Genomic DNA, 135,173 nt, shown 5'->3' on the forward strand with positions numbered 1-135,173 from the left:
ATGTAGCCAGGCTAACCTTGCCAGAACTGTAACGAGAGCATTCCTGCATCAAAAACAACCCTGCTGTTAGTTTTTCAAAGTTTATCGTGTTTGATTTTTTTACTCTGAAAAATAAAAAAATACTGATGTGTTTAAAATTAGTCACTGTGCCTGCCTATCATTTGTAGCGGCTGCTGTCAGAAAATGGAAGGTTTTAACTCTCTCCTAAGAAGAGCTTTTTTTTTCCCCCACACTCATGGCATATGGAAGCTCCCAGGCCAGGAATCAAACCCGTGTCACAGCGGTGACCCAAACAGTGACAATGCCCAGATCCTCAACCCGCTGCACCACAAGAGAATTCTGGAATATTTTCTAATTTAGCCCCTCTGGTTAAAGTTCGACTATCTAGATAAACAGAATTATCATTGAAATAAAACATCTTGCCTTGCTGAACCTGCCATGGGTATCCTGTTGCTGGCCACCATGTCCCCGTGGTGGGGCTCTGGTTTCCCTGGCCCTCGGTTCACTAAGGGAACCCGAGGAGCCCAGAGCCTGGACTTGACAAGCTCAACTAAGCCACTACCCCGCAACCCACCCTCCCTCCCAGAAAGCATCCTTCCTACAAGATAGGCAGGTCTTGATTTTTTCCATCTCTGGGGTCTCAGAAATATCCACACGGCGCAGCTCAACTTGCAGTTGAACTCAGCCACCCTGAAATGCGTCCTTCGATACCTGGAGACCCAAGCCTCAGGTGCTGGGGGAAACTCCTAGGAGAAGGGCCGGGCCGGTGGCTCAAACAGCTCTTTTCTTGTCCTAATATCCTCTGATCTGTCTGAGAAAAGGTCAGGAAAGCGTCTCAGAGGTGGTTTGGGCTTCTGCTCAGTCTTATCCGGAACACCTTTCCTTTCCCCTCCTCTGCGGTTTAGGAAGCTCAGGATTAGCTAACAGGAGGCCAGTGTGGTGGCGGCTTTTGCTGGCCCTGTGCTCAGCACCCTCTCGCTCCCTTCAGCACCACTGTTGAGAGGATTTTCCAGTCTCGACACGAAGCGCAGGAGGCGAGGAACGGCACTGGGAATCGGAACATGAAATACAGTCAAAAATGACCCCTCGGTTGCTGACGTTCAGGCTTGGAGAGGGGGGGAACGTGCCCTGCCACATCCTCACTCCCTTCCCAAAGCAGAAGCAGCCCAGGGAGAACAGAGGGGGGCCCGGGAGAGAGCCCACAGCTGGCTGGCACTGGGGTTGGGGCTGAATGGCTTTCCTTCTTGCCTGAGCAGTTTCCTTTATCATTCTCGGGAACTCCGTTGATGCTTTAGAGGGCGGTGGGCCCGGCTGTGGCGGCCACCCCACACCTGCACCCTCCTCCTCCCCCCTCCCTCCATACAACCAGACCCTTCACTGCTGCGGTGCAAACCTCCACCTGCAGGCAACTGCCACCCGGCAGGCAGGCAGGCAGGCAGGCAGGCAGGCAGGCGAGCAGGCAGGGGGACCAGGACCTAGCTCCCTTCCCTCCCTCCCATCCCCTGGAATCCAGAGGCCGAGGAAGAGTTGGGGAGGGGGCGGTGACAGTTCTGGGAAGGCCAAGAACGCTGAGGGACAGTGGAGGAGCTCCTGTAGCCAGGACACAAGGTCTGGCAGCCGAGCATTCCCAGGCAGACAGTTGTTTGCATAAAAGCCAAAAGCCACTGCACCTGGGGTGGGGAGGCCCTCTGGGGAGGTGCTCCCTGGCTTGGGGGAGAGGGGGGAAGGAAGGTGTCATGGAAAGTCCCTGAAGGACACGGGGTGTTGAATTTGTTGCGGTTTTGTTTTTAACTCCGTCCTGACCTGTGAAGTAGGCAGCTGCCTCCCTTCCCCCCAAAATAACAGACCTTCCCCCAGAATAACACGAGCACACCCAAGGAAGGAGCCTTCAGTGGAAAGAATGGAGGTTAGAGGGCCTGCGGGTGATGTAAATTGCCCCTCCCTTTCCCCAGGACTGAGGGGGCAGGAAGCCCCAGAGCAGCCTTTTCCCATCACCTCTCCTTCCCCCACAAACCCCCCAGGCCCCCCAGAAGAGCCGCCTAGTCAAATAAACCACAGCCCTGGGGGCAGCTGGGGGATGGGAACTAGGGGGGCAGATGCTGCCTCCTCCTCCAGGCTGTCCTCCCAGGGCTCCATCCCCATGCAACCCCCACAGGAATCCCATTCTCAGCACCTCCATCTCCCTCTCACTCACAAACACTGACTCTTCTCCTCTAGACTCCTGGGTGTGTGTGTGTTGGGGGGGGGGGGTGTTGTGTGTGCATGTGTTGGGAAAAAGCAGGCAGAATCAGTGAATCCAGCAAAGTCTCTGTATAGCAAAGGCCGGCCTTGTGCAGACGCCAGCTGAGTATTTGGACTCCTGGGTTCCAATCCCAGCCCGCTGCTCTCTACCTGCCCCTGAGCACCCTGCTGTCCCTGTCTGGGCTTTGCTTTCCCCCTAGAGTCAGGGATCAATGAAGCCCTTTCCAACAGGCAACCTGGCCTCAACCCCGCGCTCCAGCCAGGCCTTTCCCCAAATCTAGAAACAAGAATAGGAGAGAAAGATGGTTCTGGCCCTTCTTCTTTCTCTCCCCCAAACTCAGGCACTGGGAGGGAGGTGGGGCGCCGGAGCTAGGGTGACGGTGGCCTTTGATTCTCTCAAGTGGTCAGAGAAAACCATTCTATAAAATTCCAGCCCTGGCCCACAAAGTGGGGGTGGGGTGGGGCATGGGGACAGCAAGGTGACAATGGATATGGGCACTGGGATCGGGTCTGAACCCCGGGCCCCTGGCCTCTCTCGGGACCTCCTCTTAACTGTGCATAAACCCAGACACCAGATTCCCGGGTTGGGGGTGCCTGGGAGAGAAAAGCCAAGGTCGGGCGGAGGGGGTAAGAGTGCGGTGCGAGGTGGGAGTTGAGGGGGGTGTGAGGGGAGGGGCAGCTGCACTTCTGAGAAACAGCTCGGGCGTCTCAGCAGCCCGCAGCCTAACCCCCTGCCTGCGGCTTCACAGCTCGCTCCTCCTGCCGCCCACGCCGCTCGGGGCCTCTCCGGGGGTCGACAGCCCCCGCGGAGGCGGCGGCTGCTAAGGAGCAGCGGCAGCTCCGGGGACAGCCGAGTGGAACCCATGGGACTTGGGGGTGGGGGTGGAAAATGGAAGAAAGCGTGGGTTGCGTGACACCCCAGGAGTGAAACGCCATCCCTCACTCGGGGTCCCGAGCACTGGACCTTGGCACGCCGCGTGTCCCCCCTCCTCCCCCAGCCCGGGTACTCTCCCATCACACCCCAAGCAGGATCCAGAAGTGAAACCGCTCAGGGTCACAGCCCAGCGCCGCTGCTGTGCCACGCCCCGCCCTTCCGGGCACTGCAGCCTTGCAGGATCTCCCAGCACTCGGGCGACTGCTGGGGAGGAAACTGGGGGAGGGGAAGGGGAAGTGCCGCGTGGGGCAGCCTGCAAAGCGAGGCCTTCTCTCCTGGGAGTGCCCGTCCGTAACCACTAGTGGGAACCTCTAGCGGCACAGACCTTAGCGGGAACCAAGGAAGAGGCGCCTGCACTTCCCACCATAGCCACTGGGTGTCGCTGCAGCCGCGCGGCTGAGCCGGCCCAGGCCGTCGGGAGGCGGGGGCGCGGGCCCAAAGGAGCTGGATGACCCGAGCCCACCGCCCCCTTCGCCCCCGAAGCATCCTCCGTGCTTGTTTGTGGCCTGCAGAACCTCCCTCCACCCGCCTGGTCTCTAGAGGCCTCCACCCGGCCCACAGGCTCGCAGCGAAGAGCAAACCAACCCCCTTGCCCCGCGACGGATGGGCTCATTGCTGTGGCCCCGAGCGAGCCTCCTTCGGCAGGCCAGAGGATAGACGACGCATCCTCGGCTGCCTTGGCGGGGCCGGATGTGCTGAAAGTCAGGCCTCCGGAGCTTGCCCCCTGGCAAAGCTGGCAGGCTTTTCCGCCGCAGAGCCGGAGGCGGCTCCCTCGAGCCCGGCGACCGCATCTCCCCAACTGCTCGGCTGGCGCCGGTCACTGCCACTGACTGCACACGGGCCGGATTGTTCCCGGCGAGAAGGGGGAGGAAGAGAGAGCGGTGGGTGCAGATCACCTTCCGCAAGTGTTGTGGAGCCAGAGCGACTGCTGCGTCCCTTCCCCCCCCCCCGCGTGCGTCCCCACTCCTACTCTCCCAGCCGCCCCTTCCCACCCGCAGCTCATCCCTTAGCTGTGTGGGACGGATGGCTCAGCTTGGGAGAAGGGAACGAAAAGACAGGAACCTGTATGGAATCGATGTGTGTAAGAGGGCTGTGGATGGGCCAAGGCTGGGAGAAAGGAGAGAGCCTGGAATCTTTTGGAAAATTGGGGAAGGTTCTGTCTGTTAGGAATGCCCACTTCTACACTGTTTTGGGTCTGACTCAGGGCGGAGTTGGGCAGGTAGATGCAGAGGAACACGTGCCCATTGGCTGGAGGTCTGTGGGATGGAGCTGGCTCATTCTGTTCCTGTCTACAGCTAGCTTCCCTTCAAATTGCAGGGCCACAGGGCCCAGCTCCATTACAGAGATTCTAGGGGGATCCAGTTGGTGGTCCTAAAAGAGTGGCATTGGGCGTTCCCGTTGTGGCTCAGCAGGTTAAGAGTCTGCCTAGTATCCATGAGGATGCGGTTCCCTATCTGGCCTTGCTCTGTTGCTTAAGGATCTTGCATTGCTGAGAGTTGCTGCGTACCTTGAAGACACAACTGGGATCTGGTGTTGTGGCTGTGGCATAGGCAGACAGCTACAGCTCCGATTGGACCCCTAGCCTGGGAACCTCCATATGCCACTGGTGCAGCCCTGAAAAGACAAAAAAAAAAAAAGAAGAAGAAGAAGTGGCATTGGCATGCCACTCTCGGTGAGTCACACTGAAACCACCCTAAGACAGACGTACCCTGGATAAAAACATACGGCTTACCATGAAAACACAGCATTGGCTAAATAACCCTCCAGGTGCCCAGTAAAGAAAAGCCTGCCCCTTCCCTGGGACAGACACAGCCCTGCGAGAAGCCCTGTCGGCCCAAATGGTCCCCACTTCCCAGCACACTTTCCTGTGTGGAGATCACTGGGGACTCCTGGGGACCAGCCTCAACCCTCAGGATCACCCACTACCCGGTGGTCCTTTTTTTTTTTTTTTTTTTTGGTTTTCTTCAGGGCCGCACCAGAGGCATATGGAGGTTCCCAGGCTAGGGGTCCCATTGGGGCTGCAGCTGCCAGCCTACACCACAGCCACAGCAGCATAGGATCTGAGCCACATCTGCAAACGATGCTGCAGCTTGAGGCAACACTGGATCTTTACTCCACTGGGCGAGGCCAGGGATATAACCCACATCCTCATGGATACTAGTCAGATTCTTAACCTGCTGAGCCACAATGGGAACGCCTCCCTTATAGCTCTAGACACCAGTCTGCAACATCATCTTCCCCAAGATCCAACACCCTCTTTTCCCCCCTCTCCCATCTCCCCACCCCAGCTGGAAGCTCAGAGTCCTTTGTCCTAAGAGGTCACTGCACACCTCACACCCAAGCCGCAAAGCTGAGGTTCTGCCAACAGGACAGGAAAACAGATTCTGCCAAAGACCCACCCCACACTGTGCAAGTTGGGCCAACCTTTGCCCTCTCCGGGTCCCCTTTCTTGCCTGCTGGACCAGATTAGTGGTTTAGTAGTGGAAGCCTTTTTTCCAAATATACCATGAAACCAAATTCCCAGATATAAAGGTAGCGCTCCTACTCAACCTGCCCCCCAACCCCTGCCAGAATCTGTGGACTCCAGGGAACTACTAGAAAACTGCTCTTGTAGACAGTTCAGAAGGATCCTTCTGAGTGGCCACGTGCTCTCTTGCCTCTCTCCTTTCCCTCTCCTTCCCTCCCTTCTCCGTGTGCCTGGCACCGGAGCAAGAGGAAGGAGCCAGACAAGGTCAGTGACCCAATGTTGAACTCTCAGAACTGTACCAAGAGGCCCTCCACCCATGAACTTGGAAGCTGCACAGGTTTCCTTGAATAGGATGTCTTTAGAGCAGAGGGAGCAGGAACGGGCCAGAGTTTGTCTCTCAGGATGCCCCGCCCAGGACATCCAGAAGAGGTGGGCTCCCCTTGAATCATGCCCACCTGTTCTGAGAGTCCAGAAAGCTGGCATCAGCCCTCCCTGCCCTCCACACCTGAGCAGGCAGGGAGGCCAACCCTGTGGCCACACCCTCCTATAGGCCATTGGTGCTGTCCGGGATAGCTCTGTACCCCGGTGCCAGGCTCACAGCAGCCACACTACCCCAGGAGCCGGTGTCTATGATGTGCTGCAGGCCCCTGAGGACCAGCCGCCTACACGTGGGCCCTGCATCACCCTCTCCCAAGGCCTGGGTCCTCCTCATCCTCAGCAAGGGGGAATTATGGGGAATTTCCTTTTCTAAAGTCTTTTTCAGATTTCTCAAATGTTCTTTGTCTTTTGTCTTTTAAGGGCTGCACCCGAGGCATATGGAGGTTCTCAGGCTAGGGGTCGAATCAGAGCTGTAGCCACTGGCCGATGCCACAGCAATTCAGGATTCGAGCCACTTCTGCAACCTACACCACAGCTCACGGCAACACCAGATCCTTAACCCACTGAGCAAGGCCAGGATGGAACCTGTGTCCTCACGTATACTAGTCAGGTTCGTTAACCACTGAGCCATGACAAGAACTCCTCAAATGTTCTTTGATAAGCACATTTTATTTCATTTTATTTTGTCTTTTTAGGGCCGCACCAGAAACATTTGGAGGTTCCCAGGCTAGGGGTCTAATCGGAGCTGTAGCCACCGGCCTACACCACAGCCACAGCAACACTAGATCCAAGCCGCATCTGCAACCTACACTGCAGCTCATGGCAACGCCAGATCCTTAACCCACTGAGAGAGGCCAGGGATCAAACCTGTGTCTTCATGGATGCTAGCTAGTCGGGTTTGTTTCCACTGAGCCACAACGGGAACTCCTATAAACACATTTTAAAAATAATCAAACCCATGGAGTTCCCATCGTGGCACAGTGGTTAATGAATCCAACTAGGAACGCTGAGGTTGTCGGTTTGATCCCTGGCCTTGCTCAGTGGGTTAAAGATCTGGCGCTGCTATGGCTCTGGTGTAGGCCGGCGGCTACAGCTCCGATTAGACCCCTAGCCGGGGAACCTCCATATGCTGCGGGAGCAGCCCTAGAAAAGGCAAAAAGACAAAAAAAAAAAAGATATTAGGGAGTTCCTGTCATGGCGCAGCAGAAACGAATCCGACTAGGAACCATGAGGTTGTAGGTTTGATTCCTGGCCTCACTCAGTGGGTTAAGAATCTGGTGTTGCTGTGAGCTGTGGTGTAGGTCACAGACACGGCTTTGGATCTGGCATTGCTGTGACTCTGCCGTAGGTCAGCAGCAACAGCTTTGATTGGACCCCTGGCCTGGGAACCTCCATATGCCATAGGTACAGCTCTAAAAAGGACAAAAGACAAAAAAAAAAAAAAAAAGGCATTAGGAGTTCCTATTGTGGCTCAGTGGAAACAAACCTGATTACTATACGTGAGGATGTGTGTTCCATCCCTGGCCCTACTCAGTGGGTTAAGGATCTGGCTGTGAGCTGCAGTGTAGGCTGCAAACACAACTCGGATCTAGTGTTGCTGTGGCTGTAGTGTAGGCTGGCAGCTGCAGCTCCTACTCAACTTCTAGCCTGGGAACTTTTATATGCCACATGTACGGCCCTAAAAATAAAAAAAAAAAATGATAAAAATAAATAAATAAAAAGACATCACCTGAGGTGCCAGCTTCTACCCCCTCCACAAAGCCCCTGCCTCCCTCCCACCAGCCCAGATTTCCTCAGGCCTCTGCTTTCTAGCACTGCAGTTCTCCTTGGCAGTGCTTTCTGCTGTCTGGCCTCTGTGGGTCAGGCTGCATCCTCAGAGCTGGGGAACCTTGCCTCTGAGATCTGGCCTCAGGGACCCTTGTCCCTTCCACTGTCAACTGCTCCCTGTCCTCCAGGAAGCCAGGGATCTCAGCCACTCACCAAGGATGACTAGTGGTATTCAGCCCAGGGTTGTGTCAGCTGCCACCTCCAAAGGCCCCCAGCAGTCCAGGCCCCTCAGAGTGGCTAGCACCGGGAAGGGTTGGGTAGAGAACAGAGGACAGGGCGAGGAAGGCCTATGTTCACCATGTACAAGAGGAGTTTCCGCCATGGCTCAGCGGTTTAGGAACCTGACATAGTGTCGGAGTTCTGTTGTGGAGCAGCGGAAACCAATCCGACTAGGAACCATGAGGCAGCAGGTTCGATCCCTCGCTTCAATCAGTGGGTTAAGGATCTGATGTTCCCATGAGCTGTGGTGTAGGTCGCAGACACAGCTCAAATCTGGCGTTGCTGTGGCTCCGGCGTAGCTCGGATTCAACCCCTCGCCTGGGAACCTCCATATGCCACATGTGCAGCCCTAAAAAGACAATAATAATAAAATGGGAGCCATATCTGTCTCACATACTCCGATCATCTGATTGACATAGAAGGGTCTTGTCTCCTTCCTTGTGCCTCAGGTAGTGAGGAGACACTGTGTCCTGTCTTTTTTCTTTGTTTTTGGCAGCCATGTGCAGCATCTTCATGTAGGAATCTCAGTTTCCAGACCAGGGATTGAGCTGAGGCTGCGGCGATGAAAGCACTTAAATCTCTGGATGTACTCAAGAGAGGACTCATTTTAACCCCCTCGCTCTCACCCCAGCCTGGACCCCTAGCACCCAGGCTTTGGAAGTGGCCCTGGCCAGCCCACAGCCAGCACCAGCCAGTTTGAGCCCGAGAAGCAGCCACTGATGGGATGGTTCTGGGAACCATGGCAGATGCCAGGCAGTTTGCCCTGGTCCTTGCCTCTTCAAATCCTGCTGAAAAGCAATAAACTCTGAAGTTTCCGTTGTGGCTCAGTGGTTAACGAATCTGACTAGGAACCATGAGGTTGCAGGTTGGATTCCTGGCCTCGCTCAGTGGGTTAAGGATCCAGCGTTGCTGTGAGCTGTGGTCACAGACGCAGGTGGCTACAGCTCCAATTTGACCCCTAGCCTGGGAACCTCCCTATGCCGCTGGTGGGGCCCTAGAAAAAGACCAAAAAAGAAAAAAAGCAACAAACTCTGGGAGTTACCATCATGGTGCAGTGGAAATGAAGCTGATCCATATCCATGAGGATGCAGGTTCAATCCCTGGCCTCTCTCGGATCCAGTGTTGCGGTGAGCTGTGGTGTAGGTCGCAGACGAGGCTCGGATCCCTCCTTGCTGTGGCTGTGGCGTAGGCCAGCAGCTGCAGCTCCGATTCGACCCTGAGCATGGGAACATCCATATACCTCAGGTGCAGCCCTAAAAAAGGGAGAAAGAAAGAAAGAAAAAATTCTGCACCCCTGCACCCCTCTCAGGACTAAGCTATACTAAGCTTTTCAGGGTAAATCCTCACCCAGTAGATTCCAGGCAAAGGTGGATGCAGGCTTGCTGCCCATCTCTGTCTGCTGGGCCTGGTTCCCCAGCCGGGGATTAGCCAAGGTGGGGGCTGCTACAGTCACGAGTGGCTGCTAAGGCTGCCAAGTCTGGTCCAGGATGTCTTTCTCAAGGTCACCTCAGGACAACGACCTCCCTTCCACCCCCAGCCAGAGACCAGGCTGCAGGGAAGGGAGGGGCTCTCCAGGGGAGGACCCCCTACAGGCCACGTGGGAATTCTACCTGGAATTCAGCCAGGCAAGGGCAGCAGCACAGCCCAGACCTGGGGTGAAATCCCGGTTCTCCCACTAGCTGTGATGTGGGGCAGTTGTCCTCAGTGCATCAGCTTCTTCACCTACAAAATGGGATCCTGCCACCCCGTCCCTAACCAATCTTAAAGACTGGGGGAGTGGGAGATCCCATTGTGGCTCAGCGGAAACAAACCCCACTAGTACCCATGAGGAGTCAAGTTCGATCCCTGGCCTCACTCTGTGGGTTAAGGATTGCCGTGAGCTGTGGTGTAGGTTGCAGATGCGGCTCAGGTCAAGCTTACAGTTGCAGTTCCCATTCGACCCCCAGCCAGGGAACTTTCATATGCCCTACAGGTTCAGCCCTAAAAAGCAAAAAGGAAAGAAGAAGGGAAGAATGAAAGAAAAGATTGGGGAAGAAATTCTCCATTAAACTAAAAAAAAATTTTATCATAGGGTTTTCAATCTTATACCAAATTGGAGAATAATTTAATGAACCTGCCTGTACCCCTTACCCAGCTTCAAACAACTCATGGTCAACCCATGACTATATTCACACTCTCTGCCCTACCCTCTGGGTTATTTTAAAAGCAAAGCTGAGACATCATTTCACTTGAATCCCTTAAATGGGAAGACTTAAAAAACAAAAAACGAAAAACCCACAATGCCACCATTACCCTTTAAAAAGTTAACCATGATTTCTTAATAGTATCGGATAATCCCATCAGAGTTCAAATTTCCCCCAATTGCTCGTAAATGCTTTTTACAGTTCTCTGGTTTGGATTTGAATCAAATAGGTCAACACATTACATTTGCTCGATATGTCAAAATTTCTTGCAATCTAGAGATTTCCCATCTTTTCTTTTCTTGTAATTTTTTGTTGTTGTTGAAAAAGAAACTGGGTTATTTGTTCTGTAGTTTCCCAATCCAGATTTTGGTAATTGCATCCCCATGTTTCATTTCATATGTTCCTCTATTCCCTCTATTTCTGCTAAACTAGTAGTTAGATCCAGGGAGTCTGATTTCTGGCAAAAATAATGCCCCGTTGGAGTTCACACCTCTGGAGGGAGGACCTGTCTCTTTGTGATTTGAAGATTGAGCAGCAGGTTCAGGTGTTACCAACCTGGTACCTTTCTTATAAAGGTCCTCCCATCATGTTAAGAGCTCAAATGACATAAATCTTAGACAAAGACATAGACGGGGAATTCCTGCTGTGGCGCAACGGGATCAGGGGCATCTCTGGATGCAGGTTCAATCCCTGACCTGGCCCCGTGTGTTAAAGGATCTGGCGTTGCTGTAGGTGCGGCGGAGGTCCCAAATGCAGCTCAGATCTGATCCCTGGCCCAGACCTTCACATGGGTGGCCAAAAAAGAAACAAAACAAACAAACAAAAACAAAAGGAAAAAATAGACTAATACTGGCAGCAGACAGAGACCAGACCCTTCAGGGTCTATCTGGGTTTAAGTGGAAGCATGAGGGAGCAGGCAGATCGATGTTTTGGAAGGATGACTTTGGACGTTGAAGGATGGATTGGCGAAAGAAGCCCACTCAGCCAACTGAGTGCTATGGGATTCCATTACGGCTTTCTGGAGGGCGTAGAACCAACCCTAAGGACAGAAAGTGGGGAGTTCCCGTCGTGGCGCAGTGGTTAACGAATCCGACTAGGAACCATGAGGTTGCAGGTTCGGTCCCTGGCCTTGCTCAGTGGGTTAAAGATCTGGCATTGCAAACGCGGCTTGGATCCCACATTGCTGTGGCTGTGGCGTAGGCCAGCGGCTACAGTTCCCATTCAACCCCTAGCCTGGGAACCTCCATATGCTGCAAGTGCGCCCCTAAAAAGACAAAAAAAAAAGGACTGGAAGCAGATCAGAGGCTGGGGAGGAGGGAGACGGCGCGGAGGGGGTGGGGCAGGTTGGGTTGGAGGCAAGGTAACGAACTGTCGGAGCTGTTCTCTGACTTGGAGCTGGTGGAGCTGTTCTCTGACTTGGAGCTGGTGGACAGTGCCTATGTCTTTGTCAGGACTAATTATCCCACCCAGCCCAGGAGGTGCTGAGGATCTGGATGCTCGCCAACTCCCAGGCTCTGTTAGAGCGCCCTCTGTAGCTTTGGGTCCCATCAGGAAATCGCACCCAGGTGAGAGTGCCTTGTCCATTCAGTCTTTTTTTGTGGTCTTTTTAGGGCGGCACCTGCGGCATATGGAAGTTCCCAGACTAGGGGTCAAATCGGAGCTGTAGCTGCCAGCCTACGGCACAGCCACAGCAATGCTGAATCCTTAACCCACTGAGCGAGGCCCAGGGATCAAACCTGCGTCTCATGGATGCTAGTCAGATTCGTTTCAGCTGAGCCACGACAGGAATGCCTCCATTCATTCAACGAGCAATTCTTGGGGACATCGACTCTGGGTCAGGCTCCATGCTGGGCACCAGAGACTGGCAGACAGCCAGAAGCACCTCCAGAAACATCCAGCCCGGCCGGTAGGCAGCCTCAATCCATCCGACACCTTCGCAAGGCCTTAACTGGGGCCGACCTTTCCCCCTCCCCCTCTGCCCTCTTCCCCTCTCTGCTCCGGCCTAGTCAGGTGGTGCCAGAAAAAAACTCACAGCTGTACCAAAAAATAATCTTTATTGTCACTGGTATAAAACAGAGAAGATCAACTGGCCTCTCGGTCTGTACAAAGTGTGGGGCCTAAAGACCACCTGAGCTGCCCCCATCTCTCCCATAATGCCCTACCCCAGAGTGGTGCCCGGGAGCTCCGTGAAGGGGAGAGGGCCGCCCCAGGGCCCTCCCTTAAGGAGAAGGCGAGGGGGGATGAGGCGAGGGGCGGGGGGCGGGGGGGCACTTCGGCCTGAAAGAGGCAAGGAGCAGAGAACACCCAGGTCCTAGGTCTTCACCGTGATCCTGTCCCTGCCTTCTTCATGCTCCGGGTCCATCCCACATGCGGAGGGGCGGCGGCGGGTGGCCTGGAGTGGCTGAGGTGCGGGCCCGCCTGCCTGGCGCTCAGAGGGCTACACGGGTGCAGCAGTGGCGCAGCAAGCAGGGCAGGATGCCGCGGTTCAGCTGGTGGAACTCCACGAGCTGCAGCAGGTCGGTGAAGCGAGTCTGGCCATCGTCCATGCTGAAGTAAAGGCGACCCTCCTCCTCGCTCTGGGGTGAGCGGCGGCCAGAGGGATGGCAGGTCAGGGAGGGGCGCCAGGCTGCGGGAGCTCCCTCCTGGGCCAGGGCTGAGGTCCCCCAGTGCTTTCGCAGGAGAAAGCCAAGAACAGGAGATCCCAGACCCGGGGGCAGGGGGTGGGGTGGGGGGCAGGGAGGGGACGCCTCTTGAGAGGGCCTGAGGAGGAGGACAGGGTGCTGGCAGTCCTGTGTCTCCACTGCAGGAACCCGGGACTACTCACTGGCAGGATAAGGTAATGCTTGACTTTCTGCACGTGGCACAGAGAGAGGACAAAGCCCTGTGGGTTCCGCTGACTCTCTCGGACCAGGAACAGGCTGCCAGGAGACAGGGCACCATTACCCAAAGACACAGGGCTGCCACCTAGACTGAGGTCTCTGCCCGGCCCAGCACTGCCCCTTACCCATCTACCAGGCCCTGCTGCCCGATGAGCCGCTGGCTCTCCTCGCGGGAAATGCGTCCGTGGAACCAAGGCTGGGTGCGGTGGATGGCTGGGGTGAAGGGAGGCAGATGGACGGTCACCCCGGGGCAGGGACCCTCGTCCTAACCACCCCCACTGGGGGCGCTCAGAGAAGCCACGGCAGCCCCACCCCTGGGGACGCTGGGCCCTCACCCACCTGCACTGAGGCTCGTGCCTGAGGATGGGGTGGGCAGGCTGAGGCGGTGGTTCGTCTTCTTCTGCAACACAGTGGGGGACACAGGGGGTCAGGGCGTGGCTGGGGGATCAGCGGCCCCTCAGGGATACAGAGCCCTCCTTCTGAAGCTGCCCCCCACCCCCTGTCCCTCCCTTTCATCTTCCCACTCCATGGAGCCTCGTGCGGGGAGCGGTTCCCCAGGATCGACATGCAGATGAATGCAAACCCTCACCCTCCAGGCCTGGGCCTCCTCCAGGGCGGCACTCAGAGCCTCCCGGGGGTTCTCGATGACACGACCAGCGTGGCCGGAGAAGTCCATGGCCACCAGCGTGTTGTCCGAGACGCTCCTCTGCAGGTGGGAGAGGATGGGGTGGGTGGTGGGGGGCAGAACAGGACCAGACTACTCCTGGCACAGGGCCTGGGTGCCTCCCCCCACCCACCCCCTGCTAACACCCCTGTGCTCACTCACCAAGGGTGGGGAACCTGCACAGGATGGGCGCAGGTGGCGGGACTGTGCCTGCTGGTAATTCTTATACAGCTGCACCCCATACTGGGGGACGGAGAGAGAACGAGGACCAGAGGTCAAAGGTGATGGGGGGGCTGGGCCATGACACCCTCCAGACCAGGTCTTCTCAAGGGCAGGTCTCTATCGCTGCCCCTGGATAAGGGGCTTCCTAAACCAGAGCTGTGACTCCAGCTTTGGACCAAGGATTCTTTTTTTCCTTTTACAGCCGCGCTTGTGGCATATGGAAGTTTCTAGGCTAGGGGTCGAATTGGAGCTGTAGCTGCCGGCCTACACCACAGCCACAGCCATGCCAGATCTGACCTACACTGCAGTTTTCAGCAACACTGGATCCTTAACCTACTAAGGAAGGATGCATCCTCACAAACGCTATGCCAGGGTCTTAACCCACTAAGCCGCAACAGGAACTCCGGACCAAATTCCAAGAGAGCAAGGCTGTGATGTCCCCTCCTTCCGGAGACTTCCTGAGGGCAAAGCTATAACTCCTGCCTGACACCAGGGATCCTGAGATGGGCCCAGGCCAGGATCTCACCTTGAAGAGGCGGAAGGCAGCTAACCAGCAGGTACGGCTCTGCTCGTCCTCGCTGCAGAAGATGCGAAGGCCCTTGTGGCCATTTCGAAGCTTGTTTGGCTGTGGGGAGAGGAAACTGGCTGGTCCCACATCTGCCTTCAGACCAGGTATCGTTTCCTGTCTCCGTGGGGTAGGGCAGGGAGCAGGGAGAGGGGTCTGGGTGTCTGTCCCCGAGGGAGCTCAGAAGCCCCAGCTAGGCTCCCCAAGCCTGAGCAGCTCCCACTCCCTGACAGGCCAGGCCACACTCTTCACCTTGATGCAGAAGCCGAAGTCCGTGGGCATCCCATACAGCTTGCGGCCCTGGGTCACCATGTACACATTGGACTCGTTCACATCGGCCACATACTGCAGGTGCCTCGGATCCTGGGCAGTGGGAGGGAGCGGGACTTGGTTCAGGCAGACCCGTCCCCCATCACTGCCCCCCTAAGCCATGGGGAGGAGGGGGCAGAGGGATGCAGAGAAGTGCCCGGGGTCACCCATCGAATAGAAGTAGAGCTGGGACTTGAACTCAGTTCATCTGTCTCTCCCACTGCTACCTCCTGGGGCAGGTAAGCTGGGAGGGAAAGGGGACCTGTGAGTCTCAGGGCATGGGGGCCAGCCCGGGGGCGGGGGGAATAAGGTCCAGGAGCTCCAACAGAAGGACCAGGGAGCGGGTGTCGAGGGGCTGGGGGCTGTTACCCTCGAGATCTCACCTTGGAGGTGCCCTTGGTGGAGTAATAGAGGCCAGACCGGCGTAGGAAGCAGAAGAAGCGTTTCCAGAGCTTGCGTCCTGAGCCCCGTAGCTGCAGGAAGCCCTGGATCTCTGGGAAACTGCCTGCATTCAGGAAATTCTGAGGCCAGAGGAGAACAAGAAGAGGGTGAGCAGCCCAGAGGTGGAGATGCACACACACACACACACACACACACACACACACACACACTCACACACATACACACGCCTTTGCAAGAGGTACTCCGCATGCATTTATTTTCCTCATTTAGTAAATGAAGAAACTGATATCCACACAGGAAAAGTGACTTGTCCACCATCCCTTAGGGCTGCACTGGGCTTTCCACCTCATAGAGGGAAGGGCCAGGCTTCAAGGCCAAAAAACACTGGCTGATCCCGGGAATCACAGACACGCTGTGAGATGGGGCCGTCCCCTCACCTGGATGAGGTCTTCGTGGGACAAGCCCGTGTGGGCGTCCAGACAGCTGGAGACCATCTTCTCTGGGAACAGGGAGTGCTGGAGGAGAAAGGTGCCAGGAGTCAGGGATGGAGGGTCCAGGCTGGGGATCAGGATGTCCTGGTGCCCAGACGCCCCCCACCCCCACCCCGCCCCCCCGGCCAGCAAAACACTCACTGGGGCATTCTTGAACAGTTCATACTTGGCGAAGTTTTTCCTGAAGACAAAGCGGCTGTCTCCGCCAATGGGCCAGGCAGCCTGCACTTCCACCACTGACTCATGGTCCTCCAAGCCCCGCTCTGGGGTCAAGGGCGAGAAGCAGGGGTGAGTGGGGACCAGCCAGGCCTCCCAGATGAGCCCAAGCTGTGAAGTGTCGCCTCCTGGGCCAGGCAGCCCCCCCTGCCCCCCAACTCACCCAGTGCTAGGTGGGGGTGGCACTCCACCAGCCCCCAGTTCTCGTCGCTCAGGGCATGAGACCGCTGCACGAGCATCTCGCACACGTAGCGAGCCGTGGCGCCCGCCGCCACCTCCACCGAGCGGCAGGCCCCGTCTTCACTGTACACCTTTATAACCTGCATCCCAGGAACGGCAGACGGCTCCAGAAGGGCAAGACGTGGCCCTTTCCCTTCCCGCATCCGCTCTACCCTCGGGGACCCGGGACCAAATCCCCCCACCTCCTCCAAAGTGACACTTACATCCACCCCACGCTCCCTGCCTTCTCTTTCCCAGGACAACTCACGTGGGGGCGGCTGACGTCTCGAGGGAGCAGCCCCCTTGCACTGGAGGGCCCCCCAAGGATGGGGGTCTGTGAAGGAGGGCTGCAGAGCTCGGGGAAGGGGTTGGGGATGGCGGGTAGAGAGGTTGACCGCAGCTCCTCCTCTCGAAGTTTCCTGGGGACAGAAGTGACGGTGAGCTTTTGTGCACTAGCCCAGGGCTGACTGCTCCCCCGAGCCCTCCCCAGCCATCACCCCCATTTTACCTGCTGGTCGGAATGGGCAGAGGCTGGGACCTCTTTACCTCCCCAGACAGAGGGACATCGGGAGATGGGGGCGTCCCAGGAGGGGTCCCAGGGGCGGGGTACAGGTCCTCCGGGGAGCTGCTGAGATGAGACGGAGACAGACCCAGCTCCATGACATCTGAGGGAGAAGAAAGGGCTGATGCAGCGGCTCCTGTGCCCTTGTCCTGGAAAGAGGGACCAAGAGGACCCAGACCTCCTGACGTCACCCAGCTGTCAAGGGGCGCTTCAGTTTACACAGCACCTCACTGCTCCTCCTCTAACGAGGGTTTCCTGGAGCCTTTGGGGAAGGGTAGAATGAGCCCATTGACAAGAGGGGACACTGAGTCCCTGAGAAGGAAGCATTTTTGCCCCACCACGGGTGAACCAGGGAGGAGGATTGGGTGTTTGGACTCTGAGTCCAATGCTCTTCCTTTGGCCCTGAGTTACCCAAGGGAAAAGAGCTATGAGGGTCCCCCTGCCACAAGCCAGGCAGCAGCAACAGACTCCATGACCCACAGATGGTCTGGGGCTCGGTGTCTCTCAAGGTCACCCCTCCATTTCCAAGTGCGGGGCGCTCACTCCTCTGGGCTCTGCCCCAGGCTTTTCCAGCGCTTTGTTGCCAGAGCCTGTTGTGGCAACGCCTGCCCAAGCGCTGAGTGATGCACAGAAAAAGAGAAGGAGGAACCAGGAGGGCCAGAGGCGGCCTCAGCGGTGGTGGGAGGGAGAAGGCTAGCCTGGGGGCCTGTGCCCCAGCAGCCCCCAAACCTTGTGTGTCTTCCCGGGTTCCTCCTACCCCACTTTCTTGAGGCCTCCATGCCAGAGTTACTTCCTCCAAGAAGCCTTCCTGGCTTGTCCACATTCAGACCGAAGAGCTCCCTCTGGACCCTGGGCTGGGGCCTCTGCATCAATTACTGTGCACCTGTTGTATCCACCCACTGATCTCAAGATGCCCGGCCACCCCAGGCAAGGCCAGGATCTTATCACTCACACATGCTACAAGGCTCCCAGGACAAGCAAGGATATTAGAGATGGGCAAAGATGCCCCTTGGAGGGTACAGAGGCATTGCAGCTCCCTCCTCCACAGGAACCAAACCCTTTTGGCTGGGCTGAGACCTGGGCAGACCTGGTAGAACTTCAGCCCCCTGCCTGCTTTCGGGATGCTAGACCAGTGGCCAAAGGGATCCCCCCAGCCCCCAGGATGAAGCAGGTCCCTGACTTTTAAGTGAGGGCGTGAAGATTTTGGTGTGTGTGTCGGGGGGAAGACAGGTGAGTCAGGGTGGGGCGGGACAGCACTGCCTGGGGCTCTCCATTCAACCTTGACTCATCCGCACAACTTCCTGGCTTAGGAGAAGCACAAACAACCCTGCCTCTACCCACCCCCTCCACTCCCGCCCCCAACATAGGCGCCTGGGAGGAATGGGGGAGGGCCGGGAACAGGATGGGGGAGGAGGATACAGGGCCTGAGGCTCCTCTGACTTCATCTCTCCTCCCCACCTGCGGCACAGCTCCGACTCCTCCAGTCCAGGTGGGACTGGCAATGGGACCTACTATGGGCTCCTGGCCACTAGCCCAGCCCAAGAGCCCCCTCACCCAGGAGGGAGAGAAAAAAGGCCTGGCCCGGATTCAGAAGCCCATCTGAAATGGAGCTAACCTCTCCGGGGTGCCCCTCACTCTACATGAAGCAACATCCTCGCCTGTCTGGCCAGAGGTGTACTCAGGAGCAGGAGTGGAAAGTCAAGAACAGGAGTTTCCATTGTGGTACAGGGGAAAAGAATCCGACTAGTGTCCAGGAGGATGCGGGTTTGATCCCTGGCCTCACTCAGTGGGTAAAGGATCTGGCGTTGCTGTGAGCTGTGGTGTAGGTCAGGGCCCCGCCCTGGAGCTCGGATCCCTCTTTGCTGTGCCTGTGGTGTAGGCCAGCAGCTGCAGCTCCAATTTGACCCCTAGCCTGGAAACTTCCATATGCTGTGGGTGCAGCCCTAAAAAGCAAAAAAAAAAAAAAAAAAGAAAGAAAGAAAAAAGAAAGTCAAGAACATACAAGAGGACAGACAGGCCGACAGGGAGGGAGAGCAGGGTCCTGCCGGGAAGGGGACCCCATGCCCACCGCGGCCCATCCACACCAAACACAGGGCCCCCTCCCACCCCCAGCCTCGTCTCTGGCAAACAGCCCTGGTGACTTTATTCCAGGGAGGACTAGGGGAGGGGCTGCAAGAGAGATGAGGTGGGAGTAGAACCGGGTCCTAGCCCTGGGGCCTGGGCAGCGCACCCCCCCACCCAGCCCCCTCCACATCCACAAGACTCTCAAGCTTTCAAACTGGGTCCCTCGCTAAAGGCTCTGTTTAAACAACTAGCCTCGCAACTCCATCTGTCCCCTCAACACTGCGTCTCGCTCGTACCTGCGGCTTCCCCAGGAGCCTCTCCTGTCCCGGCGGCTCCAGCCCCACCCTCTTGCCCGCCCTCCCGGCCTCCTGCCTCCTTGTTTACTTCCTGAATCTGGCCCCACCTGGCTGGCCCCGAGGGCGGGTGGCAGGGCCCACAGTCTAGGGCCGGGAGAAAACAAGGCCACCTTCCGTGCCTCCCAGGTGGGGGGAGGGGCCGGAACAGCCGAAGCCTGAACCGGGGCCGGGAGGAGGCGGGAAGGCGCCCTCCTGGCCCAGGACCCCGCGCTCCCTCCCTGGAGCGGGAGGGAGGCCTTACCTGTCGGGGAGCTCTTAGGGCGAGGGCCCAGGTGAGGAGGCGGGAAACCCCTAGGTGACCCGGAGTTGGGGGGAGGGCCCGGGACCCTGAGGCCCCGCCCACTCCCTCACTAAGGGAAAAAAACACCCAATGGGAGTGAGGGGGGGCAGCTCTTTTAAAGTTTAATTTGGGAAGAATGCTAGAGTGTCTGCGAAGTTAATCATTACAGGCCGCTTGCCTTCACGGGGGGCCCCCCCAGCAGGAGAGCAGGGGGAGAGGGGAGAGCAGAGTCCAGGACGGGCAGACCAAGAGGGGGCAATCCCGAGGGACAGCGGGGTTGGAAGGACTGACGATGGCGGGCAGGTGCACTCTCCATCCCCGACCTGCCCGGGAGGCCCAGACTCGGACCCGGGTCTTTCCCCAGCCGCTTCAGACAAAGCACTCGCCCCCGCCCCAGGCACGCGCGCACACACTCCCCAGCACCCCCCCCACACACACACACACACGCACACGGCACTGCGGATCCCCCCGAATCTAACCCTCCAGTCTACCGAGACCACATCTTTCGGAAGCCAGGAGGGACCCCCCGCCTGCCCCACCCCCCCGTCCCATCCGAGGGCATTCTTGTGGCCGAGTGGGGGCTACACTCCAGAGAGACGGCGTTCTGGCAGTTTAGGGAATCCTTATCCCTTACTGCCCTCCAAATTGAGGGTGCCCCCGTGGCCCCTGGCAGTTTAGGGAATCCTTGTCCCTTACTGCCCTCCAAATTGAGGGTGCCCCGTGGCCCCCGCGGAGACGACCCTCTTTAATAAAGACTTGGGGGAACTCAAGCTGCGGTCAAATCAGACAGAGCAAGGGAGAGACTTGGGGCAGCTCCCTCGGTAGCTGGACCCTCCCCTCTCAGCTCTCTTTCTGGGAATGTGGGGAGGGGCTAGTTTCAGCGGGAAAACCGCGTCTCCAGGAGGCGAGAATCTGTGATCTCGCTTCCCGGCCCCGTCAGCTGGTGAGTGTGTGTTTGGGATGGGGGCGACCTGGGGCGGCGGGGAGTTGCGCAGAGGGTCGGGAGAAGCCGGGAGGGCAGGAGATGTGAGTAGGGAAAGACTGAGGGCAGCTGGTGAGGAGGGGGCGGGATGGGAGGCTGGAGGAAAAGAGAAAGTGAGGCCGCCAGAGCAACCCAGCAGGAGGCCGAATCTTTTTCCATATGGACCCTGGGGCTCCCCACCCCCAAGATGAAGTGTCCGCTTTGGTCCTTACCTGGACCCTGGGCGTTGGTACACCGGGCTGGGGCCACCGATTTAAGGAGGAAGACGCCAAGCCCTTAACTACCTGTCCTCCTCCTGTCCCCGCCCTGGCCTGACATCACTGAGCGAGGAAGGGAAGGGGGAGCCAGGCAGACGCCTGGCCGCCCACCTGGGTAGCCAGCCAGCCAGCTCCTGGCCCCGAGACTGGCACAGCCTGGGGCCCTGGTGCGGCTAGAGGTGGGAGCAAGTTGTCTTCTGGGACGAATCTCGGTCCCCTTACCTGGAAGAGCCCCAGCAGGAGTCGCAGGACACAGGGGCTGAAGTCCGGCTCTGTCTAGGAACCTCAGGTACCTGGACTTGATTTCAAATCGGCTCCCTCTATTCTACAGGTGGTAGGAGGGTGTCCTGACTTTGGACACAGAAGGAGGGGGAAGGCTGAGCCCTGTTGTCCAGGCACCTTGCCCAGGGAAACAAATTATCTTGGGCAGGTGGGGGCGGGGCACGGGGGAGGGGCGTGGGAGGAGGAAGCCCAAGAGGAGGGGCGGGGCCTCCCCGACACTACGCTGGCTGGGATTGTTTTTGTCCTTAGGCTGGCAGCAGGTGACTGGGGAGAGGCGATCGAACTGAACTGAACAGCCCGAGAGCGAAGGTCCTCACCACCTGGGAGGGAGAGGCTGGGGGCTAGAAGGTCAGGGGAAAGGGCCCCGCCCACCCTTCCCAAACCTGGAATGTTCATTGGCCAATTTAGGGGGCTTGACTGCAGCTCTGGGGCCTACCACCCTGGGGCAAAGGGCGACTCTTCGAAAGCCGGAGGCCAGCCAGAGGGGTGTCCAGCAACTTGGCCTGCCCCTTGACCTCCAGCCACAGTCTGGCCACCCAGCCTGCATCCTGGCCCCTCGGAGGCACCTGGGCTAAATCCTGTCTTCCGAGCAAAGTCCAGGGTCTCAGTCTCCTGAAATCCAAGGGGTTAGACGAGGTCCCCTGGTGAGAGGAGTGATTTGGGGAAAGCTCTGGCCAGGTGCTAGGGGACTCCCCTTGCGCTCTCCTTCAGCACTAGGCAAACACAACGGTGGAGAGCCCGCCTGGGAGGCTGAGATCAAAGACAGTAGCCACCTCCCAGCCCAAGCAGGTGACAGTTGGATAAACAAACAATTCATAGGGGTGATAAGAGGCCTGCCCCCCGGGGGGGGGGGCGTGGAGGAGTGGCTCCAGGCTCAACTTTCTCCAAACTGGGTTTTCCTTGGAAAAACCAGTATGAGAGGACTAAGCCAAGAAGTGAGGGAGGGGCGAGGTCACCTGGACCACAGAAGCGTTGTGCAAAGCGCAGTAGACCATTCACTCAGTCACTCCTTCATTCACTTGACTAAATTTTGTTACGTACCTACTATATGCGAACCCCATGCTTGGCACTGGGGATACAACAAAACGACCTGCCCTTATCTTCATGCAGCTCCATCACGAAGACTTATGTTAATCAAAGAATCACACAAATAATAAGAAATGGCACAAGACAACTACACTGGGAGAACAACTTACCTGGGAGATTGGGAAAGACTTCTCCATGGAAGTGACCCTGGAGCAGGGAGGAAGTTGTCTTGGGGTAGGGGACAGAATTGGATTGATGGAAGGGAATGTCACCTTTCATGATGACAGAACAAGCGCCAAAGCCCTTGGCAAAAGGGGACAGAGCATCCAGAGGCAGAATGGGGGCGGAGAAGGAAGGACAGGAGGCCTTACAGGTGTGGCTGAGCAGGTATGGAAGGTGTGGCGAAAGGCTTTGTACACAGCTGTGTTTCTCAAAGTGTGGCCTGTGACCACAGCCTCCAACGCTCTCTAGGCTTGTGTGAAAAAACAGGTCCCTGGGCCCCTCCCCAACTACTGAATCTTGGTCTCTGGGCCAAGACCCAGGAATGTGTGGTATTGACAAGCCCTCCGGTGGTTGTTCTGTAAACCAGGTTTAAGAGCCATCCATCCTGTCTGTCCAGACCAGCAGGAACTATGGGCAGAGGCCAGACTCTGCAGGGTCCATCTGGGCTTTAAGTAGAGGCACAGAAGAGCGGGCAGATTTATATTTTAGAAAACTCACTCTGGTGTTGAAGGGTAGGTTGGCGGGGGAAGCCAGATTCGGAGGGCTGAGTACGTTTCCATTTATATGACTATCTGGAGTGGGCAGATGATAAGGACCCAAAGCAGATCTGGAGCTGGGAAGAAGGGAGAGGGGTCGACCACAGAGATGCCTGTGAGGAGGTAATGGAGTTGCTGGGGATCTTGGCCTTGACGGTGGACGTACACCAGCGTGTCAGCACTCACAGAAAGGTACGCTCAAGAGGGTGGGTATGACTGTGATAAATTATACATGGGTGTTCCCATGTGGCTCAGTGGTAACAAACTCACCTAGTATCCATGAAGATGCAGGTTCGATCCCTGGCCTTGCTCAGTGGGTAAAGGATCCGGCATTGCCGTGAGCTATGGTGTAAGCGGCAGACACGGCTCTGATCCTACTTGGCTGTGGCTATGGCTGTGTCCAGCAACTGTGGCTCCAGTTCGACCCCTAGCCTGAGAACTTCTGCATGCTGTGAGTGCAGCCCTAAAAAAAAAAAAAAAATTATGTGTGAGTTTTTTCTTTTTACAGTGCTACTGTTCTTGCAGCAGCACTGGATCAAAGCACTGAGCAAGGCCAGGGATCGAACCCCCATCCTCACAGAGACAGCATCAGGTCCTTAATCCAGTGAGACACAATGGGAACTCCTGAATTTCTTAAATAAAAGCAACAATAACAAAGAATAGATTTATAGATCAAAGGAATCAAGAATCCACGTAAAAACCCTTACATTTCTGGTCAGTTGATATTTTTACAAAGGTGCCAAGACAGTTCAATAGGGGAAAGGATAGTCTTTTTTTTTTTTTTGTCTTTTTGCTATTTCTTGGGCCACTCCCGCAGCACATGGAGATTCCCAGGCTAGGAGTCTAATCGGAGCTGTAGCCACCGGCCCACGCCAGAGCCACAGCAACGTGGGATCCGAGCCGCATCTGCGACCTACACCACAGCTCACGGCAAACCTGGATTGTTAACCCACTGAGCAAGGGCAGGGACCGAACCCGCAACCTCATGGTTCCTAGTCGGATTCGTTAACCACTGCGCCACGACGGGAACTCCAGGATAGTCTTTTTGATAATTGCTCTGGGACAATTTGTATTTATTTATTTATTTGCCTTTTTAAGGCCTCAACCCAAGGCATTTGGAAGTTCCCAGGCTAGGGGTTGAATTGGAGCCACAGCTGCCGGCTTACACCACAGCCACAGGGACACCAGATGTGAGATGCATCCTATGCCACAGCTTGCAGCAACGTTGGATCCTCAATCCGCTGATTGATCGAGGCCAGGGGTCAAACCCACAGCCTCATGGATACTAGTCGGGTTCTTACCCCACTGAGCCACAGTGGGAACTCTGGTTCTATGACAATTGTCTATCCTTGTGCTAAAAGATGATTTGAGATCCTTGCCTCACACAACGTACAAGTGTTAACTCAAAACTGATTACAGACCTAAATGTAAAAGCTAAAACTATAAAACTTCGGGAAGAAACTATGGGAGAAAATCTTCTTGACCTTTGGTTAGGCAGAGATCTCAGATATAAGAGCAAAATCACAAATGACAAAAGAAAAAAATTGGTAAATTATATTTCATCAAAATTAAAATTTGGGGGGAAGTCCCCATCGTGGGGCAGTGGAAACAAATCCAACTAGGAACCATGAGGTTTCGGGTTTGATCCCTGGCCTCCTTTAGTGGGTCAAGGATCTGGCGTTGCTGTGAGCTGTGGTATAGGTCACAGACACGGCGCGGATCTGGCATTGCTGTGGTTGTGGTGTAGGCCGGCGGCAACAGCTCCAATTAGACCCCTAACCTGGGAACCTCCATATGCCAAAGGGGCAGCCCTAAAAAAAAAAGAAAAAAGAAAGAAAGAAAGAAATCTTGTGAAAGAATGGAGGAAAATGTTTGCAAATCATAATCTGACTGGGGACTTGGTATCTAGAATAGAGTTGACCTTTGAACAATGCAGAGGTTAGGGGTGCCGACAACCCTTGAGCTGTAGAAAATCTGAGTATAACTTCACAGTCAGCCCTTCCTATCCATGGTTTCCATCTTCAGGTTCAACTAACCTTGGATTATGTATTATGTATTTATTGAAAAAAATCCATGCATAAGTGCTGCATGGTTCAATGCTGTATTGTTCAAGGGTCAAAGGTATATAAAGAACACTTACAAATCAATACCAAACCCACTGAGCGAGGCCGGGGATCGAACCCACACTCTCATAAATGCTAGTTGTATTTGTTTTTGCTGCGCCACAACGGGAACTCCAAAAAAGAATGGTTTAAAGAAATGCTAGGTTTGGTAACCTGTAAGGATGTCCCCAGGGAAAGAAGAGACAGAGAGTCAGCCTCCATTTCAAAAACTGCAAAATGGAAATAAAAAAGCCAGCTCTTTATTTATTTATTGTCTTTTTTAGGGTCACACCTGCAGCATTTGGAGGTTCCCAGGCTAGGGGTCGAATCGGAGCTGTAGCCGCTGGCCTACGCCAGAGCCACAGCAGCAGGGGATCTGAGCCCTGTCTTCGACCTACACCCACTCCTTAACCCACTGAGCGAGGCCAGGGATTGAACTGGAGTCCTCGTGGATGCTAGTTCGCTAACCGCTGAGTCAGGACGGGAACTCTCTTCTCAGTCCCCCCGCCCCCAGCTCTTTATTGCGAAGCAAGGAGGAGACGTGAGGTGAACGTGAACGTGGTGGCAGCATAGAGCCTACAGAATGGGAGGCTCAGAGCCTCAGGTTTTCGAAGGCAGGAGAGTGGTAGCGATTGCCCAGACTGTGCCTGCAGTCTAGTGCTTAAGAGTCAGAAGTACGTGACCGTGTAACTATTGAGTGGTTTAAAATGCCATCAGAAAAGAAAAAAAAAAAAAAAAAAAAGGAGTTCCCGTCGTGGTGCAGTGGTTAACGAATCCGACTAGGAACCATGAGGTTACGGGTTCGATCCCTGCCCCATGCTCAGTGGGTTAAGGATCCGGCGTTGCCGTGAGTTGTGGTGTAGGTTGCAGACGCGGCCCGGATCCCGCGTTGCTGTGGCTCTGCCGTAGGCTGGCAGCTACAGCTCCGATTCGACCCCTAGCCCGGGAACCTCCATATGCCGCAGGAGCGGCCCAAGAAATGGCAAAAAGACCAAAAAAAAAAAAAAATGCCATCAGCATGTTAGCGAGAAATGGCAACTGTTCTATCGCATCAGCCAAACCCAGGCTCTGGGTCCACTTGCCCCACTTTCCCTTCCTTTTGTAAACTGGAGAGCGCTTTGCAGTCTAAGACATTTCATTAGATTAAATAAGACCGTGAAGTCCAGCAGACACCAGGTGCACGGCAAGTTAGGCGCTCTGATAGCCCGGGAGCGGGAAAGTGGTCTGGACACACCTGCCCTTCAAGCTGGTGATGGGGTCAAAACGTAGCAGCCGCCGTGGCCTGCAGGGGGCGCCCAGACGTAAGGAGCGGCCCCGTCCGGCGGCCCCGCCCCGTCACGTGCCCGCGGCGTCTCGTCATACCCGGAAGCAGCGGCAGAGGGGAGCCGGCGGCAAGGCAATGAGCGGGGAGACAGGGCCGACGTCCGTAGCGCCCCCTCCCGGGGAGATCGAACCGGGCAGTGGGGTCCGCATCGTGGTTGAGTACTGGTGAGCGGCTCCGGCCAGTGCGAGGATTCGGGCTGAACGAGGGTGGGTCCACTGGAGTAACCTTTCCCGAAATCCAAGTGGACCCCAGGTGTCTTCTCCCTAGTGAACCCTGCGGCTTCGAAGCGACCTACCTGGAGCTGGCGAGTGCCGTGAAGGAGCAGTATCCGGGCATCGAGATCGAGTCGCGCCTGGGGGGCACAGGTGAGGCCGCAGAACACCTGCTGTCAGTGTTCTAAATCCCAGCTCTACCACTTTCTGGCTCTGGCATTGGCTGTTTTGAGGGGTTTTTTTGTTTTTTTTGTTTGTTTGTTTGTTTGTCTTTTTAGGACCGCACCCGCAGCATATGGAGGTTCCCAAGCTAGGGGTCGATTCGGAGCTGTAGCAGCCAGCTTACACCACAGCCACAGCAACGCAGGATACAAGCCACGTCTGCAACCTATACCACAGCTCATGGCAATGCTGGATTCTTAACCCACTGATCGAGGACAGAGATCAAACCCTTATCCTCCTGGATGCTAGTAGTGTTCGTTAACCACTGAGCCACAACGGGAACTCCGCATTGGCTGTTTCACATCGTGTACAGTAGTGAGTGGCACATAGTAAAACGGCCAACCAAACGTAAGGCCCCTACCTGGTGAGGCGGGTCACAGATGAAGCCTGTTGGGGAATACGGATGAGACTGAAGTGCAGAGTTGGAGGGGAGGGAACCCTTTATTGAGTTATGAGGCTGAGTTCAAGGGAAAGATACACTGAGACGCCTCCATTATTAGGTTCCTCTGACTTTGATACAGGGTTGGCAAATGGCTTTCTAGAGTCCTCATGGGGCCAGTGAGGGACAAGAAAGAGCCGGTGTTAAATCTAAGAGTGGGGAGGGCCCCACTTTGGAGGGCTTCCTCTGACTCTTACCTGTTCTCAGCATCCAGTTCATTCATCCGTCTGTTTAATACCAGGGGCCTTTGAGATCGAAATCAATGGACAGCTGGTGTTCTCCAAGCTGGAGAATGGGGGCTTTCCTTACGAGAAAGATGTGAGTACTTGCAATGCTGGGAAGATCCCCGGTTCGCCCTGCCCCCACAACGAATGCATCATCCCGTTCCCTGTCTCTGCCTTCTAGCTCATTGAGGCCATCCGAAGAGCCAGTAACGGAGAACCCCTAGAAAAGATTACCAATAGCCGCCCTCCCTGCGTCATCCTGTGACTACATGTGTTTCTGGGTTCCTGCTCTTTTGGGATCCAAGCCTTGGTTGCCCCTTTGGTCCTGCTGAGGGCTCCCCACTGCCTCTTTCACCTCACTTAGCTCCTGGTAACTAAGAGACCCTGGCCCCCACTTTGCACCTTTGGGTACCAGGAGGGAATAGATGCGTCTGTGGTCTTGGGGCTGGAAGACCCTCTCCATGGACACTTCCAGTCACTTTATGCCCCTTTCCCAGGATCAGTGCCCACAAAAGCCTGCATCCCCCTCCAGCTTAGCCGTACCTGTCAGATGCTACCATAGTTGTAATTTATTTTCACTAGCCCCAGGCAATGTCAGCTATCAGCAATAAAGTGGCACTGCAAACACCTGTGCCTGCTGGTGTGTGTTTTTATGTCTGGTCTGGGACTGGGGAGGGGCGAGAGGACAGAAGCCAGCCCAACCAACCTTTATGCCACCAACGTAACTTTACTGGTTGGATGGGTTTTTTCTGGATAGCTACTTCTTTTTATTTTGGTTGCTCTCAGCACACTGAAGTTCCCAGGCCAGGGACTGAACCGTAACCGCAGCCACACCAGTGCCAGATCCTTAACCGCCTGAACCACCAGGGAACTCCTGCATAGCTACTTTTCTCCCCTCCATGGTGTATAATCCTTTTTTTGTTATGAGATGGTTTACTAATATTTCGTTTAAGTATTTCTGTCACATGAGCTATTTGACTGTAGTTTTCTTTTTTTGTGGTTATTTTTGCCTGGCTTTAACACTGGAAAATATTGACCTCCTAGAATGAGTTGGGAATCTAGTTGCCTTTTTACACAAACTAATACTTGCTTTATGTCTTAGTATTTCCTTCTCTCATTTTCTTTTTTCTTTTTCTCTCCTTAAACTGCAAATGTTTTCAAAAAGTTTTTTCTTTTTTTGGCTGCCCCATGGGATATGGAGTTCTTGGACCAGGGATCAGATCTGAGACACAGCTGTGACCTACACCGCAGCTGTAGCAACACAGATCCTTTAACTCACATGCTGGACAGGGGATCAAACCTGTGTCCTGGCGCTGCAGAGATGCCACTGATCCCGATGTGCCATAGCAGGAACTCCTTTTTGATTTTTAATTTTTTAGATTTTGTTTCTTTTTTACTGGATAGCTACTTTTTTTTTTTTTTTTTTGCTTTTTATGGCCGCACCTATAGCGTATGTAAGTTCCCAAGCTAGGGGTTGAATCAGAGCTACAGCTGCCAGCCTACAGCACAGCCACAGGAACACTGGATCTGAGCCACAGCTGCAGTCTACATCACAGCTCACACATCTGCCGGATCCATCACCCACTGAGCGAGGCCAGGGATCAAACCCGCATCCTCATGGATGCTAGTCGGGTTTGTTACCACTGAGCCACAGCAGGAACTCTAATTGTAATTCAGCGACCTCCTCTCAGAGCCAAAGCAGGGAAGATGAGCCACATAGTAGGTGCTACCTCTTTTTTCCTCCATGACTCCCTCACCTACAGGGAGGAAATCACCCCATTCTGGTGAGGGGCCTTATGAGTTTGTTTTTTCTAAGCAAGAATGTTCTGGTCACCAGAGGCCTCTCATCAGAATCCCAGCTCCAAGTTGCCCCCCAACCCTAACGCCAGGAAACTGGAAGTAGGCTCCTCATTCAAGCTTTTGGAAGACTCCTAGCCAGTCCCTCCGGGAAAGATGAACTGAATGTGAGCTGGGAGGTGAGCAGTAGAGGGAGGGCTCAGAGCCACCCTGACAGAGACTGGTGCCCAGCTGTTTTCCAAAATATATTTGCAAAAGGAAAAAGTGGGTGGGGAGAAGGGACATCCCTCCCCCAACCCCCGAGATCCCGCCTTCTCTAGAAGCCACTGTCTATTTCAAGTAGTTATTTCATCTTAAAAAAAAAGAACAAAAACCCAAAACATACGTAAAAACGAAACCAAAAATCCCACTCTGTACAAGGACTGGATCTGGGTGATGCTGCTCCCTTCTTCCTAGGGGCCAAGCTAGGTTTCAGGGACAGTCTCTGGATTGCTCTGGTTCCTAGACATCCCCTTGGAGCCCCTTCTCTGAGTTGGAGGCCCAGCTTCTCTAAGTCCGTGCCAAGGGTCTAGAAGAAAAGTCAGCTGGGCTGCTCCTGCAGGTCAGGAGATTGTGGCTGTGGCATCCTATGGACCCTAGAGTTTGCTGGGGGCAGGACTCCAGGATCAAGACTCCCCGGGGCTGCCCACTTTGGCAGCCAGGCCAGACCACTCTCAGCCAGCTAGGAATCGGAGTAGGAAGAGACATGCCTGGCACAGCAGGCTTCCCAGGACGTGGTCCAAGGGCCTTCTCGCTGCGTCGTCCCGATGTGGCCCAGACATCAGGCCTTCTACACTCCCTGAGGGTTCAGCACGGCCTCAGTGGACCTGGCCTTTTGGCTCATACTGGCACATCCAGACCCAGGTATTCGGGGTTCTCTGCAGTCGGGGTCCCTTCAAAGGTGCTGGGTAGAGTGCCCCGGTCTGATGGGTCCTGGTCCCAGTAATAGAGGTTGTCAAAGGCTGGGCTGAAGGCCGGAGAAGGGTGGTTCTGAGGGGGAGCCCTGCCCCGGGGTGCCAAGTACTCAGGATTCTCCACTGCAGCACCAAAAGCAAAAATGTCCTTGACAACCCCGTTCCTTCCGGGGGAGAGCGTCTTGGGCCTTTCCAGGGTGGCTCCAGTAGGTCGAGGAGGAGGCAGAGGACCCTCTAGGGGCGAGGGGGGCTGTGGCCGAACCTCCGGCTGGTTCACGTATTCTGGAAGGACAAGGGAACAAGGCTCGTTAGGGGAAGGGACTCACGTGTCCCAGCTGCTACCAACTGACCCCACAGTGGCCCCGGGCCGAGCACCCCCAACTCCCACTATCTCTAGCTTGGGCCTGGACTCCATACCGGGCTGGGGGCTGCAGGTCAGGGGGGCAACGTAGCCATCAGTCTCAGGAGGCAGGGGTACTGTGGGGTCCTCACTGTACCGCTGTAGAGGGCTAGAGTCATGTTGGGGGAGGTTCTGCAGCCCCTTGGCTGCCCCCATGCCCAGGTCGCCGTCGAACACATCAGAGCCGGCCCCTTCGGATGGTGCCAGTGGAGACCTGGGGGGCTCCTCCTCAGAGGCCTCCAGCCCCAGCGTCAGCTCACCACCGCCACTCTGAGGACGAGAGAGAAGGTCACCATGGGGGTCATTCATGGATCTGGGATGGACACTCCATGGGATGTGACGGGGTCACAGGAGAGAAATAGAAGTCACCTTTGGGATCTAACATTACCGTGGAGAGAAATGGGGTCACAGTTGGAAAATGGTAGGAATCCATCTTAGGGATAATGGGGTGGCGATAACCTCATGAGAAATAACCATTGAGAGGCGATGGTCAGGGGGGACACTGGACAGAGCGACCCTCGTCCACTGGGGTCAAGCGAGGCAACCAAACACCCACCACAGTGTGTGACTGGGGGCACTGACCCTGGTGGATGTGCTGCGGTGCCTGCGGTGGGCCGTGCCCCCAGCGCCCGGGGCAGGGTCTGGGCAGAAGAAGCCCTGCTGGGGTACCAGGTACTCCTCAGCATCCACCAGGTCCCCCATGTCGTCATCCTCCAGCAGCGAGCGGTAGAAGGTGCTGTCCAAGGGGCTGGCAGGGCCCAAGTCCTCATTCTGGGGAGGGGGAGACAGAGCACGTGGCCACCTCTCCCCAGCCCAGCACGCGGCCTCCAGAGGAAGACGCAGGGAGGGCCGGGGTGTGACCGGCAGGCAGGGGCTGGGCTTGGAGGCCTGGGGCCCGGGAATCCTCTCCCTTCCTCCCCCTTGCCACGGGAGAGTGGCCTTAGCCCTAGGCCAGGATGGCGTGGAAAGGCCCAGGTACCTGGATGACCACAAAGCGCTGGGGGTCCCTGGCCATCCGGGAGAATTCGGCCACCAACTCCCGGAACCTCGGCCGACATTCAGAGTCAATCATCCAACCTGGGGGCAGGAGGGGGCTCGGCGTCTCAGTCCTCGCCGCAGCCTGCGTGTGGCACCCCACCGCCACCCCCCAGGTCTAGACAATCCCAGGTACTGGAGTCCCAAGCCCTCAGGTGGTGGGGAAGAGGTACCAGGCTCGGGTCCTGAGCCAGAACCTTTGCGAATCGCTACTAGTTTCCCCTTTTTGTTTTGCATGTAAGTCTCTTTCTAGCTGGTCCTAGAGAGCTTCTCTGGATGGGTGCTCTGAAAGGGGAAGCGGGACCCTTTTGAGCTTCCGTTAACCATATCAGAGCCTCTGGGTCCACGTACACCCTGCTCTCAGCACCCCACCACCCCCGGACCTCCCGCCCCTCCTCCCAGCAGCTTAGCCACCCACATTTGACCATGATCATGTAGACATCAATGGTGCAGATGGGGGGCTGAGGCAGCCGTTCCCCCTTCTCCAGCAGGTCAGGGATCTCCCGGGCTGGGATCCCATCATAAGGTTTGGCCCCAAAAGTCATCAGCTCCCACACAGTCACACCTGGGGCAGAGATGGGGTTAAGGAGGTGGGAGACAAGAGGGAACATAGTGTACAGAGCCTCAGAGGCTCCGCCCACAAGCCTGGCACCATGGGGGAAGCAGGGCAGGGATGCGGTGCCAAGGGGCAGGAGACAGCCAGTCCTTCCCTAGTCCCTGGGAAGTGCGTGTTCCCCGGCAGACCGAGGCCCCTTCCTTCCCTCCCTCATTCATGCTAAGGCATCTCCGTTAATTTGCCCCATCCCAGCTCTCATCCGCCCACCCACATCCCCCCCCCCCCCCGAGCCAGGGCTCCTTGCCCACCCTCCCAAGCCGCCCTGTCACACACACACCATAGCTCCAGACATCACTCTGGTGAGTGAACCGCCGGCGGAGAATGGACTCCAATGCCATCCACTTGATGGGCACCTGGGAGAGCAAAGGAAGTCCTCGCACCAGGTGTGGTGGGGAGGGGGCTGTTCCAAGGTCTCCGAGGGGCCAGCCCCCGCTCCACCTTGCTTCATTCTGCTCCCTCCTCTAACCTTGCCCCCATCCGCATGGTACTCCGTCTCGTCAATGTCCAGCAGCCGAGCCAGCCCGAAGTCCGTAATCTTGACATGGTTGGGACTCTTGACCAGCACGTTGCGGGCAGCCAGGTCCCTGTGCACAAGCCGCACGTCCTCCAAGTAGCTCATGCCCTGGGATCAGAGGCATCTGTGGACCTCGCTCTGCCAGAACTCTCCCAGGAAGCGCCCCACCCCCCGTCCCCCGCTTCCGAGCCCTGAGTGGGAACAGAGGCTCGCTCCCAAGGGCACCTGGAGAGCCCCGGCCCTGACATGCATACCTTGGCAATCTGCACACACCAGTTCAGCAGGTCCTGGGAGCCCAGGCGCCCGCGGTGTTCTCGGACGTGGTCTAGGAGGCACCCATAGGGCATAAGCTGTGTCACCAGCTGCACGGTGGATGTCAGGCAGATGCCCAGGAGGCGGGACACATACGGGGAGCCTACACCAGCCATCACATATGCTTCCTGGGAGCAACGGTACACGCTGAGAGGGTACGAGAGACCACCAACCCCAAACCCTCCCACACCCCTCCCCAGGGCCGGGGCACCACTGGGGACCCTCACGCAATCCAACCCCATTCACCACAAACCAGAAGCATGGCCCGCAGACTAGGGAGGTTAGAAGAGCGGTTTGGAGAATCACAAAGGGTCTCCCAAAGCCCCAGTGAAGAGAGAGAGAGAGCCCAGAGCCCAGAGCTGCAGCCAGGGGTCCCCCACCCCTACCCGAACTCCCAGCCGGAGAGGGTGGAAGGGCTTACGTCCAAGATTTCTTTGTTGGCTTTGGGGGACGTGTTTTCCCTCAACACCTTGATAGCCACTGGGATTTTCACATTTTCCCCATCGGGGATCCAGATGCCCTAGGCAGAGAGAGGAGGACGTGAGCAGAGAGAGGGCCAGCCAGATCCAACCTGCAGTCATCCAGGGGGTCGTTACTTGTGCTCCCAATCCCCTTCCCCACCCTTGGGCCAACCCCCTTATTTTAGAGGACTCACCAAGGAGGCCACTCCCTTCCCGCTTATCCCAGCCTCTGTTCACCACCCATCCGCCCCCAGCTCTTGGCTGGCTTTCCCAACAGAACCCTCGGCCACACTGCGCACGCGTCCTCTGGGACCGCCCACCCCGGACTTTGGCCCCGCCCCTGACCTTGTAGACTGTGCCAAAAGCGCCAGATCCAAGCACCTTGACCTTCCTCAGCTCTGTCTCTTTCAAGATGCGCATCTGAGCCTGATTAGGCATCGCCCCGCTGGGCGTCAGGGGCTCCACCAGCTGGGGTGAAGGGGTGCTGCGTGAGCGCCACGGGCTGGGCGGCAGACCCCAGGCTGACAGAAGGGCCCTCAGAGCCGCTCACCTCCGTTTCCTGCAGCAGCCTCCGCATCGTGTACTTGCGGATCTTCTGTCGCCTTCGCTTGATTAGGGTGCCGAAGACCACCCCTATGACGGCGGCCAGCAGAACGCCCACCACGCCGGCAATGATGGACGACGCGGGGCTGGGGGCAGGAGCCAGGGTGAGGAATTGGGAACCAGTCTGGGGCAGGACGTTTGAAGGGGTCCCATGGAGGGGCATGAAGGTCACTGGCGTTTGGAAAGGGAAGTTGCAAGGGTGACCCACCGGCTCCCATCCTGTTGAACCTACTCTAAAACCTTCCTGGGCACCTTCCCGCCTCCAGAATAAAGTCCACACTCCTCGATGGGCACTCAAAACCCTCTCCACCCACATCTCCAAATTGTCCATGCTCTTGCCTATGGCCCCAGCCCAGGATTCGCAAAACTTCCTGACAGAAACCACCAGGGAGCTTGTTAATATGCTCTGGAGCCCCACTTCCAGGGATTCTGAGCGTGGTATGGGGTGGGGCCAGGAATGTACCCCCAGCGATTCTGATACGCTGACCAAAATCTTCAGCCATAGGTCATAGGCTATAGGCCATAGGCCATGATTTCCTCGGCCTGTGTTACTTCTGCCTGGACCACCATTTTTGCATGGGGTCATCTTGCAAGACTCAGCTCATCCTGGGATAGATGGAGCTCCTGGGTGCTGACGCTATGTCACCGTCATCCTTGGCCCCCTCCCTTGCGTCGCCAAGGGCTGGCACATCACGGACCTCTAATGAATGCCATTTCATGGACAAACGCTTACCTAGGGCATATTCCAATTGGTTTTTCTCCCAAAGCCCTGCCCTGAATACCCTGCTGCCCCCGAATCAAGGCCAGTGGTGGCAATGACGGATGTCATATCCTAATGGTGCCAGTCTAATGGTGAGGGAGAGCCTACGCCCCCAGATCTGACCCTAACCTGACTCAGACTTCATCACTTGCTCAGGGGACCATCACAGCAGAACCTCCAGCAAACATGTGCCGGATTTTCCTGACCCCTCTCTGGCCTGGTCGCTTTCCTCCTACTCCAAGTGACATACCTGCCCCCTTTCAAGAACTGACTCACATGCCAGCTCCTCCTTGAAGCCTCCCAACTGCCCCCAGGTAAGAATTCATCATCCTGTCCTCAGTGCTGCAGCTGCGCTCTCTTCTCAACGTGCCTTGGGTCCTAGGGGGTTGGACGCTGCCTGTGTCCCTTACGACATCTGGCTACTTGAGGTGGGGAGGTGCCCGGTGTCTTTGCCATCTTCCCCTATTCCTCGCTACCCGCCCCCCGCCCCCAAGCATCCCAACCAGGTCCTCCATCCACTGGTTGAAGCTAAGTGAGAGAAGGATCAGCAGTGGAAGAGTGGGCTGGGGAGAGACACGTGTCCTATTGGGGGACCCCCTCCCTGCAGCAGTGACCACCCAGAGGCAGGTGGGGAACGAAGGGGCTATGTGGGATGCACCCCAGGGACCAGGCTGACCTGGCTCTCTGCTCGGCAGGGCAGCCCTTGTCGTCCAGGTCCACACAGCTGCAGAAGAGAGAGTCCAGTTAACAAGGCTGGGAACCGCCTCCTGCACTCACTCAAGCCTCACCATATCCCCGGAGGTGTGTATGGCTGGGTCATTATCCCGATTTGACAAAGCCAGAAACTCAAGGTCGCCAGTGCTCTTCCTGCCACCCCACAGGGGAGTCCTCCTCAAATCTGCAAACCCCCAGCCCCTGCACCTCCCAGTGGTGGGGAGGAAGGGGGGGCACCCAAAGGAGCAACAAGTCCAACAGCTCAGCCAGTCCCTCCCTAAAGATGCCAGGGTTGTAATCGGGCAATGTCTGCAGAAGACAGTTTGGCCATATGGAGCCCCAGCAGTTCCGGTTGCCAGGATAGCCCTTAAAAATGCCAACCCCTGGAGTTCCTGTTGTGGCGCAGTGGTTAACCATGAGGTTGCGGGTTCGATCCCTGCCCTTGCTCAGTGGGTTAAGGATCCGGCGTTGCCGTGAGTTGTGGTGTAGGTTGCAGACTTGGCTCGGATCCCGCGTTGCTGTGGCTCTGGCGTAGGCTGGTGGCTACGGCTCCGATTCAACCCCTAGCCTGGGAACCTCCATATGCCGCGGGAGCGGCCCAAGAAATAGCAAAAAAAAAAAAAAAAAAAAGCCAACCCTTGTACACTAGGGAGCAGGTATAAGATGCTCACTTATACATAGAGCTCAAGTTCAATAAACTATAAAAAAAAAAAAGAAAACAAGCTCAATTAATATCCCTCAAACAGGGACACGGTTAAATAATACTACATCCATACTGCAGATTGAGTAGTTTAAAAAAAAAAAAAAGGAGGCAGATCCATGTCCACTCACAAGAAAAGAAACTCCAAGACACATAGAGGGGCAGAGGAGCAAACAAAACAATATATAGAGTGTGAGCTCATTTACATTAAGAAATGCACATGCAGGTGTTCCTGATGTTGCTCAGCAGTTAATGAACCCGATTAGCATCCATGAAGACACAGGTTCAGTCTCTGGCCTCACTCAGTGGGTTAAGGATCCAGAGCTGCCATGAGCTGTAGTGCAGCTTGAAGACGTGGCTCGGATCCCACGTTGCTGTGGCTGTGGTGTAGGCCGGTGGCTGTAGCTCCAGTTCAACCCCTAGCCTGGGAGCCTCCATATGCAGAGGATGCAGCCCTAAAAAGACAAAAAAAAAAAAGCACATGCACACACTGAGTTACTGTTGTGGCTCAAGAACTCGACAGAATGTCCGTGAAGATTTGGGTTAGATCCTTGGTCTCGCTCAGTGGGTTAAGGATCCAGCCTTGCCGCAAGCTGCAGTACAGGCTATAACTGGGGCTCGGATCTGGCGCTGCTGTGGCAGTGGTGCAGGTCAGCAGCTGTAGCTCTGATTCAGCCCCTAGCCTAGGAACTTCCAAACTTCTATATGCTGCAGATGCAGCTGTAAAAAAAAGAAAGGAAAAAGAAAGAAAAAAAATGCACACACAAAAACACCTAAACAGATTATATATGAATTAGATGAGATTGCTATTTCCTGATCTTTTTTTTTTTTTGGCCATGCCGATAGCAATACGAAGTTCCCAAACCAGAGCCACAGCTATGACACCAGATCCTTAACCCTCCAGGTCAACAGGGAACTCCCCTTGGTCATTGGTGGCTTACAAAAACAGCAATCTTTTATGACTCAACCTAACATAAATGTAAAATACACTTTTTTGTGTGTGTGTCTTTTTGCCATTTCTTGGGCCGCTCCCATGGCATATGGAGGCTCCCAGGCTAGGGGTTGAATCAGAGCTGAAGCTGCCAGCCTACGCCAGGGCCACAGCAACACAGGATCTGAGGCACATCTGCAACCTACACCACAGTTCACAGCAACACCGGATCCTTAATCCACTGAGCAAGGCCAGGGATCGAACCCGAAACCTCATGGTTCCTAGTCAGATTCGTTAACCACTGCGCCAAGATGGGAACACCCTAAAATACACTTATATAAATGTGTAGAGAAAAGCCTGGAAGGACGCACAGGCAGGGGAGGGGCTGGCAGGGTGGGGGGAGTAGACAAAAGGGTGCCTCTTCTCTACAGGGCTTATACTATGACGTTGCTGAAAATGCGCATCCCAAAAACGTATGCATGTATTCCATGTGTAATTAAAGACAACTAAATGAAAAAAAAAAAATAAAAAGAAGAGGGTAGATTACCATGTTAGGACACAGCAAAACACTGCAAGAAAAATTGTAATGTTGAGTGAGAAAAAGCAAACTGCAAATGATATGTATGGTCTATGACCCCATTTTGCTAAAAAATATATATACTAGAATGATAAAACTTGAGAATGATAAATAATATATATGCATATATTTTATGTTATACTAATAATATGTTAGCACGTGCACGGATAGAAAAAAAAAAAAACAAAACAGAGGAGGAGTTCCCACTGTGGTGCACGGGATTGGCTGCATCTCTGCAGGTTTGATCCCTGGCCCAGCACACTGGGTTAAAGGATCTAGTGTTGCCACAGCTGCGACAGAGGTCAGAACTGTGGCTCAGATCTGATCCATGGTCCAGGAACTTCCATATGCCACGAGGTGATCAAAAAAGAAAAAAAAGGAGTTCCTATCATGGCTCAGCTGTTAACAAACCCGACTAGTATCCATGAGGACTCTGGTTCGATCCCTGGCTTTGCTCAGTGGGTTAGGGATCCGGTGTCGCTGTGGCTGTGGTGTAGGCCAGCAGCTATAGCTCTGATCTGATCCCTAGCCTGGGAACCTCCATATGTTGCCAGTGCAGCCCTAAAAAGACAAAAACAAAAAAAGAAAGAAAGGAGGGAGGAAGGAAGACTGGAGGAAAAGTACTGCAAGTTATTAACACTGGGATGAACTGCTAACACTATTCATTTATCTTTCGCACTTTAAAAATTTTTTTAACAATATGTTACTTTTGTGATCAGAAAAAAAAAAAGAGAGATAAACAATTGAGGGTCTGAGGGTAAGCAAAGGCAGAGTTATCCTACGTTTACACTAAGAGCCTCGGGGAAGCTCCTGCAATAAAGCCCTTCTTTCTGCCGAAAAGGCCCTCAGACTCACGAGTGGGTGCAGTTGATGGGGCACGGCTGGCACATGCCATCCTCATCGGGGAACTTCCAGATGGGCATGAAGGAGAGGTCAGGCTTCACACCACTGGGGCAACGAGCCACGCAGAAGGGGGGATCCTTGTAGTGGGCGCAAGCCACACACTGGTCAGCCTCCTGCGAGGGGAAGAAGAGTTTGTGAGGGGCTGGCACCAACACCAAGGCAGCAGGGGGTGCAATGGTCTCCCCACGGCCACTCAGCAGCACTTAACCCTCGCTCCTGTGACAGCCCCAGACCTGCTGTGTCTGCTCTCCCTGTTCTGCACCCAGGTCCCCACCTTCAAAGTTTGATCCCCGGGCTGGGGGTGGGGGGGAGGGAGTATATTACTGCAAGTATAAGAGCAAGTATGGAGTTCCCATCGTGACTCAGCAGAAATGAATCTGACTAGCATCCACAAGGAGGCAGGTTCTATCCCTGGCCTTGTTCAGTGGGTTAAGGATCCGGCATTGCCGTGAGCCATGGTGTAGGTCGCAGACGTGGCTTGGATCCTATGTTGCTGTGGCTCTGGTGTAGGCCAGCAGCTACAGCTCCGATTAGACCCCTAGCCTGGGAACCTCCATATGCTTCAGGTGCGGCCCTAAAAAGCCAAAATGTCTTTCCTGTGCTCAGGCCCTGTGCCAAACCCAATTTTAAGTTCATTCTTACTGCTTTCCAATATGGTAGGTACTAGTAAACTCTTCGTTTTACAAATGAGCAAACCAAGGTCAAAAGTGGGGCCTGGAGTTGAATCCAGGTAGCCCGATGCCTGAGCCCCCAGGTCCAACCACCTTGGCACAGCCACAGCCAATAACACAGGCTTCCCTGGGCCCTTAGCCAGGTCTGAAGGGTCCACGACTCTCGCAGCCCCCAGCATCCCAGCCTCCTTCCACCTTCCTACCATTCAGGTCTGAGCTTGGAGCCCTCTCCAGGGAGACGGCCAGGTCCCCCACAGCATCCCCTCCCTGACCCGCTGCCAACGTGGCCCTGCTTCCCTCCGCCCAACTCTGAGCCCACCAGCACCTCACCGAGCCAAAGCAGGTGTCGGAGCCATTCTGGGGCTGACACTCGGGGTGGCACGGCAGACAGTACCTGTCCTTCACGTACTCCCGGGGGTGCCTGAAGGGAGAACAGCCGGTGGAGGGGTCTGGAAGGAGTCCCTGTGCACCCCTTCCCCCCCACCATCCCCTCTTCGGCCCCGCTTACCCCTGCTGTACTCGGCACTCCTTCACGCACTCTTGGCCCCGAAGGAACTGGCTGCAGTTGACGCACTGGGTGGGCCCTGGACCCCAGCAGTGCCCGTGGGCGCACAGCTGGTAGCAGGTTAGGCCCTCGCCCACTGCGGTGAGGAGGAAGGAGGCAGAGGGGACTCAAAGGAGGCTCCGGGTCCAAGGGAGCCGGGGTTGGGGGGGGGAGCCTGTGGGCTGGAGAGGCGGGGGTGGGGGCTGAGCAGAGCAGGAGAGAAAGGGCTCTGAGGTTCCAGGAGCTGAGCGGAGAGGAAAAGCCATGTGGCAGGACCCAGCCAGAAGCCATGCCAAGAAATCAGGCCAGCCAGAGCTGTGTCAAGGACGGGGCACCAGGGGCGGGCTGTCCGCGTGCATGAAGTGAGTCCCAGACTCCTGCCGCCAGCGGCCCGTGGGCACTCCCGTGCGCTGGCAGATGGGCAGCGGGCAGCGCTGGGCTCCCGGTCTTACCGCACTCCTCCTCTGGCCGGTTGGCACTGTGGAGCAGGGCCTGGTGAGGGTTCCGGAAGAGCTGGTCCCAGGGCACCGTATGCACGAAGCAGAGGCGGGCGTTGCGGTGGATGAGGGCCAGCCCGCTGCCCAGCTCCCGCAGCGAGCGCAGCCCCAGCCAGCTGATGCCCAGCCCTTGCAGGGTCAGCGAGTAGGCACCACTGCGGGAGGAAGGAGTGCTCCAATGCAGGGCGGCACCGCACCGCCGACCCTCCCCTGTCAGCAAGGGCTGCCCTTCGCCTTCCTCCTGTTCCTCCAGCACACGCTGCAAACTCTCATGGAAAGGGTGCTGCTGGAGTCCCAGGGGAATCGGAAGCCCCCCTCAGCCGCCCTCCCCTCCCCCCCTTCCCCCTCCCCCCAGACCCAAAGCTTCTCCTCCCCCCCCCCCCCGCCCTGAGAAGCTCCTCCCCCGTCAGGGCTCGCTCCCCTGGTGCTCACTCATGCAGAACTCGTCCCCGGATTACTCGCAGGTTCTGGAAAACACTGAGGTCAGGCAGGCTGTCTGGCCAAGCGGAGATGTACAGGTAACCTGGAGGCACAGGGAGAGGCTAGGGTGTGGGGACAGGCTGCGGATCCCCGGCAGCATCAGAGCAGGATTCAGAGAGACCGCCCACCTGTGATCTCCTCCAGAGTCTCAAACACTCTGAGCTGCTCAGGCTGTAGGGGGGCAGTGCTGGAGGCTGGGTCCCTAGAAGGAGGATTAGGAGGGGAGTCAGCATGGTCAAGGACTGGGACTGGGTGGCTGGGACTGCCTGAGTGCCTCCACCTAAACCCTTTGCCCATCAAAGCCCAGCTGGTCCCATCCTGAGCTTCAAAGCCCAGGCCCTAGTTTGGCAGGATCAACACAGTATTTACATTCTTTGATCTAGAAATCCGACTTCCAGGAATGTGGCCTAGAGAGACTCTGGCCCCTAATCTCAGAGGCATGTACAAGGCAGAACTGTTTGTTAGAGCGAAAATTAAAAACCTAAAAAAGTCAAAAATGGGAGTTCCCGTCGTGGCGCAGTGGTTAACAAATCCGACTAGGAAACCATGAGGTGGCGGGTTCGGTCCCTGCCCTTGCTCAGTGGGTTAACGATCCGGCGTTGCCGTGAGCTGTGGTGTAGGTCGCAAACGCAGCTCGGATCCCATGTTGCTGTGGCTCTGGCATAGGCCGGTGGCTACAGCTCCAATTGGACCCCTGGCCTGGGAACCTCCATATGCCGCGGGAGCGGCCCAAGAAATAGCAAAAAAAAAAAAAAAAAAGAAAAGAAAAGAAAAATGTTTTTAGGAGTTCCCATTGTAGCTCAGAAACGAGCCTGACTAGTATCCATGAAGATGCAGGTTTGATCCCTGGCCCCACTCCCTGGTTAAGGATGTGCATTGCTGTAGATGTGGCTCAGATTGGTGTTGCTCTGGCTGTAGCTGATTCGACCCCTAGCCTGGGAACGTCCATATGCCACACCTTCAGGCCTAAAAATAAAAAATAATGTTTTTAATTTAAAATTTTAACTTAAAAATCTAAACATTTAGGAGTTCTCTTGTGGCATAGTGGGTTAAGGATCAGGTGTTGTCACGGCAGAAGCTCCTAGGGTGCGGCTTTGATCCCTGGCCTGAGAACTTCCTTCCACATGCCGTGGGTGAGGCCAAAAGATAAACAAAAATTTTTTAAATTTAAAGACCTAGGAGTTCCTGTCATGGCTCAGTGGTTAACCAACCGACCAGTATCCATGAAGATGTGAGTTTGATCCCTGCCCTCGCTCAGCAGGTTAAGGATCCGGCATTGCCATAAGCTGCTGTATGGATCACAGATGTGGCTCGGATCCCGTGTTGCTGTGGTTGTGATGTAGGCCAGCAGCTGCAGCTCCCATTAGACCCCTAGCCTGGAAACCTCCATATTCCATGGGTGTGGCCCTAAAAAGAAAAAAAAAATTTAAAGACCTAAATACCCAGAGTTCCCGTCGTGGCTCAGTGGTTAACGAATCTGACTAGGAACCATGAGGTTGCAGTTTCAATCCCTGGCCTTGCTCAGTGGGTTAAGGATCCGGAGTTGCCCTGAGCTATGGTGTAGGTCACAGATGAGGCTCGGATCTTGCGTTGCTGTGGCTCTGGCGTAGGCCGGTGGCTACAGCTCTGATTTGACCCCTGGCCTGGGAACCTCCATATGCTGTGGGAACAGCCCAAGAAATGGCAAAAAGACAAAAAGACAAAAAAAAAAAGACCTAAATACCCATCATTAAATGAGGAGCTGTTAAAATATAATCCTGATCTATCCACACTGTAGACAAAAAAAACCCTAAACATTTAGGATAAAATAGGAAAAACTAACGTAGTATCTGCTGGGCACAGCTCTATGTTGCTTTACAAATATGAACTCATTCAAACTTCATTCAAACTTTATAACCACCTGCTGAGGGTGGGACTATTTTTGCCCCCTTTTAACAGATGAGGAAACTGAGACACAGCAAGAAGATCACATGACTAGTAAGTGGTAGGGCCCGGTCCCAAACCCAGGCAGCCTGGGCTCTTAGCTGCTACTCTTTGCTGCTGCCTGTTCCACTGCTGTTGAAAGAACAAGACAGCTGGACACGAAGGAAATGTCACGACCTGCTCTCCAAAGCCAGAGGCAGACAATGCTCACAACATGCTCCCATTCAAATCTACCTCCCCTCCCAAACTACCAACACTGCATTTCTCTGTGTGTGTCTATGTACGTATGAATGCTCTAGAAGAACACACGCAAACCCTTAACAACAGTGGTCTCCTCTGCAAAGGGGAGCAGAGGTGGAGGAAGTATTGAAGGGAATTTTCTCTCTATGTCTCTTTTTCTTTTCAGGGCCGCACTTACAGCATATGGAGGTTCCCAGGCTAGGGGCTGAAAATCGGAGCTGCAGCCGCTGGCCTTCGCCACAGCCACAGCAACGCGGGATCCGAGCCACATCTGTGACCTATGCCTTAACCCGTCCTTAACCCACTGAACAAGGCTGGGGATCAAACTGCATCCTCACGGATACGAGTTGGATTTTTAACCCGCTGAGCCACGACGGGAACTCCGATTTCTTCTTGTTTAATACATGTTTTGACTGAAGTATAATTCACATACAATAAATTGCACACATTTTTAGTGTACAGTTTGCTGAGTTTTGCCAAATGCATCCACTCACACACCCACCGCCCCCACTGAGACACAGAACATTTCCATCACCCCAGAAATTTCCTTTGTGGCCCTTTCTAGGCCCGTACCATGGTGCAACCGCTGTTCTGACTTCAGAGTGGTTTTGCCTATTCCAGAGCAAAGGGAATCCTAGAGCACAGCTCTCCCTTGTTTGGCTGATTTCACGTAACACGATGTTTCTGAGACACATGCATGTTGTTCTGTGTAACAGTCGTCCTTTTCTTTTATCACTGAGAATTTCACTGTATTGGTACATCACCTTTTACAGGTGACCTTTGAACAATGCCTGGGTTAGGGCGCCAACCTCCTCCTCCCCAAGCAGTTGAAAATCCAAGTATAATGTTATAGTGAGCCCTCTGTATCCACGGCTCCAGATTTAAGCAACCCCAGACTGCGCTGCACTGCAGTATGGAGATATACATATATATTTGTCTTTCTAGGGCTGCACCCGAGGCATAAGGAGGTTCCCAGGCTATGGGTCGAATTGGAGCTATAGCCACTGGCCTACACCACAGCCATAGCCACGCCAGATCCGAGCCACACCTGCGACCTACACCGCAGCTCACGGCAACCCTGCATCCTTAACCCACTGAGCAAGCCCAGGGATCGAACCTGCTTCCTCATGGATCCTAGTCAGATTCATTTCCGCTGACTCAGGATAGGAACTCCCTGGATATAGTTTTTAACGTTTGCCTTCAAGCAGACCGGTGCCATTCACACTTGTGATGTGCAAGTGTCAACTGTATTTACTCATTCAGCTATTGATAGACATGTGCCTTATTTCCGGTGGGGGCTTATGAATAAAGCTACCATGAACTCCAAGAGAAGATTACTTTCTCTGGATGGCTTGACCTCCATACAAATGTACGCTCATGGATACTATGTCATGTATGAGAACAGGCCACCCAAAGTCACTGCCGGTCTTCCGCCTGCTTCCTTAGCATTCTCAGCCTCCCACCTCCAACTCCCGCCATCCCCTACACACGCTGCCACTTCTGGGTCATCAGGATTCAGAGACAGGCCCTGGTGCGGCCTCAGGCCATGTGCCCACCCTTAATTCCGAGTATCCTTACCCCTCAAAGCTCTCTGGCAGAAACGCCAGGCTCCCAAAGATCTTCCTGCAGCCAGCAAACTCCTGGATATTGGCGCTGGTGACCGCCCTCACCTCCCGCAGGTGTTCTATGCCCAGACCGTAGCACACTGTGGGGAGGGGGGCAGGTGGGGCCCTCTGAGCCACCACATAGCTCCTGGGTCCTGTCCACAGACCCCTCCTGGGGCAACATGCCCCCTCCCCACATGGGCAGGAGACACAGGGGAAGCCATGAGGCTGCTCTGGAGAGGGCCAGGGGCTGGGTCACTGGGAGAAAAGGACTGGGTCCCTGGAGGGTCTGACAGAGCCAGGAGTGGGGTAGAGTGGCGGGGGACAGACAGTGGCCTAGGCCAGGCTGGGTGTGCAGGGGGACAGGCACTGCAGCCTGGCTCGGGGCGGCGGGTTGTGGGGGAGGGCACTGGGTACCTTGGGCACAGGGCTTGCTGCATTTCTCACACCGCTGCGTTCCGTCCTCAGCTGTCACCTCTTGGTTGTTCGGGGGACAAACCAGGGTGCAGGATCCCACGTCCGTAGACAGGTAGTTGTCTGAAGAGATGAGGATCATGTGTCCAGGTGCCCTGGCCTCTCACAGCCCCACCTTGAGCCCTGGGTCACCTTGCCCAGGTAGTATGATAAGAATGATATCAACCAATACTGAAATGCCCTTTGAACATACGTGAGCCCTGGACTCTCATCCACTCCTCATAACAACCCTGTGTGGAATTCCCGTCGTGGTTCAGGATGAACGAATCCGACTAGTATCCATGAGAATTCGAGTTCGATCCCTGGCCTCAATCAGTGGGTTAAGGATCCGGCATTGCTGTGGCTGTGGTGTAGGTTGGCAGCTGTAGTTCTGTTTGGACCCCTAGCTTGGGAACCTCCATATGCTGTGGGTGCAGCCTAAAAAGACAAAAGACAAAAAGAAAAAAAAAAGAGAGAGAGAATCCAACTGCAGAGAGCTCCCACTGTGGCTCAGAGGGTTGCAAACCCGACTTAGTCTCTGTGAGGAATGTGGGTTCGATCCCTGGCCTCGTTCAGTGGGTTAAGGATTCAACATTGCTGCACGCTGCAGCGTAAGTTGCAGATGTGGCTCAGACCCAGCATTGCTGTGGCTAGGGTGTAGGCCGGCAGCTGCAGCTCCCATTCAACCCCTAGCCTGGGAACTTCCATAGCTGCAGGTGCACCCTAAAAAAAAAAAAAAAAAAAAAAATGAATCCAACAGCAGTAGCTTGGGTCACTGAGGAGGCAAGGGTTCAATTCCTGGGCCAGTGCAGTGGGTTAAAGGATCCAGTGTAGGTCACAGCTATGGCTCAGATTCAATTCCTGGCCTGGAAATTTCCACATGCCGCAGGTGTGGCCATATTTAAAAAAAAAAAAAAAGTCAGGGGCAGATAAACAGATAGTACTCACAATATGCTCCCATTTACATAAACCGAACACCCCAGCAAAATTACTAAAACTGTGCTTCTCCCCAGCACTCACAAGGACAGGCGGTCACGCAGCTGGCGCCAAAGGTGTAACGGCCCTCGGGGTTGGGCATGGACTCGAAGGTGTCTGTGTTGTAGGTGACCAGGGCCGGGCAATGCAGCTCACAGATGCCGCTGTGGTTGAAGTGGAAGCAGGCCTGGGGGACAGGCAGCTGGTGGGCACTGGGCGGTTTCACCCTGGTGCGCAGGGGCCACAGGGCAGCACCGGGTAGGACGCCCCTCCCCTTGCATCCCCAGGGGGCAGGCCGGGTGGGGGGGTGGGGGTGCGGTTCATACCAGGCAGTCAGAGTGCTTGGGGCCTGTGCAGCCGGCAGCACACTGCTCATGGCAGCAGTCGGTGGGCAGCGGGCCCTTACAGCGGGCACAGCCACCGGCACAGATGGTTCGTGTCACTGTCAGGCAAAGGGCAGGATGAGAGCAGGGTGGCAGCCTCGGCAGCAGCCCCACACCAGCATCACCTTCTGGGGAGACTTCCTGCCCCAGGGATGGTGTGCCCAGGCCTGGCAGCACCCCGAGTCTCCCCTGTCCCCTTTATCGCCCCCAGCCCCCCCATCCTCCAGATTCTGGCCTCCCATTGACTCACAGCTCTGACAGTCCTTGGAACTTTCTCCCCAGCAGTGGGAAGCTTTACAAGCTGGAGAACAGGGTGGGCCTGGGAGAGAGAAACAGAAAGGCAGTGAGAGACAGAGATCGGGAGGCAGGATGCAACGCCAGGGGGAGACCCCGGCCCAAAAAGAGGACTCCAACACCGAGGCAACATCTAGAAGCAGAGGGAGACAGGACAGAGAACCGCAGAGATGAAGAGACACAGAGAAAGAGGGAATGGCGGTGTTAGTGCCAGGGCGGGAGCAAGCGTTGGGGCGGTGGGCTGCAGGAGAAGAGGCAGGTGCAGGTGGGGAGGGGCGTGGCTTACAGGCCCGGGAGCGGTTGGCTTCTACCACCACTGTGGTCAGGGGGTTGTTCTTATGGAAGATGTCCTTCCACAGAATCGTGTCCTGGTGGCAGAGCTGGGGGTTCCGCTGGATCAAGACCCCTCCCTTCAGGATCTCTGTGGGGCAGGCAATAATCAGGGGCCTCTTTCCCCGTCTCTCATCTTCTGCCCTCCCGTGGGGCCTGCCTGCCTTCTCAAGAGGAAGCGGGTCTCTTAAACACACCCCAGCTCCTTCCGGGAGCAGGGAAGGGTCCTTCGGCATCTTTTTGCCCCACCAAGGCCAGATCCCCACACGTGAACAAAAGGAGATGCAGGGAGGAGTGAGTTATCCATGTCACTCTCGCCTGCCACCTCCACTCTGTGCACATGGCTTAGCCATTACAAGAGAGTGTGGGAGTTCCTGTCATGGCGCAGCAGAAACCAATGAATCCTACTAGGAACCATGAGGTTGTGGGTTCGATCCTTGGCTTCATTCAGTGGGTTAAGGATCTGGCGTTGCCTTGAGCTGTGGTGTAGGTCACAGACGAGGCTCGGATCCGGCATTGCTGTGGCTGTGGTGTAGGCCGGCAGCTATAGCTCCGATTGGACCCCTAGCCTGGGAACCTCCATATGCCTTGGGAGTGGCCCTAGAAAAGGCAAAAAAAAAAATCCCATTACGGCACTCTGGTCACTGTGGAGATGCAGATTCTATCCCCAGCCAGGCACAGTGGATTAAAGGATCCAGCGTTGCTGCAGCTGTGCTGTAGGTTGGATTCAATCCCTGGCCCAAGAATTTCCATATGCCATGGGTACGGCTATTAAAAAAAAAAAAAGTGTGAAACCCACCACTTACACCATGTAAATCACTTATCCCCTCTAAACCTCAGTTTTCACATCTGTAAAAAGAGAATAACATAGATGCTTCCTTTGCAAGATTATAGCATGACTGAAATGGGGTCATGCATGCCAAGGACTTGGCACATGGTTTGTGACACTGTCAACTCCAGAGCTGCCACGTACACAGAGTGTTCACTGTACCTATGTACTGAGCTAAGAGGTGGGCAAAACCCAGAGTTCCCATCGTGGCTCAGTGGTTAACAAACCTGACTAGCATCCATGAAGATGCAGGTTCGATCCCTGGCCTAGGTCAGTGGTTAAGGATCTGGTGTTGCCGTGAGCTGTGGTGTAGGTTGCAGACTCCGGATTGGATCCCAAGTGGCTGTGGCTGTGGTGTAGCCCTGGGGCTAGAGCTCCGATTCGACCCCTAGCCTGGGAACCTCCATATGCCAAGGGTGCAGCCCTAAAAAGACAAAGGACAAAAAAAAAAAAAAAGTGAGCACAACCCTAGCCTGCATCCTAATTATCAAGCTACATGGGCTGGCAGAAGCCATGGCTTCGTGAGAAGAAGGGAAATTTTTGCAAATCTTTACTAGGGCAACTTCTCTAGCTCCAGCAGCCTCCATCCAAAATGGACTCCGGTTCTTCTTTTTTTGTTGTTTTGGGGGTTTTTCCCCCCGTTTTATGGCCCACCTGTGGCATCCAGCTAGGTGTCGAGTTGGAGCTACAGCTGCCGGCCTATGCCACAATCACAGCAGTACTGAACTCTTAATCCAGTGAGCGAGGCCAGGGATCAAACCTGCATCCTCATGGACACTATGTCAGGTTCTTAACCTGCTAAGCCACAACGGGAACTCCGGGACCTCAGTTCTGATTCACATAAAGCTCCCCCATGGCTTAGCCCTGGTCCTGGTCCGCTCTCAAGAACCAGCCAAAAGTGTCAAAGAGAAGGATGACCACCTGTGAGGCTTTGCAGCTGCAGCTCCTGCAGCCCTTCTGCGGCAGCACCCGCAGCAGGGGTGGCACTTTCCAGAAGGTCTCCATTGTCCAGCACAGCCAGGGCATATCTGTCCTCAAAGAGCTGGGTGCCTCGAACGATTCGCAGCCTCTGCAGCGGGACCCGATTCACTCGGTTGTGAGCGATAAGCACGTAGCCCTGCACCTCCTGGATCTCCTGGGAAGGGACAGGGAGGGGTAGGGCTGAGACAAGCCTGGGCCCTGGAACACTACCATCACCACCCCCCAAGGCCCCCTCGGGGTTACCCTGTGCTTTGGCATCTTGGGCAAGGCCCCCATCCACAGAGCAGTCCTGATCCCTCAGGCATAAAATGGAAATCAAAGCCGCTCCCCACCTCCCCAAACCAGATGTTAGTGTGATCAAGAAAGACCATGGGAGTTCCCATCGTGGCGAGTGGAAACGAATCCAACTAGGAACTGTGAAGTTGCGGGTTCGATCCCTGACCTTGCTCAGTGGGTTAAGGATCCAGCATTGCTGGGAGCTCTGGTGTAGGTTGCAGATGCGGCTCGGATCTGGCGTTGCTGTGGCTGTGGTATAGTCTGGCAGCAACAGCTCTGATTCGACCCCTAGCCTGGGAACCTCCATATGCCCGGACTGAGGCCCTAAAAAGACAAAAGACAGACAGAAAGAAAGAAAGAAAGAAAAAAGAAGAAGAAGAAAGAAAGAAAGAAAGAAAAGAAAGAAAGAAAAAGAAACACAGAAAGACAAGAAAGACAGAAAGAAAGAAGAAAGAAAGAAAGAAGAAAGACAGACAGAAAGAAGAAAGACAGAAAGAAAGAAAGAAAGAAGAAAGACGAAGAAGAAAAAAAAGACAGAAAGAAAGACAGAAAGACAGAAGAAAAAGAAAGACAGAAAGAAGACAGAAAGACAGAAGAAAAGAAAGAAAGACAGAAAGAAAGAAAAGAAAGACAGAAAGACAGACAGAAAGAAAGACAGAAAGACAGACAGAAAGACAGAAAGACAGAAAGAAAGAAAGAAAGACAGAAAGACAGAAAGAAAGACAGAAAGACAGAAAGAAAGAAAGAAAGACAGAAAGAAAGACAGAAAAAGAAAGAAAGAAAGAAAGAGAGAGAGAGAGAGAGAGAGAGAAAGAAGAAAGAAAGAAAGAAAGAAAGAAAGAAAGAAAGACCGACCAAAGGTGGGAGAAACACTCTGAAAACTGGGAGCAAGTACCCCAGCCTCTCTGCATCTCAGTTTTATCTGAAAAGGCCTGGACGAGATGACGCCTGCGATGTAACAGACTGAGCATCGCACACGTGGCCCTGGGTCCAGGGCACCATGGACACAATCCAGAGGCCAGTTTCCACTCTCCCTTCTGCTCCTGACCTTTTCACACACATTTCCCATTTGATCTTGAAATGGGCTCCCAAGGGGGAGTCTAAGCATGCCTAGTGCTCCCAACATACAGATGTGGAAACTGAGATTCAATGAAGCCAAGACCACATTCACATGGCTTGTCAGTGGCAGAACTGAGCCTGGAACCTTCCTTTACTCCGAGTAGGAAAGGAACAGTGGCTGTGGCAATTGGACAAGGCAAGGTGAGCTTGCTGGCAAGAGAGCAAAAAATTTAGCAGAGGAATGGATGCATTCCACTCAGAGAGGTCCACGGCCAGCCACATGACAGAGAGGGAGTCAGCTGGTCTTGCAGTTGGATGGATAGGGGTCAGACATCAGAAAGGACTTCCTGGTTGCAGAGCCACAGCAAGAGAGGAAATATAGGGTAAGAACCCTCTTCTATCACCCATTTAAAGCAGAGGGCTTGGCCTGGCAGGAAGCGGGGCTCAGCCGGGTTACCCATGGGCCTCACCTGCAAGAAGAAGAGGCTGGCATTAGCCGGCAGGTAGGTGAGCTCCAGGTTACCCTGTACCACCTGACAGCCCTGGTAGAGGTGGCGGAGCATGTCCAGGTGGGTCTCAGGACTGGCTGGCAGCTGCAGCTTCATGTCTGTGCCGGTGCACACTGGCAGGAGAGAGCAGATGGGTCAGAGGGCATTGCCCAGTGAGCTTCTCCAGCCTGGCCTCCTCTGCCAACTCACTCCCCAGGGTTGTGCCATCTCGGGCAGCGAGAACACACAACTGAAGGACCCCTCGTACCATGTCCCTTGTACCTGCAGAAGGTGCAAGAGCAAAAGAGTTCCCGTTGTGGCTCAACAGGTTATGAACCCAATTAGTATCCATAAGGACACAGTTTTGGTCCCTGGCCTCGCTCAGTGGGTTAAGGATCTGGCGTTGCCGTGAGCGGTGGTGGTCACAGACCCAGCTTGGATCCAGCAGCTACAGCTCCGATTGGACCCCTAGCCTGGGAACTTCCATATGCCGCAGGTGCAACCCTAAAAAGCGAAAGAAAGAAGGGAAGGGGAAGGGGGAGGGGGAGGGAAGGAAGGGGAGGGAAGGGAAGGGAAGGGAAGGGGAAGGGAAGGGAGGGGAAGGGAAGGGAAGGAAAGGAAAAGAAAGGAAAAGAAGAAAAGAAAAAAGAAAAGAAAAGGAAAGAAAAAAAGTTTACAAGTTTGGGAAGAGGAGGGAAATCAGGAGAGAGGCTCCTCTGGCTTGGCCCATCCGGAGCATCCAGAGGGGACTCCCCACTGTGCCAGGCCTAGGGAGCCTGCCGCCCGATCCAGGGTGTTGGCTGGCAAAGAAAGCCTTCCTTTGTCCCAAAGGCACGACTCAGGGCCAACGGGTAAAAAATCCCCCAAGAGAGGCGATGATGAATCATGAATCCTCTGGGTACCCCCTGCCCCGCTCCCAAGCCAACAGACTCAGGGCTTTCTCCCCAACCCATTCCAATGCCACCCACGTGCCAACCTCCTGGCACAGGATCCCCACCCCCACAATGCCACCCAGAAAGTGGGGAAGGAGGGTCAGCTGGAGTCATAGCTGGGGCATGGGGACCACCAAGGGCCTGGTCACTGCAGGGACCATTGGAACGCCTGCAGGCAGAGAAAAAGGAGCATCAGGTCCAACCATGGGCATCAGGACCCAGGCTGCAGATGCTGGGCCAAGGTGATACCTACTCCAGAGGCTCCTACGCTGGTACCTCACCCTTGCCACCTCCTCGGGGCAAGACTCCAGAACCAGCTGGCAGAATCTATGCCACGAAACTCCTGCCACAAAGGCACCAGCCACCTCAGGACTGTGTAGTGGCCCGGGGCCAACTACCAGCCAAGGGGCATCAGGAGAAACTGCTACCCAGCCCACCTGGACGCCAACCGAGTGTCCCTGAGACTGGAAGTACTCACTAAGACCAACCCAGGGACCCTAGAGGGGGTAAACAACCCTGGTAAGGGGGCGCTCTGGGCTGCAGCTGGCACCGTGCCCGCCAGCAGGAGGGAGATTAAAGAGCCCAGTTGAACTCGTTTTTCTGCTCTGGTGAGAAGATGAATCACCTGGCGCGTCTTACCCAGAAGGGTGTGCCAGGGAGAGGTGGGTGGAGGGCAGCCCGATACACAGGTCCGCAGGTGCCTGAGCTGCCGGGAATTCTTGCTGGTCCCCACTCTGTCTCCCATGGACTACGTGCAGGTTCAGGGGGACAGTGCAGTGGCTGACTTGGAGGTCAGACCCAGGGCTCCTGCTCTCCCAGCAACATGGAGCCCAAGGTCAAATCCAGGGGGTGGGGGGTGGGGAGTAATAAGAGATACCTCCTGCCTCCAGAAATCGGGGACAAGCCCCCTGGGGTTCTGGCCTGAGCCAATGGCCAGGAGCCCACAGCCTCCCAGGAACACCCAGCATGGTCTCCGTTCCCACTCCTCTGGCCAGATGGGAAGGAAGCAAAGAGGGAGGAAGGGGAGGACCCAGAAATAGAATTCCAGGGTTCCTCCCCTCCCCAGACTCCTAAGAGAAACAAGAGCCCGGGGGTGGCAGGCCGGGCCCAAAATAACGCCCGCTGCCAGGACCTCCCCCCCACCGCCCTGCCTCGGCAGCTTCAGCTGCTCTGTAGCCACAGCTGTCTCCAGGCCTAGACCCCAAGGCCCTGGCCCAAGCGGGGACAGGGACAGGCAGAGCTGGGGTAGGGGCCATCTCCACCCCCAGCGGCCTCTGCTGCCTCTAAGGGACACCAGCTGCGTAGCCAGGCAATAGGAAAAACAACAACAGGAACCTGGGAGAGGGGGAAGGGTAACTGCATCCACCGAGCACCTACTGGGTGCCGGCCCCCAGCAGGCACTCTGGGTGGGGCCTCATCCTCCAGAGGCTGGGGCTACAACCTCCACGTTGCAAAGGAAAGTGAGGCTGACAGGGGTTATTCTCCCGAGATCATAAAGCTTGTAAGCAACAGAGCCAGGATTTGAACTCGAGTCTGCCACATTCCTTCCACTAGGACCTGACTGCACACACACCCCACCCTGTGCAAAGGTAAATACACACCAGCTCTGTTGATGCCACTGATTACATTACACGCTCTGGGCAGGGGCAGGGCCAGGGCCCAGTGGCTGAGGCGGCTTAAGGACCAGAAAGAGTGTGAGCCCCGCCCCACCAGCTTGTTTGTGGCCGTTTTGAGTCCCATGAAGACTAAGTGTTTGAGGCCACTCTCACTTTTTTTTTTTGTCTTTTTTGTCTATATAGGGCCGCACCTGAGGCATATGGAGGTTCCCAGGCTAGGGGTCGAATCGGAGCTACAGCTGCCTGCCTACACCACAGCCACAGCAAGGTGGGATCCGAGCCGCGTCTGAGACCTACACCACAGCTCACGGCAACACCGGATCCTTAACCCACTGAGCAAGGCCAGGGATCGAACCTGCAACCCCATGGTTCCTAGTCGGATTCGTTTCAACTCCCACTCTCACATTTTTTTTTTCCTGTTCTCACCTTTGGAGATGGCCCACACTCTACGGAATGTGAATCCCTCTAGGTAAAACTGCTCTTCACGTGTAAAGAAAAAAAAAAGAAGACTAAGCGTTTGCAACAGGTGGTAAAGTTGGGACCCCGAGACCCAGCCCCAGGGAGCTAGAGACTTGTGGGCTAATAGTCCCCAACCTGACATGAAGCCAAGATTTGGACAACCTTCTACCCCCACCTCCCTCCTCTTCGCCAGGACCCACCAAATCTCCCTCCCATCCCCCAGCCCCTCACTCATCTCCCCCTCCCCAGACCTTACCATGGTCCCTATATCCACGCTGCCCCCATCAATTTTCTTTCTTTCTTTCTTTTTTGCTTTTTATGGCCGCACTCGTGGCATATGAAAGTTCCCACGCTAGGGGTTGAATCGGAGCTACAGCTGCCAGCCTACACCACAGCCACAGCAACACAGGATCCGAGCCTTGTCTGCGACCTACACCACAGCTCACGGCAACACCGGATCCTTAACCCACTGAGAGAAGCCAGGGATCGAACCCACAACCTCATGGATCCTAGTCAGGTTCATTTACCTCTGAGCCAGGAAGGGAACTCCCCGCCCTTGATTTTCTCAGGGGTAAGAGGTCCTGTTCCATCTCTTCATTTCCAGAACACCTGCCCCTCAGGAGCCCCAACCTTCATACCTCTGGGGCAAAGTCGGTGTGAGGCAGGGCCAGCCCAGGACCAGGGCAGAGCCCACAGTGAACCCTGAATATGTCTTTGCAGTGTGAACGAGTGAATTAAAAAATAAATGAAGGAGTTCCCGTCATGGCACAGTGGTTAACGAATCCGACTAGGAACCATGAGGTTGCGGGTTTGGTCCCTGCCCTTGCTCAGTGGGTTAACGATCCGGCGTTGCCGTGAGCTGTGGTGTAGGTTGCAGACGCAGCTCGGATCCCGAGTTGCTATGGCCCTGGTGTAGGCCAGCGGCTTCAGCTCCGATTAGACCCCTAGCCTGGGAACTTCCACATGCCGCGGGAGTGGCCCAAGAAATGGCAAAAAGACAATAAATAAATAAATAAATAAATAAATGAAGTCCAGTCAAGAGTCTCAAAACCAAAAGGGACCAGTTGAGGTCATCGTGTCCAGCCCTCTGCTCAGAGGCTTGTCACCGTGCCCTGTGTCCCTCTAGCTGGTCATCAGGGGTCAGGGCTTGGACCCAGTTCTGGGGGCTCTCCAGTGGGCTCTCTCTTCCCACCAGCCTTCTGCCCCAGCTGCTCTCTTGCCCACCATCATGAAAGCCAACACTTCCTTTGGTTTCCATGAGCACTACCTGCATCCCCAAAGCCCACCTCCCCCAGACCCACAGGGCCAGAGCCCATTCAATGACACCTGGACGCACAACCCCCCCCCCCCCTGCACACACCACACACACCTGGTGTAACTGACCGGGGCCCGGGCTCAGGTCATTAGGCCAGAACCTAGGTGGGCAGCTCACTGTGTGACCTTGGTCAAGTCCCTGGACCTGGAGGGCAAAGGCCAAATCCATTCACCTCTGGGATCGGCAGTGCCCGTGACCTAGAAGGCACTCTGTGAATATTTACTGACCTGAACGTGGCTGTAAGGAGGGGCTAATAACACAACTCCTACTCTCGGCAGAGAAATTAAACAAGACTTAAATGAGATAATGAATCAAGGAACAGTCTGTAAACACGACAAGACTTTGTAAACAGAGCTGGGGCAACACAAACATTGCCTATAATAATTCTCCCACTCCTTAAGAGCCCACACGCCCCTCGCCTAGGCGCTCTTCCCAGGGGTGGGGAGGACAGCCTAATAAGAGATAAAGGTGACATCCCGCAAGGCAGGGAGGGGGATATCTCTTTCCAGATCACCCCAGCACCCTAGGGTGGGGCAGGCACGACCACACTGGTCCTACACCAGCATCCAGCCCCAGCTCCACTGGTCCCTCACTCATGCTTCTATTCCAGCTGTCTCCCTCACCCATAGCCCTGGAGGTCCCATTGGCCCTCTGCCCTGCTCCTGTCCTCAGCCCCCAGCCACACCAGGAGGACCCAGGAGGAAGGCAGACACAGGCTGCAGGGGAAGGAAAGGACTCCAAAGCCAAGAGGGGACCTGGAGGGCAGGGAGGCCAGCTCACCTTCATTTTCTAAAGCCTCAATAGGGGTGATCATTCGCCTGAATAACAGAACAAGCCCCTAAGCTTTGCTTAACCCATTCCTGTTGAATGCAAAAAGACTTTAACCACTTTTTTTTTTTTTTGCTTTTTAGGGTCTCATCTGCGGCATATGGGGGCTCCCAGGCTAGGGGTCGAATCAGAGCTGTAGCTGCCAGACTATACCACAGCCACGGCAACGCCAGATCTGAGACATGTCTGCAACCTACACCACAGCAATGCCGGATCCTTAATCCATTGATCAGGGCCAGGGATGGAACCCACATCCTCGTGGATACTGGTAGGGTTCGTTACCACTGAGCCACACTTTGACCAACTCTTAATGCCTCCTCTTCAGAGTCCAAAAATGCCCTGGACATTACTAGTTGCTGGGAAGCCTTGGATAAGTCAATTCATTTCTTTGAACTTTATTTTTTTTTTTCTTTTTACTTTTTTTTTTCTTTTCTGCTTGTTTGCTTTTTTACGGCCGCACCCGTGACATACGGAAGTTCCCAGGCTCGGGGTCGAATCAGAACTACATCTGCCTGCCAACGCCACAGCCACAGCAACGCGGGATCTGAGCCATGTCTGAGACCTACACCACAGCTCATGGAACAAGGCTGGATCCTTAGCCGACTGAGCAAGCCCAGGGATCAAACCTGCGTTCTCATGGATACTAGTCAGATTTGTTTCCACTACGCCACAAAGGGAACTCCAGGCAATGCTTTCCTTTTATTTTGCATGGATGGGGGAGACTCTGAACTTTATTTTTTATTTATTTATTTTTGTTTATTTATTTTATTGTCTTTAGGGCTGCACCACAGCCAGAGCAACTCAGGATCTGAGCTGAGTCTGCAACCTACACGGCAACACCAGATCCTTAACCCACTGAGCAGGGCCAAGGATCGAACCTGCATCCTCCTGGATACTAGTCAGATTCGTTTCCGCTGAGCCATGACAGGAACTCCCATTTCCTTGAACTTTAGTTTTCTCATCTGTGCATCTGCTTCACAGGACTGTTGCAGACATGAAATGAAACTGTAGGGGAGTTCCTGTTGTGGCGCAGTGGTTAACGAATCCAACTAGGAACCATGAAGTTGCAGGTTTAATCCCTGGCCTTGCTCAGTGGGTTAAGGATCCGGCGTTGCCATGAGCTGTGATGTAGGTTGCAGACGCAGCTCGGATCTGGCGTTGCTGTGGCTCTGGTGCAGGCCGGTGGCTACAGCTCCGTTTCAACCCCTAGCCTGGGACCCTCCATATGCCGCAGGAGCAGCCCTAGAAAAGACAAAAAAAAAAGAAACTGTAATGGATAAGAAGAACCTGGCATATAGGAAGCATGCTGTACTTCTTATTTATTTTTTTATTTTTTAAGGCTGCACCTGTGGCATAAAAAATTTCCCTGAGCAATGCCAAGGATGGAACCTGCATCCTCATGGACACAATATCGGGTACTTAACCCACTGAGCCACAATGGAACTCCTCCATGCAGTACTTTTTAAAAAGTTAAGGCAGGAGTTCCCGTCGTGGTGCAGTGGTTAACAAATCCGACTAGGAACCACGAGATTGCGGGTTCGGTCCCTGCCCTTGCTCAGTGGGTTAAGGATCTGGCGTTGCCGTGAGCTGTGGTGTAGGTTGCAGACGCGGCTCGGATCCTGCGTTGCTGTGGCTCTGGCGTAGGCCGGTGGCTGCAGCTCTGATTCGACCCCTAGCCTGGGAACCTCCATATGCCATGGGAGCGGCCCAAGAAATAGCTAAAAAAAAAAAAAAAGTTAAGGCAAGAGAAGTTCATATAGCAGGAGTCTGGGTCCTTCCAAACCAAGAGAAAATGAAAAGTGCATTGTAATATAATGTATCTTCTCTTTCAGCTTTTGATACTGTCTTTCAGTTGTTTTTTTCTTGACTATTAAAATGAAGTTATTTTCCTGATGTACAGCAAAAAGAAGGAAGGAGGCTGGTGGGAGAATCATTCAGGAATTAAACCATGAGCTCTGCCAGACATGTTTGCTGCACTTTACCTTGACCTCTAAGAAAAGGCAATCCCAATAATCCTCGGCCTTCCCCACTTCCCTTTCCCCCACATTCTTGCTGCAGCCCTCAGCCCTGGCATATACCGGGAGTGCTAGAGGCAGCTGGGTGGTGCGCTGCCATTTTAGCCAGTCCCCTGCACAACAACTGAGCACCTCTTTCGGCACCCAGCAGTGAGGGCCGAGGGGTGAGGAAGACAAGAGCCCCCCACCCCCACCTGGTCATTGGTGGGAGAACCGAGCCCTCAGATCTCAGCACCGCAGCGGGAGCAACCTGGCTGCTCTCCACCTGCTCAACTCCCAGGCCCAGGTAAGGAGGGCAGCAGCTGGGCCTGACCACCCAGCCGGCCGGCTGGCCTCACTCTTCCAGCAAAAGGTCAGAGGGGAAGACGCCCACCTGCAAAACAGGGAGGAGACGAGTAGGCTCCAGAGGAAAGAAGAGCCTCTGGCCTCGGAGGGAAGGTGTGGGGCCACCTCCCGCTGTTTACAGCAGATCTTGAGGGAGGGAGTTCCTTGAGGGCAGAGTTCAGCAGGGAGATGGCTGTTTGGCCACACAAAGCCCAGACACACAAACACACAGACCACACAACTCAAGAACACCCTAGCAGAGCCGCCCCTCAGACAACACTGCAAAGCTCTGACCCAGGGGCCCTCCGGCAACACAGACAGGCCGACACCCACTCCTTCTCCAGACTCCCTGACCCTTGGAGACCACCCACTACTCCCAGAACATTCTTTCTGTCTTCCCCACAGCCCAGGATGCAGGGGGCAGTGCCCCTCAGAGTTCAAAGGTAGCAACTGCAAAGGTGTGGCTGGGGGGGGGGGTCCCACTGCCTGGGGGTCCAATCTGGGATCCACCAATTATTTGCTGCTACTTAACCTCTTTAAGCCCGGGTCTTCACTCGGAAAGTGAATAATTCTAGTAGAACTTCTCTCATGGGGGTTGTTCTGAGGATGAAAGGAGGGAACACAGGCGGCACAGCACCTGGCACAGAGCGTATTTCCAGGACGCGTCAGCTTTGATGGTTGTCGCACACCGAGGGACAGATGGGGCAAGACTCACACACCGCCCCTCCTCCCCGCAGCACCCTTCCCCGACCCGCACGCAGGAAGGTAGAAGCTGAACAACCCGCAGCAGGCCCCATTCCGCAGCCTCCGTCCTGCCAGGAGCCCCTGCCCAGGAGCCCCTCCCTCGGAACTCTCCCACTTTGCGCCCCAGACCCGGAGACCCACCACCACCCGCTCCCTGGCCCACGCTCTTCAAGTCACAAAGTCACAAAGCGCACAGTCCCCAAGTGGGCCCTAAAGAAACGCGTTCAAAACAAACGTCTCCCCCTTCCCCCACCCCAGATCCCGGCGTGAGGCAGCTCGCGGGCTCCGGCTGGACAGGTCGCGTTCCCCCACCTCTTCCCCCCACTCCCCCCCGCGCCCGGATCCTGCCTGGAGCTGGAGTAACTCAACCCACTCGGCCGAAAGGGGGCGGGGAGGGGGCCGGCAGAGGGGACCCCCAGGAATCCAGCCCAGTCCAGTCTGGAGGCGGAGGCTGCCAACTGGAAAGGCTTTGAGAGAGGAGCTTGAGAGGGCTCAAAAAAGGGGAAAACACACACACACACACTCACACACACACCATGCAACACACCCTTTGAAGCAAACTTTCTGAACAGTTTCAGAGAACTTTTTTGACAAGTTCCGGAGCCGTCGCGGACTCTGCAAAGCGCCAGTCGCTTGAATGGGACATCTAGAGCGGCTCCGGTGTCATCCCCCCGCCCCACCTTCTCTGGCCCCTCGGTGCCGAGGGCCGGCGGCTCTGGGAAGTTGTGATGGCCCCTCTGCCCCCCGCGGAGGGTCCCCAGGCGGCAGAGTCGCGTCGCCGCTCCCCACTCCCCCTACCCCAGACCCACCTTGGGTGCTCGCGGCTCCGGGGGGCAGGAGGGCGAGGAGGAGCCCCCAGCGGCACCAGGCCGCCAGCTCCATGGTGCTCACTGCGGCTCCGGCCCCATGGCTGCGGCTGGACCAGGCGGAGAGGACGCGCGGGCCGGGCGAGGGGAGGGGGCCGGGCGCTCGCGCCGGAAAGGGCACCCGGCGGCCTCGGGGCTCTTCTCGGCTCTGTGGGCACGACGGAGGGGACTCTCAGCTCCACAACTTCATTCTTGTACTTCCTCAAGGCAGCCCTCCTCCTCCACCTCCACCTCCTCCTCCTCCTCCTCCTCCTCCTCCCGTGATTGGGAGCAAGCGCGCTCACAACTCGCCCCCCCACCCCCACCCCCTCCAACCGCATTCCAGCAAGTCCCTGGGAGTGGCAACTCCCAGCTTCACTTTCTCCCTCTCTCCGCGCAGGCCTGGGGGTGCGCCGTTCCCAGCGCCCGGACGCCGGGGTTGCCGGCCGCCGTTCTCTCCCGTTTCCATGGAGAACCCCCCAGCCCTCGACAAAGCCGAGGAGGGTGATGGCGCCCCCGCCCCCGCGCTGGGGCAAAGGCTTTAGCCTGACATCCTTCACTCTCTTTTAAGTCGCAGGTTTTTTCGTAAACCTTCCCGGCCTTTTGCATCCTATGCCATCACATGCTTATTTGGTTGAAGATCAAAGAATGGTTTTCCTACCACATGCTCCCGTAAAAGTGTTAGTGGTGGTGTGTGTGTGTGTGTGTGTGTGTGTGTGTGTGTGTGTTGCGTTTAACCTGTGGCTTCCAGGGGTCCCTGGCATAACTTTTCGAAACGTTTAGGTGTCTTTTTCCGGTTTCAAAAGGATGGTCTGAAGGGGGTCTGCAAGTGTGGGGAGAGGCAAACGGGAGAAACCTACACCTCAAGCCTTGTTTCAACACCCAATTCATCCAAGGTTCCTTCTGGGTCCCCTACCTTTTATTAGGTTTCTCAATTCCACCTCCCTACCCTGCATTCCACCTGGAGCCCCCCACCCTGGCTAAGGCCCGGTGGGGGATGGGGCGGAGGTGGGGATGGAAGGAAGGCGGCGTTTTTGCAGGAACGGCCAACAAAACACCGCAGATAGATATACTTATCCAAACAGATTATTTGTTGTTTATCTGAAATTCAAATGTAACCGGGCATCCTTATTTTTGTTTGCTAAATCCGGCAACTCTAGTTGGAATGCTCAGCCTACTGTAGCATGCCTGTGCTGGTCCAGAGGGGATCAGAGGCACCTACTGGGGGCTGGAGAAGGAAGGGCATTAGCATTTCTTAAACGGCTTCCTTATTCCTAGTGCGGTTCCTGGCGGCCACTTTCACAATAGGGGACTTGAGAATGGGGCATTCTGGGATCAGAATGACCTCGGTTCAAATCTCAACTCTACCACTTATTAGCTATGTGACCTTGGGCAAGTGACTGAGCCTCTCTGGTTCTCACTGTGCTCACTTGTAAAACAGCACCTGGCATATTAGGCTAGGGGTTAAAGGAGATAATACTCTTGAAGCTCTCAGCACAGTACTTAGCACATAGTAGTTGCTCAATAAATGGTCTCAGGTTTAGTTATACTGGGGCAGATCCAGGTTTTGTGGGGCCTGAAGATGATGACATTTGAAGAGGTTTCTTTAAGAGAAGGCAAACAAAACAAGGTCCTACCGTATAGTTATATTCCATATCCTAAGATAAACCATAATGAAAAAATATATACAAAAGACTGGATATCGGAGTTCCCTTGTGGTGCACTGGGGTAAGGATCTGATGTTGTCACTACCGCGGCTTGATCCCTGTCTCGGGAACTTCTATATGTCACAGGGGTGGCCAAAAAAAAAAAAAAAAGAAAAGAAAGTTGGTTGTTGGGAAACCAGTTTCAATGATCAGAACAAGCCTTTTTCTTTCTTTCTTCTTTCCCTTTTTTTTTTTTTTTGAGAAATAGAATGGAAAGAAAAGATTCTCCAGATCATACGATCGTCTGTAGTTCATATGGGTACCTGTGTAGTCCATAGGTAGATAAGTGTCTTAACGGCATGTGTGTCCTGGAGGATGAGGCGCAATGGATCTAGTCTTGGGATTGTAGTCACAGATGTTCAAGTGCTGCTGTGTATGGTGACACAGTAGCCCTTCGGGAGGAGCATCGACATCCCTGTTCTGTCCAGGGTGAGGGTGAGGGTCCAGGAAGTGGAGGCTCAACCCGTGTATCAGTTTGCCCAAGACTTTCTCAGGGCTAATCAGGGCAAAGGTGAACAGCCAGCAAAACCAGCCCTTCATCCTCATGCCCTCGCCCAGCCCAGGACCTAGTCAGGGTGCTTCTTAGCCCTGCAGCCTCTCCCCCCTTGAGGGAGAGGGGAGGAGTCAGACATTCTTGCACTGAAGAGCTTGCACGGGGCACCCAAGCTTGTGGCTTTGAGACCCAAGCTCGTGGCTTCGAGACCATCAGGGTGTTAGAGTCAAAGTGAGAGCTGCCCCTTCTCCCCCAGGCCCCTGCTCCCTGCCATTATGTTAGGAGGGTTCATCCTGCCAGGAAAGCTGCTGGGGTGCCATCCTTCACTGGGCCCCCGGCTCTGTGCCACCCTCTGTCCTGGAGCCACACTCCTCGTCTCGCTGAGTCCTCGGGCGCCAGAGGAGGAGGTGCTACCTTTCCCCATTTTGCAGAAGAGGAACCCTGAGATCCGGAGATAACTGAGCCATGAGACTTTGGCTTAATCCATTCAGCTCCGGAGAACCCTGAATCAAGGGTACAAGAACCCACCCTCCCTGCAGGCCCCTGCAGAGGCATGAGAGGAGGGTTCCTCCAAGAAATCGAGGCAACTACTCCTCCCTCCCTTCACAAATATCCCACCTCTCCACCCCACTCCCTATTCCTGCCCTGGCCAGACAAGCCCACCCTCTTAGCATCCCAGGGCTCAGAAGGAAACTTGGGCCAGAGACAATGCTCGGCCCCAGTGGGCTGCGGAGGGAGGGCGGAGCCAGCGGGAGTGGGGGCTGGAGTGGCGATGGGGGAGGAGCCGGGGTCAGAACCCGCTCCCCAGGAGGAGGCTCCAGAGGGGCTGAGTTTCCCAAAGAGAATGAGCCCATTCAGAGCCAGGAAGGAAGGGGGGAAAATCCTTGTCTGTGTTTGACAAGGGAAGAGGAAGGGGGGCAGGGGTGGGCGCTGCTGATTCGCTTCTCCCCTCAACTGCCCCTCCAGCAGGGCCTGGCGGGCCAGCCTAGGAAAGGGGACGTCTGAGGGACAAAGGCGTTGGGGGGGGGGGAGCTCAGGGGGAGAACGGAGGGGGCGGGACTGCCCGGGTTGCTGGAGGAACCTGAGAGTTTGCCAGAAGGGTCCAGTGAGAGGCCTGGGGAGAGAGCGAGAGCGAGGAGGACCGCAGAGGAAAGAAAGGGGTGACAGCAGGATGGAGGGCCGCTAACCCAGGGGCAGAGGGCGCTGCGGGAGATCCACCTGCAGAGATCTCTGGGCAGCAGGTACCTGGTCAGTGGGCCGTGGAGGTGACCACTGGCCCTGAAGAGGCAGGAAGGGGCTCCAGCATAGGGAGATGACCTCTAAGGGTCAACAGGCTTGGGGCTGGGACCAGCGGCCTGTGAAATGCCAGTCAATCATTGACCAGCCCCCGAGACTGAGGGGCACAGGAGGCTCTGTGTATGTGTGTGTGTGTGTGTGTGTGTCTGTGTGTCTGTGTGTGTGTGTGTCTGTGTGTGTGTGTGTCTGTGTGTGTGTGTGTGTGTGTGTTGGCATCAGAGGCTCCTCCCCTCTGTCTACCTCACCAGCCAATCTGGGGTCAGAGGACTGAAAACAAACAGAAAAAGGGAGGAGACAGTCCACAGTCCGAGGTCCAGACCAGAAACTGGGGCCTACCCTAGGGGACCTCTCTAGTCTGGTTCTCTGGGGGAGTGTCTGCAGGAATTAGGTAATTGGAAGGAGTCCCCTGAAAGTAGGCACAAGGCCTCCCTGGGGCCACAGGAGAGTGATCTGCAAGCTTCTGATAAGAAAATCTGCCCCGGAGTTCCCATGGTGGCTCAGCGGTTAACGACTCAGACTAGGAACCACGAGGTTGCCAGTTCGATCCCTGGCCTTGCTCAGTGGGTTAAGGCTCTGGCGATGCTGTGGCTGTGACATAGGCCAGCGGCTACAGCTCCGATTAGACCCCTAGCTTGGGAACCTCCATCTGCTGTAGGTGTGGCCCTAAAAAGGAAAAAAGAAAGAAAGAAAGAAAATCTTTCCCTCATAGCTGAGCCTGCCCAGTTGTATCCCTCACAAGTGTCCTATCTTAATAAATCTATTTCTTGCCTTAAAAAAAAAAAGAAAGAAAAAAGGATGGAAGAAAGGAAATCTGTCCCTCATAAAGGTGGTCTCTTATTTTTTATTTATTTATTTTTTCAGGGCTGCACTGGCGGCATATGGAAGCTCCCAGGCTAGGGGTCGAATCAGAGCTACAGCTGCCGGCCTGCACCACAGTCACAACAATGCCAGATCTGAGCTGCATCTGAGACCCACACCACCACTCAGGCAACGCAGGATCCCCGACCCACTGAATGAGGCCAGGGACGGAACCCACATCCTCATGGATACTAGTCGGATTCATTAACCACTAAGCCACGAAGGGAACTCCCTGTTGTTTTTCTTTTTGGTTGTGCCTGCAACATGCAGAAGTTCCCCAGGCCAGGAATCAAACCTAAGCCATAGCAGTGACCTGAGCCACAGCAGTGATATCGCTGGGCCCTTAACCCACTGTGCCACAGTGGGAACTCCAAAGTAAATTCCTTAAACTTAAATCAGATCATTTCATTTGCTTCAGTGCTAAAACACCGCACAATGGCTTCCTGCTGTCTAAACTCTTCACTGTGACCTGAGACTAGCTAGAACCTGGTCTTTAGTCTCACAGCCTTCCAGCCACTCAGGCTTCTTCTCTGTTTTTCAAAGATGCCAAGCTTGTTCCTGCCTTAGGGCCTTTGCACTGGCTGTTCCCTCAACCTAGAACAATCTGCCCCCAGGTGTTAGCTGGTCATGCGGGTTTCAGCTCAAATGTCACTCCCCACCCCCACCCTGCTCTTTAGGGCCACACCGGAGGCATATGGAAGTTCTCAGGCTAGGGGTCAAATCAGAGTTACAGTTGCCGGCCTACACCACAGCCCCAGCAATGCCGGATCCGAGCCTCATCTGTGACCTACACCACAGCTCTTGGCAATGCTGGATCCTTAACCCACTGAGCAAGGCCAGGGATTGAACCCGCAACCTCACGGTTCCTAGTTGGATTCGTTTCTGCTGTACCACTTCTCAAATGTCACTTTTTGAAAAAGGCCTCTGACTACCCAGTCCAAAGTAGCCTCCCCCTCCCTCCCCACTTCCTTATCCTCTTATCCGCCCTCCCTCACTGAGGTTATTCAGTTATATAACTCAACACTTTTGACCACATGAAGTTGACTTAACATTTTTCCTTTTTTTTGACTGATGACATATGCAAATGGCACACATTTTTTAAAGTACAAGAATAAAATGTGTCCTTCACTTCCCTGTCACCTAGACACACAGTTCCACTTCTCCCCGGAGGGAACAAGTATTTCTACTTTCTTGTATCTTTCTACATAGTCTCTAAAATAGCAAACATAATATATACCCTCATTTTTTTCCTCATACAAGGTAATGCGTATACACACACACACATACACAGTTCCATATCTTGCCTTTTATAAGTAGCAAAAATACCATGAAAGTTTTTTTATGTTAGTTAGTACATTATAAATCTGCCCCATTTTTTTTTTTTTTTTTGCTTTTTCAGGGCCACACCCTCGGCATATGGAGGTTCTCAGGCTAGGGATAGAATCACAGCTACAGCTGCCGGCCTACACCACAGCCACAGTAACACCAGATCTGAGCCTTGTCTGTGACCTACACCACAGCTCATGGCAACGCCGGATCCTTAACCCACTGAGCAAGGCCAGGGATTTAACCTGCAACCTAATGGTTCCTAGTCAGATTTGTTTCTCCTGCACCATGATGGGAACTCCCCTTTTTTCTTTCTTTCTTTTTTTTAATGGCTGTACCCACAGTATATGAAAGTTCCCAAGCCAGAGGATAAAATCTGAGCTGCAGCTGCAAACTATGGCAGAGCTGTGGCAATACCAGATCCTTAACCCACTGTGCCAGGCCAGGGATCAAAATTGAACCGCCACAAAGACAGCAGAGACAACACTGGGTCTTTAACCTACTGTGCCACCGTGGGAACCTCTGCCCCATCCTTATTAATTTATCTTCAGCATTTTATTGTAATTATATGGATTTCCCTCAATTCGTGCGATTAATTCCTTTCTGCTGGACATTTAGTCCCTTTCTTTTCTTTCTTTCTTTCCTTCACTATTGAGCATAATGACCAATACTTCTATAAATAGCTTTGTACTTCCCATTTTGCACTTCCGTAGGTATACCTAGAAATCCTGTAGGTATACCTAGGAGAGAAATTGTTGGTTAGAGGGTCTATGTAAATTACTGGATTAAAGGGTCTTCTTTTACAGTCTTAGAGTGCTAAGTTACCCTACCTAGTGGTCATACCAATGTGCTCTTACATGAGCAGTGAAATTGTCCTAGACTTGTGTTTGATACTCATTAATTGCCTGTCTCCCTTCTCTGACCATGACAAGGATGGTGCCTTGTTCACCACTGTTCCCAGAGACTTGTACGTGGTAAACTGCCATAAAGATTGGATGACATAGGAATCCTCCTTGTAGACCATCCCCCAATTTTTGTTCCTCTAAGAATATGGTCAGTTCGCCTATGATCCTTCAGTACACATAATGCTTCCTTTGTCTCTCTCCTCCCTGGACTGGGAATGATTTTTGCTTCATCCTTTTTTTTTTTTTTTTTCCCCTAGTGGAATGACTGACACCTGAGATGATGGAATGAATCAATGACTTTGCAGGCCATCCCTCACCTGAGAAACCAAAGGCAAGTTAAGAAGCAGATTAAGCTGAGGGGGCTCCAGGGGGAAGGAAGGGGGAGGGTCTCTGGGCTGAAAAGTGGGGAGATGGAGAAGCCTGGTAATTGTGTAGGGTTGTTCTGGCAGGAAGAACTCTCACAAGATGTCCCAGAGAAACAGCACTTCATCTCCCACCAGGACAGCATGACAGATGTCTGTCTCCACTGCCCTCTCTACCTTTAACCTAGGGTTGTTTTCTCCATCAGGTGGGTAGCCATGGGTTTTCAAGAACCTGTGAAATGTTTGAGACCTGAATGACTGTTCAATGTTGGCTCCAAAATATGATAAGAAAACTACAAAAATGTTTTATTAATTGTGTACAAATGTAACAATCTATCAACTATTTACAGCAACTCAATTCAACTATATATAGTTATTTATAAATTTTATTGAATGTGGTCATTGCCACATCTTAGTATGTTTCACATAATGTAGACGAGGCTTCCAAAATTGGAAACTTAAAGGTTTTAAAAAAGCCCTGTTTCTACCTCAGAGTTCTCTTGAAGGGAGAATCCCTGCTTTGTCAGTATTTTTATCCTCTTGAATTTTAAATTTCCTCATCTTTAAATAGGGATCCTCAAAAAGGATTCATCCAAGAATTACAGTAAGGACAAAACAAAATAATGTATTATTTTTAAAAATGGATCTATCACACAACATTGTAAATCAACTATACTTTCAATTTAAAAAAAAATTTTCTAAGAAAAAGGAAAAAAAAAGAACTGCCCTATCAGATGCAAAGTAGTATTAGCACTCAATTTTTTTCAGGTCAGCTCCTGGAGGGAGGGCTGAGGTTGTTTTGCTCATTTCAGCTTCCCAATCTATAGCAACTGGGTGCTCAACTCCCGGGGACACTATTCATGTTATATTTAACTGGAAAAGGCACCATTCATAGAAAAAGTAATGTGAATGGGGCACCCCTGAGTGCCATTCACAGAACATACAATATGAATGGTGCCTCCCGGAGATGTGCTTTGCCTACGTTGGTGCGAAGGGCCTAAGGCTCAGGAAACGTTTGCTGAACGGTGTGAATGAATAGAATCCAATTTTACTTTCGGTTCATTCCACCTCCCAAGATAAAAAGAAAAAGTTGGCCAGGGGTGGAGAGAGTGGACAGGAGGAAAGGCAGTCATTAATCTGCACACACACTAATTATGCATCTAGGCGTCGGTGCTTCAATCAGACGGGTTGTGTGCTTGTGCTGGGGATAGAGTGGGGAGGAGGGGTGATACTAAAGCAAACGTCCTCCTATTCCCAAAGATCCTCCTCTTAATATTCCTTGAAATACTACACCTCCCTCTCCTACCTCAACGTCATCTGAATCACTCTGGTGATTTGACAGCCTTGGTTTGGCACACAAATTCTTACGCCGAATTACGTTATTCATTCACTTAAAAACAAACAAAAAAACCGCGTTCTTAGCGAGCGCCTACCCTGAGCCAAATTCTCTACTAGTACTGGTAGTAGAGTAGTAAAACAAGACAGCAGAGGTCCTCACTCTGCCAGGGAAAACAGACCACTGTATATCACCTTCCAGGTGTTATCACCCTCAGAAGTAGTCTTTATATTGAGACTAGAAAAATCAGCAGGAGTGGGATTAAGAGTGATACAGACGGGGTAAAGCTAGGGAGCTTGAGAGACATGGCCCCTTGAAGTGGGTCAGAGGCAGAGTAGTGAGGGAGACCAGTAGGCAGGAGCCAGATCCTGCAGGGCTTGTGGAGTTACGATTTTATCCTGAGGTAAGTGAGAGCCAGGAAAGAATTTTAAGAAGGAAAAAGTGAAATGATCAAAATTGAATTTTTGAAATTGGAGCATGGGCTGGAGGGGGTTTAAGTAGAGGCAGGGAGATGTGTTAAAAAGCTACTACAGCTGCCTCGGTGACAGATGCTGATGACTTTATTTTTTAATTTTTATTTATTTATTTATTTTTGTCTTTTTGCTATTTCTTGGGCCGCTCCCGCGGCATATGGAGGTTCCCAGGCTAGGGCTCGAATCGGAGCCGTAGCCACCACCGGCCTATGCTAGAGCCACAGCAACGCGGGATCCGAGCCGCGTCTGCAACCTACACCACAGCTCACGGCAACGCCGGATCGTTAACCCACTGAGCAAGGGCAGGGATCGAACCCGCAACTTCATGGTTCCTAGTCGGATTCGTTAACCACTGCGCCACGGCGGGAACTCCCTGATGACTTTAAACAGGGTGGTGGTGACAGTGGAGAAGGAGAAAAGTGGACAGTTTCAGGTACATTAGGAAGTGGAAATCCGACAGGGCTGGGAACCGAAAAACAGCCCCAGTTCAAATTAAGAGACCCCGGAGAAAAAAGAACACGGATGTTGATAAAATACAACTTTACTTTGCTTCTTAACTCACCTGGCGTCTCCCTTCCCCAACCCTTTCGCACGTTTTATGCAGATAAGAATAAGACAAGAGGCGGGGCAGGCGCCCAGAAAAATCCGGGAACTTTTATTTAAACTAGGGTGGACGTCAGCGGAGAGTTTGCGAAAGAACACAAGGCACTTCCGGCTATCCCGGAAGTGAGAGTACCTAAGTTCCTCCGCCGGCGGAGGGCCAGGGTGAAGGGATGGCCTGGCGGACGGCGCGGCTGATGCTGCTAGCTGGAGCAGCCGCACTAGCAAGCGGTTCACAGGGCGACCGAGAGCCGGTGTACCGTGACTGCTTGCTCCAGTGCGAGGAGCGGAACTGCTCCGGGGGCGCACTGAAGCACTTCCGCTCCCGCCAGCCAATCTACATGAGTCTAGCAGGTAAGCCCCACCCCGCGGTAGACCCCGCCCATTTATCTTGGCCCCGCCCCTTCGCCCCCCAGTTGCTACCCCTGCAGTGTGTGTTTTCGTTCCTCCCCTGAGTCATAAGATGAGTGGAAGCTCTGGTGATCCTCATCAGCCAGGAGCTTCATTTACTTTTTCTTACTTAGTCAAATGGGCATTTACCACCTCCTGGGTACAAATCCCTGGAATGACACTGAAATCAGACCAGGGTCCAGCCCTTAGGGACTTTCAGTCCCTACCTGGGACTTCAGCCTTCTCAAGTACAAGGAAGAGGACTATTTATTTATTTATTTATTATTTATTTACTTTTAGGGCCGCACTTGCAGCATTTGGAAATTACCAGGCTAGGGTTGACTTGGAGCTGCAGCTGCCGGCCTATACCACAGCCTCGGCAATGCCAGATCTGAACAGTGTTTGCAGTCTACATCACAGCTCACCACAGCAGGATTCTTAACACACTGAGCGAGGCAGGGATCTAAGCCACGTCCTCATGGATACTAGTCTGGATGAGTAGTGAGCCAGGATGGTAATTCCTGCAGAGGATGATTTGAGCCCTAAGCGACTAAGCAGTAGGAAGCATGTAGGGGAGGGAGGAAGAATCATTTCTGGCTTTGAAAATGTGGGGGCAGTGATTGTTTTGGAACATACTGTAAAGGAAGGGCTTCCAGATGGATACATTAAATTTAGACCTGTGGCCATAGTGGGCACTCATTCAGTTAATTTTCACAACAAACCTTTGAGGTCGATTCTCTTAACCTGATTTTTATAGATGGGAGACTCAGAGAGGTTTAGTGCCCCGCCCAAAGTCACACAGCTAGTAAGTGGTAAAGCAGAGTTTTCTGTTCTGGCTTGTTTGACTACAAGTGTGTTCTCTTTACTATCCGCTTTGCATGCCAGACAGAGGAAACAGAGAGTGGAGGCCCTGGGCAGATATGGGCACATCCAGCAGCTTGGTTTACTCAGGGAGCAAGGTGCATGAAAAGGAGCAGTGGGAAATAAAGTTAGAAAGGCAACATGGGGCTTCAAAAGTCAGACTGAAGAATTTGGGCTTTATTTCATAGGTAGGGCATAAGATGGCAAGGGTTCCTCCCTGATGAATGAGAGCAAATCTTGTGTTCAGGAAGGACAAATGTAAACCTGGAGTTCCCACCATGGCTCAGCAGGTTAACACTCTAACTAGTATCTTTCTCTTATGTGTGTGTTCAATCCCTGGCCATTCTCAGTGGGTTAAGGATCTGGTATTGCCATGAGCTATGATGTAGGTTCCAGACTGGGCTCGGATCTGGCATTGCTGTGGCTGTGGTGTAGGCTGGCAGCTGCAGCTTAGATTCAGCTCCTAGCCTGGGAACTTCCATATGCTGCAGGTGCTGCCATAAAAAAGCAAAAAAAAAAAAAAAAGGAAGGACAAGAATAAACGAAGGTGTTCACAGATGAGTCCATCTGATGCCAAAATCTCCATCTTGGGTGAAAGGCAAAGAGAAGAAACATCTCTATTTGCTCACCGTCCATTCCCCCTCCTAAAACACAGGCACACACACACATCTTTCTCTTGTGTGTGTGTTACACCATCTCTTATCCATTCCAAGCAGGCAGCTAGAATCTTCAGACTTCTCTCCAACCTGCAGAACCTCTTGCCTGTGTTTTATCTTGGGCCCCATTCCAGCTCTTTCTGCGCCTCCCCATGGTGGGGCAGTTCACTAGGCACTTTTATCTGTTTCAGGCTGGACTTGTCGGGACGACTGTAAGTATGAGTGTATGTGGGTCACCGTTGGCCTCTACCTCCAGGAAGGTCACAAAGTGCCTCAGTTCCATGGCAAGGTGAGTTAGAGGGTCACTTGGTATATGGTGGGAGTGTGCTGGGAGTAAGATGCCTCCAGTTGGACCACACTAAGAAGGCCGAGGTGTGGGGGTGATGAGTGTGTGTTTGGGGCAGGTACCTGCTCTCCTCAAAATATGCTGGTTTTCGGAGCTCCCGTCGTGGCTCAGTGGTTAACGAATCCGACTAGGAACCAGGAGGTTGCGGGTTCAATCCCTGGTCTCGCTCACTGGGTTGAGGATCTGGCGTTGCCGTGAGCTGTGGTGTAGGTCGCAGATGCGGCTTGGATCTGGCATTGCCGTGGCTCTGGCAAAGGCCGGTGGCTACAGCTCTAATTAGACCCCTAGCCTGGGAGCCTCCATATGCCATGGGAGCGGCCCTAGAAAAGGCAAAAAGACCCCAAAAAATAAAAATAAAATATGCTGGTTTTCATATCATCAGATGGGACCAATGTGTCCTGCCTCTGGATTTGGGGTAACAAGATCTGGGAGGCTTTGGGGTCTCCTCAGTGAGTAGTGCTGGCTTCTTAGGATGTTTGAGATACCCACCTCGCTACAAGGATAAATTCCCTGACACACACAACTGTCTCCACGACACACTCTCTGTTGCTTACTCAGTAGGAGACTGGATTAAAATAATAATATCCAGAGTTCCCGTTGTGGCTCAGTGGTTAGCAACCTGACTAGCATCCATGAGGACGCGGGTTTGATCCCTGGCCTTGCTCAGCGGGTTAAGGATCAGGCATTGCCATGAGCTGTGGTGTAGGTCACAGACATGGCTTGGATCCCATATTGCTCTGTCTGTGACATAGGCCAGCGGCTATAGCTCCGATTGGACCCCTTAGTCTGGGAACCTCCATATGCCATGGGTGCAGCTCTAAAAAGACAAAAAGCCCAAATAATAATAATAATAATAATAATACCCTTTCAGGGAGTTTCCTGGTGGTCCAGCAGCTTAAGGATCCAACGTTGTCACTACTGTGGCTTGGGTCACTGCTGTGGCATGTGGCCAAAAAAATAATAGTAATATCCCTTTAGATTGCCCTGCAAGGCACAGCTTGTTAATGTCTTTTTTCCGTTTCTTTTTTTTTTTTTTTTCCTTTCTGCTTTTCAGGCCTGCACCTGTGGCATATGAAAATTCCCAGGTTAGGGTTCAGATAAATCACAGCAATGCCAGATCCTTAACCCACTGAACAAGGCCAGGGATCGAACCCATGTCTTCATGGATACTAGTCGGGTTTGTTACCTCTAAGCTGCAATGGGAACTCTGCTGATGCCTTTTGACCATACGATCTTGTTCTAGACTGTCGAGGTTGGCAAGAATTATTCTCCCCAGTTTGTCACAGAGTAAGCTGAGGCTCGGAGGCTGTGGTCAGTGGTAAAGGAGAGATTGTAAGGCCTGTTTTCTGGATGGCAGGTCTACACTGGCCCACCCGGTCTTTCCAGCACTGTGTGTGCTGGCCAGGATAGAGGGATGACCCTTGGCCAGGAACTGGAGGGGAGCTCGTTGACCTGAAGAGGGGCTGCACCTGAGGCTTTGGCCAGGGTCCGAGCTGAGGAACCAGCTGGGGACCTGGTGATGCCACAGGTCAAGAAGAGGTAGGTTGGGCCAGCCAGACGGTGCTTGCCCCTCAGGCCCCTGCCGTGTCCTCCTTTTTCAGTGGCCCTTCTCCCGGTTCCTGTGCTTCCAAGAGCCAGCTTCTGCTGTGGCCTCTTTCCTCAATGGTCTGGCCAGCCTGGTGATGCTCTGTCGCTACCGCGCCTCCGTGCCAGCCTCTTCCCCCATGTACCCCACCTGCGTGGCCTTCGCTTGGGTAGGTAACCTAGCAGGATTCCTGTTGTGCACCCTCCCCCAGGAAGGAGGAACTCTTAGATCCCCATTCTCACCCACCTGGCTTCCCCTCTGTTTTCCAGGACTAAAGTTGTGCCTATGGGGTGGTCAAGCCTGGGGGAGAAGGGGGAAGGTGCAGAGTCAGGCCTTCCCTTTCTAACAAAGTCCTAGGTCAGGCTGTTTGGGAAGGAGGGAGAGAGGAAGGAAACACCGTTCTTGTGAAGCAGGAAGCCGCTAACCCTGCCCCCCCCCCCAGCAGGGAGATTTACAAACACAGGAGGGAAGAGGTTCCCATGTGGCGCAGTGGGTTAAGGACCTGGTGTCACCACAGCTGTGGCGCAGGTCGCACCTGTCGTGCAGGTTCGATCTCTGGCCCTGAACTTCTACATGCTGCGAATGTGGCCAAAAACAAAAACACAGAAAGGAGATGCGGGATACGGAGTATGCTGGGACCACAGGTCCTTTCAAAGACCGCCCCTGGAGGGTTCAGAGCGCATCAGCGCCACCACTGAAACCTGAGGGAAAGAGTTGCGCTCACTCACCTTCCGCCGTCAAAGCAGCCATCATTCACATTGTGGGGTGCTGGAGACCCAAAAGTATATAAAAATAGACAGGTGGAGTTCCCGTCGTGGCTCAGTGGTTGACGAATCCGACTAGGAACGATGAGGTTGCGGGTTCGATCCCTGGCCTTGCTCATTGGGTTAAGGATCCGGTGTTGCCATGAGCTGTGGTGTGGGTCTCAGACGCAGCTTGGATCTGGCGTTGCCGTGGCTGTGGTGTAGGCTGGCAGTTGTAGCTCTGATTAGACCCCTAGCCTGGGAACCTCCATATGCCACGGGAGTGGCCCTAGAAAAGGCAAAAAGACAAAAAAAAAAAACCAAAAAACAAACAAAAAAAAACTGGTCTCTGCCCTCTGACACAAATCACATAGGAACACAATCGGTGTAAGAGTACAACTATGAACAGGTGCGGTGGAGGAGAGCGCAGTGCTGCTCGGGCGTATGATGGGATCTAGACCAGTCTAGGGACATCTCGAGAGCAAGGGGTGCGTGCGGTAAAGTCACAGTGATGAGTGAATATTTTTGTTTGTTTGTTTGGGGTTTTTTTTTGGTCTTTTCAAGGCTGCGCCCACAGGATATGGAAGTTCCCAGGCTAGGGGTCAAATCGGAGCTATACTGCTGACCTACACCACAGTCACAGCAGCACTGGACCTATGCTGCAGCTTGTGGCAACACCAGATCCTTAACCCACTGAGCGAGGCCAGGGATAGATACCCGTCAGGTTCATAACCCCCTAAGCCACAGCAGGACCTCCTGATGAATGAATGTTAAATAGGAGAATCCAGGGAGAGTAGGAGGACTCAGGATGCGCACGGACAGGAGAGAGTGCAGGTTCTATGAGGACCTGAAAGGCCAGGAGTCCAACTAAGCAGGAAGCCCAGGGCAGTGGTGTTGGGCGGATGGGTGGGTGATTGGTGGGTGGAGCCGGGAGATGGATGGAGATGGAGGACCCAGGCCCCTGTAACACTTCAGCTCTCCACTCTCAAAGCCACAGGAAGTGATGAGGGTTGGAGAGAAGGGGCTTCAGGATTAGATTTGCTGTTCTGGCCCCTGTGTAGAGAACAGGTTGGAGGGGGCAGGAGTGGACGCAGGGGCCCAGTTGGTGGTCTTAGCAGAGGGCATGGCAGCTAGACATGAGAAGGGGGTTTTAAAGAGAAGTGTGTTTGAGCTATGTTTTGGAGGTGACATTCAAATGTTTTAAAAGGAGTTCCCATCATGGCTCAGTGGTTAACAAACCCAAGTAGTGTCCATGAGGATATGGGTTTGATCCCTGGCCTCACTCAGTGGGTTAAGGATCCAGCATTGCTGTGAGCTGTGGTGTAGGCTGGCAACTGTAGCTCCGATTGGATCCCTAGCCTGGGAACTTCCAAATGTCGCAAGTACGGCCCTAAAAAGACAAAAAAAAAAATTTTTTTTTAAGTGTTAGAGTTCCCAATGTGGCACAGTGGGTTAATGATCTGGCTTATCTCTGTAGAGGTGCCAGTTTGATCCCCAGCCTGGCCCATTGGCTATGGCATAGATCACAGCTCTGGCTCAGATTCGACCCCTGGCCCAGGAACTTCCATAATGCTGTGGTTGCCGTCCAAAAAAGAAAAAAAAATTTTTTTTAATGTATTTATATAACAAACGCATACATAGCTCTTACTGTGTGCCAGGCACCATTCTAAGCATTTTATAAATACTAATCTTGTTAATCCCATAACAAGCCTTTGAGGTAGGTAGTATTGTTGTCCCCAGTTTGCAGATGAGCAAACCAAGGACTGGAAAGGTTAAGAAACCTGCCTCAGCAGCCAGGGTTTGAATCCAGCCTCTGGCTCCAGCGTCTTACCATCTTGGCTGTGCTGATAACCTAAGATGAGCAGAAAGGAATCAAGGCTGACCCCGTGCTTCTGCTTAGGAGACAGCGATAGAAACTGAGTAGACATGATCACCAACGGGGGACCTGGTGACAAGGGGGCGGGTCTAGGCTGGAGCCCTGAGGAACCCCAAAACTTAATGGCTGAATAGAGGAGGATGAACCAGCAACGGAGACAAAGGAGAGGCCGGAGAGTCGGGGAGGTGGACAAGGAAGCAGTTGTGTGGTTGGGGAGCCCTGGCATAAAGACGAGAAGGAGAGCGTGGGCCGTCCTCCCGAATCCTGGCCCCAACGTCTCTGAGGACCTTGGGAAACTCAGTGCCAAGGTGCCGGAAGTCGAGGCTGAACCTCAGACATGAGGGATGGGGATTGGAAGGAGGGCAGGAAGGAAGCCGTTAAGCCTGTGGGAAATGTTGATTCTCTCCAGTACTTCCCATTCAACAAATAGTAATGCTAATTTTTATCGTTGTTCCCATTGTGGCTCAGCAGGTGAAGAACCCAACTAGTATCCATGAGGATGCAGGTCTGATCCCTGGCTCTGCTCAGTGAGTTAAGGATCCTGTGTTGCTGTGGTTGTGGCGTAGGCCGGTGGCTGTAGCTCCGATTCAGCCCCTGGCCTGGGAACTTCGGAATGCCACCGCCGCCGATGCGGCCCTGGCAAGAAAAGGGAATTGATTGGTTGTGGACCACAGATCACGTGACGGGCACTGTCTCACGTTCTGTACCTAGGTTTTCGCATTTACTCCTCATAATACCACCGTGAGCTCTGTGGGAGGCCCAGAAGGGGAAAAGCTTGCCCAAAGGTACCTGCCAACAAGGTGGTGAGGGGCAGAGACAGGTTGGCGTCCAGGGCTGCCTGGCTCCAGGGCCTGAGCACGGCCCCTCTCTGGGCTGTCTCCGTGTGCCCCGCCAACTGTGTATTGAGCGCTTGCCATGGGCGGAGATGGGGGTCAGCACCGGGTGTTGGGGGGGGCAGTGGGAGCCCCTGCCCCAAGGAGCTAAAGCCCAGTGAGGTACGGGTCTAGCCAGTCTGGGAGGCAGAATGGAGGCCGAGGTGAGGAGGGCTCAGGGAGGGAGCCCTGGGAGCTGTGAGGTGGGGAGACCACATCACAGGGTGGAGAAGGCTTTCAGGGAAGCCCAGGGACGAGGAGAGGCTTCAGCTTCAGCTGGGATGGGCAGGCTGGGCAAGGCTTAGACACACGGCGGGAAAGGAGGCTGGATTCCGCCCTCCAAGCTGGGGGCACAGCAGGAGCAAAAGTGCAGAAGCCAGACGGTGTGGGGCCTGGACAGACAGCCTTGGGAAGGTCAGCCTGACCTTGGGAAGGTTAGCCTGACTACACTGGGTGGGGGGGGGGCCGGTGCTGAGTGCCGGGCTGAGGGGCAAGGACTCCTGTGTAGGCAGGGACCTGGCATCAGCCCACCGTGTCCCAGGCATGGGTTTGATAGAGCCACTGGGTCCTGTTCCAGGCCTCAGGCAGAGAAGGGAATTTGGTCCCAGTCAAGAAAGCAGGAAGGGCGGGAAACCGAGAGGACCCCTCTCCCCTCTTGGTTGGGGTTGGGGTTCTTCCAGGGACACTGCTTGTCTGGCCCACCCCCCATAGCGCCCCCTGGCGGTACCTGCCCCTAGTAGCACAGGCCAGCACTGCCTGAGCTTTCTGAACAAAACTCAGATCCTCACTGGGCTGAGGGAGCCTCAAAGCGCCCCGGCCTTTGTCTTCATGACGTGTGCCAGAGGCCACTGGTCACTTCACAACTCTCCCCTGATCTCCCTGATTCTTGGGCCTTTCATCCCACTGGCGCCGGCCACTCAGTTTCCTTCTTGGCGAGGGTCACTCCTCCCAGGTGTACCCTGGGGTCTGGCATGGCCTAGGGCCCTCGGGGACAGGGTAGGAGGTGGTGTTAGGTTGGGAGAGGACAGGTGCCTGGAGCTGTGTCTTAGGGTGCCCTACATGATGAGGTGTCCTGGGACGTGGGGCCCTTGCATGCCCCCAGCAGGGCCCTTGGGGGACGGAGGCCCAGTGCCCACACTCCCTTTGATGCCCTGGTTTGGATTTTACACTTGATCTTTCATCCCGCCTGTGTTTGCAAGAGGGAAGGATCCTGGGCTGCATGGAGGGTATGGTAGTGGACTTTGTCCGGGGCTGGGTTTTCTGGAGTGAGTAGGGCTCCTGATTTCTGTTGAGGTGGTGTGAGAAGGCCCCTGCACCTGCTCCAGGTTAGGTCTTGGGGAGGTGTGGGGGGTGGGGAGGCTCTCAGCCTTTTTCTCCGGGAATTAGCAGGGCTAGTGAAGCTTGGGCACAAGAAGCCTTGACATTTAGACCTGAACTTGGGCTGGATAGCAGACAGGCTTTGAAGGAACCCACCAAACTTCTGCCCATCACAGACCTTTGACTTCATGAACTGCAGCCTCTGGTCTTGGCCAAAGCTCCAAGGCCAAGGCCAAACCAGTTCTCTGCTCCTTCATCCAACAAGGAAAGGTCCTCAGGGGTAGAAGTGAGGGCGAGGGTGCCAGGAGAACCCAAACCGTCTCTGCAGGTGGGGAGCCTGACAGATCTGGCTCCCTTGGCATCCAACCAGTTTCATGGTGGTGATATTTCTGTCCCAATTTTCTTGTTTTCCAACAGGGAAATAAGGAAGAGCCCCCTGAGCCACAGGGACCCTGCATCTGCTGGGGAAACGATGAGAGGAGATAGGTTAGGGCTACAGCAGAATGCAGGAAGGACTTCCCAACAGTCAGACAAGAGCTGTGGAACAGGCGATGGCAAGAAATCAGGGAATCCTTTTTGATGGTGGCAAAAGCCCCCCTCTCCCATCACAGTCCACTTCTTCCCCACTTCTCTCTCAGGAGTGAACTGGGGCAGGCTTGCCCGGCCTGAGGCGGGGGTGGGACGCTGTGGCCTCAGGGGTTGGGGGGCGCCCAGGATGGCAGCAGGCATCATATTTAACATTCTGCCTCCCTCACTTCTGAGACACTGAGCTATTTAAAGACCCACTTGTCCCCAGCACGGTGGTGTCAATGACAGCCCCGAGCACTGGGGCTTAGCTCTGGGGTCGAATTCCTGACAGATCTGGCTCCCTTGGCATCCAACCAGTTTCACGGCGGTGATATTTTTGTCTCAGTTTTCTTATTTTCCAACAGACTGAAACAGCCTCCTGCTCCCCCTCCGCCCAGCCCTCCTCCTCCTCCTCCTCCTCCTCCTCCTCCTCGTCCCCCTCCCGTTCCACCCGCCTTGGCACCCTGCCCCCTGCCTCCCCCTTTCCTCAGTGTTTACGCGAAGCTCTTGGCGCCCATGGCCCTGCAGGCCTGTCTGATTGGCAGTCACCCCCCCCGACCCCCCCATCCTACTCAGGCTTGGCCAAGGAGCAGGGAGCAGCCATACGCTCGGACTTGCCGTCCTGCCGTCCACACCCCTCCGTCCCTTCGCTTGGGTCCTGAGCACAGGCTCCAAGTGAGGAGAAGCCGGGTCTCTTCAGTGCCTCCTGGCGGGCCAGTGGCTCAGGACCGGGAGGAGGGGGCTCTTCCTACAGCTGACTCTATTCTGGGATCAGGAGCCCCCTGGGCCCCATGGTTTATCCTGGAACATGGCGACCTTTGAGGAAGAGGAAGGGGGAGGGGTCCCTGGACATGATGAAGGAAACTGACATCCCTGGGCCACCCCCTGTGTGCCAGGCCGCAGTAAGAGCCACCACTTCCTGAGGGGCTTCTTTGTGCCCGGCGTTCTGCAGACGTCATCCTCAAGAGCCTCTGGTGCAGTGGCTGCTGTCATTAACCCTGTTTTGTAGGTGAGGCTCAGAGAAGCTGTTCCTTTGCTCAAGATCACACAGCGATTTGGGGGCCGAGGCAGAATTTGAACTCAGAGGCCATCTCGTTATGTTATGGAGGCTCTGGGCATCCTGCCCCCAGCAGGAACTGTGGGATGGGCCTAAGCAGCTGTGGGGAGCCCACTCCTTCTCTGCCTAGCCTTCCCTGGCTGGCAGGGAGAATGGGAGGCCCACTTGGCCTCTTTGGCCTCGGGTCTGTGAAGTGGTGTGAGGGTCCCAGGCTGGTCAACAAGCCGAGGAGAGGTAACACCTGATGTTTAACCTGTCCTGGGAACTGTACTTCTATTACTTGTTCAGTCCTTCTCAATACTGTGATTATTCCCCTGAGGCACAGGAAGGCTAAATAGCTTTCCCAAGGACATACAGGAAATGCAGAGCCAGGATCTGAACCCTGGCAGTCTGGCCCTAGGTCCTGCATTCTTTTTTTTTGGGCGGGGGGCGATCTTTTTAAGGCCATAGCCATGGCATATGGAAATTCCCAGGCTAGGGGTCGAATCAGAGCTGCAGTTGCCAGCCTACACCACAGCCACTGCAACGCAGGATCCAAGCCGTGTCTGTGACCTACACCACAGCTCACAGCAATGACAGATCCTTAACCCCCTGAGTGAGGCCAGGGATCGAACCCGCATCCTCATGAATACTAGTCGGGTTCGTTACTGCTGAGCCACAGTGGGAACTCCAGGTCCTCTGTTCTTAATGACACTGTCTCCTAAGTTCGAGGCGAGCGTCAGAAAAGGAGCCCCCCCCTGAGGAATGGGACACTCCCTAGGGGAGAGGGGACTTTTCAGGGGTGCAGAATCCAGGCTTCAGGTGGGTCTCTGTAAATGGAAGGCACCCCAGGGAGGCAGTCGGATAGGGGACCAAGCAGCCCTGCACCCCCATCCCATAGAGCTCAGGGCTAGCCCTGTGCACCCCCGCGCCCCCCATCCGCCACTTAGCTCAGTCCTCTTGTCACCTCCCCCTTCCTGCTGTGGGTGACAAGGAGACCTGGCTGGCTGCCATTCCCTGCCACCTTCCCCTCCACGTCCCTCTCCCACTGGCTCCAGGGCCACTGTCCTCACCAAGGATCACCCCTGCTCCTGGCCTGCCCCGGAGGCCTGACCCACATGGGGGCCTGGGCCCTGTCTCCAGCCCTGCCTGCTTCGCGCCCCACACCAACCCTGAGGATTGCAGACTTTGCGGGAGCAGAGTCCAGGAAACTACCCCGTCCTGTCCCGTTTTCCAGCCCCCAGATCGTGCCTCTGTCACCATCTCTGGGGAAGGGGTGGCACCAGGGATGGGACAGGGTGGCCGGGCTCAAAGGAGGAAGCAGTCTGACCTGGATAATCACCTGACATCAGGGCTGGAAAGGGGACAAAGGAGCCCCTTGGCCAGCCCCTGATTGTCCTCCGGGGAAGCTCTGGCCCATGTCATAAGGAGCATAAGCAGCAAGAGTCGCCTGGGACGCAGGCCAGACAGACCTACACCAGGTTCCCTGAGCCTCCAGAGACTTCCAGGGTTGACTGGCTTTGCAGGAGAGCCCTGGCCTCCCCTGCACTGCCCTTCCCCTTTCCTCATAAGGCCCCAGAGCCTGCACTAGGGAACCCATCCTGCTGTCTGACCTTCCTGTTGCCAACCAAATGGAGAATGGCTTTTTAACCCTGCTCCCTCTGTCCCCTGCCTGCCCAGTTTTCCTGGTGTCCTTGGCCCCAGTGAGCAGCTCCTGGTCTTTGCCCGTCTCTGGCAGGCCCATACCACACTGGTGCCTCCCTCCCTCCCTCCAGGGCACTCTGGGCCAGACCATGGCTGTTTCTTTCTTTGACCCATTGTCACTGGTTTCCCAGCTCTTCCACCCCAGCCCACCCTTCTTTCAGTAAGTTGGGCCTCTTGCCATGGATGCAGCCGTCCCTGAAAAAAGTGCCGGCACCAATTCTCACGAAAGCCAGGGCTCCTTTGCAAGATGGTCTGCACTCTCTCCTGGCACTTCATTTCCAGAAAAGAGGCCTCAGACGTTCCCTTGGGCCCTGGCCCACCACAGCCCCTGCAGCCCTGCTTCTCTGCTCCGCCCAGAGCTCTGAGCAGCAGCCACTGGCCCAGCGGGTTGGGCCGGCCCAGCCAGGAGGAAGCTGGGCGCAGCTGGCCGGGCTCCTCCTCGGAGACTCGGCCCCAGTGGGATCTGCCTGATCTCCCTCCCTGCCTTGCTTGCTCCAGACACACCCCACGCTGGCCCGAGCCCCTCCACCCCACCCACTTCATTCCCGCTCCCAGAGGCTGAGGTCACCAGCTCCCCTGGCCCGGGTGGGGCTGTCATCACCTGCCAGTTGGGGGAGGAGGTGAGGTTCCCCGGGGGCTGTTGTCTTAGCCATTGAGTAACCCGGGAACTTGGCTCTGCCGGAACTGGTTCCCAGGCCAGGCCGGAACCCGTGGAGGCTGCAGCCCCCCACGGCCTCGGGAGTTCGGGCAGAAGCTGAGCCCGAGGGAACCGGTCTGGGAGGGGGCGGCGGGGCTTGGGTTTGTTCAGTCACTGGGCTCCAGGGCCAGGGACTGCGGGTTTCTCAGTTCTGTAGCTCCCCTTCCCCACAGTGAAATGGATGGGAGCCCTCTGGGGGGCCTTCCCCACCGCGGGGGCGCTTACTCACCAGCCGCCTCCTCCCTCCTCAGGTCTCCCTCAATGCTTGGTTCTGGTCCACGGTCTTCCACACCAGGGACACCGACCTCACAGAGGTGAGCGCCTCCCACTCCCTCCCCTGCCTGGGACAGCCCCGGAGGAGCCCAGTCGAGGTGGGGCAGAGCCAGCTCTTCCTTCTCGAGACTCACTCGGTCTCCGGGTCTCCCGAGCGCCTGCCCTGTGCTGGGCATTTCAGACCCGTGAGTGCACTTGAGCCTCACTTCACCCGTGAGGCAGGTGTGATTATTGGCCCTTCAGCCTCGATGCAGCAGCTGAGCCTTGGACGGTTGAAAGCACCTGCCCGGGATCGGGCAGCCAGTGAAGGGGTGCAGTTGAACTTAGCCCACAGCTGTTGAAGTCCAGACGGCACTTGTGAGTTCCGCAATGCGCTCTGCCGTCCTGCAGTCTTGGCAGGCACCCTCTACCAATACCTCTAAAGGCTTGCTGCTGCGCATGTTTTTTAAAAAAAATTGTATAATATGGGGAGTTCCCAAGGTGGCTCAGCAGATTAAGAACCCGACTAGTCTCCCTGAGGACGCAGGTTCGACCCCTGGCCTCTCTCAGTGGGTTAAGGATCTGGTGTTGGCATGAGCTGTGGTGTAGGTTGCAGATGTGGTGTAGGTTGCAGATGTGGTGTAGGTTGCAGATGTGGCTCAGATTCCACGTTGCTGTGGCTGTGGCGTAGCTGCAGCTCCCATCCCACCCCTAACGTGGGAACTTCCAAGAAAAAAAAAAATTGTGTCATGTGAATACAGGGTTAGTGTGTTAAACTCAGGTGTGAAACAACCATAGAGAGAAAAAGCACAAAGAGGAGTTCTCTTGTGGCGCAGCAGGTTAAGGATCTGGTGTTGTCACTGACTGCAGTCGCCCAGGTCACTGCTGTGGCTCAAGTTCGATCCCTGGCCCAGGAACTTCTGCATGCCTCAGGCGGAGCTGAAAAAAAAAAAAGAGCATGAGACGTGTCCCACTAGGAGTCCCACGTTAGATTATGGACAGGCCTCGGCTGCTCCCCCCCGCCCCCATCCCTGGTGGGTCCTCTGTGGGCTCTGCCCTCCATGAAGCCTTGTCCATCACTACTCTCCTCACGCCAGCCCTCACCAGTTCTCCTTGTCCTCAGAAACTGGACTACTTCTGTGCCTCCACTGTCATCCTCCACTCAATCTATCTGTGCTGTGTCAGGTGAGCTTGCCTTAGCTGCTACAGGGGTAAAATCGGGCTGAGAGGGGTCACTCAGCTCTCCCTTGGGGGTGTCCTCCCAGGGCTTCCTTCACTGTCCCTCGCACACCCTCCGGAAGGTTCTGGATGGGGATCAGTTCTGCAGTGGGGCTGAGGGCCCTCGCTCTTTCCAAAGAGCTGTAGCGCTTGGCCACAGTCCCCCTCCCCGAGAGACTGGAGGCCTCCCCAAGCTGGCCTGCTGTGATGGGGGAGAGGGGCCGTGGCACCCCCATACTGCTGAGGCGGGGAGGGGGGCTTCAGAGAAGGCTGCTGCGGGCACCGGCCGCCCTGCGTCTGAGTAGCTCTGGGTGGGGAGCAGGACCGTGGGGCTGCAGCGCCCAGCCGTGGCCAGTGCCTTCCGGGCCCTCCTGCTGCTCATGCTGACGGCGCACGTCTCCTACCTGAGCCTCGTCCACTTCGACTATGGCTACAACCTGGCGGCCAACGTGGCTATGGGTGAGGCTCGTACCACCTGCAGAACTGCTGGTTCGGGGCAGAGGTGGGGGCTGGTGCTTTTCCCAGAGAAGGAGGTTCTAGAGAGACCCTTGGGGTGAGGGGAGGGGAGAGAATTGGCAGTGGGAGAGGGGAGAGACTGAGGCTGGTCCGAGGGGCTGGAGGAGACTTCCGGGGCGGGGCCGGGGTTGGGGGGAGAAGGAAGTCCAGGGAGTGAGCGTCTCCCTGCCCCCACCTGCACCCAGGCCTGGTGAACGCAGCCTGGTGGCTGGCCTGGTGCCTGCGGAACCGGCGGCGGCTGCCTCACGTGCGCAAGTGCATGGTCGTGGTCCTGCTGCTGCAGGCGCTGTCCCTGCTCGAGCTGCTCGACTTCCCGCCTCTCTTCTGGGTCCTGGATGCCCACGCCATCTGGCACATCAGCACCATCCCTGTTCACGTGCTCTTCTTCAGGTGGGTGCTGCTCCCTGCCCAGCGCTTACCTCCCCCGGGCTCTCCCTAGCCTGCTTCTTAGAGGCCTCTGCATGGGTCACCCACGGCCAGCTTGCCTGCACCACCCCACCCCGCCCCCAGGGGACGCTCTCAGGGCCGAACCTCAGCAGGCTCCTCCCTTGACCCACAGCTTTCTGGAAGATGACAGCCTCTATCTGCTGAAGGAATCAGAGGCCAAATTCAAGCTGGCCTGAAGGCCCTGGAAGCGAATCTCCCCCTTTGGGAATCCCGTTCCTCCATGCTGGCTCCTCTTCTCCCCACCAATCCTTGAGATGATTTATATTTTCCTTTTAGCATCTTGCATTTGGACATGAAGGGTGTGAGCCCAGAATCATGTAACATGCCCGCCCCCTTACTTGCCCCCACATGGCCCTCGCAGGTCTTGGCATCTGTTCAGACCTGGCCTCAGTGTATCTGAGGCTAGAAGGTGGGCAACCCCTCTGTCTTCAGTCCCAGGAGCTGAACTGGGGTGGAACTGTGTTCTTCACTAGACAGAGAGGAGAGCTGCCTCTCCCTCCCTGTCAGACTCCTCCTCACATTCCTTTACTGCCTGGGGTGGTTTCCAGAATCCACTGTCGTGCGGGGAGTTCAGGAGTTGGGGATACAGTGGGGTGCTCTTCTGTTACCCCCGTGCTCTCCTCCAGGGCACCACTAGGTGGTGCTAGATGTCTGCTCTTTGGCTGCCCAAGTTTCAAGGCAGGTCTCTCTCCCCATGGGATCTAGAGGAACCATGCTGTTGGGATTGGGGAGCAGTCTCTCCCAGATGCCCAGGAGGCCTCAGCACACTCCCCCTTTGGGGCCAGGGCCCCAGAGAGCCCAGGATAGGAATCCCTCTGGCCCCTGTGCTGCTGTGCTTGTTGGGAGCCTGCATGTGTGTGTGTCAGGGAGACCAAGTGGGTAGGTGATGGATAGTGGACGTGGACCTGGGATGTGTGGGATGCTGGGTGGGGCTGTGTGTGCGTGTGTGAGCACTCGCCTTGTGCATTGTGGAAAGTGAGGGGGGGAGCGTGTGAGTGGTTTTAAAGTGTGTGTTGGAGTTTCAGGTGTGGCTCAGCAGAAACAAACCCTACTAATATCCATGAGGATGTGGGTTCCATCCCTAGCCCTGCTCAGAGGGTTAAGGATCTGGCGTGGCTGTGGCTGTGGCTTAGGCTGGCAGCTGTAGCTCTGATTCAACTCCTAGCCTGAGATTTTACATAAGCCGCAGGTGCAGCCCTAAAAAGCAAAAACAAACAAACAAAAAAACCAGTGTGTTGGGGGGGCAGGTGGGTTCGTGGGGGTTAGGGGAACATGCATGGACCGAGTGTGAGTGCAGGTGAGTGTGAGTGTCGCACAGTTAGGGGCGGTTGGGGGGAGTCAGAGCACCTCAACAACCATTTCCTGAGCACCAGCTCTGCACAAAGCCCCAGGCCACGCAGAGACCTACGTTGTCCCCAAGATCTGGCTGAGGGTAACCGTGTCCAGGCTGCATGTCGGTTTATGTGTTCCTTTCTTTTGCCCACCTCTTTACAAACCATGGGGCTCCTGCACAACCCAGGATCACCCTCCAGCATCAGCCCCCTGAGAGGCAGGGGGAGGAAGGGAAAAGGGGCTCCTCCTTGCCTAGACATGGTTGGCCAACTTCTTGGCAGTGCCCTGCCAGCTAAGCCCTTTTGCCACTGCCTGACCCTGGGGAGGGTGGGGGCAATCTGAGGGAAGAGGGAAGAAGGCTTGCAGCTGGGTCTGGTGTCTGGTCTTCCCAGAGGCAGGCAGGGGCCATCCTGTGCCTGCACCCTGGTAAAGGTGACCCCTGCCAGTTGTCAGCAGCCATAGCACATTCCTGCTCCACGAGGATAGAATGTGGAGCTCCAGAAACTTTCCATCCAAAGGCCATCTCTGGGATCGGACAGGGAGTCTGGATTCTTGTTCTTTCCCTACCCTCTTGCTCCTCCCTGGGGGTCGGGGCACTGTGCCAGGACTCCAACCTCAGGGACTTGGGTGGCCAGTGTCAACTTCTTTTGATACTAAGACCTCTTTTAAGGTAGGAGGGAGAGCAGCAAGAGACATTCTTAATAAACCAATTCTCAGCCTCACCTACCCTTGTCTGGCTCGTTCGTGTCAGTAGGGCGGGCTGGAGGGAAGGAGACAGAGCTGGCTGGAGGCAGCAGGTGCATGGGCTCTCTACCTGGGCCCGTGGGAGTGGGGATGGCAGGGCCCAGAGTCATGGCAACAGCAGAACTGGGCTGCTGGTGGGGGCTGGGGGGACGGAACTGGTGCGCATCCCTCCCAGCTCCCTTCCCTGCCTTTGTGCCTGGATTATAACCCCGCCTCCTGCGTGTTCCACTTGAATCTCCTCATCATCCCCTCCTTTGGGCTCCACTAGGCTCCACTACTATTTATTCATTCTTAACCTCTCTGAGCTTCACTGTCGCTGAGTGAGGACTGAATGGACCGAGCAGGTGCCCGGCACACAGTGGATGCCACGTGAGCTCCCTCTGACCCTGGCCTACCTTAGTTTGGGAAGGATGAGTGGTACAGAAACCTACCTTCATGGAAACCTCTGGGGGTGGGGGGTGGGCAGGCCAGGGTGGATGCCTCCCCAGACCCCCACAATGCAAAAGAGATGCCAGCCGTTGTGGCTTCCCAGGAGAGTCACTAACTACACTTGCACCAGCCGGCAGGGACTTATTTCTTTATTAGACATCACCTCGGACAACAGGGACTCGGCGTGGGTGAGGGATGCCGGCACTGGGTGTGCTGGGGCCTCACACCCCCACCTTCTTCTGGGCCCAGGCAAAGAAGATGCCCTTGACATCGTCCACGCCTGTCCGAAGGTGGGCCGGCATGACGTAGGTGCGCAAGTCCCGCACCTTGTAGCCGCTACGTGCCAGAGCCTCCCTCACCTCCTCCTCACACACAGGCACCACTGCCAGCCTGGCCTCCCCAGCCAGGTACCACGACTCCTCCAAGGCCCCGATGAGGAGCAGGTGCCCTCCAGACCTCAGCAGTGTGGTGATGTGGTCCAGGGCCCGCTGGAAGCTGGCCAGGTCTGGACTCACAGCCTCCAGGCAGAAGGCAGAGACCAGGGCATCGGCAGGCAGGGGCGCCAAGCTCCCGGTGCCCAGGGGCTGGGGCTGGTGCACGTCGATGGGCAGGATCCGCTTCACCCTCGCTCGCAGCTGGCGCTCCTTCTCCTGGCAGGATTCACTGGGAGCAGGAGGCAGGGTTAGGACCAGGGCTCTGGCCTCCCCTGGCTCTGCTGCCTCCCTCTGTGGGAAACGCCCTGCCGGGCCCTCAACTCCCCTCCCCAGCCCTTACCCCTTGCCCTCAATGAGGCAGACGTGCTGGCTGTAGACACTCCAATCGAAGGCCCCGGGCTCTTCTCGCAGCCAGAGTCCCAGCTCCTGGCGGTTCACCTCCAAGAAATCAGTCATGGTGATGTCTTCAAAGTGGGCGCAGGCGCTGAGCAGCTGGTATATGGTGGGGCCTGAACCAATGTCAATGAGGGCGCGTCCAGACACCTCACCTGGGTGGGGTAGAGGAAGAGGGTCCTGGTGCCAGGCCTGTGCCCCCATGGCCACCTGCTTCAGTCACGGCCTCCCTTACCTGCTGCTCCTCCCCTGCTCTGTTCCTTCTCCCTCTCTAAGTGTCTCTGTCTGGAAAAAGCATCAGCTGTAGAGCTCGCCTAACCAGGGTCTGAGTCCTGGCTCCACCATCGACTGACTTACCTGGGGAACAGAAGTGAACCTCTCTGAGACTGAGATTCCACCACTATAAACTATAGCTACCAGTGAGGATGGGGGGGGGGCTCTCAGGTGCCCTTTCTCTCTCCCCTCCTGCTTTCCTTTCTCCCCCGCGTTCTGCATTCCCCACCTCCCCTCTCAATTCTGCTTCCCTTCCACCCTCTCTCCCCCGCCTCTCATGTGATACCGCTCCTCTTCCTCTTCTGATTTTACCTCCTTAGCAGCTACCCCCCGTCTGGCTCTTGCCTGCGCGCCCCTTTAGCTCCCTGATGACTTATCCTGTGTCCCCCTGGCGCGCTCACCGGTTGCGAAGGTCTGGGCCAAGCAGCGCAGCTTCCAAGGCCCCACGCCATCCGGGCTGCTCAGGTCCCCCCGAGGGGGCGCGTAGTTGTTGCGAAGGTAGGCGCGGGGCTCGAAGCGCTGGTAGGCCAAGGCGACCGCTGCCTGGCCCGGGTCCGAGTCGGGGGCCGCGTCCGCAGCGTGGCTCTGGCCTGTCCCGCTCATGCTGCTGCCGCCGGCCGCCCAGTCCCCCGCTCGCCTTTATCTGCAGCCGGACCCCCGCCTGACCCCTCCGCTGCGGGGGCAGTGGCTAAGCGATGAGCCGCCCGGGGCCACGCAGGCTCTGTCTCCCCTACCCCATCCATCTCCTTTAGTGTCCAAAGAGCAGACACGCGGGAGGGGGGACCATCCGTCCCCGCCCCTGCTTCGCAGTTGCTCCGGCTGCCCTCCACCCTTTGCCTCACCTGCCCTGGTCTAAGGCCAGCTTCCGCACCTGCCCCTCAGCTTCCTACCCCCAGACACCCTAAGACCCCCTGCATCCGCCAGACCCAGCACCCCAATCCTCTTCTCCAGCCCTCGCAGCCATTCACCCCCTTTGCTCGACATCCCATCCCTTCTCTTTTGCCAGGGTTGGAGTTAGCCCTTTCTCACCCCAGCTGCCAGCGCGCCCCACCCAGGGGCCCAGCCCGCCCCCCACTCCCCCGCCAGTCTTCCCATCTCAGGGACACCCTGTCCAGTATCCACTCCCCTTTCTTATAAAATCACCTCAATTCCCCTTCTCTGCCCCTCCTCTAGCCCTCTCGTCCCTGTCCTCCAGCGTTTCCCCACCCCCACCCCCACCGCCCCTCGGCCCGACTCCAGAAAGGACAGTCCGTTCCAGCCTCCGCCACGGTCGCCCCGGGGCCCCAGAGCGGAGCTCGGGCCGCTCCCGTCAGATGGCAGCAATGATAGGGGAGGCGAGCGAGGCTAATGCACTTAGCGGGCGGAACAGCCTGGCCTCCCCTGCGGGCCCTGCGGGCTCGGAGCCGCGAATCCGGGGCCATCCGAGGGCGGAAGGCTCGGGACGTTCCCGCCAAGGACTCCGGTGAGGTCAGAAGGGCGCGGGGCGCAGTCTCCAGGCTGCCAGGGCCACCAGAGGGCGCGGTCTGAGCCTTCGGGCGCCAAGGGATTAGGCGTGTCGCCGGTCTGGAGTCTGACCCCTCTCATCTCCCAGCTCAAGCTCCAGCTCCCTCTGGGGCAGGCCTGCAGACAGATGGCTTGGCGCTCCAGGTACCGGGCCGTCACGATGCCAGGTCTCCCCTCCCATCCCCCCAAATGGGAAGTGGATTCTGCGACATCGACTCCATGGTCTTCCTGGAGTGGGACCCCTCTGGTGATGTCTAATGCCCCTCTACCCTGGGTAGGCCACCAGCCCCTGCCAAGATGGGCCCCTGGCCTCCTCCGTGCCACTCGCCCCCCCTTGTCCCCAGGGGAAAGTGTCTCCTAATTGGGCCAGGCAGCCAGGTTGGGACATGAGTCACCACAACAGCTGCAGGGGCCACAGACAGGAACCTGACCCCCCCCCCCAACACCGCCCCCCCCCAACCCACCTTGGGCTCTCAGGACAGGGAGGGCAGAACACCTGATCCCAGTTGAGGATTGAATCTGTCTGGATTCAGAACCAAGATAGGCCAGTCTTGGGGTCACTGACCCCATGCACACCCCGAGGCACAGCTAAGGACAGTCCTGGTGCCAGCCCCCTCCATATTATCCATGAGATCATTTAAGCAAACCCTGAATGCCAGCTGGCCTCCCGGGCACTGCCCAGTGCCAGAGGATTGGACACGGAGGCCAGTTCGGCACAGCAGAGTCACCATAAGGAAGGGGGATTGAACGGCCACCCTGTTTACAGCTCTGTCCCTGCCACACTCCCCCACACAAGCGTGGGCGACCCACTAGCTCTGCCACGTTTAGCTGAGATGCAGGGCCGGTTCCCAGAAGTGAGCAGGGGGACACCAGTGGGTAGGCCCCACAACCACAAGGACAGAGACAAAGTCTGGCAGGTGACTGAGCATTTATTGCAGCGCTAACAGAGGGTGCTGGGGGCTCCATTCAGCCTCTGCCCTCCTCACGTCCCCCTCCCTCGGGTCTTCTCCAAGCCTCCTTCCCAGCGCATTCCAGATCCTCTTTCACTTTTTTCTCATTGTTCTCCGAAGCTGAAATCTGTTCGGGGCCCACCCTTCTTAGGGGCCTCTTGCCCTCACCCGTACCTTTTGTCCTCCCTCCTAGGGCTGGGGGTGCTTGGCTGGGCTGGCCCCCAGCTCTTCACCCTGAGTGCCCGCTGTCTTTGCTCCCTTCCCCTTGGAAACTCAGGAGACCCAGGCATCCCGGCCTCTGGCTCCCTCCTCCCCTAGCCCCCAACTCTGGGCAAACTACAAAGCATCCATGGCCAGCAGCTCCCCTCCGTGGTCCTAGCCAGGAAGGGCCCAGTCCAGGGCAGGCACAGTGGAGCCCGAGTCACCGTCCCTCTCAGCCTCTCTGTGCTTCCTGGGACATGGAACGAGACAGGGAGCGACGAAGGGCGCCAGGCTTGCTGACAGGCACCACAGGGGGCAGCTGCTTGGTGATCTCGGCCACGTCCTGGCGGTCCAGACACTGGCCACCCAGGGCTGTTTCCAGCGCCAGCAGCTCCCGCAGCTGGATGGGGGTCTCCTCGCGCTCCTCCTTGGCGGCACCCACTTTGGCGGGGGTGAAGATGGGCAGCGGCAGCACCCGCTGGTAAGGCAGCTGGTACTCCTGCAGGCCACGGCCCAGGATGCCCATCCGCATCACCAGCCAGGGGGATCGCTGCACCAGCGCCTGGCACTGCCCCTGTTGGTGGTAGGTCTCACGCCGCTCGGCATCCTCCTCGTGCAGAGAGCAACTGGGAAGGAGAGGGCCGGGGTGGGGGGAACACTGAAGTCCTAAAAGCTGTTGCCCTGCAGTCTCGGCCTGGGTGGCGGGGCTCCCTCGGGCTGCCGGGACCTGGGGTGCAGTGGGGGTGACTCCACCTTGCTCTCCCTGGGGAGCACTCTCTTTGCCCCCCCCCCCGCCCCCCACACTCCTCCTGGGCTTTGTGCTCTGTCCTCTTAAGGCTCAGGGACGGTGCTCTAGGGGAGGAGAGGGACCCCCAGGAGGGGAGGAAGCACTCACCCCTCCTCCGGCCGCGTGGACAGCGTCAGATCCTTCCACTCCGCCCAGAAGGCCTCTCGGCGCTCACAGTTCTCCTCGGACACCTGGCAGCTCAGCTCTGAAGTGGCCATGATGACTGCTGGCTTGCTCTGGGCTCTGCTCCTCCCAGGCCCTTTAAATAGCCCCCTCCTCCCCCTCCTCCAGGGGCTATTTTCAGCCCCTCTGGCGTCAGATGCTATAAGCAGAGCCAATACTCACTGATGGGGGGACTCTGGGCCCAGGGCGGGGGTTGGCGTCTCCGGACTCTGGCTGACCTCAGGTCAGAGGTCAGCTTCTGAAGAGATCAAGGTGCTCCGGTGGGGGCGGGGGTCCTCAGAGTGACACCTCCAGGTGTCTGACACTCTTCAGACACTGTCTGGGACCAGGCACATGCCCAGCCTCGTGCCACCTTGGCACATGCCTTCTGCCCCGCCCCTTCCCCCTCGCCCAGGGAGGACAGCGGCTTGTCTGTAAACAGCAGGGACCGAGGCCCCCTCTGGGCTCTGTACCAGGCCATCAAGTGCTGTCCCCACTGCTCTCCTCTGCCTGCCTGGAGTCAAGGGCACCCCCCCAACTGTGCCCCTCAGCAAGGGACAGTGCTGCCACGTCCTCAGGCGCCTGCACCCAGAGGCCTGGTCCCTGACCAGCAGGGGTACTCCTGGAAGTTAATGTCGCACGTGGGATCCGGGACACAAACCTTTGCTGGGTGTTTTCCTCTTCTGGGTCCAGTGGCCAGAGGTGCAGCCTCCCGAGTCAGGCCAGTGGGGGTGGAGGGAGCACAGTGGGTGTTGGCCCCCCTCCCCTGACACCTCAAGCGGGGCGAGACAAGAATCCAGGGGCTCCAAGGAGCAGCAATCAGATCTGACTCTAGCCCCACATCAGCCACAAATAGGCTGTGTGGCTACGTGCCCCTCTCTGGGCCTCATTTTCCCCATTTTCTGGTCACAGCCGCTTCACCAGAAGAGCTCTTACCAGCTCCAAGGTGCCGCCTGGGAGAGACCTGGCTCTCATGCCCAGGGAGCAGGCCGGTAGGAGGGCTGCGGGGCCAGCCCAGCATCAAGGGCGGCAGCTCGTGCTGCAAAATGCTTGCACCCAGGGTGAAGGGCACGGGGGAGGGGGAATGAGGGTGTCCCTGAGCAGACAAAGCAAAGGGCACTGAGAGAGGGAGGGACAGGAGCTGGGAGGAGAACCCAGCGCTAAGGTCCGTGGGCCCCGCCTGGGGTGGAACAGCAGCCTCTCGATTACTGAGGCGCTGCACCTGATTCCTGGTCTCTTTATAAGGTAGGAAATGAAGGCTCAGCGAGGTAGATTCGCGCAGGGTCACAGGCCCGGCCAGGGCCAAGGGGGTCCGGATCTAAGCAAGTCAGCCCCTCTGGAAGCCTGCAGGCACAGGGCGGGGAGGGCCGCTCTCCTGGTGGCCCCAGGGAGGTGGAGCAGAGAAGGTGGGCAAGTGAGCCCAGAGGCTGGGACCCAGACGTGCCTCAGGGACTGGGAAGTCCGGGGCCCCAGCTCCCCCTCCCAAGCCTGAGCTGGAGACCTTAACTTGACCTTCCCTCCCAGGAGACCCGGCACGGAGGCAGGGACTTTTTCTCTGACCAGTCATCTGCCCGAACTAATTTAAAAAGTTGGAGTGGGGGTGGGGTTCCAGAAACTGGGTCCCCAGTGGCTCCATCCTCCTCCTGGCTCTGGCCGGGGGTGAGAGGGCGTGTGATGTGTTGGCTCTGGCAGCGGCTCCTTCCCCACCATCATGGTCGAGGTCATGGTTGTTTTTTTTTTTTTTTTTTGTCTTTTTGCCATTTTCTGCCTACGCCAGAGCCACAGCAACGCGGGATCCGAGCCGCATCTGCAACCTACACCACAGCTCACGGCAACGCCGGATCGTTAACCCACTGAGCAAGGGCAGGGATCGAACCCGCAACCTCATGGTTCCTAGTCAGGTTCGTTAACCACTGCGCCACGACGGGAACTCCCTCCTGGTTGGTTTTTGTGGCCATGCCTACAGCTTGTGGAAGTTTCTGGGCCAGGGATCAAACCCACACCACAGCAGCGACCCAGGCCAGAGCAGTGACGCCAGATTCTCAACCCACTAAGACACCCAGGAACTCCAAGTTCGTATTTTTAATTGGCTCAAATGACAAAGGTCCCCAGGAGGCCCTGGGCGGGGGAGGCGACCTGGAGAGAACGTGGGAGAACAGGTCCCCTGCCAGCACCCACTTCTCCCACCTGCCACCTGTACCCCCACACGTCCAAGTGGAAAAAGGTCCCAGACCCTTTAAATAATCCTAAAAAACCACTGATGAGAGCAGACAGATGGAGGGGCTCCGGCACCTTCACACTGGTGATGAGGCTCCCTGACCCCCGTCCTGCCCAGGGCCCTGGCCCTCCCCAACCGTGTCTGAGGCTTCCATTCCAGACCCTGCCCCTGGCCACGTAGGGGACAGTGGAAGTCCTCCTCCAGGACTGTGGCGGGGACGCCATGTAAACGTCGGCAGGATAGTCCACACTCGCGTCAGCAGCGGAGTCCAGATGCCTGAGCCCTCAACCTGCTGCCGGCCAGGGCTCCCAGGCACAGCGCAGGGCGGAAGAGGGTGGCAGCAGCTCAGAGCCAAGGTGCTGCCATGGGAGGAAGCTTCTTCCTCCCCAGTGTTTGCAGCCAGGTCCTCTGTGGGCAGCGGGAAGCCCAACTGGCCCTCTCTGGCTCTGGAAGCTGTGGCAACAGGACCCTGGCCCGCAGGGTGGCGAGGGGGCACACTTACGCCCGGGCGCCCAGCTCTCCGACGCGCTGCCGCAGGTGAAAGGCAAATTCAAACATGGTGGCGGCGAGGCTCTGGTGGATGAGGTACCGGGGCAGGCGGCCCTGGGGGAGGCGAGAAGAAGTTCCAGGAAGGCTTGCCCTGGGCAGGGGCTCCCCCTCAACAACTGGCACCAGCAGGGGGTGCTCTGGGCCAGGTGCAGCTCTGGATTGCAGCCCAGGCCGCCCTCTCCCCCGACCCCTGGCTGGGAGAACAGGCCGGCCCGGCCCGGGTCTTGGCACGAACCACACAAACAGACCCCAGGGGTGCTGGGCTGCCAGCCAGCTGCCCTTCCTCGGGGCCTCGGGAGTTAGAGGGAGAAAGAGGAGGCACAGGCCCTCCAGCAACTCAAGATGAGAGGACCATCTGGACCCTGCCCCCAGATTTTAGAGTAAGAAAGGAGGCAGAGAGCAGGGGAGGCCCTGAGCAGGGCCGGGAGCAGCCAAGGTCACAGAGCAGAGTCGCCTCCACTCCACCGAGCCCCACCTTGAGATCTGTATTAAGGATCCAGACGAAGGTGCAGACGCGGGGGTTACTGGCTGCCTTGAGCACGATGAAGCCCCCAGGACCGTTCTCTCCCCTGAGGACAGAGGCACTGATGGAGGACCCTGCAGCCAGGCAAAACCCCTGACCCCCAGGCTACCCCATTCTGGGCCCATCGTGGACTGAGGTGGGACAGGGAAGCTGCTGGTCTAGCAACCCCTACCCTGCCTGAGCAGGGCGCAGGACAAGTGTCCCAGAGGCCACAGGCCCTGGCCTTCCACTCCACCGCCACATTATGCTCGAATCCTCCTACAACAGCCTGTCCATGTTTGCAGAGCCCCAGGGGCACGGAGCTGACCACCTTCCTAGCCTTCATCTAGTCTATCTAGGGAGTCCAGATCCACTCGAGCTGAAGGGATGGCCTGGGTGGGTACATCTCACCCCAGCCCAGTTCTGGGAGTGGTGCAGTGCCTCTAGGCTCCAGGAGGGGGCGCCTTCTTGAGAGGCATCAGTGCCTGAGCTGTATGGTTCACATCCCATGTCTGTTTTTTTTTGTGTTTTTTTGGGTTTTTTTGGTTTATTTGTTTTTTAGGGCCACACAGGTGGCCATATAGAAGTTCCTAAGCTAGGGGTCCAAGAGGAGCTGTAGCTGCTGGCCTATACCACAGCCACAGCAACTCTGGATCCTTAACCCACCATGCAGATCCTTAACCCACTGAGCGAGGCCAGGGATCGAACCCACGTCCTCATGGATACTAGTCAGGTTCATTACCACTGAGCCACGACGGGAACTCCCCCATCTCCGTTATATTTGCCCACAGCTCCCCTGATTCTGTAGATGAGGAAGTTGGCACCCAGAGGGGAAACGAGCTTGTCCTTCCCCCAGCAAGTCTGCGATGGTGGCGGGGCAAGAGCTGACACTCAAAGACAGTGCTCTCTGCGGAACCCCAGGATGGAAAGGGAAGACGGGGGTAGCTGGGAGGAGGCCACCTGCAGCACTAGGATGAGACAGCAGGGGACATGGAGGACCCCTTGCGACAGGGGCAGAAATGCCTCTTCCTTTGGAGGGACCTCTGAGGGATCTGGGAGAAAAGGCAAGGCCCAGGGAGAAAGGGACAAGGGGACCTGAGTCTCCTCAGGCGGGAGATGCTTCAGAACACAGCCTCAGAATTCCTGTCGTGGCTGGGTGGGTTAGGAACCCAAATAGTATCCATGAGGATGGAGGTTCGACCCCTGGCCTCGCTCAGTGGGTTAAGGATCCGGTGCTGCCGTGAGCTGTGGCGTAGGTCAAAGACACAGCTCGGATCTGGCCTGGCTGTGGCTGTGGCGTAGGCCGGACGGCTACAGCTGCGATTGGACCCCTCGCCTGGGAACATCAATGTGCCACAGGTGTGGCCATAAAAAGCAAAAAAAAAAAAAAAAAGAACAACAACACACAGCCTCCCGCTCAGGCCTCAGGCCAGCACGACCTCGAGGCTCCCCCTCCCCCGCGGCTGGTGCCTACTCCTCCCCACTTGGGTCTGCCCGGCGGCTGCCCTCCAGCCTGGCGGGAGTGGCGGTGGTTCCTGCCACTCCTCCCCCAGGCTCCAGCAGAGAAGCAGGACTAGGGAGCAGGAGGGGCGAAGCCCAGCGGGACGGGGACACAAAGGGGGCTCTACAGGCCGCCCTGTCCTGTCCCCCACGGCCGTCAGGGGAGGGTCGGCGGGGACAGCCCCAGGCAAGGGGAGGCTCACCTGACGTATCTGTGCGTCGGGGGCTTGGCGCAGTGCGTGGTGGCGATGCCCGAGGACAGGTATCGGTCTCGGCGCCGCTCGATGCGGCGGACGTTCACGAAGTCCCTGGGGGGACAGGGGATTAGATCAGGCGGTGCCGAGAAGGTTCCAAGGGCAGGCGGCCTGCCTGAGGCGGGGGTCTTGGTGGGCGCTCACCTGGGGGAGACCACACCGCCCGCGGCCCCCGAAGACACATCGTAGGAGACGAGGGTGTTGTCTTCTACTCGCTGCAGGATCTGCGGTGTGGAGGGAGTTGCGGCCGCCCGGGGGGAAAAAGCTCAGGATAGCCCGGGGCCCGCCTGCTCTCTGCTCAGGCCCCTCAACTAAGAGCGAGTGCCATGCGGGGGCGCTGGGCCAGGCCCTCTGAGCACTCCCTCCTTCCACCCACACCCCCCTCTCCAGGAGGCGTGCGTACTGGCCACCTCCCTCTTACAGATGGGGAGACCGAGGCCCAGAGCAGTCCAATGACGGGACCCCGTCCCCTGGGGCTCACTGGTCCTGCTGGGGTACAACAACCGTGCCCTCAATATGCCATGTCGCCCTGCCTCTGCCTGGAGGGGTGGCCAGGCCTGGCCCCCTGGCTGGGCGGCTCACCTGGCAGGCAGTCACCGTCTTGTTCCACAGCACCATCCTCTCGGGCTGCAGGATCACCTCCTGGTACACCAGCTCCGCAGGGCACGGCAGGAAGGTCTGGGCAGGGCCAGCAAAGGGCTGGGAGATGCCCGCCCCAGGGTCCTCCACCCCCCCGGCCCCCTCCACGAGTCCCAGGGAGGGCACGAGGTTCCAGAACACTGCCTCCCACCCTCACCTTCAGGATGAAGGTCTTGCCATGAAAAGGAACCTCGATGGTGTACACAGTGTCCCCATATTCCTGTGGCAGGGACAGAAGGGTGGCAGGGAGGTGAGCAAGGGGACCGAGGGGGCGGCGGGGGTGGGGGCAGGAATGGCTGATCGGCAGGGTGGGTTCTGCACAGCTCAGGGGAGAAAGCTCCAGGAGTTTGGGGCTATGTGAGCAGCCGTTTAAACCCAGGGGTTCTGACAAAATGTCCTGCCATGAGAGAAAGGCTTTTGATATCAAGTTAAAAGGCAAGAGCACAGCTGCGGCTGCGAGCATGAGGGACCGTGTCTCCAGGCCCACAAGGGCTGCCAGGGGAACTGGCCAGAGGAAAGGACAACGATGTTTCCCCTCTGTTTTCCAAGCTCTCTGCCATCCTTTTAGATAATAGTGTTTTGATCATGAAACAAAACACCGGTCACAGGGCAGAAGCTTGGCTTCCCCTTCAAAGCCGGAGCCAAGGGAGCAGAGCAGCAGGGAGGTGGGGGGGCGGGGGGCGGGGGGGGGGGGGTCAGCGGGAGACATCCAATCCAGCCAGACCGAGGGGCCCACCTCAGGGCCCAGCCCCCTCTCCTGGGGCAGGAATACGGTTCCAGCTCTGGGAACTGATCTTTGGGTCTATTTCGCAGGCCCCAGGAAAAAAGAGCGAACACACCCCACGTGAAAACTCTCAGCACGTGTAGGCAGCTCAGGTGGGAGAGCGGTTGCTTACATTAGCCTTCTCAAACTTCCAGTTCTCCTCCTGGGCCAAGATCTGGTCCACCACTGCCATGGCCTCCTTCCCCTGGCGGATGTACTCCCGGTCCTGGTCGGGGAGGGGTGGCAGGTAGGGGTCAGCCTGGGATCGGCCCCCGAGCTCTTCAGGACCCGGTCCTTCTCTAGACACTACCTGTCTCTTTTGAGAGCCCGACCCAGCCAGAGGTCCAGACATGGGACCCGGCGCAGGGATTCCTGGGCCTGGGGGCTGTGGCTGTGGCTGCTACCCCGGGGGGTCCCAGGCAGGAAGCGGACCCGTGGGCCTGCCAACCAGGGGGCACTGACTGGCACTCAGACTGCCTGAGGCCCACCCTGGCTGTGCCCAGCCCTGGCCCCTCTAGGGGGTGCCCACCCGGGGTGGGGGCAGACAGCCAAATACCTGGGCAGAGAAGCTTTTCTTCCCAACAACTTCTTCGTCTGATTCACTGTCAGACCCTGGGGGAAAACAAGCACGGATGACAATGGGAAGAGGTGGGGAGAGTGCGGGGAGCTGGTGGGGTTTGGGTACAAGAGCGATGATGTGGGGGGGATAAAAGCGTGTGGGAGAGGGCTGCTCACTCTCCCCAGGGAGCTGAGAGAAGGCATAGAAAGAACACACTCAGCCACCCCGCTCCTCTTCAAGCCCCGCCCGCCCTGGAGGCAGTTCCCTCGCCCACCAGCCGTCACCTGCGAAGGATTCTGGGGGTGAATAGAACTGGCCCTCGGATAGAGCACCGGAGAAGAGCAGGGGCCCTCGGGCGACAGCAGCCTGGGCAGCAAGGTACCCTGAGGGAGTAGACGTGGGCAGCCGTTGCCCGGACCAAGGAGAGTCAGGCCTTAAGACCCCCAGCCCGGGCTCACCCCAAGGCTCTCGGAGGCAGAGTCAGCAAGCTGGCTCAGAACCAGCTCTCATGCCTGAAACTCTCCTCTCTTGTTTTTTCGGGTTTTTGTTTTGTTTTGTTTTGGTCTTTTATTTTAGGGCCAAACCCGCAGCCCATGGAGGTTCCCAGGCTAGGGTGTAGCTATAGCTGCCAGCCTATACCACAGCCACAGCCACAGCCGTGTGGGATCCGAGCCAGGTCTGCACCACAGCTCATGGCAACGCCAGAGCCTTAACCCACTGAGCGAGGCCAGGGATTGAACCCCCAACCTCATGATTCCTAGTCAGATTCGTTACCACTGAGCCACACCGGGAACTCCAAGCTCTCCTCTCTTGGGTGGGAATGACCCTTGCCGCACCCCCTCCCCCCGCCCAGCACTCACATCGCTCCTCCTCGGCCTCCTGGGGTAGGACTTTGAAGTCAAGGAACCAGGTCTCCAACCAGGCGAGGACAAAGGAGACGATGGGGAGCAGGTAGCCGAAAGCCCCTTTGCTGAGCAGCTGTGGAGGGAGGGGCTAAGCTCCATGGCAGGGGGATCCCCTAAGCCCAGAGCCCCACCCTGGGGCTACCAGCCCTGGCACACACCCCACTCCAGGTTCCAGCTGCATGGGGACCCTCTGTGGCACATGCCTCTGGGATGGATGGATGAATGAATTCTGCAGCAGGCTAAACTAAGGTTAGACTGAAGGAGGAACTTTCTGTTCCTGGGGGCTGCAGCAGGGTAAGTGGGGAAAGCCAGGGAAGGTGACCCCTTCAGGTATCAAAGGAGAGCTTCCCCCTCACCCCAACCCTGACAACAGGGCAGACACCCCACATCAGAGAAGCAGGCCCTTCTTGGGAGAAGCCCATCCCTCAGGTCAGATGCCCACCAGACCAGCCAGACCCTGCAGCCACTAACCTCAGAGAGGATGACCTTGACAATGAGGAATGCACTGGACACCAGTGTGGTGACCTGCCCAAGGAGGGAGAGGGGACACAGAGGCTGAGGAGTGAGTCCTCCTCCGTCCCATCGCTTTCACCAGCCCCGCCAGGGCCCGAGAGCTGCCAGGAAAGTGGCATCTTACCGCAATCACCCACCAGTGCCGGAGCCGCAGCACAGCATAGCCCAGGAGCAGTCCGGAGAAGCGGAAGAAGGCCAGGACCTGGGGGGTGGCGGGGTGGGGGGGCATCAGAGGCCAGCCAATGGCCCCACCCCTGCTGATGGCCGGCCTCCCCCTCCAGTCCTGCTCCCCTAGGTCCCCGCCACCCGGGAGGGAGAGAGGACCGAGTCGGTGTTCCTTTGGGGGTGACTCGCATGTGTCTTCGGATAGGGGTCTTGTCTTCCCCTCCCACCTGGGGGGGGGTGTGTCTCTGAAGGAGGGGCCTCATCTAGGAAACGTCTGAACACTGAGGAGCTCCCTGAAGAAGGAAGCCAAGTCTCCCTGATCAGATTAGGACGTGTGTGGCAGGATGAAGAGGGTCGGGCCCTTGCGCCCCCTCTGCCCCCGGGATCCCCAAGATCACTCACAAAGATGTCAAAGAAGGAAGTTTTAAAGCTGTAGTAGATGATCTCCTGCTCCAAGTTCTTCCGGATGCCTGTGTTGGTCTGGAAGAGGGAGACGGGGTAAGCGTGCAGGCAGAACCATGTCCCCAGGGCTGCCCTTCATCCTCCTGAGGCGGGGAGGATGCAGGGGAAGGTGGAGCCTGGAGGCGAGGCTCTAAACGCTAAGCTACCACCCAAGGAGGCACCAGGGGAGCTGAGCCGGAGGCCTGAGACTCCAGCACTAATACTGCTGTTGGTTTTTTTGTTTTTTTCTTTTTTAGGGCCACACCCACGGCATATGGAGGTTCCCAGGCTAGGGGTTGAAATGGAGCTGCAGCTGCGGCCTACACCACAGCCACAGCAACGCGGTGGGACCCGAGCTGCATCTGCGACCTACAGCACAGCTCATGGCACGAGGGATCCTTAACCCACTGAGTGAGGCCCGCAACCTCATGGTTTCTAGTCGGATTTGTTAACCACTGAGCCATGATGGGAACTCCACTAGTCGGTTCTTAATCACTGAGCCACAATGGCAACTCCTTTTTTTCTTTTTAAATACTGTTTCTCTAAGGACCCAGGGAGCCCAGACAGGCAGGGCTGAGCCTCTGACACTCATGGGCACGCTGCTCAGGAAGAGGCAGAGGGGCAGACCTGGAGGGCCTTGGGGCTGCGTGATGGGGAGGGGAACGATGGGCCCAATGCGGGTAGGTAGGGCTGGCAGACAGGGTGCCGGGGGCCTGCCTCTCGCATAATTTCATCTCCCTCCCACTACTGTGGTGCTCCATCTTCCCAGCCAGGCATCCATCTGGGGTGATGGGGGCCAAGGGTGGGCAGTGGTGTCAGACGGAGCCCCAGGTGGCAAATCAATTGATTAGGTTTGTGCTTAATGGGCAAAATCCATCACGCTGCTAGAGAGGACAGCGTGCAGAGAGCAGCCTGGGCCTTGTTGTCCCCCATCCGCGCCCTAGCACACCCACACATTTCCAATGGGACCCCTGAGACCCTGGCTGGGGAGTGAGGGGTCTGGATGGACCCAGAGTAGACTGCAGCCTGACGCCTCGGGAGGAACCAGGTGGCAGGCTTACACCGCTGCGAGTGGGGTGCCAGCCCCCAGAGAAGGAGCACAGAGGGACTCTGGGGAATGGAGCCAGCCCGGGAGCCCTGAAGGGGACGACCCTTCACCACCACCTAGACTGGGGCTTCGAATCTCTGGTGGGATATCCTGAATTGGGGTGGGGAGGCTTGTTAAAGATACAGACATTCAGACACTGGGTCTGAATCTCCGGGTGAGCTGAGCATCTGGGATGGGTCAAAAGCTCCTGGGTGATTCTGATGCTCGGGACAGGAGCCAGCAATGCAGACAGCCCCTTGAGCCCCTGGCACATCTCCACCACAAGCCTCTATTTCGAGACCACCCCGAGCCCTGTGGAGTCCGTGACCTCCCTACCCCCAGCCTGACACCACACCTCACTCCAGCATGGCCCTCCTCTTACTCCTCAGACTGCTCCCTCTTGTGCTCCATCTTTTTTCTTTGTCTTTTTAGGGCCCCACCTGCAGCATATGGAGGTTCCCAGGCTAGGGGTTGAAATGGAGCTGTGGCTGCCAGCCTATACCACAGCCACAACAACATGGGATCCGAGCCATGTCTGCAACCTACACCACAGCTCACGGCAATGCTGGATCTTTAACCCACTGAGCGGGGCCAAGGATAGAACCTGAATCCTCATGGATACTAGTCACGTTTGTTACTGCTGAGCCACAACGGGAACTCCTGCCTACCTTTTTTTTTTTTATAGGGAACTTTCTCTCTGCTTGGGTACCCACCTGCACTGACTGTATCAGGACCCAGGATAGCTGAGTTCCAGTCCCTGCTTTGCAGGCTCTGGCTTATAACCAGGCCAGGATCCCCGCATCCACTGGGTAACACACTGTCCGTTCAAAAACTATAAATACATATGCTCCAAAGTACAAAAACAAAATGACAAAACCAAGGAGTTCCCACTGTGGTGCACTGGGTTAAGAATCTCACTGCAGTGACTCGGGTCACTGCAGAGGCACAGGTTCGATCCCCAGTCTGACACAGTGGGTTAAAGGACCTGGCATTGCTGCAGCTGCAGTGTAGGTTGCAGCTGTGGCTCGGATTCAACCCCTGGCCCAGAGAACATCCATATACTTTGGGTGCAGCCCTAATAAAGAATAATAACAAAATGACAAAATCCGAAACGAATACAATTTTAATTGTCTACCAAGTGAAACATTATGTTAACTCTACTGTTAAATCCAGCATTCTGAAACTTTTCACCACATTCGAAAACAAGCTGGAGGTTAGATTTCCTCACTTTGTGAGAATTCCCAAGCCTGCATGATGACTGCTGAGCTATTCCAGCCAATACAGCCAGAGAGTTTTGAAAGTAAAATGATCCAAATGTTTTCACCTCTTTGCTGGCAAGAAAAAATATATACTGAATGAAGGATGTGGGTGAATTTTAGTGCCTTGCTTGGATGCTGGATGGGACCTCAAAAGGAAGAATGCCTAAGACCTTGGAAGCTCTTCAGCTGGCCCTGAACCTCAGCTCTCTCATCGCAGTAAGATGGTCCCTAAGGTCCCTCGTGGCTGTGGCTTCTTGCTGCAGCTGCCCGCGCCTCTCTGTGCACAAAGGACAGTGACCTTCAGAGCCCTGCCTTGCCCTCCAGATTAAGATGCTCAGAATCAAACTTATCCTCTTCACCCCTAAACCAGCCCCTTCCCGAAATTCCTCGTTTCTAGCAACAAAGTTATCGTTTTCCTGACACCTGGGCTTGAGATCTGGAGGAAGGGCACCTGCCACCCCGAACTCGGACCCACTTTCTCACAAGGCCAATGAGGGGAGACTCAGAGAGGCTGTATCCCTTGCTGTAGAGAGGAGAAGCTGGGACAGGACCAAGCCTGGGATGCCCTGTTCCACGGCTCCTGCCTCTGCATCGGGGCCTGCTCTGCCCTGTCGGCACCCAGAGATCAGACCCCATCGCAGGGGGACAGGGCGGCAGACTGCTAGGGGGCATCTCACCAAACCCAAGAGGCCAAACTGGGGGACACTGGAGGGGTATTCAAAATGTGGAAGGAAAGGGGGGCACCATTGGGAACTGGGAGTTTTTACTGGTTGCTCCTTACCCCCTGCTTTAAGTTCAGTGCCTTGGACCCAGTGCAAAAGAATGTTTGCTGGGAGTTCCTGCTGTGCCTCAGTGGTAATGAACCCGACTAGTATCCATGAGGACACAGGTTCGATCCCTGGCCCCGCTCAGTGGGTTAAGGATCTGGTGTTGCCGGAGAGCTGTGGTGTAGGTCGCAGATGCAGCTCGGATCCCGTTGTGGCTGTGGCTGTGGTGTAGGCTGACAGCTGTAGCTCCGATTCGACCCCTAGCCTGGGAACCTCCATATGCTGCGGGTGCGGTCCTAAAAAGCAAAATAATAACAATAATAATAATAAATTAATAAATGAATTTCACCAGCTCCACCAGAGCCCTTTGGGCTCTCCTTTCTCAAGAGTGTCCACTAGGGGGCAGTATGGTGCAAAGGTCTAGAGTGTGAACTCTGGAGCCAGAGGGTCTGGATTCAAACCCTGCCTCCTTCACATACTTGCCGAGAGATTTCTGATAAATGATTCAAACTCTCTGAGCCCCATTTTCTTTCTCTGTTACATGAGAACAGCTGTTCTTATCTTCTCATTCTTCATTTTAGTTGGAAATCAACACCCCCTCTTCCCCAGGCAACCCCTCCCCCATTCGGCAGATGGAGTAACTGAGGCCCAGACACTCCCCCCAGCCCCACCCCCAGCCCCACTCACGTTCAGCTCGATGATCCAGAGCAGGGAGATGAAGAGCAGGTCGAAGGTGACAAAGAGACAGAAGGTGCGGCGGACGTCGGAGATGGCCCGGCGCTTCTCGGGCGGCGGCGGGAGCAAGTGGGAGGGGAGGCTCTGGCTGTGGGACAGCGAGGCCACAGCTGGCAGGCTGCGCTCTAGGTCGCAGGCCAGCTCCCCGGACAGCTTGTTCATCCTGGTGGGTCCCCACCTCCAGGCAGGGAGGGCTGGGCCTCAGAGGCACGGCTGTGGGAAGGCGGGCGGCTGGTTCAGATCACAGAGGTCAGGGTCCTGGAGGTACCAGTAACCCCCTGCATCCCTTCACATGCAGCCCCCAGGGACCTCCTTTGCTCCCAACCACATCTGACCCCGCACCCCACCTAACCCAGGGCCCTCTCTGCCCAATTTCCCGCCAGTGCCCTGACTTCTAGGCTGGAGGGGTCTGGGTCACCACCCCCTAAGCAGAGTCCTGCAGCCCCACGGTCCCCCTAGGAGGGGCCTCTGGGATCCTCCACGAGGCTGGGGGCAGAGCCTGCCCCTGCCAAGCCCTGCCCTGTGGTTCAGCCTCAGGCCCTGTCACCAGCCTCGGGCCCGCCCCCACCCCAGGAGAAGACTGCCCCAAGCTCTGTTCTTTGTTTTCCCAGCACAAAGCCACATTTCCCTCCGGCAGCCAGCCCTACCCTCCCACCCCCTAATCCATGGCAACTGGGAGGGACTTCCTGGAGCGGGGTCTCAGAGTGAGCCAGCTGGGCCTGGGATGGCGGGACGGAGGGGTGACATCTTGGTCCTTCTCTCTGGCCTCACCCCCACCACCCCCACCTGAGCACCAACCAGCACCACCCCTCTCTCAGGTCCCTCCAACTTGCTCCTCCTGGGGGCATCTCCAGGCCGCCCCTCTCACCCTGCTGCAGCCACTTCTCCACACGGCAGCCAGGGAAAGCGTTTTTAGAACATACATCAGATCCTGCTTGCAACCCTCCCGGGGCTCCCCACTGGTCCTAGGATAACGGCACCCTCCTCGCGGCTCTGCCTGGCTCCTCTCTCAAGGCAAGGCCCCTGCCTCGGGGCCTGAGCCCCAGCTCTCCCCTGCATGGAAAAGGCTTTCCAGTCCTCTCCACTGCCAGCTCCAAAGCCTCCCACCCTCCTGTCCCCGGGTCCCGGTTAATTTACGGGGCTCTACCCTCCTCAGGGAACTCTCACCATCCAGAATGATCTTACTCATTATTCTGCAAACTCTGCAGTGCAGGCCTTTCCCTGACTTGGTCACTGCTGTCTCGTGGGACCCAGCGCAAGGCTGGCACCTGATAGGTGTGGAATAATTGATGGCTGAATAAATGCATGATCCAGAGGGTGTCTTGTGGCCCTCAGCTCCGTGCTACGCAGGCAGAGAGGACCAGGGCAAACTCTAAAGAGAGGAAGAACCAGCCATCCTCCCGAGCCTCGCCCAGAGCTCCAACTGCACCCACAGAACAGGAGGGTGACTCCTATTCTTCAGACACAATAGCCACGGCTGAGAGGTGACCGGCCTTACCAAACATCCCTTAACCCTGTGCAACCATGAGGCTAAAATCCTCACGAACCCTAGAGACGAGAGGCCCCCAGACCACTCCCTCCCTGCCATGCAGCCTCCAGGCCTAAGGTCTCTGATCCACCAATTTGCTGGCGGGAGCCCTGAGAGGCAGGGGAAGGACAGCGTGGTAGGGCCTGTCCTCCTGGGATGCAATCAAGAGTCTTCCTGGAGTTCCTGTTGTGGCGCAGTGGTTAATGAATCCAACTAGGAACCATGAGGTTGCGGGTTCGGTCCCTGCCCTTGCTCAGTGGGTTAACGATTCGGCGTTGCCGTGAGCTGTGGTGTAGGTTGCAAACGCGGCTCGGATCCCGCGTTGCTGTGGCTCTGGTGTAGGCTGGCGGCTACAGCTCCGATTCGACCCCTAGCCTGGGAACCTCCATATGCCGTGGGAACAGCCCAAGAAATAGCAAAAAGACAAAAAAAAAAAAAAAAAAGAGTCTTCCTGAGGGAGCTCCCTCAGTAGTCCACTGGGTTAAGACTCCAAGTGCAGTGGCTCAGGTGGCTGAGGAGGTGTGGGTTCGATCCCCGGCCTGGCCTGGCCTGGCACGGCACATTGGGTTAAAGGATCTAGCATTACCACAGCTTTGGTGTAGGTCACAACTGTGGCTTGGATTCAGTCCCTGGCCCAGGAACTTCCATGTGCCATGAGTGTGGTCATTAAAAAAAAAAAAAAAAGGTCTACCAGAGACTTCTCACACACCAGCACTGGGGCTCAGGTTTGGGGGCCAGTAGAGGGGGAACCTAAATCTTTTTATTTTTTTGGTCTTTTTTAAATTTTTTTTATTTTTGCCTTTTGTTTTTTTGGTTGTTGTTATTGTTGTTGTTGTTGTTGTTGTTGCTATTTCTTGGGCCGCTCCCGTGGCATATGGAGGTTCCCAGGCTAGGGGTTGAATCGGAGCTGTAGCCACGGGCCTACGCCGGAGCCACAGCAACGCGGGATCCGAGCCGCGTCTGCAACCTACACCACAGCTCACGGCCACGCCGGATCGTTAACCCACTGAGCAAGGGCAGGGACCGAACCCGCAGCCTCACGGTTCCTAGTCGGATTCGTTAACCACTGCGCCACGACGAGAACTCCCTTTTTTTGTTTGTTTGTTTGTTTTTGGTCTTTTTAGGGTTGCACCCGAGGCATATGGAAGTTTTCAGGCTGGGCATTGAAATGGAGCTGCAGCTCCTGGCCTATACCAGAGCCCACAGCAACTCAGGATCCGAGCCACATCTGCAACCTACACCACAGTTCATGGTAATGCCGGATTCTTAACCCACTGATGAAGGCTTGGGATCAAACTCGAGTCCTCATGGTTCCTCGTCGGGTCTGTTACTGCTGAGTCATATCAGGAACTCCAGGAACCTCAATCTTTGTCCTTGATCCTTGATAGGAAAGATCTACCCGTCTCCCCTGCTCAGTCACCCTCTCCTCCGTACCCTTGCTGTCTGCTACCTTCCTTGGGACCCGCCATCTACTAAGTTCAAAACAAGCCCCCAGTCGGTGGCCAGAAGGAGGTTCTGAACCAGCTGGCTAGCCCACCCCTCTGCCTCTGTGCAAACCCAACAGACAGGTGCTCACTGTTCTCAGCAGAGGTACCAGCCCAAGGCCACCTCCACTCCCACCCACTCGGGGTCCCCATGACAAGCTCATCTAGAGGATAGTGAAGGAAAGCTGGGCCCAGTCAGAAGAGGCCGCTGGCAACGGGACGCCTCAACATCCATCAGCGAGGTCTGGTGCCAGACTGCACGCTCAGTGCATCCCTCACGGTGACAGGGCTGCCGCTCCAGGGCAGGTGACATTTCCTTGTCTCTAATAGCCTTTTTGTCTCCTGCCAGACCTGTCTCCATCTCTCCTCCTCTCTCTGTCTCTCTCACAAATGTCCTCTCTACCTTTCTCGGGAAGCATCTCTGCGCCCCTCTCCCGCGGCCGTCTTTGTTTGCCCCACTCTGGGCCTTCCTCTCCATCCCTCTTCCATCAGATCAGCCTCTCTCCCTTTCTCCAGGTTCCCCCCACGTGTCTCTCTCTCCTCTTTGCTGCCCTTCCCCTGACTCTCCACCCCCTCGGCCATCTCACCGCTGGGCGCTGCAGCTTCCCCACTCCCAGTCGGCTCCCGGGTCTGCCTTTCCCCCTGAGTTCTCCCTCCCTCTCTAGGGACAGACCTTGGGTGGCAGCAGCTTGGGTGTGAGACACACTCGGAGTGGCAATGGCAGTGACACACACCCAGGCGTCCCTGGGGAAGCGTGAGACACAGATGGGGGCTGAGAGCAGAGGTGTTGGGGGGACCTGGGAGAGCTGCCGATGCAGGGGTGCGTGCCAGCCAGGAACGGGGGCTCTGCAGCTGGGGTGGGGCAGCCCAGAGTCACAGAGGGGTCCTATGTCACCCTCCCCGGTGAGAGGAACTCGGGGTCCCAATAAGCAAGAGCATGTCGAGGAGACTGAGCACAGGTCAGGAGTTAAGTAAGTAAGACCTGAGCCCCTGCTTGCGGGACAGCCACTGAGCCCGAGCAACTTCAAGCAAGTCCGTTTTAACAAACTCATTTCTCTACCTGGGAAAAAGGTCTGTGGGGGTTTGTTTGTTTGTTTTTCTTTTTGGGCCACCCCAAGGCATATGGAGCTCCTGGACCAGGGAGGTACGAGCTGTCGTTGTGACCTAAGCCACAGAGGTGGCAATGCTGGATCCGTTAATCCACTGTGTCAGGCCAGGGATTGAACCCATGTCCTAGGGCTACCACGACATCACTGATCCCAGGGCGCCACAGCAGGAACTCCAGTCTGTGGTTTGCTAAAAAACCCCTTTCTCAGGAAAGAAAAAAAAAATTGGAGCAAACAAATCCCTTACTTGGAACTTCAATATATAAAACAGATAAAAACAGGACTGGCATGGGTCCTGCCACAGGAAGTGGCCCCAGAGAACCCTGCTGGTCAGCCTCACCTCCAGCTCCATCCAGGGTCACCCCTGAGGCACCTTCTTGGAGGTGGCTTGAAAATAACCCCCTCCAGGTGACTTCAAAAGGCTTCTTCTTCTTCTTCTTCTTTTTTCTTTTTTGTCTTTTCTAGGGCCGCACCCGCAGCATATGGAGGTTCCCAGGCTAGGGGTCTAATCAGAGCTATAGCCACCAGCCTACACCACAGCCACAGCCACGGTGGATCCAAGCTGCATCTGCGACCTACACCACAGCTCACAGCAACATTGGATCCTTAACCCACTGAGCAAGGCCAGGGATTGAACCCGCAACCTCATGGTTCCTAGTTGGATTCGTTAGCCACTGAGCCATGATGGGAACTCCCTCAAAAGGCTTCTGAGCAACGTCAGACCACTTACCAGTCTAAGAGGTGGAAACCTCCTGGGCCTGGAACTGCCCTCAACAGTCCCAAAGCACTTGTCCTCTAGGTCCCTCTCCCTGGAGGATGGGAGGTGGCGGCTGCTGAGCAGAGCAGCTGTGCCCGCCTCCACCCGCCGCACCACCCTCCTGACAGGGGAGGCGGGGGGAAAGAGTGTCAGGAGGCTGGAGGCGGCACCCCCCCACACCCCCGCCCCGCAAAGCCCACCACCTGCTGTCACCGGCCTCCCCCCAGCGCCTTCAGAGGTGTCAAGAGTGGAACAGCACGTGGGGCGTGAAGGAGTCCGCCTGGGCTGGCTGTAGACTTGACACTTGATGTGTTTGTGGAAGCTGAGCTGCCAAGGCGCGGGGCGAGCTGGGGGGAGGGTGGGAAGCGGAGGTTTTTTTCCTCCTGGGTCGGAAGGGCCAGAGGGGTGGGAAGGAGCAGGCAAGTCAGGACACAGGGGAAGCTCAGGGGGGAAGGGGAGGGTGCACACAGCCCTTCCAGCCCCTGCCAGGCCTTCTCTCACTTGCCCCAGGAAACGCTAGCCCGCTAGCCCAAGTGCCACAGGGGCTTTGGGGTGGGTCCCTACTCGGCGCTGACAGCAGCAGGCAGCTGATACTGTGGAAAGAGAACTGTGCTCTGAGGCCAGGATTCAAGTCTCGCTCTGCCCTTACCAGCCGTGTGCCCTGGAGCAAATACAGCCATTCTGAGACTCCTTCTTTTCAGTTGCATTCAAAAAGGGGAACAATAATATACTTAATGCCACAGAGCAGTCCACCTAAAAATGGCTAAAATGGAGTTCCTCCTGAGGCACAATGGGCTCGGCAGCGTCTCTGGAGCTGGGATGCAGGTTCAACCCTGGCAAAATGGGTTGAGAACCCAACATTGCCATGGCTGGGGCACAGGAACCTCATATGCCACGAGGCGGCCAAAATAAGAAAGGGTAAAATGGGAGTTCCCACTGTGGCACAGTGGGTTAAGAATCTGATGCGGCGGCTTGGATCACTACGGAGATGTGTGTTCAATCCTCAGCCTGGTGCAGTGGGTTAAAGGATCCGGTGTAAGTCACAACTGTGGCTGAGATTTGATTCGTGGCCCAGAAACTCCCATATGCCAAGGGTGCGGCCGTAAAATTTAAATAAAATTAGGAGTTCCTGTCGTGGCTCAGAGGAAAATGAATCTGACTAGCATCCATAAGGATGCAGGTTTGATTCCTGGCCTCGCTCAGCGGGTTAAGGATCCAGCGTTGCCGTGAGCTGTGGTGTAGGTCGCAGACGCTCATGGCTTGGATCTGATGTTGCTGTGGCTGTGGTGTAGGCTGGCAGCAACAGCTCTGATTCGACCCCTGGCCTGGGAGCCTCCATATGCCATGGGTGCGGCTCTAAAAAAATAAACTAAAAAAAAAATTGTTTAAAGGGGGGGGCTAAAAGAGTAAATGTTGGAGTTCCCATTGTGACACAGTGGTTAACGAATCTGACTAGGAACCATGAGGTTGCAGGTTCGATCCCTGCCCTTGCTCAGTGGGTTAACGATCAGGCGTTGCCGTGAGCTGTGGTGTAGGTTGCAGATGTGGCTCGGATCCCGCGTTGCTGTGGCTCTGGTGTAGGCCGGTAGCTACAGCTCCGATTGGACCCCTAGCCTGGGAACCTCCATATGCTGCGGGAGCGGCCCAAGAAATAGCAAAAAGACAAAAAAAAAGAGTAAATGTTATGTTATGTATATTTTACCACAATAAAAAAGGCAGTAATAATTGCTACCCCGAGGGCTGGCATTTATGGAGGTGCCAGGAGAAGCATGGCGGGTGCTCGAGCTGTGGGAGTGGAGATGGGACAAGCAGCTGGCAAGGCCACGCGGGTGAGAGGGAAACTAAGTGTGGCTCATGCGGCGGCAGCGCGGGTGGGGGGTCACACACTACAATAATGTGCAATAAAATCACCCCGAAAGGTCTGAGTTCAAATGTGAGGCCCACAATTCACCTGCTGGGTGACCCAGCACAGGCTGCCCAGCCTTCAGCCCAGGTTCCCCCAAGGATGCTCACCGAGGGCCCGGCTGCTCCAGCTCCAGGCCAGTGAGCATCCCCCGCAGGGGGTGGGGCGGGAAGCGGGAGCTGTCCTTCCTTCCCTGCCTAGGCTCTGGGGTGAAGGAGGAGGCCAGCACTGGTCTCGGATATCAACCCTCCCACTGGTGCCCCCCCCAGGCACTCCCCCTAGGCCTGATTGCCTGAGTTCTTAGGTGGCAGGGGCACAGAAAGGGTGCTTCCCAGGGCTCAGTCCCACCCCAGGCCGGATGGTCCAGCCATCTCTCTGCAGCTCCCGCGGGTGTTTCCTGGCCAAGGCAAGTCCCCAGTGTGGACACTGTCCCTCCCTCTCGGCAAGCCTCCGAGGCTGCAGCTGCAAACGGGGGAAACCTGTCTTGACCCTCGGTCGTCTCGTGCATCAGAGGAGACAGCGATGCGTGGGGAGCACGAACAGCGGCCGGCACCACAGAGTAAGCGCTCAGTAGATACTAACCAGCACCACCTCTGCGGTCCTCTCACCCTTTCCTCCACCAGCTTCCGATGGACGGACAGCTGGGCCAAGCTGCACAAGTTCCAGTTAGATCCTTCCCCAAGCAGTGCTCTGTGACCCCAAGCAGAAGGAACACGTCTCACCTAAATCTAGAAATGATTCTCACTTCTGAGCCATGCGGCTCCTCCAAACCCTCTCCCCAGGCCCAGGGGACGGTGGCCCTGGGCTCTAAACACGCCCCCATGCCCGTGTTCCTTAGGAAACGCGGGCAGTAGCCCCACACTGGCCACGGGGGCTCCCCTGAGGGGCCTCTAACTCAGTACAGATCAGGAGGAATCAGCGAAGCCAAAAGGACTGGATGCCAAGCCAGGAGAAGGTTCAAACCCTGGACTCCTCCCCCATACTGGTCACTGACCCTGTCTGGGCTGCAGTTTTCTCCTCTGTACAAGGGCAGTAACAACAGCACCTACTTCTCAGAGGTATTATAAGGATTAAGTGACTTATTAAAAATAATGATCTGGAGTTCCCGTTGTGGCTCAGCACAGGCAATAAACTATCTGGGAAACAAACCCAACTAGTATCCATGAGGACACAGGTTCAATCTCTGGCCTCGCTCAGTGGGTTAAGGATCCAGGGTTGCCATGAGCTGCAACAAGATGGGCCTGGACAGCAAGACGAGACGGCCGCTGGCCAGGCTGGATGAAGCGGGCTCAGGGAGGGAGGACAGACCACTCAGGCCTGCGACAACAAGATGGGCCCGGAGAACAAATCTGGGCCGGCAGCCACCCATCTGACCCCCGGCACACATCTCTCCTTTACTCATCACACCCCCTGCCAAGGGCTGGAGGATAGGGGGGGTCAGGGAGACTGAAGCTCAGAGAGGCCTGCCCACAGCTCCCCCAGCCTGGATGGAGCAGAGCTGATCCCAGGGGCTCATGGGCTTCCCTCAGGGCTAGGCTAGGACCTGGTACACCCATATGTGGCCGCCTCCAGAGCTTGTGCTGGCTGGAAGCAAGGTGTTGAAAGACCCCAAAGAGGAGTTCCTGCTGTGTCTCAGCGGGTTAAGAACCCGACTAGTGTCCACGAGGATGTGGGTTCGATCCTGGCCTCGCTCAGTGGGTTAAGGATCCAGCGTAGCTGTGAGCTTCGGTGTAGGTCACAGACACAGCTTGGATCTGGCGTTGCTGTAACTGTGGCATAGGCCTGCAGCTGCAGCTCTGATTTGACCTCTAGCCTGGAAACTTCCATAGGCCATGGGTGTGGCTCTAAAAAGAAAACAAACAAAAACAAAAGACCCCAGAGAGCTCACAGCCACCCAGCCAGGGCCTGGAGAGATCCTAGCGTCCTCCCCTCCACACCCAATCTATCCACGAACCCTTCCTCATCCAACGGGTCTCTGCCACTGCTCACCGCCACCATCGCCCCGTCTAGGGGAGCCCTCATCTCTCACCTGCTACAGCCTCCTGACCCCCCTTTGTCCTCATCCCAGGTCTGTTCTGCACATGGCAACCAGAGGATCCTGGTGAAGGTCAAACCACACCTCTCCGATGCCCCAAACCTCCGACGGCTACCAGCTCACCCAGAGTAAAGGCCCAAGTCCCCACCCCCACCCCCACCCCGGCCTCCAAGCCCCCTCCTCCGCTGGAACCCTCTGCTCAGTCACACCGTCAAGCACTGTTTCCTGAACACATCAAGCGCGCTCGTGCCCCAGGACCCTTGCTCCTGCTGTCCCATCTGGAGTTCCTTCCCTAGGCCTCTGCAATGGTCCCTCCCTTCATTCTGGTCCCTCTGGTCCCCCTGGAGAGGCCTCCCCTGAACCCCCTATTCAGCCCTCCTTCCATGCCCTATCCTGAGTGCCTCTTCTTCACAGCACTGCTCACCCCGGACATATTATATGCTGACTGGTCTGTGTGCTCCTGGCCCTCTCCCGCTGGAACAGGGACTGCAGTGCTCTGCTCACTGCGCAGGCCAGTAGGAGGCTCAGAGGAAATATTCAGGAAACTGGACTGTTTACACCCTCCCCTGCGGCATCACGTGCACACCCAGCCCTGAAGGACAGGCCTCTCCTGGAGCTGCACTCCGCCCTCTGTGGCTGTCTCAGCCCTCTGTGGCTGTCTCAGCGCAGGCCCCTGCTCCTCCAGGAGCCAAGAGGAACTGGTTTCCTGGGCACCCTCAGGCAGAGGGCTGCTCCCCTCCTCTTCCCTGAGCCCCAGTTCACAGGGAGATGAGGGGAGGCAGTTACATTCCTCAGATGGAGAGTCCCCAGCCCTCCTCTCTTGCTCTGGGGCTGGTACGCCTCCCCCAATACCCTCCGGATCACGGGTGCTCCCAGAACACACGGTGGCCCGCTGGTCTCCCCTCTGTGCCTCCAGTCCCTCTTTTTCCTCATTCTGGAATGACCCCTCCTGCCAGGGGACTCCTATACTTCAGAGACCAGTTCAAGAGTCGCCTCCTGGGCAAACTCGCCCTCAGCCTTAGCCTGCCCCAAGCCCCGGTCTCAGGCTCAGCACGTCCCTGTGGGGGCACAGCTAGACAGGAGCCTCAGAGTCGTGCCTCCTCAGCCCCTGAGTCCCAGGGCACAGTATTCATGCATCTGGTAGGGTCACTGGCCTGTGGATCTGTAACACCCACCCTGGAACCAGGGAAAGGGCGTAGGGTGTGGGGGTTGGTCAGCAGACCAGAGTCAAAGGCTAAGTCCATTCCTTATCAGGCGTGTGCCCTTGACCAAATCAGTTTCCACATCTGTAAAAATGGGGATGGTAGAGTGCCCACTTCTCAGAGCTACTGGAAGGATTACAAATAGCGCTTGAGGAGTTCCTGCTGTGGCGCAGTGGAAACGAATCTGACTAGGAACCATGAGGTTGCGGGTTCAATCTCTGGCCTCGCTCAGAGGGTTGAAGATCTGGCATGGCTGAGGCTATGGTATAGGCTGGCAGCTGTAGCTCCAATTGGACCCATAGCCTGGGAACCTCCATATGCCATGGGTGCAGTCCTAACAAGACAAAAAGACGAAAGAAAGAAAGAAAGAAAGGAAGGAAGGAAGGAAGGAAGGAAGGAAGGAAGGAAGGAAGGAAGGAAGGAAGGAAGGAAGAAAAGAAAAGAAATATCACTCGAAACGTGCCTGTGTTTAATGAACAGTAGCTATTCCGGCCATGCTATTAGAGGCCATGGGCGGGGGGCACGTGCAGCCTGGCACTCTACCCAAACTCAAACTGAGGGTCCCTGTCAGCACGGCTGGGCAGCAGGATGGGCCCTGGCCTTAGGGTGCTGACCCTCTTGTAATTCAGGGCTCGGTGGCCCAGGCCATCAGTCTTGGCGCAGCTGGCTTAGTGCCCTCTACTCTGCCCCACCCAGAGGGTTTGGGAAGTTCGCTGGAGAACTAGGAATTTAAGGACAGAAGGACAGGGCAGCCGTGACAAAATCTCAAAGCCCAAGCCAGGCTCTGTTTCTCTTTTCCTTCTGGGGAAGTGGCGAGGGCATAGTCAGGCCAAAACAGAAACTGTATTTATCACCGTCCTGTCCCCTCCCCTCCCCAGCTCGGGAGGTTCTGACGCTGGTACAGCTCACGGCCAAGTCCTAACAAACAGGAACCGACTCAGCCCTCTGGCTCCCTCCACGTGCGAGCCCTGTTCAATGTCAGAGATGCCCCCAGCTCTGTGGTCCTCTGACCCCTGGCCTACTCAAGGGCTGGAGAGTCAAGCCCCACCCCGCCCCTCGGTGCTGTCTAATAAAACTGAGGGCTGGTGAGGTCAGGTTCTCAAGGTCAGTCTGGAAAGGGCCAGTCATCTTCCAGGGAGACCTGGGTCCTATCAGCCTCCTCAAGGGAAAGGCCCCGCAGGGCTGGGGGCAATTCGGTACAGACTCCTCCCAGCACCAGCCCTGACCAGCCAGAAGCCAGGCGCAGCCTCTTCCCAGGGAGGACAAGTTCAGAGGGACACACAACTGGCCAGGTGGGATGCTTTCTTTGTCCCTTGTCCCACTGATGTGGTAGCTGCCCCTTTGGAAGCTGAGAGCCTGAGGGAGTTTCTGGGAGATAGTTGAGGACCTGGAGTCAGGAGCGGATTCTTTTAAGTTCCTGCTGAGTGAACTGGGCCTCACGTCCAAAGTCTCAGCTTCCTTGTCTGCAAAATGGGGCCAACCATCTCTACCAATCACTGGAACAAGTGTGAGCTGTCAAACGCACAGGATTTTTGGTTTCATCCGCACCCCCTCCCCCAAACAAGTCTCGGCGTGGGAGAGCTCTGTTTAACACAGCCTGTGAACCGAGAGCCTATGGCGTGCCAGATGCGGGCCGGTCTCCGGGGACATTCAGGGGCTCCAGGTCTGGTGAGGGAGGCTGCCGGATAAATAATGCACTGTGCCATGCGTGATCAGCACTTCCAGGGAGGAACAAACAAAGGACGTGGGCTCCCAGTGCAGGGAGCATCTGACCCAGGCTAGAGTGGGTGAGGTCAGGAAAGCTACAGGGAGGAGAAGCCATCTATCAGCTGGAGGCATGGGGACTCCAGGCTTGAACAAAGGCCCAGACTCTGGTTGAACGCCCAGGCCCAGGCCCAGGCCCCAGGCATGTATGCTGAGCCCGCCCCAGGGGCCTGCCCCCAAACACTGGGTCCCAGGCCTCCAGACCTCCCCAGGGCATGGTCCCTGCAGGCTCCTAGCCTAAGGGGACACTTCCTCACGGCCAGGCAAGGAAAGGCCTCCCCAACCCTGGCAGAGGAGACACTTCCACTGGCAGCCCGCCCCCTCCCCCGCAAGGCTCTCCACGTAGAGCTCTGTGCTCAGAGGACCCAGCGCTCCATTCTCAGAGGCCGCCCTGTTCTCTACCTCCCTCTGCCAAGTTCGTTCTCCGCTTTAAGGCCCCTCACTGACGGTCGGCAACTCTGGGAAGTCATCTCTTAGGAACCCTGCTTCTCCCTTAGGTCCCCAGAGCTCCATGTACACATGTCTAGACTTAACACTTGCCATGTAACGTCCATTTCCAGATTCATTTCAGGAGCAGACTAACATCTGGCCTGGTCTTTTACTTTGGCGGGGTGCGCGTGTGTGTTTTTAGGGCCACACCCACAGCATAAGAAGATCCCAGGCTAGGGGTCCAATAGGAGCTTACACCACGGCCACAGCAATGCCAGATCCGAGCCCTGTCTGCAACACCGCAGCCTTTAACTCACTGAGCAAGGCCAGGGATCGAATCCGGATCCTCACGGATACTAGTTGGGTTCGTTAGCACTGAGCCACAATGGGAACTCCTCTTTTACTCTTTTGGATTCAAAATCCAGATCTTGCCCCCAACACCCTCACCCCAGCGTTTTTGTTTTGTTTTGTTTCCTTTTTCAGCCACACCCACTGCATATGGAAGTGCCCAGACCAGGGATCAAATCCAAGCTGCAGCTATGACCTACACCATAGCTGCAGTAATGCTGGATCCTGATCTCACTGTGCTGGCTGGGGATCAAACTGGTGCCTCCACAGAGACAAGGCAGATCATGAACCCACTGTGCCACAGCGGGAACCTCCCACCCCAGCATTTTATTTACTGACAAAGAGTCAGGCTTTGAGGCTCTGGGACAGAATGAGAAGTAAGCCACATCAACTGTCCTCAAGCAGTTTGTAAAATTAAAAGTCAGAACCAGGGTTCTTTGGAGTTCCCGTCATGGTGCAGTGGTTAACAAATCCGACTAGGAACCAGGAGGTTGCGGGTTCGATCCCTAGCCTTGGGTTAAGGATCCGGCGTTGCCGTGAGCTGTGGTGTAGGTCGCATACGTGGCTTGGATTCCGCGTTGCTGTGGCTCTGGCGTAGACCGGTGGCTACAGCTCCGATTAGACCCCTAGCCTGGGAACGTCCATATGCCACGGGAGCGGCCCTAGAAATGGCAAAAAAAAAGACAAAAAAAAAAAAAGAACCAGGGTTCTGTATTATCCTCATGTAAACAGTAAAAGCTAACATTTATTTATTGAACCGTCACATGCTCCCTGTTTTAAGTCCTAAACATACATTATTTCATTTGATCCTCACAATCACTCTATCAGGTGGCACATTACTATCTCCATTTGACAAATGAGGAAACCGAGGCAGGGACTTCATCGGGGTCACAAAACAGAGTCAAAACCCAGGAAATCTGGAGTTCCCGTCGTGGCGCAGTGGTTAACGAATCCGACTAGGAACCATGAGGTTTCGGGTTCGGTCCCTGCCCTTGCTCAGTGGGCTAACGATCTGGCGTTGCCATTAGCTGTGGTGTAGGTCGCAGACGTGGCTCAGATCCCGCGTTGCTGTGGCTCTGGCGTAGGCTGGCAGCTACAGCTCCAATTGGACCCCTAGCCTGGGAACCTCCATATGCCGTGGGAGCGGCCCAAGAAATGGCAAAAAGACAAAAAGACAAAAAAAGAAAAGAAAAAAAACCCCAGGAAATCTGATTCTCGATCATCATGCTACCATGGACAGGGCACTGCAGGGACTCAGAGGGGGCAATGTTGCGCCTTGAGAGGTGGACTGGGCAGAAGGTGATCCAGAGGTGATGCTGCCTGAGCAGAGCACTCCACGACAAGCAGAAGACAGCCCAGCCAATAAGAGGAGAAGGGGCTCTCCAGGCAGCGGGGCTGGTGCGTGCAAAGGCACAGAGACACAAAGCAGCAAGGTGTGGGTAAGCATGTCCTGCAGTGCCCTGTCGGACCTTAGGATACACACAGGAAGACTGGCAGGGAAGGCGTCAGATCAGAGAGAGCTCTGTAAATTGTGCTAAAGATGCAGCCTTTCCCATAGGCAATGGGAAAGCATCCAAGGGTTTTCAACAAGGAAGTGATACTATGAATTGTGTTTTTCAAGGATGAGAAGAATTGCAGTTTGGAGACTGAGCTGCAGGCAGCCATGACTGGAAGTTGCTGGAAAGCCACTGTGGTCATCCTGGTGAGAAACACATCAACGAGGGTGGTCACAGAAGAGAGGGAGGTACAGGACTAGGTGTGAAGCATGTTCAGGAAGTCAGCTGGACTAAGTCACCTCTTAGATATGGGAGTTGAGGGAGAAATATATGATAATTATTAGGTTTCTGGCTGAGATGGGGTGGCAGAGAAAGAAGGAATATGCAGGGGAAAAGAGCAGTTCAAGTTTAGACAGAGTGAATTCCAGCTGAAGTGGAGCTGTCCAACTAGTAGCCTAAGGCCAACTGAGGCTCCAGGGAGAGGCTTCGGTGAAAAGGTAGATCTGGACACGACTGGGGTATGTAGGTGGTGTAAAGCTGAAACCATGAGAGTGGATGAGACCGTCCAGATCCAGAGTTAAGAGGCTGGCTGGGCAAGAGAGATGAATGTGAAACCGTGCTTCTACAGTCAGAAGAGCAGGAGGAAAATAAGGGGATGCCGACGCGGTGGAAGCCAAAAAAGAGGGTGATGGGTACGTGTTCACTACTGCAATTGAGAATTTATGTCGCTGGTGTTATGCTCCTCTAAGAACTCAAGAAAGATACGTTAAAGGGCCCTTATAATGTCAACTGGGAAGTCATTCACTGTCGTTTCCAAAGGAAGTTGAGGGAGACCGGATGACGGTGAGACATTGACCTCCAGGAACTTGGAAATATTTTCCTCCTCATTCTCAGATCCTGACCCCTCCCCAGATCCAACTCCTGACCTTTAATACCCTGATACCTTCCCCTCGCTTCTTCCCTCACAGCAACGTGAGAGGCTTTGGAGGGCGATCCGGGACGCCTTTCCAAGGCTCTCTCGAGTAGGCGGGGCCGTAGAGGGTCAACGCAGAAGACCCTCCAACCCCGCGCTGAGTGGAGCGAGGCCGAGCATAGGAAGGGGGCGGAACCTGGAGCGCGGAGGGTGTGGGAAGGGTCGGACCGAACCACGAACGGACACCGGCTAGGGAGCCGGGATCCATCGGCGAGACGTAGCCCTCGTACCACCACCCGGTCCCAGTGACCTCTCGCGGACCCACCTGCTCCATGTCAGCCACGGCTCCGGCTCTTTCCAGCCCCAGCCGCAATCTGGCTCCGAAGATTCGGCGGCGCCTCCGAGCGGAAGGGGATCTCCCGTCGGCGCCACTTCCGCCGCTGAGTCCGCCCCCGGGAGCGAACCGGGAGGTACTAGGCCCGAGGCACCGCCCCCTCTCCCAACCCCGCCCCCAAGCCCTCAGGCCCCGCCCACAAGGGCGGGAAATGGGGGCTGCTGCTAAAGTTAGGCTTGAAAAGAGGAATTAGAAGCCCAGGGGTTTCGTGCTTATTGGGCCACAGAAGCCTAGCACTCTGGAGAAAAAAGGGGAGCTTCCTGAGGGGAGGCCTGCGGGCCTGGAGGACGAGGAATCCAGTTACTCTTGAAGCACCCCTCTTCTCTCCACCCCGCCCCCGCCCCACCCTAGCAGGATCTAGAATGTCTGTGGTCCTTCCTAAGAGGGCTTGGAACTTGGCTGCAGTCAAGGCTGCAAACTAGAGGACTGGACATTACGGTCGAGGACCTGACCCTTGGATGACTACCACATAGTGAACCTCCTCCTCCCTCTCCTTTTCCCTGAAAGAGAAGTCTCAGCACAGGTATTTACAAAGATTTATTACAGCAGGGGAGCGGTTCAGGCCTGGAGTCAGGGAAGAAGGGAAGAGGACAGAGCAGCTGGAGGACAAGGAGAGCCTAGATCCCCCACTGTTTGCCCCTCCTCCCAAGGACTTACACTAGGCGGCATTCCTGGCATCAAAGCACAAACAAAAGGCAACAAAGCAGCCTCTGCCAGTCCATCTTCCAGGCACCCAGGCTGGGGAGCAGGTGATAAGGGGAAGATTTCCAAAATGTGGAGGCTGTGGAAAGGATGCCTGAATCCTGGGCCCTGGTAGACGCCACTGAGAAGGAATTCCCAGGGGATGGAGAAGGATCTGTGGGCACTTACAAGTTCTCAGTACCCTCTTTCCCCAGATCTTAGGGTCCTGCCCTGTGGGTTTCCTATGCCCAGGGGAGAGGGTCTGGGGAGTAGAATTGTGAAGGATGAACCTTTGTCCCCCATTTACTGAGTTTTCCAATGCAGACTCTCACACCCCAGCTCCCACCCAGTGAATGGGGGAATGACTGGCAGGGGTAGGCATCAGGCAGCAAGTGCCCAGGGACTCTGAGCATCAGCCAAAGGTGGGCAGATAAGCAAACACAGACCAGCCTTAGTCTTCTAGAAGCCGCAGCCCTAGCAATTGAGGAAGGTACAAAATAGGGTAGGGATGGGGTGGGTTTCTGAGGAACAGCAATGCCCTCTCCACTTCCATCTGGGAGATGCAGGGCTTGGTACCTATGTGCCAGGCTCAGGGTGGGCAGGGCGCTGTGGCTCCTCCCCTGGCTCTGCAAGGCAAGCAAAGGAACTTAGGGCTTGGCCACGCCTACCAAGATCACAACACCAACCCTCCCCAAGCCTCACCACTTAATGCGGGGTCTTCCACTTGGTCCTCAGAGCTTCCAACTCTCTGGGGCTCATCCAGAGGGGGTGGGCGCTCCCAGGGACCCTCCAGACCTTGGCCACAAGTTGTCTTTTGTCCAGCTGGGGATGGGGAAAAGGGATAAAAACACAGGCTCTGGGGAGTTTCCATTGTGGTGCAGTGGAAACAAATCTGACTAGTATCCATGAGGATGTGGCTTTGATCCCTGGCCTCGCTCGGTGGATTAAGGATCTGGCGTTGCCATGAGCTGTGCTGTAGGTCATAGACACGGCTCGGATCTGACGTTGCTGTGGCTGTGGCATAGGACGGCAACTGTAGCTCAGATTTGATCCCTAACCCGGGAAATTCCATATGCCACGGGTGCGGCCCTAAAAAAGCAAACAAACACACAAAAATACAGGCTCTGAGTATCTATCTGGCTGTTCTGGAACATCAGCTGAGTCAGCTGGCTGAGGTTATGCTTTCCGAGGGTGACCATGGCATAATGGAGACAGCACAGGCCTAAGACTGCTCTTCCAATGTCTAACCGTATGACTTAGTTAAGTTTGTTGTTATCTCTCTGAAGGGGATGGTAAGAAAGAAATTGCATAGACTGCCTTAAATAAAACAATAGTTAATACTCTGCAGCTCAGTGCTGGCCCCCAGGAGCTGCTCCAGGAGTGGTGGCAATTGATAATTGCTCCTTGGTTGTCTTGTCATCTTTTTTTTTTTTTCCCCATTTTTTTGGCTGCCCTGGGGCATATGGCGTTCCTCAGGGAACCAGGGCCCAGGGATAAGATCCTGGAGGCAGTTGTGACCTGCACCACAGCTGCGGCAATGCTGGATCCTTAACCTACTGTGCCAGGGATGGAACGTGCGTGACAGCGCTCCAGAGATGCTGCCAATCTCATTGTGCCACTGCAGGAACTCCAGTTGTCTTGTCATCTGACCCAGTGCCCTGCTGTTTTTCCTGAGGGAAGAGTCTCCTCTCACCTCCTCTTCAGCTGTTCTGGGGTGGGGGTGGGGGGTCCTAAGAGAGAGACTCAACTCTTCCAACTGGAGTTTTTCTCCCATGGCTGATGCACCCACTGCCAATGCAGAGAGGAGGCCCATTCCATTTTGTTTGGGTGCAATGGATGGCCTTCAATTAGGGATTGGCTTTTTCTTTTCTTTTCTTTTTTAGGGCTTTAGGGCCGCATCCGAGGCATATGGAAATTCCCAGGCTAGGGGTCAAATTGGAGCTACAGCTGCCAGCCTACACCACAGCCACAAGAAGGAAAGATCTGAGCCACCTCTGCCACCTGCACCGCAGCTCATAGCAACACCGGATCCTTAACCCACTGAGTGAGGCCAAGGATCAAACCTGCATCCTCCTGGATCCTAGTTGGGTGGCTCCCACGCTGAGCCACCATGGGAACTCCTGGCTATTTTTCATCCCCATAAATAGTGGGACCCAAACGTTTAATGTGCACAAGGAGGGATAGATGTCTGCCAGACAGGGAAGAAAAACAGCCATGGGAGGGACTGAGATCCTTCTGCCTAGGAATTCTCTAGGCCCTGGGACCCCCCCATGGAGGTTTTTGGACTTGGGATCTCTATCTCCTGCGTAGGCCTCAGGCTCCTTCCTCCTCCCTGGCCCCTCTTCGCGGGCAGCTGGGGTTGGAAGTCCAGAGGATGCGCTGGTTCTTGAATCCTAAATTCTCCATCTAGACACTAGAGGGCACCCTCTCACCTCCAGCCTGGGAAATAAAAAGGAGGCAAGAGCCACAGGTTCCTGGAGAGGACTTATCAACCAGCCCTGAGCCTCTCCGCAGAGACCACATGCTATGTTCAGAAATGCAGGTGTCGGGGGCACAGGACACTCCGAGTCCTCTATCCCTTATCTCCTCGCTCCTTGCTACCACCACGGATGGAAAGACCTTTCTTGGGTCTAGCCACAAACCTCATGTGGCCTTGCCTTCATTCTAAGGAAGAGAGGAATTATTAGGGGAGAATAATTGGGAGAAGGACCGAGTCAAAAATGGGACCAGCCTTGGAGTTCCCACTGTGGCTCAGTGGGCTCCGAACCCGACTAGTCTCCGTGAGGCTGCGAGCTCAGTCCTTGGCCTCGCTCAGGGGTTAAGGATCTGGTGTTGCCAAAAGCTGCGTCATGGGTCGCAGATGTGGCTAGGATCCCATGTTGCTGTGGCTGTGGCATAGGCCTGTGGCTACAGCTCGGATTCATCCCCTAGCCTAGGAACCTCCATATGCCGCAGGTGCAGCCCTAAAAATGCAAAAAAAAAAAAAAGAAAGAAAGAAAAAAAGAAAAGAAAAAGAAAAGAAAAAGAAAAGGAATGCGAACAGCCCAGGTGTCAGGTTAAGGCTGAGAGCAAGGTATCCCGTGGGGTGAGAGGATGGGGGGGCTTGTGGTGTGACCACAGTTCACATGTGTGAGAAACTATGAACTGGGGGAGGGGGGGCTCATGTCCCATGTCCCAGGACACTCAAGGAGGACCCCATCTAACCCGTGGTGGTGGAACCCAGGCTTCACAACCCATTCAGCTTACCGGCCCCCCTGCTGCCCTTCAGCACTTCAGCCTGGCTGTCCTCCTCCTCCTCCTCTTCTTCGTCATCCTCCTCTTCCTCCTCCTCTTCCTCTCTTGGGTAGCCCAGCTCCCGCAGCTCCCCCAGCTCATCTTCCTCCTCCGAGGCCTGGTTCTCACCTAGGTTGCTGATGGACTGCAGGTGAGACTCAGCAATGCGCTGCACGGCTGGCACAGGGGGACCCGGGAAGGCAAGGGTCAGCCAGACCCAAGAAGCGAAAGGCATGTGGCCCAGCTCCCAGCCTCCTTCCTAAGGACAGAGCTGACCCCCTCAGGGGTCTAGTTGGAAAGCTAAAGGCTGCAGGTCAGCCTGCTGGGGGCCAGACCAGGGCAGAAGCAGCAGGGGGTAGATCCTGTTTGGCTCTTAAGTCCAAAGATGCTGGTTCCCCAGAAGCTGGCACCAGGCAGCTCCCCACACCATGGGTGCCAACCTGGACAAGACCAGGCGGGCACAGCAGCAGCTTAACATTCCCTGGCTGGAGAGCCTGTCCACTGGCTACTGCCCCAGGGGAAGGCACAGGGCCCGTAGGCCAGGCCCTGGGGGCTTTGTCCGTTTCCATTGATTGCTAAGGGTGTGGCTAGCCTGCTCGCACGGCTCACTGCCCACCCTGATCCTGCCTGCCACTCCATGGCCGGCTTGGTTCCCACTCACTGGCACTGTCCCCATCATTGAAGCTACTCCACACTCCTCTGCCCCCAGGCTCTAAGAGGTAGGAACAATTCTGAGACTAAGGATGCAACAGTCTGCAGCCAGCAAAGTCCGTGCCTGGGGATGTGGCGTGCTCAGATGCGGCCCCCACAATCTTGACCCACATCCCCAAGCTTCAGCTCCCTCTGCAGTGACCTAGAAAGCTGCTAACACCACCCACCCCCCCAACACCACCAAGGCCTGCTGGGATAGGACCTAGGAAGGGAAGAGTGTGGGCAGCTGGGGAGAAGTTTCCAGAAGATGGAAAGGACCAGGGGGCTAGGAGAAAGGGGCCAGGGCTGGGCGACTCTGGGAGAAGGGCAGGGTTTGAGGGGACCCTGGGGGGAGTGGCTGGGGCAGAGGCAGCAGGGGAACCAGGATCTGGTGGGATTTTAGAGCATCTGGGTCGCTAAACTCAAGGCCCACAGACCAGATGCTGATGGGCTAGGGGCTGGGGTTGCTGCAGCTACTTCTTGGTCCGCGGGCAGCCCCGCCCCTCAGAGAGTCCAGAGCGGGTAGATCCAGGCTGGAAGCCTCCCGTGTAGGGAGCAGGGCTCCGCACTCCTGCCAACTCGGGGACAGGCACAGAGGGTGCATTGTGTGTGCTGCTTGCCCCGCCTTGCCCCAAGCTCCGCCCGGTGCCTCCTGCTAGCTCTGGGCAAGCTACCCAGGCAATAAAAGCACAATAAATTGCCCTGCCCTGGCCTTGGGGACGCAGCAAAGCTTCACCTTGAGCCAAGCGTGAGAGGTCGGCCGGCCTTGGAGCGCCCCCCTCAAGCCAAGACTCACCATCTACCCTCCCACGGGGGCCGTGGGTTTCTCCCCTACAAATTCCCAACCCTGCCAGTTGCTTTCCCTCACCCAGTAAGGGACCAAAGCCTATAAAACAGGGCCCTCCAGGTTCAGAAGGGTCCTCTGAAGGTTGGGGGTGGAGAGGGAGGAGAGGAGGTGGCAGCCGGAGCAGCCGGGGGTGGAGAGCTGGGTTCTTCAGTTCCTGAGCCACAGCGACAATAGGTGTGTGCAGCCCTGTGTCGCCGCCCCCAGCCACCTGCATGCCTCGCCTTGTGCCTCTCAGGGCTCTCTGGGGTCTCCCCTCGCCCTCCCACCTGTCTCCTTCTTTCTGTCTCCATCTCTGGGACCCTGACCTCCCCCCCACCTCTCCCCACTCAGACCCTCCTAAGTCGCAGCCCAAAGGGACAGTGGGGGTGTGGGTGCATCTCTGGCCACGGCAGGGTCCCTGGGAAGCACCCTGGCCCTCCCTCCCCTCTTCACCCCAGCCATCTGCCCCTCGCCCACAAGCAAGGGTCCAAGGGTGGGTCTCCCCCGCCCGCCTGAGGAGAGAGACTGCTTTTGTTCCCTCTCCTGAGAAGAAGCCACCTCCTCCCTAATCCTGCTTCAGGGGTGGGCTTTCCCTGCATCCTACAGGCAGCAAGTCCTCCCAAATGCTGAAGCCACTGCCTGCTTGCTGTCCCATCCTCTTTCCGCCCTGGGGGAAGAGAATGGGTGCCAGTCCTTTTCTTCTCTCCTCCCAGCCTCGGCTGGCCCGACAGGTGTACCTGTTGACCTTGGCCGGTTTCTGGGAACTCATTAAACCCACCCCAGGGAGCTCTCAGCACACCCGTCCGGTCCCCCTCCCTCCTTCCCTCCCTCCCTCCGTGGGAGGAGGGGGCTGGCCAGGCAGGAAGAGCCGAGGTGGGGGTGGGAAGGCCTCCTAAGGCTTCGATAGGAAGAGACACTCCCCACACCCCCGCCTGTCCCGCCTTCTCTTCCAGGTGTATCTCCACCGGCTCCCCCACTGGAAGCCAAGTCTCCAGTGATTCACACCTGCTCTCTTTTGCACACCTTCCTCCCTCTTCCTGGGATGCCCCTTAGCACCTTGCTGGCCCTCTGAATTCCTCCTCATCCTTCAAATCCCAGCTCACACATCCTCTTCTCTGTAACTCCCCCTGACCCTTTTGAGGAGAAAGGCCTCAGGAGGGCAGAGGCCAAACTGCCCTCTTATTTTGCCCAGTGCCCACCAGGAAGACCGGGCATACCCTAGGTATTCAATGAGCGTGTGCTGTAGGAGTGACTTGGCTTTTAGGAGAGAAAAGAAAAGCATGAACAGAAGCACTGCTGTGCAGACCTGTGCAAATGGCAATGGAAATGGGAGAGGAGAGCAAGGGATGCAGCCCAAAGAAGGTGCCCTTTGGGGAAGTGGACCGGGGAGGTGGTCCGGGGAGGTGGTCCAGGGAGATGGTCCAGCGCACTTGCAAAGGAGACACAGGGCTGAGTCTCTTTAGGTTGGCACCTACTTGTTACGTGTGGGCAGCTACCTCTTTTTGTTCAACCCCATAACTTGACTTTAACCCACACCCCCCTTTTCAGCCTCTGGGCTCCTTCTGTTTACAAGGCCAAATTAAGAAAGCATTGGTTTGTAAGACGGGATTAAGGTGGGTACACAGACAATACCTCGCCATGGACAAAAGCTCAGGATTTCACACACACACCCATGGTCAGCTCAGTTCCAGGGGCCAAGGGGACAGGCAGACTGATGGGTGGAGGGGGAGTACCTTTCAGCGAAGGGGGAGTGTAGGCACAGGGGTTGGGTCTCTTCGACTTGAGGTGGTGCCCCTCTCCTGCAGCTCTCTGCTGGGGAAGTGCCAGGTTAAATGGGCTCACAGAGGCGCTCCCTTCGCCCCCCCCCATTCCATGCCTCCAGGGCAACCCAGGCAGACTGGTCTAGTCTCTGCTCCCGCTGCCCCTCAGCTGAGGCTACATGCAGTGGCTTTGGGCGGAACTCCATAGTCATGGCTCAGGGCAGGACCCCGGGTTCTGGAGGCCCAGGCTGAGCATGAGCAGAGGACAGACAAGGACAGAGGAGGCTCAGGATTGGCTGGTGGCACCCTGGCCCCAGGCACTCTCACCCAGGTGCCAGTTATGCTAATGTCCTCCTGGGGGGTGCCTTGCCATCAGCTTGGAAGACACCCCCTCTACCCCATCCCAAAGGGCCCTGGCATCCCTCCTCCCAGCTGCCCCTGGAGACTCACCTGGTGAGGGGAGGCCTCCTCCTCTGTGGGAGACCGCCAATGAGCAGGCCAGGAGGCAGGGAGAAGAGGGAGAAAGAGAGGGAAGAGAGAAAGAATCCAAATTACTTTCCCCAATGGTTCAACCTCCATGCCCTTTCCTTCCTGGTGTTGGGAGGCGCCTGGTCAATAAACGAAACTGGTGGAGCTGGGCTCCCAGACCTTACCCATCCCCCTATCTTCTGCTCAGTCTCTTACACATAGGACTTTGGCAGGGGCCCCAAGAAGCCATCAGAGTTAGGGTGGGGCCGGGACTGGGGGACAGAGAAGGGGCCCACCTGGAGAGGAGTGCTCTGAGAGCCGGAACAGCATGGCAGGGGTTGGTCTTCTGCGCCGGATCTAAGGAGATGGAGAAAGAGAAGGGAAGGAGAGGCGGACAGACACCTGCAGCCCACTCCCTAGCCCTCCCCGCCCCCCCCCCCCCCCCCCCCGCCCCAGGGAAGCAGGGGACAGTGCTTTGGAGTCCCCAGGCAACCTTTGCATCAAAGGCTGTCAGAGCTGAAAGGAACCCCATGGCTCACCCAACCCCCTCCTTTGACCGAGGTGAAAATCCTAGGCTCAGAAACATTCAGCAAAGAGCTCAAGGCCACACAGCACACCAAGGCAGAGAAGGAACAAGAACAACCCATCACTAGCTTCCAGCCGATGCCCATCCCACTCCGTGACTACTCCAGAGTGGGTACTTCCTTCCTTCCCCTCCCAAGGTCCTTCTCCTCCTGTTTTTGAAGACATCAGACCTCAGGAGCCATGACACCCATGTGGCCCTGCCCACCTAAGGTCAAGGCAAGGGCTCCAGAGAAACTGGATCCAGGCACAAAGGGAGGCTGAGCCCAGCACTGCAGGCACCTCCAACCTCCCACAGAGGCTCAGGTGTGGACCTGAGCCCCATGTCCACAGGGGCCCCAAGGGTGGTCTTTGGGGGCCTGAGTCTGGGCTCCTCTGGCAGTATTTCTCAGGGTGCAGAACTCTGCCCTGTCCTCATAAAAAACAAAAAGTTTGGTACATGAGCCAAGCTGAAGGGGGGGGGAGACTGAGCTCTCACAGTCACTCCCCCCCCTTCCCCCCAGCTTGGCAATCAGACCAACTGTCAGTTAATTAGGTCCCCTCTGAGCTCCAGGGAAATGCACAAAGAGAACCAGGTGAATTAAGCTGAAACCGCCACCCCTCCACCCCCACCTCCACCCCCAGCCAAGCTCCCAGCACTGCCCTCCAGTCGGAAAGTTGCTTTCCGGAGGGACCCAGCCGGCCTCTCCATGGCCCCCTCTACCCCCCCCCCCCAAATGACTTGGCCCACTCTCACTGCTCTGTTGGGTGGCAGCGGCATCTCAGCAACAGGTGAATGGCTAGATTTGGGTTGGGGGGTGGAACCCTCTTCTCTCCCTCCATCACCCCCCACCCCCGCCCTGGAGGCCTCCCGTGCCCAGCAAGGCTGTCGGGAGTGGCGAGGAGTTCTGGCCTCCGGGAAGTCTGGTCACCATCCCTCCTCCCCATGTCGTGGCTCTTCTCCTGCCTGCCAGGAGGTCCTAGAGATGACGGCAAGGCTCTGGAGACCCCAGCCCCCAGCCCCCAGCCCCCAGCCCCGAGCCCAGGCATGCAGGGTGGGACTAGAGAGCCGGCCAGAGAGGGTCGAGGGCAGCCGCGGAGCGCCTCCGTGTAGTGGGTCATTGTACCACGTTTCTCACATCTGAGGGCACCAGCGGTCCTCCTAGTGGGAGTCTTGGGAAGGAGGACACTGTGCGGGGTCCGGAGGACAGTCCTCCCTCCCGGGATGAGGACAGGGGCCCGGGGCAAAAGTTTCTGGCGAACTTCACGCAGCACCGCCCAGCGCCCCCGCCACGTCGGACGCGGGCCTGGGACTCCTTCGCCCGGGTCCCCCAGGCCGGTTCTGAGCCCGGGGAGCAGAGAGAGGAGCCCGGGTGTTGGAAGGGAGGGGGGCGCTGCCGGGAGTGGGGAGCTGCCCCCTTACCATCTCCACCTGGCGGGGGTCGAGCTGGCTGGGGGGCGCGGGCACGGAGAACTGGATCTTCTTGCGGTCCTTGGGGTCCATGGCTGGCGGGTGGTCGGCGGGCGGGGCGCGCGCCGCTGGGTCCGGGGCTGCGATCCCGGCTCGGCTCCCCCGCGCTGCTCCGGGCGGCTCGGCGACAGCGGGCTGAGAGCGGCGGGGAGGAGGAGGAGGGCGGTTCACGCACAGATAAAAATACCGCGCCGGCTCGGGGCGGGCGCGGGCGGGGGCGGGGGGCGGCCGCCCGCTCGCCTGCCCCGCGGGGCTCCGGGCGTCCCGGCTCGGGGCTCCGGGGCTCGCTGGTGCCTCGGTCCCCTCGCGCCGGCACCCCGGGCTCCCCGGCTCGCGGGTCTGGTCTCTGCCTCTGCTCTCCTTCCCTCGATCTCTCTCAGGGTCTCTCTCCGCCCTGCCTCGGTCCCCCTCGCTCCCTCTCCGCGTGTCTCTGACTCTGCCTCTCTCCGCCTCCCCGAGTCTCCCCCTCCGACCCCAGCCTTGGGGTCCCCAGCCCGTCCCCTCGGCCTGGGACTGGCGCCCGGGTGCTTGGTGGGAGGGCTCAGGAGAAAGTGGCCAATGAGCACGGAGAAGCGTGTACTCCCCGGGTGAGGGTGGGGATTGTGAGCCAGGACCCGGGGGAGCGGGCTGGGGGCCCCCTGCGGTCTCCCCAGAACTTGAAGCTGCATTATTGATGGAGTCCAGCCGGGAGGATCAGGGGGGGAGGCCGAGGGGAGCGGGGCAGCGGGGACACAGGACTCTGGCTTTAACCCCTTCCTGGCCTGGGTACTTGGAGTTTCACGGCGAGGCCTGCGAGGCCGTGGAGAGAATACCACCAGCGTGTCACGCTGTGAATGGGGGTGTCCTAGAAATCGAGTGAGCGTGAAAGAGCGGGTTGTGCGTGGGAGGACACGTGTCAGTCACCATGGCAGAGAGTTTGTGAGAGTGAGTGCCAGGGGCCCTGTGGTGCCTATACCTAGCGAGTGGTGGGGGGGTCGGTGTGGTGTGTGTGTGTCTAAGTGAGTAAGTGTGTCAGAGTGTCAAGGATGCGGGTGTGAGTGGCAGGCTGTGGGAAGACTGTGCGTGTGCGGGGGAGGGGGTGGAGTGGGGGTGGATGTCAGAGTCTGTCAAGGTGATGGGCAGGCTGTGCCAGCTTGCAGGGGGGTGGGGGGTACTGTACCCACAGCTCCAGCCTGTACAGTAGAGGGGGATGCGGTTGTGCTCCCGGGAGCTGTCCTGTCAGGGGTGGCGACTGTGTCCCTGCCTTGAGGTACACCCTGGAGTCACGTGTCTCCTGCCTTTTCTCTCCACATCTAAAGTGGGGGAGACAGAGCCAGCTCAGGGGGGCAGAGTTTGGGGTGGTGGAGGGCAGCCTGTAAGTACACGTGCCATCACACGTGTGAGTGCGATGCAGGAACAGAGCTGAGGGGAGAGGTGTTCGTGTGTGTGTGTGCACGTGCTCATTTCTGAGGTGTGAGCCTCTGTCTGCAGAGGTGTTTGTGTGCATGTCTCTGAAGGGGGGAAAGGGGAGGAGATGGCCCTGGGTGTCTTTGCAGGAGCCTCTGTTTCCCTCTGGGGGTCTAAGGGGTGAGGGGCTGAAGGGTGAGTGCTGAGAGGGGGGTGTGTAGACGTGTACATGTGTGTGTGTGTCTTCCTGGGGCTTTGTTTGTGTTGGCCCTCTTCCCTCCAGGTCACGCTCTGGCCTGGAACAGTCTGGAGTCCCCCTCCCCCACCCAGCAACTTTTCCACGCCCAACCCCAGCGTGCTGGGTCCTTGGCAGAGGGAAAAGGAAGCAAGAGGCCAGAGGAGTCTTGTGAAAATGGGGTCAGGGGCACAAGGCAGGGCCCCAGGGTCAGCACCGAGTCTGGGAGGGAGTAGAGGGGGGCAGGAGGGAAGTGCTTTGCCCATGCACCCTGGAAGCCCTGGTCACCCAGGGACACTCCCCCACCCCCCGGGGGCCTGGCTCCAGTCCTGCTGTGTGTGTTGACTTTTATGCTTGTCTGGAAAGAGCCAGATGCCAGGTTGCTGGCCCAGGGGTGTGGGCATCTCTGGCAGCCCCTGGCTTGGCCCAGATGCCTCCTTCAGATGGCTTGTTGTGGGGTGTAACGGGTACCATGCCCAGTTTGGCAGTGCCTTGGGTGGGTTAAATGAGAAGGTCCTGAGACTGAGAAGGGGCACAGGGGAGTTCCCCTTGTGGCTCAGCGATAACGAACCAGAGTGGAATCCATGAGGACGCGGGTTCAATCCCTGGCCCTGCTCAGTGGGTTAAGGATCCGACGTTGCTGTGAGCTGTGATGTAGGCCACAGACACGGCTCAGACCCCACATTGCTGGCTGTGGCGTAGGCCAGCGGCTATAGCTCTATTTCAAACCCCTAGCCTGGGAACCTCCATATACCTCAGGACAGCCCTAAAAAGACAAAGGGGGGGGGTACAGGAAAGGCATGGCCTAGGCAGGAACCCAGCGGCCACTGGGCCAGTGTGAGGCTGAGGGGCCAGTGCCTGCCGTTACTGGGGATGGGGGGAGCTGGTTGGGATGAAGGGGACAGAGGACAGCTGGATGGGTAATGAGAGGACAAGGAGGCATGGCTCCCAGTGGAAACTCAGAGCCCATCCAAGCTGAGCAGACCTTAGGGACCACAGCAGCTGAGGCACCTTTGACCAGGAAGGGCTTGTTTATAGAGGTTCTGCCAAAAGGAATGGAGCTCTGGGCAGTCCTGAATCAGAAAAAGTTCCCTGGACTCAGGCTGGGGCAGCTGGGAAGGCAGCTAGACCTGGAAGATGGGGTCTTTGGGGCTAGAAGGAGGGTCTTTGGGGATAGAATGGAGGGTCTTTGCCCTCTTCTCCCAGCCTTTGCCCAGGCACCCACAGCTCTGGCTGCTGAACCCTGGGCCAAGAGGGACAGGGGAACCTGGCTGACAGAGGTACAGACACAGGGACAGGACGGAGGAGGAAGGGAAGGAAGGATGGCAGAGACAGAAGATGAGAGAGAGAAAGGAGGGGGAGGTGGGAAAAACTGAAAAGAAAGGGAGAGAAAACACGTATGAGAGATGGAGAGACAAAAGGAGAAAGAGAAAGCCTCACGACAGAGAGAGGCAGGAGACAGAGATGGAGAGAGAGTAAAAATAGCTCAACATTAAGATAATTGCAGCTCACAGCTCTGCCCTCCGTTAGGAATTAAATGAGGTTTTATTACTTTGATTTTTCTCTCCTGGATCCTACGCGACTTCTCAAGAACTTGGGGAAAAGTTTTTCAGGTGGGCGGCCAGGTGGCGGGGGCTGCGTGGGTGACAAAGAGGAAGGGAACAGGGCTTCTGGGAACTGGAGGAGGTGTGGGCAGGGGCGAGGAGTGGGGCAGGGCTGGGGAGGATGGGGGAGCCCAGCAAGGGCTGGGCGAGTCCGCCGGGGTCAAGCTCATCCCAGAGGGGCTGAGAAGCAAGGGTCCGGGGTGACCTCCATTCTCTTTGACGTAGAATTAATCATATGCAAATGAGATGTAAAAATAATATGCCACTCCTCGTTATTATTCTTGAGTTAGAAGTACAGGCGGATGGGTCCAAAGAACAAATTCAAGACCTTGTTTGACTTAACTCCATTTGAACTATAGGTACTTCCACTTGGACTGACAAAAAATAAAGTTTCTCATAAGGTGTCTATTAATGTGCAGTAGGTCTGAGCACACTATTTCAAGCACACAGTTTCTCCTCACATCATTGTCTGGTGCCTGCCACAGTGCCTGGCATACAGGAGGCACTACATTCTCCTTCTCTGGAAGCCTTTGCTCGCTTTCCGGACGGTGGAGAGAGTGGACAATCCCGAATATTCCCTCCCTTCTCCTAAGCAAGATACAGTCTCACGGACGGAACAGAAACTCCGGAGTTGGACAGATCCGGGTGGGAATCCTAGATCTATAACTTACCGTGTGGCCTTAGACAACTTTCTTAGCCTCTCTGGGCCTCGCTTGCCTCCTATTTCAAAGCCCACCTCACGTGGTACTGTGACTGATAAAGTGCACAGCCCAGGGCAGCGCTCCTGGTCAGTGTTCATAAAGGTTCCAGCTTCTCTAGAGAGCTAGGGATGCAGTCCCTGAAATGCCCAGCAGGTGGCGGAGTAGGCCAGAGTTTGGGCCTCTGCGCGGCTGGCACTCTGGGTCTGTAGCTGGCCATCACACCCCTGACCTTGGCACCACGGCCGGGTTGGCAATATGGCAGCTGGAAGGAGGTCCCCGGAAGCCCCAGGAAGCAACCTTGGAGAAGCCAGGGAGCACCAACTGGACACACTGGGCCATTTTCCCTGCCACTGCTTGGGCTGGGGGTGGGAGGAGGGTGGGAGGAGTGGGGTTGGGGATTCCAAGGCCCACTTCTGGAAAAACCCGTGGACACTGCGAGCAGAGGGCAAGGGAACCCTCAGCAGGGAAAATGGTGACACCAGAACAGGTGGGCAGTTAGCTGAGACATTCACACATTCATCATTCATTCATCCATCATCCAACCCTTTGCCCATTCAGTAAATTCACATCGGAGGCTTTTTTAAAAAATCAACTTTATTGAGTTAGAGTTTATATAAACCACAATGTACCAATTTTAAATATACATTTTTATGAGTTTTTGAAAATGTTATGCAACGCGACCACTATCAATACAGATATAGAACGTTGTCATCACCCAAATGTTCTATTTCGCCCCTTCCAAGTCAATCTCCCCTCCCCCCTCACTAGGTGTATCATAACTCCTAGCACCCCATTTTCAGACAGGTCCTGCCTACCATCTGTCTTTGCATCATCACTTGCCTGCCCAGAATACAGTAGGTACCACATGCGATAGAGGGGATGGATGAAGGAATGAATGAAGAGATAAACAGGTAAGTCATAGAAATTGACAATGCGTGACATATATAGAGATTTACTCTGCGCTGGGCACTGGGCTAGGTCTTTAATATGTGTTATCTCATTTAATTCTCATTAGTATCGTTCCATTTTACAGATGGGGCAAATGAAGCTGTTGCCCAGAGCCTGTGTTCAAAGGCAGACCGTCTGACTCAGAACTCTCACAGTTACTCTGCCTTTAACACATTCAGGGTGGGCGAGTAGAAGATCGCTTGCATGCACTGGACTGGGCTTCTCTTCCGCTCAGCAGTGGGCCGTGTTTCTCGCTTGCCCAGCCCAGTTTGGATCGATCTGGGTGGGAAGTAGAAATCAGTGTGTTGGGGCTGCCCTCTGGTGGCAGACGAGACTATAGCAGTATCTGGGCCCTCTGGCGCCCCCAGGTGGATATCGTTGAGAGGACTGAGCAAGCCGGCAGCCCACAGCGGGGGCAGCCTCAGCCCCGGGCACCTGGAGACCCCCTGCTCTGGCCACTGCCTGGTGCCCCCCGAGGTGCCAGCTGAGGCTGCCCCCGAAGAACGCCAGCTGCCGGAGCCTGCCGCCTCCCACCCCCTCCACCAGCCTCACACACACTCCAATCCCGGTCCAGTCGGCTGCTTCCATTCCCTGAAGAAGAGGCCCTAAAGTTAAAACAGCTGTTAATTTATAAACCAATTTTTCCGTGACTGCTTAATAAATCGCCAGCAGCTGCTCTGCCCCCCCTCCTGCCCAGGCACCCGGCCCCGAGGGCTGCATGGAGAAGCTCAGAGCCGCCAGCCTGCCCCTCCTGCCTCCTTCCCCTAACTCCCCAACTTGCCCCCATTCTCTCAGGAACTGGGCGTATCTGTGTGGGAAAACCCTGATGAAACCCAGCTTCTCTGAGCCTCAGTGCAGTGAAGAAGGGTGGGTGATTTCTCTCTCAGTGGGTTGCAGCCCAAATGCCATCCCTCCCAACGCCCCACAACCCTCAACCCAGGACTCCCAGCCCCAAAGGCGGGTGTCAAAGGCTTTCTTAGTTTCTGGGGAGATGAGGTGTTCAGATTCCCTAGAGAAGTTC

General features: G+C 56.1%; 8 protein-coding genes across 21 annotated transcripts; 2 read left to right on the forward strand and 6 right to left on the reverse strand.

The window, feature by feature from the left end:
• Positions 1–12,284: 12,284 nt before the first annotated feature.
• On the reverse strand, positions 12,285–21,136 carry GRB7 (growth factor receptor bound protein 7). Of its 10 annotated transcripts, none has more exons than XM_047757714.1 (15): positions 20,940–21,136; positions 16,725–16,927; positions 16,485–16,635; positions 16,161–16,317; positions 15,923–16,044; positions 15,728–15,805; positions 15,272–15,409; positions 14,832–14,942; positions 14,541–14,639; positions 13,955–14,035; positions 13,718–13,834; positions 13,468–13,528; positions 13,254–13,341; positions 13,074–13,167; positions 12,285–12,825 (listed from the first exon to the last, which is right to left on the reverse strand). In XM_047757714.1, the coding sequence occupies exons 2-15, from the start codon at positions 16,874–16,876 to the stop codon at positions 12,679–12,681; spliced, it is 1,596 nt and encodes a 531-aa protein (XP_047613670.1). In that variant the 5' UTR covers positions 16,877–16,927; positions 20,940–21,136; the 3' UTR covers positions 12,285–12,678. The 10 variants fall into 10 exon arrangements, with proteins under 10 accessions (XP_047613670.1, XP_047613669.1, XP_047613671.1 ...); XM_047757713.1 differs by having other exon boundaries at positions 16,725–16,881; positions 20,940–21,131; XM_047757715.1 differs by lacking the exon at positions 13,254–13,341 and having other exon boundaries at positions 16,725–16,881; positions 20,940–21,132.
• Positions 21,137–26,217: 5,081 nt separating this feature from the next.
• MIEN1 (migration and invasion enhancer 1) lies at positions 26,218–27,933 on the forward strand. Its single transcript, XM_047757717.1, has 4 exons — positions 26,218–26,373; positions 26,477–26,574; positions 27,324–27,400; positions 27,488–27,933. The coding sequence occupies exons 1-4, from the start codon at positions 26,285–26,287 to the stop codon at positions 27,569–27,571; spliced, it is 348 nt and encodes a 115-aa protein (XP_047613673.1). The 5' UTR covers positions 26,218–26,284; the 3' UTR covers positions 27,572–27,933.
• Positions 27,934–29,485: 1,552 nt separating this feature from the next.
• Positions 29,486–59,926, reverse strand: ERBB2 (erb-b2 receptor tyrosine kinase 2). 2 transcript variants are annotated; one of them, XM_047757164.1, is made up of 27 exons: positions 59,652–59,926; positions 50,592–50,743; positions 48,727–48,940; positions 46,933–47,067; positions 46,603–46,671; positions 46,296–46,411; positions 46,015–46,156; positions 44,959–45,078; positions 44,516–44,642; positions 40,903–40,976; positions 40,727–40,817; positions 40,250–40,449; positions 39,762–39,894; positions 39,584–39,674; positions 38,535–38,695; positions 35,434–35,481; positions 33,945–34,083; positions 33,740–33,862; positions 33,355–33,453; positions 32,876–33,061; positions 32,574–32,729; positions 32,385–32,460; positions 31,910–32,056; positions 31,436–31,533; positions 31,039–31,227; positions 30,474–30,726; positions 29,486–30,338 (listed from the first exon to the last, which is right to left on the reverse strand). In XM_047757164.1, exons 1-27 carry the CDS (start codon positions 59,722–59,724, stop codon positions 29,983–29,985), a joined length of 3,768 nt encoding a protein of 1,255 aa, XP_047613120.1. In that variant the 5' UTR covers positions 59,725–59,926; the 3' UTR covers positions 29,486–29,982. The 2 variants fall into 2 exon arrangements, with proteins under 2 accessions (XP_047613120.1, XP_047613121.1); XM_047757165.1 differs by lacking the exon at positions 31,910–32,056.
• Positions 59,927–66,764: 6,838 nt separating this feature from the next.
• PGAP3 (post-GPI attachment to proteins phospholipase 3) lies at positions 66,765–84,474 on the forward strand. 2 transcript variants are annotated; one of them, XM_047757972.1, is made up of 9 exons: positions 66,767–66,839; positions 69,047–69,396; positions 71,141–71,238; positions 72,897–73,049; positions 81,944–82,006; positions 83,068–83,129; positions 83,485–83,621; positions 83,864–84,068; positions 84,238–84,474. In XM_047757972.1, the coding sequence occupies exons 2-9, from the start codon at positions 69,216–69,218 to the stop codon at positions 84,299–84,301; spliced, it is 963 nt and encodes a 320-aa protein (XP_047613928.1). In that variant the 5' UTR covers positions 66,767–66,839; positions 69,047–69,215; the 3' UTR covers positions 84,302–84,474. The 2 variants fall into 2 exon arrangements, with proteins under 2 accessions (XP_047613929.1, XP_047613928.1); XM_047757973.1 differs by lacking the exon at positions 72,897–73,049 and having other exon boundaries at positions 66,765–66,839.
• A 2,290-nt stretch (positions 84,475–86,764) lies between these two features.
• Positions 86,765–88,793, reverse strand: PNMT (phenylethanolamine N-methyltransferase). The gene is made up of 3 exons (XM_047757641.1): positions 88,132–88,793; positions 87,405–87,612; positions 86,765–87,293 (listed from the first exon to the last, which is right to left on the reverse strand). Exons 1-3 carry the CDS (start codon positions 88,331–88,333, stop codon positions 86,852–86,854), a joined length of 852 nt encoding a protein of 283 aa, XP_047613597.1. The 5' UTR covers positions 88,334–88,793; the 3' UTR covers positions 86,765–86,851.
• Positions 88,794–90,144: 1,351 nt separating this feature from the next.
• Positions 90,145–91,433, reverse strand: TCAP (titin-cap). The gene is made up of 2 exons (XM_047757398.1): positions 91,280–91,433; positions 90,145–91,010 (listed from the first exon to the last, which is right to left on the reverse strand). The coding sequence occupies exons 1-2, from the start codon at positions 91,387–91,389 to the stop codon at positions 90,617–90,619; spliced, it is 504 nt and encodes a 167-aa protein (XP_047613354.1). The 5' UTR covers positions 91,390–91,433; the 3' UTR covers positions 90,145–90,616.
• A 1,967-nt stretch (positions 91,434–93,400) lies between these two features.
• STARD3 (StAR related lipid transfer domain containing 3) lies at positions 93,401–119,629 on the reverse strand. 2 transcript variants are annotated; one of them, XM_047757399.1, is made up of 15 exons: positions 119,480–119,629; positions 104,142–104,402; positions 100,303–100,380; positions 99,860–99,937; positions 99,694–99,747; positions 99,178–99,295; positions 98,602–98,700; positions 98,315–98,370; positions 97,892–97,984; positions 97,153–97,215; positions 96,939–97,034; positions 96,501–96,580; positions 96,306–96,410; positions 94,576–94,669; positions 93,401–94,154 (listed from the first exon to the last, which is right to left on the reverse strand). In XM_047757399.1, the coding sequence occupies exons 2-15, from the start codon at positions 104,349–104,351 to the stop codon at positions 94,050–94,052; spliced, it is 1,329 nt and encodes a 442-aa protein (XP_047613355.1). In that variant the 5' UTR covers positions 104,352–104,402; positions 119,480–119,629; the 3' UTR covers positions 93,401–94,049. The 2 variants fall into 2 exon arrangements, with proteins under 2 accessions (XP_047613355.1, XP_047613356.1); XM_047757400.1 differs by lacking the exon at positions 98,602–98,700.
• Positions 119,630–120,070: 441 nt separating this feature from the next.
• Positions 120,071–129,490, reverse strand: PPP1R1B (protein phosphatase 1 regulatory inhibitor subunit 1B). 2 transcript variants are annotated; one of them, XM_047758643.1, is made up of 7 exons: positions 129,231–129,490; positions 127,543–127,603; positions 127,229–127,251; positions 126,752–126,827; positions 123,476–123,679; positions 120,932–121,051; positions 120,071–120,855 (listed from the first exon to the last, which is right to left on the reverse strand). In XM_047758643.1, the coding sequence occupies exons 1-7, from the start codon at positions 129,309–129,311 to the stop codon at positions 120,806–120,808; spliced, it is 615 nt and encodes a 204-aa protein (XP_047614599.1). In that variant the 5' UTR covers positions 129,312–129,490; the 3' UTR covers positions 120,071–120,805. The 2 variants fall into 2 exon arrangements, with proteins under 2 accessions (XP_047614599.1, XP_047614598.1); XM_047758642.1 differs by having other exon boundaries at positions 126,752–126,830; positions 129,231–129,489.
• Positions 129,491–135,173: the final 5,683 nt, after the last annotated feature.

The sequence above is a fragment of the Phacochoerus africanus genome, chromosome 14, assembly GCF_016906955.1.
Source record: "Phacochoerus africanus isolate WHEZ1 chromosome 14, ROS_Pafr_v1, whole genome shotgun sequence".
NCBI lineage: Eukaryota > Metazoa > Chordata > Mammalia > Artiodactyla > Suidae > Phacochoerus > Phacochoerus africanus.

Excerpts from the sequence above, each read along its gene's own strand:
- GRB7 (XM_047757707.1), bottom strand. The coding sequence starts at position 16,876 with ATGGAGCTGGGTCTGTCTCCGTCTCATCTCAGCAGCTCCCCGGAGGAC. Across the intron at positions 16,318-16,484 it reads GAGACGTCAGCCGCCCCCAC|GTTATAAAGGTGTACAGTGA; the intron begins GTGAGTTGTCCT and ends CCTGGGATGCAG. Across the intron at positions 13,342-13,467 it reads AGGCACGAGCCTCAGTGCAG|CCATCCACCGCACCCAGCCT; the intron begins GTGGGTGAGGGC and ends CCTTCACCCCAG.
- MIEN1 (XM_047757717.1), top strand. The coding sequence starts at position 26,285 with ATGAGCGGGGAGACAGGGCCGACGTCCGTAGCGCCCCCTCCCGGGGAG. Across the intron at positions 26,575-27,323 it reads GTCGCGCCTGGGGGGCACAG|GGGCCTTTGAGATCGAAATC; the intron begins GTGAGGCCGCAG and ends GTTTAATACCAG. Across the intron at positions 27,401-27,487 it reads GCTTTCCTTACGAGAAAGAT|CTCATTGAGGCCATCCGAAG; the intron begins GTGAGTACTTGC and ends TCTGCCTTCTAG.
- ERBB2 (XM_047757164.1), bottom strand. The coding sequence starts at position 59,724 with ATGGAGCTGGCGGCCTGGTGCCGCTGGGGGCTCCTCCTCGCCCTCCTG. Across the intron at positions 33,863-33,944 it reads GGCTGCTGCAGGAAACGGAG|CTGGTGGAGCCCCTGACGCC; the intron begins GTGAGCGGCTCT and ends CCTTCACCCCAG. Across the intron at positions 31,228-31,435 it reads AGCGCTTTGTGGTCATCCAG|AATGAGGACTTGGGCCCTGC; the intron begins GTACCTGGGCCT and ends CCCCCTCCCCAG.
- PGAP3 (XM_047757972.1), top strand. The coding sequence starts at position 69,216 with ATGGCCTGGCGGACGGCGCGGCTGATGCTGCTAGCTGGAGCAGCCGCA. Across the intron at positions 69,397-71,140 it reads AATCTACATGAGTCTAGCAG|GCTGGACTTGTCGGGACGAC; the intron begins GTAAGCCCCACC and ends TATCTGTTTCAG. Across the intron at positions 83,130-83,484 it reads ATCTATCTGTGCTGTGTCAG|GACCGTGGGGCTGCAGCGCC; the intron begins GTGAGCTTGCCT and ends GGTGGGGAGCAG.
- PNMT (XM_047757641.1), bottom strand. The coding sequence starts at position 88,333 with ATGAGCGGGACAGGCCAGAGCCACGCTGCGGACGCGGCCCCCGACTCG. Across the intron at positions 87,613-88,131 it reads GGCCCAGACCTTCGCAACCG|GTGAGGTGTCTGGACGCGCC; the intron begins GTGAGCGCGCCA and ends TACCCCACCCAG. Across the intron at positions 87,294-87,404 it reads TGCCTCATTGAGGGCAAGGG|TGAATCCTGCCAGGAGAAGG; the intron begins GTAAGGGCTGGG and ends TCCTGCTCCCAG.
- TCAP (XM_047757398.1), bottom strand. The coding sequence starts at position 91,389 with ATGGCCACTTCAGAGCTGAGCTGCCAGGTGTCCGAGGAGAACTGTGAG. Across the intron at positions 91,011-91,279 it reads TCCACGCGGCCGGAGGAGGG|TTGCTCTCTGCACGAGGAGG; the intron begins GTGAGTGCTTCC and ends TCTCCTTCCCAG.
- STARD3 (XM_047757399.1), bottom strand. The coding sequence starts at position 104,351 with ATGAACAAGCTGTCCGGGGAGCTGGCCTGCGACCTAGAGCGCAGCCTG. Across the intron at positions 99,748-99,859 it reads GGCACTGGTGGGTGATTGCG|GTCACCACACTGGTGTCCAG; the intron begins GTAAGATGCCAC and ends CTCCTTGGGCAG. Across the intron at positions 97,216-97,891 it reads GGAAGTTTGAGAAGGCTAAT|GAATATGGGGACACTGTGTA; the intron begins GTAAGCAACCGC and ends TCCCTGCCACAG.
- PPP1R1B (XM_047758642.1), bottom strand. The coding sequence starts at position 129,311 with ATGGACCCCAAGGACCGCAAGAAGATCCAGTTCTCCGTGCCCGCGCCC. Across the intron at positions 126,831-127,228 it reads AGGAGGCCTCCCCTCACCAG|CAGAGAGCTGCAGGAGAGGG; the intron begins GTGAGTCTCCAG and ends GCACTTCCCCAG. Across the intron at positions 121,052-123,475 it reads GAAGGGCAGCAGGGGGGCCG|CTGGACAAAAGACAACTTGT; the intron begins GTAAGCTGAATG and ends CCCCATCCCCAG.